Below are 144,179 nucleotides of genomic sequence, written 5' to 3'. Positions count from 1 at the left end.
TCCTCTTCTTCATAGTGTGGCAATATATGTTCAAATATGCTTTTATTACAATTGATGGATGGATTGTTAGAAGAGCTGTAAGAGCCTCCAATAAAATTATCTTAAATAAAAAATAAAGCATACAAACAAATCCAGCAGTGAAAACAGAATTAAACTCACAAGAACTTCAATCCAAAAGCTAGCAGAAAGGACTGAAAACTAGAACAAGCTGAACATAAGTCAAAAGGGAATCAAGTGGGAAGATTTTAAGTTTCAACCTAACTGTATCTATAGTAATCCACTTTCCAATCCACATTCCACTATTCATATCCTTGGTCGATGGAACTAGGGAATTCAATGGAGTCTTAGTCCATGTGGAAGCTCTGTAAATGTATTTTGGGCTTTCACTGTTGTCCATACCCTTCTCATAGAAGCCATTTGAAGTAATCCAACTATACAAAGAAGGAAAATGAATCTCAGGAAGGTGAAGAAGTTTCCTAAGAAAACACAGCTAGCTAGCCAATGATGGCACAACTATGCTACACAGGAGGTCACATACTCCATTGCAGGGTTACCTAGGTGATGAGGGTCATCTGTGAGATCTCTTCCATAGGCCTTCCTTTCGACTCAATAAAGCCCAAAGACCAACTCACTGACATTGGGTCAATTGGATATTCTCAGACGGTTGTAAAAGAAAGACATGGAGGTATTTGCTTGAGTGGTTACTCAAATTCACATTGTTTCTATCCTGTTGCGTTTGTTGTTAGCTGCTGTTGGGTTGTCTCCAACTTATGGGGCCCTTTCCTGTCCAAAAGAATGAAATGTTCTCCTGTGATAACCTCACTCTCACCAGCATTTATGGCTTTGTTGGGGAATATTGCACAAGTTCCTTTACATTTTGCTTAACCCCCACCCCTTAGGCAATTATATGTATTTGGTTAAAAAACCTCTTGAACATCCTATGCCCCAGGCTCAGAATGAAGCACAATGGAGAGCAAAGTAAGAAATCCCTGTCCCCTTTCCTGATCAGAATTTTGAGAGAAGTAGACAAAGACTGACTTTCAGCAGATTTGCTCTCTTGGAGATGGTCTCTATTTAAATGGGGAATGGTTACATACCCTAAGCCAGGAGGGTTTTTCAAGAACTTATTTTGAAAAGTCAGTAAGTTGATTGCTTGTGGACATATATTAAAACGATTCTCAGAGACAATAGGCTTGTTTTTACCTTGGTGTGCTTGCGAATGTCCCTCACAATGATTGTTGCTGGCTGGCTCGTAAGGCCCAGTGGGCTACGGGCCAGTGTTACACTATTGTCCAACACAGAAGTCATGAGGAGATTGTGGCTGTAAATGACCAAAGGGAAAGCAATAGATTCTTTAAATGAAGCACACTAAAGGTGGGAAATGCAAGTGCCTTAAAACAATGCTAAATTATAAATGCTAGCAGCTACTAGGTCTTGGAGGAGGGAAATCTTGACCCATTAATTCGCCTGGTTTGCCTGGTGTCCATGGCCTAGCCAACCTAGGTGCTCAGGGGAAATGAAACATACAGTGCAAGGCTTGAAACAAATAAACTCTTCAATCATGCTTTTCTTTTTTGCTTGTTGTAAATGCTTGTTTTGCAGATTGACTGATAAGCCATGTAGGAGCTCAATAAAAAATGAATGAAGTCTAGAATGATTTTAAATATTCATTTCCTTTATTCATATGATTTATCACCTTGAGTGAAAATCATAACAGATATTTCCTTTTCCTCAGTGGGCCTTCTTTTAGGCATTGCTATGCTTGGCCCTCTTGTCAGCACTTCCCATTCTTATGACCATTTCTCACACGTGCTTTAAACCTGTCCTGTGTCAGTTAAGAATAGGACTCAGCTGGCACCTCTTCTTACCTTTCAGTCCCTGTTAATACCTTTGGATCTAGAGCTGCCCATAAATAAACAAAAAAGCAAAATCAAAAACCAAATTAGCTGCCCACGTATGGTCATTACAGCATTATTCACAATATCAAAAAAGATGGAAGAACTTAAGTCCGTATCAATAGATGGATGGGTAAGCAAATTGTGGTACATCCGCACCATGGGATGCCGTACAGCCATACAGAAGTGATAAGCTCTCAAAATATAGCACAAATGAACCTGGGAGACATACTGAAGGAAGTAAGGCAGTCACAAAAGGACAAATGTTATATGATCTCACTATTATTAAAAAAAACAAACAAGACTAGGTATTCACATAGAAACCAATGTTCTTTGGACAGGAACGGGGAGGAGGGAGGATCACTGTAGAAACAGTAGACACTTGTTAGTCTTGGCGTTGGTACAGGCACTGCTGAATAAGGGTGGAGATAGTACATGGCCAATGCCAGTGAGGATACAAAGAAGTACATAACAATAAGGGACAGTGAATGACAGTTAAAAATATGTGTGGTTAATAAGCAAAGATATATATGCATGTTTTTGTATAGGAAGGTCCGTGTGACTATATGGAGGTGCATGTATAAGTGTATCTGAAGGCATGTGAATGTACATGTTTATGTGTGCTGGACATGTATTCATATACAGCAGAAAGCACAGTTATAGATACTTCCTAACATAACCGTACACCTTGCAAAGTGAGTTTACTGAGTTTGTGGGCTTAGCACCATCGTCTAGTGGGGCAACTTGGTCAACTGTCACAATCTAGGTCACAAAGCTAGTTTTCTACATCCTAATTTGGTGACTAACATCTGGGGGTTTAAAACCTTGTGGTGAGCAGCCACCTATGAGTCTACTATTGGTCTCTAATCACCTGGAGCAGAAAACGAGGAAGAAGGAAGCCAGAGAGTCTCAAAGAAGAAACTAGCCCACAGGTCTAATTGTCACTTACCCTGAGTCTAGAATTATATGGGCGTCCAACTACTACTACCAACTGAATAGAATGGGTGAAAAATGTAGAATAATACTCAAATGTCCTTTCAAAGGCCATACTTATTGACCTGGTGAAGACTTGAGGTACCCTTGGCACTATTGCCCTGGGACACCCTCTACACTTGGAGCTCTGACTGCTCCGAGAGATTACTTTTCAGCCAAATGATAGTTTGCCTTCTAAAATAAATACACTCAGTGATTACTGGTGTGTTAGTTACATGATTTCATGTCACCTTGAAGCGGTGCAGTCTAGTCTTTCAATCAGGTCATGGCCTGACGGTGACTCCTTGTGGGTGTGGCCTTCTCATAAGGAGGGCTGGGGGAACGTCCCCCTCTCTCTCTGCCTTCCCCTTCCTGCTGGCTGACCCTGGTTTCTGCCAGAACTATGGGATGTGTCCACAGCCACTGGATCCACAAGACTTGGTACTGGTCTGCAATCTTCTTGCATTCTGCATCATTGCAGGTGACTGTGTGAATCAGAAGACGGACTTATGATTAGTATTGAACTTATGGATACAGTTGGACTGAGCTGGGATGTTTTCTCCACATGTATATGATTACTTCTTGATATAAAGCTCTTCTTACACATTTATGAGTGTCTCTGGATTTGTTTCTCTAGTCAACCCAGCCTAACACAACTGGCTCCTTTAAATAATTACCTAAATGAGATCAGTTTACTGGAGACCTAAGAAGAGACTGTAAAGAGGAGCTGGGAAGCTAGATGAAGGGAAACAGAACAATCTGAGAATGGAAGTAATGAGAATGCTGATGCATTCTAAAACTATCCAATGCCACAAAACAATATGCATAGGAGTTATTCAATGAGAACCTAATTTGATGTGTAAACTTTTGCACACAAAAAACAACAACACCCATGAATAATAATAAAAACATGAACCACAAAACAAGAAAAACAGACCCAGCTTCCTTGAAGCCCATTCCGACTCAGGGTAGCCCCATGTGCGTCCCAGAATTCATTTCCACTGGGTTTGCAGCGGCTGAGCTGTTTCAGAAGCAGAGCACCAGGCTGTCTGGAGTTCTGTCTGTAGCTGCATTAACTTACTTTCTAGGATCAGAGCTGCATCATCTGCATATGAGTGCTGCGGGTATATATTTTTGACCTCCCCAACCCCCTTCACAGCTGGTCTAGCGCTGCCTTTCTCGATCTCTCTGGACCTTATCTTCCTGTCAGTAGTGCCTGGTTCCCAGCAGACCGTCTCTGGTGGCACTTCGGCTTGGGGTCCAATGCTAAAGCTTTCAAGTACGCCCCGTGACTAGGGAAATAGCATCGACTCCCTGCAACTCTGCAGGCCTGAATTCCTTGAGGCTGAACAATAGCATAGCTTTTGCTGGGGATGAACTGTGTGTGATGCCCCTAAACAGATCACACACCAACTGTGCTGTTGACGCCAACTCATGGTGACTGCACTTGTGTCCATCTAAAATTGTTTTCATTGGCTGTTTTATTGAAAGTGGGTCACCAGGCCATTCTTCCCAGACACCTCTCCCAGCCCAAACAGACCAACCTCACTGCCACCCCCACTGAGGCAATTCCCACTATAGGACGGGGTAGAACTTCCCCTGTGGGTTTCTGATACTGGGACTTTTTATGGAACTTGAACGCTCCGCCTTCCTCGAGTGGAGCAGCTGGTGGTCTCCAACTGCTGGTCTTGCTGGTAGTAACCCAACACTGGGGCACCTCTAGGTGGACCCCCAACCTCCACTCTTTCAGTTAGTACCTGAGCATATTAATCTGTGCGTGCACCACTCAGGCACTGCCTTAATCAGATAGGGGTCGGGAAAAGGTGTCAGTCAGCACCCACTCATCATTGTTTTCCCTAAAGATAGTTTCTCCAAGCCACTTAAGTCCTTGACATTAAAAACATTTCATTTGCAATCTGCTTCCTCCTCCATTGCAATGAGATGTTTACAGCCGGGCGAAAGGAAGCGCTGTTATGTGTTTCCCTACATGACTCAAAGATACTAGGTCATCTTTAGGGGAGTGTCAGGCCAACCCCCAAGGTGGTAGACCTGAGCCACTTGCTCCGACTTGTCCAGAGTTGTTCTGAGAAGCAGGGTTTCTGAGTGAAGCTCCTGCCCCTCCCAGCTCTGGAGTCAAAGATCTTCCCAGGCTCCAACAGCCCTTCCCCGAGCCTCACTTACCCCACCCAGCCGCCTCTCGCCCCAACATGCATTTCCCACATCTGACTCTGCTCGCCAACCTGGCAAGTCCACTAGCAAGGCTTCTTTGTTTTGTTGGTTAGCTGCTTTTTTTGTTTTGCATAATGCTCTACACCGTCTGACTCTTTCTATCACTGAGTAAGTAGGGCATCTCCATGACGATAGGGGTTAAATCTGACTCTTGGATTAAATGGCATAACGCACAGAAAGCACCCCGTCCAGAAAGGACCCATGGTTGCTGTTGTTATGTTGTTAGCAGCTGTTAGGTCAGCCCACACTCATGGCAACCCCATGAACAGCGGAAGGAAGCCAGCCCTAGGCTTGTTTGCCCATGACCCTGCACCCATGGTAGGGATGCAAACAAACAAACAAACAAAAACCATCCTTTGCGTTCTTCATTTTTTTTAATTATTCCTTTTCTGGTGGCAAGTGATATGCTGTGGGCAGCATTAAAGTGTTATGGTTAAGTTAGTGGATTTGGGTCCTTCATTCTGGGATCAAGTTTGTGTTCTGGGTGACTTTGGGCAATCTAGGCAATTGGCTTAACCTCTGTGCCACTGCTTCCTTATTGGTAGAGTCAGACCTCAGGATTGTTTCTATTCATAACTGTTCTAAGGGTTGTTGTTACCTCGTGGAGGCCTGGTGGCATAGGGGCTATGTGTTGGGCTGTGGTCTATAATGTCCAAAGTTCAAAACCACCAGCTGCTCTGTAGAAGATGGATGCAGTTTTCTTCTCCTGTAAACAATTACAGGCTCGGTAACGCATAGGGGGCAATTCTACACCGTCCTCTAGGGTCACCAAGTGTTGGCATCAACTCGAAGGCAGGGAATTTGGGGTGTTTTTTTTTTTTTTTGAGTTATCTGGTGCTGCTGTTGCCAAAATGCCACAAGTAGATGGGCTTCACCAACAAGTTTATTTTTTTTTATAATTAAGGAGGCTAGAAGTATGAATTCAAGGTGGCAGCTTTAGGGGAAGCTCCCTCCTGGGTGATGTTTGGCAAGCAATCTCCTTCCATCTCTGTTCTGCTCACTTGTTCGGTATCTTTTATATCTCAGAAGCTATGGACTCAAAATACATGCTAGACTAGTCATGCCTCATTTACAAAGATAACCCGTTTCCAAATGGGCTATATCTTCAGGCATAGCCGGAGTCATACTAAACCCACTGTCCTAGAGCCCATTCCTACTGTGGGGACTGGGCAGGACAGAGCCGGACGTCCCTGTTGGGGTTTCAGAGGCTGGGAATCTTGATTGCCTCATTGTTCTCCAGTGGAGTAACTGTTGGGTTTGAACTACCGACCTTTTCATACCAGGGCCCTAAGTCCATTGCCATAGCATTGGTTGGGATAGGCATGGCTGATTTAGCTGAGACACCTTTCTTATACCTGCCCATGAGAAGGACCACCTGGGACTCTTGCTGAACACACTTTGCCCCAGGCCTACTGAGTCAGCATCTTCAGGAAGAGACCTTGACAGCCAATGTTCCCCAAAGATTTCAGATGGAAGATTCCCAGCTGGAATCACCCTGGATGCTTAGAACACAGGACAAAACTGACTCTGGGGTCTCATGCACTAGAAAGAAATTCTGATAGAATTGCTTTGAGATATTCGAGTAGATGCCTTCAGATTTTTTAAAGCTTCTGAGAGAATTTACATGTGAGCCAGGAGTGGAAAATACACTGAGACACAATCAGATTTAAGTCAGTTTCCCAGAATCATCTGGAGTTTGGGTCAAACATGCAGAAGTATAAACCCCAGCCTCCAGCTGCCTTGAATCTGACTATGTGGTTGGGGGCTGGGGTGGGATGGTGATGGATTAGGGGCTGGACCAGGGCCAGTGAGGCTCTGGAATGTGCATTCTAAACACACTTTCCAGTTGATTCCTTCTACTGCTGGACTTTGGAAGCCACCCACTGTGTGGTGTTTTAGATTAACAGGCATATGTGAAAGAGGCAGAAGGTGTGACCTAGGCCATGATCTCCTTTTTGTCTACGCCAGTCTGTTAGAAATTGGTTTGTTCCTGTACTTTATGTAAATCAATGATGTGCTAACCTTAGGTTGGTATAGGATCTGTAAATAGTTGTTTTCATTTTCAGTGTGCTTTGATTTAACCCTGGTGGTCATAGTGAGTTACAGGTTGGGCTACGAACCACAAGGTCAGCACTTTGAAACCATCAGCCGATCTAAGGGAGGAACCCCAGACTCTCTGTTCCCATAAAAATTACAGTCTCAAAAACACACGGGGACAGTTCTTCTGCCCTCCTGGGTCGCTTTGAGTCAGAAGGAACTCAATGGCAGTGAATTTGGCTTGGTTTTGATTTGACCTGACAGGAAATTATGGGATATTTGTGTGTGTGCGTACACATTTATTTGGCATGGCTACATGAATATAGCAGGTCAGATGATATATCAGGTAAAAGTGCAAGAGAACCCAGCCAACTGGTCTAACAGGTTGTATCTTAGCATAGTGTTGGCTGAGTTCTCAGGGCTCTGGTGAAACCAAGGCTGTTAAAAGGTGAAACCGATGAAACGGAAAAAGCAGAAGTTTATCAGATGAAAACATTTCAATGCAACTGTTGTAAAGACGGGAAGATTGCTGCTTTGCCTGAGAGCTCTGCTCTTGTCCATTGCTGCATCCTCAGCACCTATGGCCTGCTTGGCTCTTAACTATTGCTGTGAGTTGTGTCAGGCTGGCTCTCCCTCTCGGGGACCCTGCATGGCTACACCCTGCGCCATCTTCACAGTGGTCCCTATGCTCAGTCTATTGTGGCCACTATGTGTCTTAAGTGTCTTCCAAACTAGGGTGCTCACAGTGGCTCGTGCTCTGCTGTGAACCATAAGGTTTGCCTTGGCTGATTTTCAGATCAATTGCCAGTTTTTCTTAGTCTTCCTTAGTCTGGAAGCTCAGCTGAGCCTGTCCACCGTATAGCTTCGAGCATGATGGCAACATGCAGGCCACCACAGCACGACAGACTGACCGACTGAGTGGTAAGGCACCTAAGAAGGGCCCATAAATAGCTTAGTCCTGAGCCTTTTCTCTCAGGAGCAAGGTCACAGTGCTTCCTTTTCCTGTTGAGACAAAGGGAAGGAAAGAGTTCCTTGGAGTGCTAACGCATGAGTGCAGGGATGGTTGGGATCCATTGGATGGAGCAACTGCTTTTTGTGAATGGGACTTTTCCTAGGTCTGAAAGCCCAGGCCATTAGCTAACAGAAGGCATTTATTTGCATCGTTGGAGTCTGCTACTCCTGCTGGGCATGGGAGGAGGTTGAATGTGGAGACTTAAGTAAGTTTTGAGCAGCACCCTGTGCATAAACTGCCAGGGTAATGTAAATGCCGAGGCTTAGTTATGCCTCTGTCTCCGATGTGGAGGTGAGTCCATGAGCAATCAAGGGCTGATGGGAGAGGTAAACATCTCCTGTGAGCTTGTCACACTCGACTCACCCACATACTTCTCAGGGAGCTTAGTCTAGACCAGGCGAAATCAAACTATGATCCGCGGGCCACATGTGGCCCGCCGAGGACATTTATCCAGCCTGCTGGTTGTTTTTGCCCACTTTGGTTTTTTACTTCAAAATAAGGTATGTGCAGTGTGCACAGGAATTTGTTCATAGTTTTTTGATTATTCTTTTTTAAACTATAGTCCGGCCCTCCAACAGGTCTGAGGGACAGTGAACTGGCCCCTGTTTAACAAGTTCGAGGACCCCTGGTCTAGACCCTTTCTCTTCAAGAGTGGACCAGGGCTCCACAGCATGGGCATCACCTGGGAACCAGAACACCAACGTGGCATTCTGTTTCTCAATATCATAGGTTCCCCAAATTATTTGGCCTACCACCCTCTTTTCAGGAAAAAAAAACTACTGAATGCTACCCTTCCCCCCCCCGCCCCCCGGGCATTAAAAATTTTGTACTATATATAACCCAGGATAAACTGTAGGTACCTACGTTTACAGGCCACCTCCCTCAGTTAATTCCAGGACCGCCCCCTGCCCTCCCAGGTGGTATTGCCCACTTTGGGAACCACGGATCTAGTTGGTGCTCACTCCTTTCTAGTTCGTATGAGGCACGATCTATTAGTTTGGCAAACTTTTAGATCCTGAAGGAGTAGTGGCTGAGCTTAAAAGAGTGGCTGCCGATCGTGGGGCAAAGTTGAAAGGACTGAAGACATGTCATGACGCGGTGACCAGTTGGCCTTCATCCGGCGACCTCCCTTGTTGTTGGGGCTGCTTTTGCATCTGAGCACTGACATCGGTGATAGGTTGCCTTAGACTGGGACATGGAATGCATCTTCCTGCTGACCCGTACCAGGAGCCGTCCTCCTTCAGCTGCTCTAGCGTGCTTTGTTCAGGGATCACGGTGGCAGCTCTTGGCAGTCTCTGTAGGCAGTGAAGACAGTAGCCTTCGCTGTTGAAATCCTAGACGGCATACTGTGTCTAGGTCAGTGTCATGATCTTACTCAAGTCCCTACTTGAGCCAGTCTTCCCCATGTTTTACTGAGTGTCTCTTTCCACCAGGGACACATTGTACTTTTGTGTCACACATCCTTAGCCTCCTCTTGGTTGCGACAGTTTCTCAGCCTTTTTTCTTTTTGAAGACCCTGAGAATTTAAAATACACACCCACACAGTAGTGAAAGATATACACCCAAACATTTGCCTTCCATCCACTTTCATGTGTCCAGGTCGGTGGCATGAATCATATTCTCCCCGTTGAGTCCTCGTTGCAATTTTTCCTCCGCCATTTCTTTCATTGACATTTGTGAAGAGTCTAAGCTAGAATGACCTTCGGTTGGGCTGAGGCTTTTTAGTTTGGAGGAAGAAGACTACAAAGGCAAAGTACCCTTATCATTACATCATTTCAAGAAATGAACTGTCCCATCATGCCTATCACTGCTGATGGTAATCTTCATCTGGCTGAGGTCATGTCTGCCAGTTTCTGTACGGCACACTCACTCTTTGTATTTCCCCTAATTCAGACAGGACGCGTTAGAAGGAAGTCAGCCCACACTGAAGGAGAAGGGAGTTTTCTTTATCTCCCTGAAGGTGGAATGTTGGTGTTGGTAGGCGCGGTAGAGTTGCTTCTGACTCTTTGTGACTTCATGCACAACAAAACAGAACGTTGTTGCCCAGGCAGTGTCCCGTAGCGTCCTCAAAATTGTTATTATTATCACTTTTAGCACAAATACATTTATTAACCAACGGGGTGATCCTAATAAAATCAACACTTTCAAAGAGTTGGCAGTAAAATGGTTGTGGTAGAAGTACTTGAACACAACAATAAAAGAACAGAGCAGCGGGGAGATTTGCTCATCAACATGAACTTGTTCTTTCTCACAGCGAGTTCTTGTCCCAAGCGATGAGGGAACGTTTATTCTAACTGGCCCTTGGCGCCAGTACGGGTGGCTTTGTTCATAACGCATCCCACCACTAACTTTTCACCTGCAAACTCTCCTGTTATTGAGCGGTCCTGCCTGTCTCCCCGGCATTGAACTCACGCACCAGCTGAGAAGCTGCAGCCACTCTGAGCTGTTCGGCCAGCAGTTGTTGCTCTTTCAAGCTTTCTCTCAGTTTACAAGAAAGCAGTGTAGTTTTCACACTGCGCGTCAGTTCCACTGTGAGAGCTTGCCGCCTAGAGAGCTGACATGGTCAAACTTGGCTACTGCGCTCATTTTTGGTTTTTTAACAGGGCCATTCCCTCTCCTAGCTCCTTCATGTATTCATCAAAGTCTTTGCTGTCAGCCAGGGCGTTCCTCCCTGCTGCCGGACGGTGACCGTGGTGGTGGATGTGGGCGAGTGGGTGTGCAGCGTGCCCAGAGGAAAGTCCAGCCAGAGAGCGTGGCCTAAAATGCTTAGGTTCGAGACCGTTGTTGCAGCCAGTGTGTCAGTCAGTCTCTCTGCTTGAGGGGCTTCTTCCTGTTCCCTGACCTTGCTCTCCTCTGAAGGTGTGCTAGCTGCCTAAATTATTTGGAATTCTTCTGTGTGTCCCCACTCTATATTTATTTAATCATTCGCTTATATCAATATGAATGTTTATTGTGTGTTTTTATTATAACCTAGTGGTAGATTGTTTGCTCACATTATATATATATATATATATATTAACCCCCTTGGACACACAGGACTTTTTCCTCTGGATGAATAGAGGCCCACCTACAAAGGAAGTAGCCATTTAATGAGTATGATTTTAGTTGGGATTCTACCAATTCCACAATATTTGGAATAGTTACTCTTGAAAGACTTTTGGATAAATGCATATTTTCTCCAGGCAATCATTTTGTGGCTTGGGTTTTTTTGTTTTGTTTTGTTTAGCTGACTAGCCACCATCATTGTAAAGTACCTCCCCTGGGATGGACAGAGACAAGCACAGTCATGGGGTTTGGAGATTAGCGTCTCCACATGGGAGACTGCCCTGATGGGGAACGCTAAGCATCCGCAGGATGAGGGCCGTGGTATGTAAATAAGTTTGAAGGAAATTTCTTAGCCAGATGCATGAGAGGCAGCGAGAGAAGAAAACAGTGAGTTTGTAGTAACCTACTTCCTGGGCGAAGGCTCTCACTGGTGCCATGGATAACATGCTCAGCTCGACCTAGAAGAAGAGCTGGAGCTTCTCAGTAATGGCCTGGCGCTCAGTCTGTGTGATCACGAGGTGTCGACGGGAATAGGTACACAAGTTCAAAAACAAGCAATCAAATGGACTCAAAGGAGAATAGACAAATGGAGACCCCAAAGCCACCTGTAAGATGATGGGGCAGTCCCCAACAGACTGGACTGGAAAACGCTCCTAAGGGCCAGCAAACGATCCCTGAACTAACTACAAGCTTTTCTCTTGTGAACTGTTTTGTTCTGTTCTTTGTCAGTGGTTTGTTTTTGTTGTTTTGTTGTCTGGTTGCATACTGTTGCTTTGTTTTCCTCTGTATTGTTTTCCTGCATGTTAGTGACTCCACAGGTCTGTCTGAATAGGACAGGCTGGATGAACTATCTGGAGGAAAAACAACGGACCGACAGCTCCGGGGGGACTTGGGGTGGGGGGGTAGGAGGGGTAAGGAAGTGGTGTTAACAAACCCAGGGACAAGGGAAAATCATGGGACCCCAAATGGTAGAGAAGGGGGAGTGGCAGGCCTGGTGGGAAATGATCAAGGGTAAGGTTGCTTAGAGAAGAGGTATACTCTAGCCCAGGTGGCGATGAAGGATGGTAGTAGGGCAGGAGGAAAGTCAAGGGAGATGGAGGAAAGAGCTAGGAGTCAAAGGGCATTCATGGAGGTCTAGACAAAGACATGTACATGCAAATATATATAGCAGGATGGGGAAATAAATCTATGTGTCTATATTTATAGGTCAAGTATTAAGGTGGCGGAAGGACCTTGGGCCTCTACTCAAACACTCCCTCAATGCATGAATACCTTCTTTTATTAAATTGGAACTCTATGATGCTCACTCTCCCGACACAACGGCTGGAGCCAAAGTGGGTGAACAAGTAAATGTGGTGAAGAAAGCTGATGGTGCCCGGCTATCAAAAGAGATAGTGATGGGGTCTTAAAGGCTTGAAGATAAACAAGCGGTCATCTAGCTCAGAAGCAACAAAGTCCACATGGAAGAACACACCAGCCTGTGTGATCGAGTGGTCCCAAAGGGATCAGTTACCAGGGATCAAAGAACAAAAAATCATATCATTGACTGCACACCTCCATGATAGGATCGCTGAAGACAAATGGGTGCATAAGCAAATGTGGTGAAGAAAGCTGATGGTGCCCGGCTATCAAAAGAGATAGTGTCTGGGGTCTTAAAGGCTTGAAGGTGAACAAGCGGCCATCTAGCTCAGAAGCAAAAAAGCCCCCAACTACCATGATCCGAATTCTACCTTGCAGGCCTGGATAGGACAGAGGCTGTACACTGGTACATAGGAGGGCTGGAGGTACAGGGAATCCAGGGTGGATGATACCTTCAGGACCAAGGGTGTGAGGGACGATGCTGGGAGAGTGGAGGGTGAGTGGGTTGGAAAGGGGGAACTGATTACAAGGATCCACATGTGACCTCTTCCCTGGGAGAGGGACAGCAGAGAAGGGGGGAAGGGAGACTCCAGATAGGGCAAGATATGACAAAATAACGAGGTATAAATTACCAAGGGCACATGAGGGAGGGGAGAAAGGGGAGGGAGGGAAAAAAAAAAGAGGACCTGATGCAATGGGCTTAAGTGGAGAGCAAATGCCTTGAGAATGATTGGGGCAGGGAATGTATGGATGTGCTTTATACAATTGATGTATGTATATGTATGGATGGTGATAAGAGTTGTATGAGTCCCTAATAAAATATAAAAAAAGAAAAGAGGAGAAAAAAATGATTAGGGCAAAGACTGTACAGATGTGCTTTATACAATTGATGTATTTATATGTATGAACTGTGATAAGAATTGTATGAGCCCCTAATAAATTGTTAAAATTAAAAAAAAAAAAGATGATGGAGCAGTCCCTCCTAGCAGAGCCATAGGGAAGGCATGCTATGTCCAGGGTGCACTGATGAAACGCAGCTAGCCTCTAATTCTTTAATATTTCCTCCCTTACTGTTATGGTCTTAGTTTTACCTCCTTAATCTGGTTAGACCTTCATATGTTCATTTGTAGAATTAAGAGCATTGGATGCATGAAAGCCAAGATACATAACCCTCCAGAAACAGTAATGAGAGTACTGATTCCCTGAGGGTACCGGTGCAGGGGGGAGAAGAGGATGAGGGGGAACCTATAGCAACAATGATTGTATGCCCTGTGTAACTTGAGGGGAATGAAGAACAGAATTGCAGGTGAATAGATACATCGGACGGTATGGGGGAGAGAGGGGACAAAGGGGAGCTGATATCAAAGAGTTCCACAAGAAAATGTTTTGAAAAGTATGGTGATAGCAATTATAAAATTATGCTTGATCTAACTGAATTATGGATTGTTATAATATCTGTACATGCTCCCAATAAAATGGTTAATAATAAAAAAAGAAAAAAGTAATGGCTTGATGATCAATGTTGTGTAAAGCAGCTATTGGAAACCCCCTGGAGCTCAGTGCTAGTGTTAAACTCATGAGGTCTCCAGGAGTCTGAGTAGACAGCTGGCAACTGATTTACCTCTAGTGAAACATGGTTATGGCCATTATTGGAAAGCATCTTAACTTAGGTGTAAGATCATTTTATTGGTGGCTCGTACAGTTCTTATCACAATCCATACATGCATCCATTGTGTCAAGCACATTTGTACGTTTGTTGCCATCATCATTCTCAAAACATTTGCCTTCTACTTCAACCCTTAATATTGGCTCCTCATGTTTCCCCCTCCCTCCCCACTTCCCCTTCCCTCATGAACCCTTCATCATTCATAAATTATTATTATTTTGTGATATGTTACACTGTCCAATGTCTCCCCTCACCCACTTCTCTATTGTCCATCCCCCAGGGAGGAGGCTATACATAAATTCTTGTAATCAGTTCCCCCTTTCCACCCCACATTTCCTCCACCCTCCAGGCATTGCCACTCTCACCACTGGTCCTGAAGGGGTCATCTGTACTGGATTCCCTGTGTTTCCAGTTGCTATCTGTACCAATGTACATCCTCTGGTGTAGCCAGATTTGTAAGGTAGAATTGGGATCATGATAGTGGGGGGGAGCATTTAAAAACTAGAGGAAAGTTATATGTTTCATCGTTGCTACCCTGCACCCTGACTGGATCATCTCCTCCCCACAACCTTCAGTAAGGTTGGTGTCCAGTTGCCTACCAATGGGCTTTGAGTCTCTACTCTGCACTCACCATCATTTACAATGATATGATCTTTTGTTCTTTGATGCCTGATACCTGATCTCTTCGACAGCTTGAGGTCACACAGTCTGGTGTGCTTCTTCCATGTGGGCTTTGTTGCTTCTGAGCTAGATGGCCGCTTGTTTATCTTCAAGCCTTTAAGACATCAGACGCTATATCTTTTGATAGCTGGGAACCATCAGCTTTCTTCACCACATTTGCTTATATACACGTTTGAGACTTATACTTCTATGCAGTCATTTTCAGAGGCTGAAAAACAAATGTGATTGCAGGCTTTTGTTTTAGGTTCCATGATGTCAAGAAGCTGCAATTATTAGGGCTTTATTAACCACTGGTCACTAGACTCTTCCTGGGGGAAATATGAGCGTGTGTGATTAAACCCAATTGGTATTTTATGTGTACCAAGAAAAGTGAAGATGAGAACATAAAGAAACCTGTGCACCAGTGTTCACCGAAGGCAATAGGTAAAAGGTAGAAGGGGGGACATGTCCATCAACAGATGAATGGATAAACCAAATGTGGTGCATGCAGTCTAAAGAGAACTGGAGTCCTGGTACACGCTATTTGTGAATGAACCTTGAAGACACCATGCTGAGCAAAATAAGTTAGTCGCAAAAGGGAAAATATTGTGTGATCTCACTTTTAGGAAATAAATAAAATATGAAGGGCCTTCAAAAATCTGTGGAACATCAAGTGGAAAGATCACAGATTTTTCCCATGAACTTTTTGGAAGCACTCATGCACGTACAGAAAGCAAAGATGCTATGATTACTAGGGATGAGGGGAGAGGGGAGGGGAGATGTTTGTGTAGAGAGCACCTGGTTCATGTTAACAGTGGTAGAATGATTTGGAAAAGGCAAGTATGAGTGGTGGTGAAATCAGTGCTACAACATTGTATCTGCATGTTGCATGTTTTGTTGTGTATATTTTACCACACTGAAACTAGATATAGGTATTTTATAGTATTAGTATCTTGCTGGCTTATAATCGTACAGCTGATAATTTATGTGTATAACAGTATGTATGATGCACAATTATTCAGACTTGTGCAATTAGGTACAATTATGTAGAATCATACTCTATGTAATTATACAGAACGAGTTCATTATTAAGGGCAAAGAGATGGAATGAGAGGCAGCCAGGGTAAGGTAGAGTAGGGGCTCACAAGGAGGCACCTACAGAGCTGGGAAGTGACCCTACTTCCTATTCCCAGTGCTATGGACAGCCAGTCTTTGCTGCAGTGTCCCTGATGTGTCTGCTATTGAAACAATCATCATTTCAAATGTTTGGTGGCTGCATGCAGAGCCGTGTGTGCATGGGTATGGAGGAAAGAAGGGAGACGGCTTATTTCATCAACCTTTTGCAATAACAGCAATTTCTAGAAAGTTTTTCAGAATCAACACCTGAGAACGATGAACTTTCGTACCTAATAGTTTCTCCTTTTTATATATTCGTGTATAAGCCGAGTTTTTCAGCACAAAAAATGTGCTGAAAAACTGGGGTTCAGCTTATTCCCAGGTCAGTGGTACCCCAGCAAGGTGCAACATCTCACTGGGGCCCCCCCAAGGTAATGGGACGAGCGCCCGTTATCTTGTGGGTGATTGCCGTTTCTCCGTTGTTCATTGAAAGTCCCGCTGACACTGCAGGGCTTTGAATGTTTGTTTACTCATATATAACCAATCAGAGCCATCCTATGACGTGTATCTTTGAATAAGCCTTTTAAAGACCATGTGCGAAGGATGTGGCATGAATGGATGTCATCTGGTCAAGCCTGACTAACAAAAGGAGGAAATCTCATGAAGCCTGACACAGAGTTAATAGCAAAGTGGGTTTGAGATACATGGGAAGACATTCCAGAAGACATGGTGCAACGTGCCTGCCAGAAATGTAGTATTAGTAATGCTATGGATGGCAGTGAAGACTGCGCTTTGTATGAAAATGACAGCAGTGGTGGTGATGACGGCGATCTCAGTGAGGGCAGCATCTATGATAACCTCACACCAGCTGAAGCTCTGCACTGGGACACGGATGATGATGAGGAATCCAGTTTTGACGGATTTTAACTGTTTACATTTTAGCTTGGTTGCTGATTGAGCTCAGGGAATAGTACTCTTAAGGTATCATTGTTGATACCTTATTGTTTTCGTTGAACCTATTTTCCACTTACTGTGCTGGTTTACTAATGTTAAATGACTTGTCGTCCTTTTATTTATGTTTTTTATTTAAAATAAATATTTAAATACATTACCCCACTGATGTCTCAATTTTTAGTAATTTTATTTTTATTTGTTTTGATTATTGAAACTCACCAATAGCTTCTGCACTTTCCACCCTAAGCTTATACTCGAATCAATCTGTTTTTCTGGTTTCCCAGGGAATAATTAGGTACCTCGGCTTATACTCGGGTCAGCTTGTATTCGAGTATATACGGTAGGTATTTCGGTAGTGAAAAAGGTTTTATGAAACATCTTGGCGGTGAAAGTGTGTTTTCCCAGCAGTTTACTTTCCCATTCTACAGTTTCCGTGCTAATTATTCCGTGACATCGATCACATTCTTCACACTGGGTGAGCGTCCTCGCTAGTCTCTTCAGTGGTCTAAGTATATGATTGTCATTGTAATGATTTGCATTTGGAAAGCATCTGTTTCGAGGCATCATTTTTAAACGGCAGGACATCAGTTTTGTTTTGCTCTATGTTCTGGCTCCCATTCAACAAAGCTGAGTCGTCTGACTTTAGGTGTAAAACTACTCCCGTAGAGATGATGACTCATTCTCATAGTAGAAGGGTTGTGCACCGACTGTGATGTGTTTCTCCAGACTCCATCCAACTAGCCAAGCAAGCACAATTTTGCAACGGTAAAGGCTAAATATACTATTGTGCCCATTGTGAGGAAAGGTGACCCAACAGAATGTGGAAATTATCAATCAATATGATTAGTATCACATACAAGCAAATTTTTATTGAAGATAGTTAAAAAAAAGTTACAGTAGCACATCAATAGGGAGTTGCCGGAGATTCAAGCTGCATTCAGACAAGGGCACGGAACCAGAGATATCGGTGCCAACATCATATGGACCTTGACTTGAAATAGATGTTTCATTGACAAAACAAAAACATGGTTCATTGAGAAAAACTGGTGTTTTATGGACTACGCAAAGGCGTTCTACTGTGTCAATTCCAACACAAACTATGGGTAGCATTGAGAAGAATGGAAATTACAGAGTACTTCACTGTGCTCATTTGGAACCCATCTATGAACTAAGAGGCAGTCAGTCAATCAGTGCTCAGAAACTCCAAACTCGATGCCACTGCATTGATTTTGACTTAGAGTGTCTTCATAGGAGAGGGTAGAATTGCCCCTGTGGGTTTCCAAAAGTGTAACTCTCTATGAGCGTGGCTTGGCTTTGAACTGCTGACCTTGTGTAATCCAATAGAGTTTCCTTTATTATTGTTATTATTTTAGGGTTCCCTTTAAAACAGAGCAAGGGAATACTCTAGTTTAAAATCATGAAAGGTGTGCATAATTGTATCTTTTCGCTATATTTATCCCCTCTGTTTGCTGAGCAGATAATCTGAGGAATATGGTTATATGAAAAAGAAAGCAACAACATGCATGGAGGAAGGTTTATCACAACCTGCAATATGCAGATGACATAGCCTTTTTTATTAAAAGCAGGGAATTCTTCAAGCTCCTTCAACCACATGAAAATGAATGCCTGCAGGTTTCAGTATGGACTGCAACTCAATGTAAAGAAAACGAATCTCCTCACAACTGGACAGATAAGCAACATTTTGATACACGGAGAAAAGAATGAAGTTGTCAAGGATTTTGTCTTGCTTGGATTCACAATGAGTGGTCTTGGAAATGGTGGACGAGTAAGCAAGTGATGTATTACATTGGGCACATTTGCTATTCTTGAAGAGCAAGGACGTCACTTTGAGGACTATGGTGTGCCTGACCTGCCTCATAGTATTATCAGTTGCCTTTTATGCATGAGGACTTTGGGCACTGACTGAGGATGACTGAAGAAGAATTGATGCATTTGAGTCATCGTGTTGGCGAAGAGTATTGAAAGGCCCCTGGACTCAGAGCGCTGGCTGATGACAATTAAAGCCTCTAGGCTTCGGTCTGGATTGCAGCTCAGTGTAAAGAAGATGAACTTCTTCATAATCGGACTGAGGAGCAATATCTTGATAAATGGAGAAAAGGTTGAAGTTGTCAAGGATTGCATCCAGCTTGAATTCACCAACAATCTGGCTTGGGAGAAGTACGGTCAGAAGTGAAGATGAGACTTCATCTCACGAATTTTGGACATATTATCAGAAGAGATCCGTCCCTAGAAAAGACATCCTGCCGATAAAGCATAAGGTCAGCAAAAACAGGAAGACTGTCAGGAAGAGGAACTGACACAGTATCTGCAGTGATGGGCTCAAACCTAACAATCATGAGGCTGGCAAGGACCAGACTGCTTCATTCTGTTGTGCACAGGGTCACTTAGTTGACACTGTTCAATAGTACCGAAGCACAATAACAGAGAGCACGATATTTTCTTCCTATTGAAGATTGAAAAGGCTTTGGAGTAGTTTTGCTTTGCATGGCCATTGATGCTTTGGCAGAGAGAAAATTGTTCTACAGATTCGTAAATTGTTCCTTGTATGCCATGACATTCCAAGTTCCTATAGAACGAGTTTCAAATAAAATAAATTAATGTTATCATTAGCGCTCGATGAAGGGCATAAAAAGAAAAAGTAGTTTACACCATAGGAAACACTGAGATTTAGTTGGTGTTAAAAATAAAAATAAATAGAACTTGATAATGATAGATTGATTAAGATTCATTGTGGAAAAATAGCGCATTGCCTAATTTGCCAATGACGTTAAGGTGGACACAGTATATGTCTTGGTCTCAATAGAAAAAAAATTGCTATTGAGTTGACGCCCATTCATGGCTGGGGACCTAATCCCATGTGTTCTGAGTAGACCTGTGCTCTGTAGGAATCTCCGTGGCTGGGGTTTTTTGGAGAAGAACTCCAGGTCTTTTTTTTAGGTGTCTCTGGGTGGACTCGAACTTTCATCCTTCTGATCAGCAACCATGCATGTGAGCCATTTGCGTCACCGGGGATTTCCATCTCAATATACAAGGCTGCATTTTGAGACAGGTCTAGTATGTCCTGTTCCCCTAGTTTGCCTGGGACCAAGGGGATTTCCAGGGGGGGCAGTAGTCATAATGCTGAAACAGGAAAAGTGCCAGGCACAAAGTGATTCCCATCTAGTTGGTCTAAGCAGGGTACCAGCTCTCAAGATCTCAGGTATTTTTCTGATATTGTACAGTATAGTTTCACGAATGCAGTGAAGTGCAGAATATGAAAATCATCATCAGCAACTCCCATACTAAGTGTAATGAAAGGACTTACTAACATCCCACGTCCTGTAATCACTCTCTTAATGGAAACACTAAGGGAATGAATGTGAACACAGATGCCCATGCCACAGCGCAGGCCCTCACCGGTGGTGATTCCTTTCCCTAAGAAAGGTGTCCTGCCCTTGCCTAAGGCAATTTCTACTCTTGGACTCATGGTCTAACCCTTTTATATTTTTTCCATGGCCTTGTATTATTATCTATCCTGTCTCTTACTACCAGCCTAATCCTCAAACCACTGCAGGCTGCTCTTCGTCTACCCCAGCTTCTGAAACTCTCCTTGTCGAGGTCAACATTGACCTCTTAGTTCCCAAATCTAGTGGATCCTTCTGGTCTTTAACCTGACTGAACTTTTGCTACCAGCAGATGCTGATGTCTTTTCTGAGCATCTGAGAGACAGATCCATTCTCTTGCTCCCTTGGCTTTCCTTCCATCTCCTGGGCCAGTTCTTTTTGTATACTTCTCTATTTCTTTTTCCTGTGTGTGCTAGGCTGGGTTGTCTAGAGAAACAAATCCAGTGGCACCCGTTTATGTATAAGAAAGAGCTTTACACCACCAGCACGGAGCAGTGAACTAACAGGGAGAACTGCGGGGCTGGCTCCAATTCCAGCTACGTTGACCCTCTCCCCAGAGGAATGCACTACAGAGGACAGCACTGGAGATGGGGCCCAGGGAGAGGGGCGGGTTTGCCCAAACTGGGGCTCCCTGTTAGGAGCAAACTATGACGGAACAAGAGAAAAAAAGAGTGGGCCCCATGCTGGCCCACCATGCCTGGAGGACGACATTCCTGCTTGGAGCAGTAAATGCACAGAGAGGACCGTAGGGCTGGCCCCACCATGAGACACAGCATCCCCTCACTGACCCATAGCACTACAGGGGACAGCACTGGAGACACAGTGTAGGAATTTTACCCCGTCTGAACCCCTCCTCCCCACACACCAGGGTGAAACAGGAAGAGAACGCAACATAACAGTAAGGGAGCAAAACAACACAGTCCCCAAGGAATCCCCCAAACAAACTTCTGGGTGGGCAGGGCTTGGCACCTCATCAGACCTGATTGGGAAGCATTCATAAGGATCAGCAGATAAACTTGGACCTATTTACAGGCTTTTTCCCCCTTTCTTCTTTATGTCTGTCTATATAAGGTAACCAGTGTAAACAATCCCAAGGAGAAAACAACAGACCCGACCATTCCAGGGGAACATGAGAGAGGAGGTAGTGGGGAAAAGGGAGAGGGGGAGCCCACAAACTCAGGGACAAGGGAGCAACAATCGATCTAAAATCAGTGGCGAGGAGGGTGTAGAATGCCTGATGGGGTTTGATCAAGTGCAATATAGCCTAGAAGGATTACTGAGAGCCGAATGAAGGTTGAACATGATAGTGGGGCAGTAGGAAAGTAAAAGGAAATTGAGGAGAGAACTAGGAAGCCAAAGACATTTATAGAGATATAAATATGGGCATGTATATATGTAAATATTAATATATAATGATAGGGACATAGGTCTGTGTACATATAGTTATAAGTATTAAGGCAGCAGACAGACTTTGGGCCTCTACTCAAGTCCTCCCTCAACACAAGAACACTTTGTAACCTGGCATTCTATGATGCTCACCTTCCCAAGAAGATCAGTGAAGACAAAATGGGTACATAAGCAAATGTGGTGAAGAAAACTGATGGTGCCTGGCTATTGAAAGATATAGCATCTGGGGTCTTAACGACTTGAAGTTAAACAAGCAGCCATCTAGCAGAGAAGCAGGAAAAACACTTGGAAGAAGCACAGCAGCCTGTGTGATCACAAGGTGTGGATGGGATAAAGTTTCAGAAGATCCAAAAACAAACAATCATATCAATGTCAATGAAAGGGATCGGAGTGGAAACCCAAAATCCATCTCTAGACAATTGGACATCCCCTGACAGCAGGGTCACAAGGAAAGGATGAGCCAACCAGGGTGCAGTATAGCACTGAGGAAACACAGCTTCCTTTAGTTCTTTAATGCTACCCCACCCTCCACTATCATGACCCCAGTTCTACTTACAAATCCGGCTAGACCAGAGCATGTACACTGGTACAGATAAAAGCTCTAGACACATGGAATCCAGGACACATAAAGCCCCCATCAACAGTAATGGGAGTACTGATACCATGAGGGTAGGAGGAAGGTGGGGGAAGGAGGAGGAGAAAGGGGAAACTGACAGAAATGATCATTGTATAAACTGCCCCCCATTCCCACCTCAAAGGGATGAACAACAGAAACATGGGTGGAGGGAGACAGTGCATGGTGTAGGGTATGAAAATAATAATAATCTATAATTTACCAAGGAGGAGAGTGTGGGGAGAGAAAGAAGAGTTGACACCAAGGGCTCAAATAGAATGAAAATGTTTTGAAAAATGATGAGGGCAGCATATGTTCAAATGTGCTGGATACAATTAATGCAAGGATGGCTAGAAGAGCCGTGAGAGCCCCCAATACAATTATTTATGAAAAAGTGCTTTATATCAAATAGTAAGTATATATCAAGAAGGCACAGCAGCCCAGTCCAACTCTTCAGACTCACAGCCACATGCCGGCGATACACCGTGGTGGACTGGGAAACTCAAAGGTCACAGGCCAGTGGGTGCTGAGTTGTGTGGATCCAAGGTTTGTGGAAACAGGGCAGGGTGCCCACGGCTCTCAGCATTGGGAGGCCCACCTGCGGCCACCTCTGGAGGCAGTTCACAGAGTTCCAGTAGAGATCTAGTAGGGAAGAAGGCTAAGTGGCAGAGAAGGAGAAAAGAGACAGTTGCCAGAGTCCCTCACTCTTCCACAAAAGGCTTATGGCTTCCAGGAGGTGTCATCAGGCTTCAACTTGATTGACAGGCTTGACTCCACTCCAAGCCCGGAGTGTTTGGTTGACATGATCCCTAGCTACCACATGGTGTACGTCGACATTCTGGAGCTGTTAGGCTCCAAGCTCTTTATTGCAAACTTGAACTATTCTCTAGGTCATCTCAAGCCCATGGCTTCAGTAGTCATCAATAAGCTGACTAACCCAAAATCATTAATTTCATCAAATATTGCTCTGCTCTTCTGATCTACAAGAGTGCTGATGGTCCAGGAGGTAAGCACTTGGTCAGTGGATCAAATTCACTCACTACTTCTAGGGAGAAAGACATGGCAGTCTGCTTTTGTAAAGATTTACTGCCTATAGGGTAAAACCCTATAGGGTAGTTCTACTCTGTCCTATAGGGTTGACCTGCAAGTCTGTGTCATAAAGAGCTTACTAAACATTCACTTGTAGATCCCACCTTGAACCCAAAGTGCTTAAACCTGAACTAGTGTTTGTCCTCCAAGATCACCCACTCAATTCTTTTACCAGAAACTGGGAGTCAACACCAAGGCCTTGAATTCCCCTAGTTCTATTAATCCCCCAACGGAGCCCTGGTGGCACTGTAAAAATTGCATTGGGCTGCTAAATGCAAAGTCAGCGGTTCGAAACCACCAGAGAAAGCTTTTGACTCCCTTGAGCAGTTAGTCTCAGAAAGCCACAGGGGCAGTTCTGCTCTGTCCCGCAGAGTCACTTTGACTAGGAATTTACTCGATGGCAGGGAGCTTTTTGGTTTATTCATCCCTGTGGTAGTTACATAATCTAGTGTTAATTTGAGGATTCAGAGTGGAGGGGTAGAGCCTAGTCTGTCAATTGGGTCATAGCCAATGAGAACTCTGTGTGGGCAGGGCCTTCTCCTGAGGATTCTGGGAACTCTGGTATTCAGCCTTTGAGGCAGGAGACTCTCTCTGGGAGACATTGCAGCTGACAAAACACATGGAACTACGCTAGTGCCCTGAGCTGGAGGAACCACATAGAGACCCCTGCCAGCGCTGGATCCACAAAACTTCCCACCCACTGGCCTGTGCGCTTCCTGCCTTTGGCATCATTGCACATGAGTTTGAAGAGGAATTTATAGATTGGTATCAGACATAATGGCTAATATTGGACTTATGGACTTGATATGGACTGGGCTGCGATGTTTTCTTAATATTGAGTCTCTCTTGTATATAAACCTCTTTCCTGTACACATATGAATATGAATTTGTTTTTCTAGTCTACCTGGACTAACACAATCTCCTTGTATTTGTGTAACATTGAGTTGATTCTGATGCCTGGTGACATCCTATTACAGAGTACAGTAAGTTATACTTTCCTTCAATCTGCTTTTTATACTGTAGGAAGGATGATAGTTAAAACAAAAAACAGACCGCATGCTACAGGTCTCGAGAAGAGACCTTGCACAGGTCCCGGCTCTCATGGGCTTTATTGTACATCATATAGAGCCCTGGTGGTGTAGAGGTTTCTTATTGGGCTGCGATTCTTATGGTTGGCCATTCAAAACTACCAGCAGCTCCTTGAGAGAAAGACTGTGCATTCTACTTCTTTAAAGGGTTACAGACACGGAAACCCCCAGGGGGTTGCAATGAGTCAGCCTTGACTCAATGGCAACGAGTTAATGAGAATAAATATAAATAAATAGACAAATGAATAATAAAAATGAATCATATCAGGAAGAGTTGTACCATCTTGACCACAATCCATATTTAGAACATTTTCTTTCTGATTATGCTCTTCGTGTTATACAACCACTATCGCTATCCCGCACCAAACTGCTCCACCATCATGAACATGAACTCAATATCCCCGTAAACAAAAGCTCTTCTTCCTTCACCCATGCTAACCATAGGTCTCACTTGTTTTCTTTCTTTTTTTTTCAAGTAGTTTCCTTGATACACTTTTCATATAATATAGACTTCCATAGTCAAATTGCTTCTAAAAAGGGATTGTATATCCATCAACCCAATCAGCTCTAGTGCTCCCTCCCTCAAAAGGAAGCACTTCTTGGGGGGTTGTGAGCAAGGCTTCCCAATCGAGAGCAATAGGCAAGCCTTCCTGCTGAAGGCTTGGATTTTATAAGATCCAGAAAGACAAGGCAACCCTGCTGCCTTCTGGGTTCGGTAGGTTTTGTTTCACTGTGATAAGATAAACTCTCAGCCTACCTCCTTCTTTATCTGACCCACCTCGCCACCTAATCCTAATATATTCTTCCCGCCTGCCGGTAGCTTTGCAGGACCTCAAATACATCACGCTTTTCTGCTCTCTGTCTCTGAAGCATGCTGCTCCCACTGCCTCTAGCTCTTGTTTTTCATGCTCTGAATCCTACTCATCCAGCTCTGAGCTGAAATGTCAGTTCTGTCGGGGGTGGGTCTTTATTTCCTGATGCTCTGAACCCATCGTTCTCAACCATGGGTTCCTCTTTCAGATCAGTTAAAACCAAAACCTAAACCCAGTGCCATCGAGTCAATGCTGACTTACAGCGACCCTACAGGACAGGGCAGAACTGCCTCCGAGAACTTCTGAGACAGTAAGAAGTCACATCATTCAAAGTCTTAATGATTCTTGTTGAATAGTTCTGAAGTGCAGTTTGGGCATTAGTTCTGTGTAACGATCCTGAGGTCATGCTTTTGTGAACCAGAATCAGCTGGAAAGTTTGTAAGCCAATCACAAGGCAAACATTGTTATGTGAAAGAATCCTGGTGGTGGGCTAAGCTTTGGGCTGCTAGTCGCACGGATGGAAGTTCAAGTACACCGGCCACTCCTTGGGAAAAAGATGAGACTGCGTGCTCCCATGAAAATGCACTGCTTCTCAAACTCTTAGGAGGCGTTCTGCTCTGTCTTCCACAGTTGCTATGAGTCAGAATTCGATCCGATGGCAATAGGCTTGGAATGAAATCCTTCTATCCTCACAATTGGTGTTATGTTTGAGCTTATCACTGCAGCCACTGTGCCACGCTATCTCCTTAGGAAAAGGGTCTTCCTCTTTTCACTCCCCCTTGACTTTCAGTATTCTTCTCCAGGGATTGGTCCTTTCCGGTAATATGACTGGAGGACATGAGACAAAGCCTCAAGCGGCATTCTGGCTTTAATTTTCCAATGGCAGCTTTGTTGATTCTTCCGGATGTCCATGTGGCTGTTATTGTTGTTAGGTACCACTGACTAGGTCCCACCATGGAGACCCTATACACAACAGAATGAAACAAGCCCGGCCCTTCTGTCTGCACACAGTATTGCAGTCGCTGTGTCAATCCGCCTCATTGAGGACTTTTTGGGGGCTGCCCTTCTACTTTAGAAAAGCATGATATGCTTCTCCAAAGATTAGTCTTCTCCTGAAAATGTATCCAAAGCATGTGGTACAAAGCCTCGCCCTCCTTAGCTCTAAGGAGCATTTTGGCTGTACATCTTTCAAGACAAGATCTGTTGGTTATTTGGTAGTCGGTGGTATTTTCCATATTCTTTGCCAGTCTCACAATGTAAGTGCACCCATTCTTCTTGTGTTTTCCCTATTCAATATCCAACTTTCACCTGCAATGAGGTGACTGAAAATACCAAGGCTTGGGTCTGGCACACCTTAGTCCTCGAAGTAACCACCCTGCTTCTCAACACTAAATAAAGAGGTCTGGTGCAGCCGATTTGCTCAATGCAATGCAGCACTAGATCTCTTGCATGCTGCTTCTATGAGCACTGATCATGAATTCAACCAAAGAAAAATCCTTGCCAATTTCAATCTTTTCTCTACTGAGCATGATATTATCTGTTGGTCCAGTTGTGAAGATTTTGGTCTTTAGATTGAGTTGTAATCCATACCAAAGGCCGCAATCCTTGATCTGCCTCAGCATGTGCTTCAGGTCCATAGTATGCTCATTATTCTTCTCTAACAAGGTGCAAAACCTAACATCCACTGCTATCAAAGCAATGCCAGCTCATAGGCACCCTGTAGGAGAGATTCGGCCGACTCTTTAGGGTTTCAGTGACTATAAGTCTTTGGGGGAGCAGACAGTCTCATCTTTTCCAACGGCCAGAAGTTGTGCACCACAAAGAACTCCCAATAGTGTGCACCACATAGAACTATGCCCCTCAGAATATGTTGGAGTTCTGATCCCTGTGTTTGTAATCCCATTTGAGAATCGCGTTTTTTATGTTTATGTTAATGAGGCCATAGTTGGCGGGCGGTGGATCCTAGACTCAGTCATTTTTGAATTCTAAGGAGCAACATGGACGCAGAGACAAGGAGGCAAGTATGAGGGAAGATAGGTGCCACGTGAAGATTGCTAAGGAACTGTGGATTTCAGGCTACAAAAGGGTGAAATAGACCAAGAAGGGCCTCTGCCTGGAACCACACTCTGAATTCCATTGCCTTGAATGGGTCCAAGGGGCGGTTGTGTAATTGAGGGGTAAATTAAAGACACATCAGACAAGTTAAAGCATGCAAGGGCTCACCTCCTCAGTCATGACTTCAGGAACCAGCTCCGAGCAGAGAGAGAGAATAATGCAATCTCACCAGTTTATATCATCTCAGGCGCGAAGGCGACAGTAAGTACTTAAGTAACAGGAAGGGGTTAGACAATAGGCATACACATGGCATGAAGGCACGAAGTATAAAGATGGGCGGGCTCTAGTATTAAGCTGGTCGTCTAGCCATGGTCAGGCTCTGAGCTGGCTTGACCTTAGATGGCTTTGAGCTCTCCTACAGGGAAACAATCTAGTATCCTTATCAGAAGGGATTGGGCCCTACTGAAGGGTGGGAAAGACAGTAGGGTCTGATTGCCTTAGACCAGGCATGTCAAACTGGCGGCCAGGTAATTTTTTGTGGCCCATGATGCTCTGAAATAAAATGAAAATAGAAAAAATTGTTATGAAAAAAAATAGCACTTAGGGGAGATCGAGGCAATACCATACACACAATTCTCTCATTAACCCTGTAACTACTGAAGACAAGTGTACACGTGGCCCAGTGCCTTTCCTGGGGGCCTGTGGACGTGGATAAACGCGCTGACTCGGTTCTGGCGACGTTTGGAAGCAATATGTCTGCCACACTCAGTGTCACGTCATGTAAACAGATTCCAATAGCGAAAAGGTTAAAAAGAGCACTCTGGGTTGTGCTGTTATGAATCACACCTAGTGGCAGTACCGCTAGTCAACGTTTTTAGAGGGAAGCCATTACGATTGTGCGTCACGTTTGTCACCTGCCCTACATTTTGTGTTTTTATTAGTTGCTTTGTTATATTTTCTGGTCACAACATAAGAGGTAAGTGAAAACTAGTAGGAGAAAAGTGCTGGTAAGTTTTGGGTAAAAAAGAATAATTTTAGTTTATAAATACATTAAATAAAACAAATGTTTAAATAAAAGCAATTATATAGTGTTTTAATGATCCCATACATATACCTGAATCCTCACTTCAAAATATAAATTTAACAACATTTGTAAATGTGACGTGCCTCGCGTGAATCTTGCCTGTTGCACCAAAGGGCCCGCCTTACATGACTGACAATCTACAGGCAGTTGACCCTCAAGAGTATAGTGAGTAAGCCCCTTATGGACATTGGCCCTATGACAATGCTTTGAAAAGACAGCTAGAACAGGCTTAGTACATTATCATGTGAACGATTTTCCCTTTTGAAGCACATCATCTTTGTCCCCTGAATATCAGTTCTTATAGCTCAATTACCTTACACACGCACACCCAGGTAAAAAAAGCGAAACCCAACTCATTGCCACGAGGGCAATTCTGAGTCATAGACAGACGCTGTATAGGGTTTTAGACCCCGTGAACCCTTACAGGGAGCAGACAGCCTCATCTTTCTCCTGAAGAGCAGCCCCCAGGACGCCATCACACGCATCAGGGTAACAGTACTTACTCAAAAGAAAGCAGCCGCCTCCGGTAGAGCTCACCTCCTGCCTTGGGCTACAGACACAAAATGTTCCACGGACTCTGTTTGCCTGTATGGAATGACTACAACTCTCCCCAGGGCATTTGTCATGACTTCATAATCAGCTGAGAATCCTTGCCCCAGTCTTTACACCTTCTCCAAAAATAAGCCCGATCCCTTTCCTGAGACTCTGTGGGAAGCAGAAATTCACTAGGACTCTCAAGAATCGACTGGAAAACTTGAGTCCATTCTGATTCCTGGCAATTCTAAAGGACAGGGTGGCACTGCCCCTGTTGGTTTCCAAGACCTGCTGGCTTCCAACTGCAGGCCTTGTGGTCACAGCCTAACTCCTAACCATTGTGTCACCAGCACTCCCAGGAGGTAGCAGAGGTCACTAACTTCTTCCGCAACTGGAGCGCTTTTAACCAAGAAGGTCAGCTCTCAGGACAGTGATAGACGTGAAGACTTCATATTGTCCTCGGCAGAGCTAATGAAGCTGGAGAAGCATTTGACTGTTACTTTTTTTGTTTTTTTGGTAGATGAACCAAACTTCTGGATCCTGAGTGTTCCGCAAGTTTGTTTACAAGTTCGTTGTTTAGAACCTAGAACTAATTTGCCATGGAAACAAGACTCTAGTTGCCAGGATTGGTTTCCAGACAAACCGCAATTGACCATTTGATCTACAGCATGACAGAAATGGTCATTGTGACCTTGAATTGGCTATTGAGATCATGTCAAAAGCCCTGCGTTCCTGGTCTTCCTGCAAATGAACCCTAACACTGGAAACTGGAGCTCGCTGGTCCCTCTCTCATGCAGGTAGGGATGGCCACAAAGACGTGTGAGGGACTGATGGGGGTGGGCTTCGGGTATTGAGCGATGGAATAAAAAGAAGGGTAGAATACAGAGTGGAAAGTTTGATGGCCTCAGGACATCCTCAGGAGAGTTGAGGGCAGGGGTAGTGAGCGGTCTAGGGAGGAAAAGTAGAGAGGAAAGGATAGCTTCACTTTTTAATAAATATGCATTATTCTCTCTAAAACTCAATTTTGCTTCATGGTGACCCTTTTGAACAGTGTAGATGAATTCTTTTACGGGCGGAGAAAGCCCCATCTTTGTCCCACGGAGTGGCTGTGTATATCATGTGAGTTGCGTAACTCACCAGCCACTTGGTTAGTTTCCTATGTGAGCTATGCATGGTGTGTGTGTTTATACTGTTTCTTGGTTTTTTTTACCCAAACAATTTTATTGGGTGCTAATACAGATATCATATCAATGCATAATTCAATCGCATCAAGCAGTATTGTACAATGGTTACCATAATCCGTTTCAAAACGTGTGTGTGTTTTATGTCATAGACAGAAGAATAGGGGGGCCCTGTAAAGGATCAGCTGTCAGGCATCAAAGAACAAAAAATCATATCATTGGGTGCACGCCTCCATGATACGATCACTGAAGACAAAGCGGATGCATAAGCAAATGTGGCAAAGAAAGGCTTGAAGGTGAACAAGCGGCCATCTAGCTCAGAAGCAACAAAGCCCACATGGAAGAAGCACAACAGCCTGTGCGAGCACGAGGTGTTGAAGGGATCAGGTATAAGGCATCATCAAAAAAAAAAAAAACAACCTTACCATAGTGAATGAAGGGGGAAGTGCAGAGTGGAGACCCAAAGCCCATTTGTCGGCCAGTGGAGATCCCCTCACAGAGGGATCTAGAGGAGGAGGTGTGACGTAGCACCGATGAAGAATACAGCTTTCCTCCAGTTCCTAAATGCTTCCTCCCCCCAACTAACTACCATCATCCGAATTCTACCTTGCAAGTCTGGATAGAGCAGAGGTTGTACACTGGTGCATATAGAAGCTGGAGGCACAGGGGATCCAGGGTGGATGATACCTTCAGGACCAGGGGTGTGAGGGGCAATACTGGGAGGGTAAAGGAAGAGTGGGTTGGAAAGAGGGAACCGAATACATGGATCTACATGTGACCTCCTCCCTGGGGGACAGACAACAGAAAAGAGGGTGAAGGGAGATGCTGGACAGGGCAAGATATCACAAAATAATAATTTATAAATTATCAAGGGCTCATGAGGGAAGGGGGAGCGGGGAGGGAGGGGAAAAAAGGAGGACTCGATGCAAAGGGCTTAAGTGGAGAGCAAATGCTTTGAAAATGATGAGGGCAAAGGATGTACAGATGTGCTTTATACAATTGATGTATGTATATGTATGGATTGTGATAAGAGTTGTATGAGTCCCTAATAAAATGTTAAAAAAAAAGAAAATACATATTAACTATTCTTTCTGGACCAATCTTTGAGTTGTTCTTCCAGATCACTGTTGTTGGCATTTGCCCCCTGTCAGGTGTGCCTTGTAGAGACCTATTTATTATGCGTCAAAGGATGTTTCCAAGGCCGTGAACTTTCAGAAGCAGAACTTTACCAGGTTGTGAAGCTCGACCACTCTAGGCAGCTCCATGGCCCATAGTCAAGCACTAACTGTGCCCCCCCGAGAGACTCCTTCCCTCTCCTTTAAACCCCAAACCAGACTTCCTGCCAGCTCATAGCAACATCGTAGGGCAGGGCAGAACTGTCCCGGGGAGGTTCTGAGGCTGTGACTCTTAATGGGAGTAGGCAGTCCTGTCGTCTCCTGAGGGCCTGCTGGTGGTTTTGAACCGCTGACTGCTACCAGGGCCAGGGTTCCTCCCTCTCCAGTAGTGTGAGTTAGGAGTGAATTTGGTGGCATTTGAACCGTAACTCCGAATGCCCTTTCCTGGAATGAAACTTCCAGGGTGCCCGGGGGTCCCGTCAGGTCACCAGTGGAGTGGGAACTGGCCTGTGACTGCACCTCTGCAGTGTGGCACTGCAGCTCGCCTGCCAGGGGCTTCTGCACAGGTGGTTTTAGCAGATGATTCCATCTCCTGTTCTGACTTGGACGTTTTCAGAAAACAGATGGTCAGCCAGGATGAAACGAGAAACCTGTACTAAAATAGTGCCTGAGTCAAGCCCTTGATGGAGCACGCCTGCAAGGAACTTGCCCCTCCTTTTTGCTGGGGCCAACTCTGAGAATTCCCTGGCCTCCATTGGGTTGTTGGACTCTTGTCCCTGATGTACTATCTATCTATCCATCTATCTATCTATCTATCTATCTATCTATCTATCTATCTATCTATCTATCTATCTATCTATCTATCTACACACACACACATATTCTATCTGACCAAGATGGGCATTTCACTAATATAGGAACAGTGTCTAATTTGTTTTGGGAGAACACCTGGCCTCTCCGCCAAATAGAGGTTTAAAAATAAAATGAAAACTTTTGCGTCAGCCTCCTATTTTTGTCCTCCAAAACACATCGTGGTAATGGGAGTAAGAGGAGCTTGGTTTCACCTGTAAACGAAGGTCCTGGGGACACAAAAGGTGCTCTAGTAGACATTCATTTGACTTGGTGCTTGGGTTCTGCTTGCTGTGGACCAGTAGCTGCCTGTCTGGAAAGTGAGACAGTCTCCCCACTGAGAGGAGGGATGAGCTCCCCAGGAAGTGGTGTGGCCGAAAGCGCTCAGGCGAGTAGTGGGTCTAAGATAGCATAGGTTGTGACTTTGTTGCCGCAGATTAGAACAAAACAACTTTATAATGAGCAAGGGCTAATTTACTTCTCCTGGAGTGCTCGGTCCTCTATGATTCCATTCTCCATTTGATTTTAACTGTGTGTTGTGAATTAGACGTGGGTTTGCATTTCAAGAACATCCTTTCTTATTCATTAACTTCAACAACATGTTTCCCACCCTGTAGCTTGCTTTGTACCCTGTTCCCGCTTCCCTTCTACCTCTTAGAGAATATTGTCTTCCCATTTTCTTAATCGAGGAAGCCAGGGTGTTGTAACGTTTATGCTTTGGGCTGCTAACCTCAAAGTCAGCACTTTGAAACCACCAGTACCTCCGGGGGAGAAAGACGGGGCTTTCTACTCCTGTAAAAAGCTGGTGTCGGAAGCCCACAGTGGCAGGTCCACCATGACCCTATAGGATTACTGCGAGGTGGCATCGACTCCACAGCGGTGAGCGTGGATTTGCTTTCTCTCGAGTGAACTGTTGCTGTGTTGTAGCCCATTGCTCTGCCAGCGATTGCTCCCCCCCCCCCACCATCCCCCACCCCGATAGCCATCAAACTGTTTCTTTGGTATGAACACTTTGATCTTTTCTTCCCTTTTATGACTGTGCTCTTAGGCAATGTGTGTCCTTTTGTGACTGATTAACTTCACTGAACACCACGGCTTCCGGGCCATGAGGTTGTGTGGGAAACAGAACCAGGAAGAGTGCATGTGGACAAGCTATCAACACTGTTCATTAAGGAGTCTGGGAGGCCTGGTGTCCGTGGAGGGGAACCTTCACATTAGTAAGTTGTGGATTAGGAATTTCCAGTCACCTTCTCCTAAGTAAAAACCATTCCCCTCAATGCCCTCCCATAATAACGCCAAATTTAAGGTGCTGTTTGCAAAACGTGGTTGCTTACTCTAAGCTTGAGGCCAATGGCTTGAAGCCTATCTGCCATCCAAAGCAATGAGACCCTATTGTCTGCCCCAATCTAAGGAGAGCCTACTCCCTGCTGATGAGGATAATAGATTGTTCCCTGGAGAAGGGCTCAAAGGCATCTGAGCTCAAGCCAACTCAGAGACAAGTTTAGGCTGCCATCTTGACTCTAGAGCCTGCCCATCTTGTTACATATGTACTTAACTGTCACACATATGCTTCTAGCTGCTAGAGTCTAGCACCCCCTTCCCATTGTGTAACAACCCCTAGCGTGGCCCCCTCCTGTTACATGTATGTCTCTAGGACAACCCCTCCTGTTACACATGAGCCTACATTGGCTTGCTTCCCTAAGATTATATAGGACTGAGAAAATTAAGTAGGTGCTCAGTCGTTTCTGGTCTTCAGGAAGAGGTGAAGCCTTGCATGTTTTTATCTTGTCGGATGTCTCTTTACTTTACCCAACTGCCCCCTTGGACCCATTTGGTTGTGGGGAGGCTGGTTCCCCACAGCGTTTCATAGTTGTGTCATTATTCCTTTGTGATGCATAGTATTCTGTTGTGTGTACACACCAAAGCATATTGATCTGTTCTTCTGGAGCAAGATGAGGCTCTCTGCTCTCGAAAGGATTTACAGCCTCGTAAATGCTATCTCGACTCACCTTGAGTCAAAATTGGCCCCATGGCAGTGGGTTTGGTTTTGAGCTTGGGTTATTCTCAGGGAGGCAGATGAGTTTCTTCCTTATCTCTTTCCTAGTTTGCTAGGTTGATGTTTCACATGACTAAACGATTTGCTTTTATTAACTAATGATTGTCAGAGGAGTCTAAGGAGGCTTGGTGGTGCCATTGTAAGCAGTCAGCGGCTAAGGGAAAGGCCAACATTGGAATCTACTAGCCATCCCCGGGGGAGAAAGGACCTGGTGATTACAGCCCGGGGAACCTTATGGGGCAGCTCTACCCTGTCACACTGGGTCACTGAGCCCGAGTGGACTCAACAGCACACAACAGTATAATGCACCATATGTTTTTTTATCTTTAGATAGAATGTGGAAGTTATATGTGGTGTTACCTATCACTCATGTGTCCCTTTGAGTTGAACAAAGCACTGAGTACTAATAAACAGTTAGTCATATCTTTAGGATGGTCTTGCTATGGTTGTCATTTGCCTTTATTATAACTTCAGAATGTTTATAAACAAGCAGTTTAAAAAATCATTTTATTGGGGGCTCATACAACTCTTATCACAATCCATCCATCCATCCATTGTGTCAAGGACATTAGCACACATGTTGCCATCATCATTTAAAAAACATTTTCACTCTACTTGAGCCCTTAGTATCAGCTTCTCATTTTTTCCATTCCACCCCCACTTCTTTCCCTCATGAACCATTGATAATTTACAAATTATTATTTTTGTCTTACACTGACTGATGGGTCCCTTCACCCACTTTTTTTTGTCCATCCCTCTGGGAGAGGGTTATATATAGATCATTGTGATCAGTTCCTCACTCCCCCCCCCCTACCTTCTTCTTACCCACCTGGTATGGCTACTCTCAATATTGGTCCTGAGTGGTTTATCTGTTCTGGATTCCCTGTGTTTCCATCTCTTATCTGTACCCGTGTACATGCTCTGGTCTAGCTGGATTTGTAAGGTAGAATTGGGGTGATGATAGTGGGGTGGGGAAGCATGAAAGAAACAGAGCTGTGGTTCTCAACCTTCCTAATGCTGTGACCCTTTAATACAATTCCTCATGTTGTGGTGACCCCCAACCATAACATTATTTTAGTTGCTACTTCATAACTATAATTTTGCTAGTTATGAATTGGATGACCCTTGTGAAAGGGTCATTTGACCCCCAAAGTGGCCACAACTCACAGGTTGAGAACCACTGAATTAGAGAATAGTTGTATGTTTTAATGGTGCTATACTGCATCCTGACTGGCTTGTCTCCTCCCTGTAACCTTTCTGTAAAGGAATGTCCAATTGCCTGCAGATGGGCATTGGGTCTCCACTCTGCACTCCCCCTCATTCACATTGATAAGATTTTTTGTTCTGGGTCTTTGATGCCAGGTACCTGATCCTATCAACACCTCATGATCACAGAGGCTGGTGTGCTTCTTCCATGTGGACTTTGTTGCTTCTCAGCTTGATGGCAGCTAGTTTATCTTCAAGCTTTTAAGACCGCAGACGCGCTATCCTTTGATAGCCGGCACCATCACCTTTCTTCATCACATGTCTTCAGTGATAGTGTTGGGAAGGTGAGCATCATGGAATGCCAGTTTAACAGAACAAAGTATTCTTGCATTGAGGGAGTACTTGAGTAGAGGCTCAATGTCCATCTGATACCTTAATACTAAACTTATAAATATATGTACATAGATCTATTTCCCTATCATTATATATAATTTATTTACATATGTACATGCCTATATTTAGACCTGTATAAATGCCCATTGCCTCCTAGTTCTTTCCTCTATTTCCTTTTACTTTTCTATTGTCCCACTATAATGTTCAGCCTTCATTTGAGTTTCAGTAGGTCCTCTTGTTTATATTGCGCTTGATGAAGCCCTACCAGACCTCCTACACCTTCCTTGCCATCGACTTTAGATCACTTGTTGCCTTGTCCCTGGGATTTTGTTGTTGTTTTGTTTTTTGTAAGGTAGAATTGAGATCATGATAGTGGGTAGGGAGGAAGCATTTAGGAACTAGAGGAAAGTTGTATGTTTTATCGTTGCTACACTGCACCCTGACTGGCTTGTCTCCTCCCCGCGACCCTTCCGTAAGGGGATGTCTAGTTGCCTGCAGATGGGCTTTGGGTCCCCACTCTGCACTCTCCTTCATTCACAACGATATGATATTTTGTTCTTTGATGCCTGATACTTCATCCCTTTGACACCTTGTGATCACACAGGCTGGTGTGCTTCTTCCATGTGGACTTTGTTGCTTCTGAGCTTGTTTACCTTCAAGCCTTTAAGATCCCAGACACTATATCTTTTGATAGCCAGGCACTATCAGCTTTCTTCACCACATTTGCTTATGCACCCGCTTTGTCTTCAGTGATCATATTGGGGAGGTGAGCATGCAGTGATATGATTTTTTTGTTCTTTGATGTCTGATAACTGATCCCTTCGGCACCTTGTGATCACACAGGCTGGTGTGCTTCTTCCATGTGGGTTCCCTGGGTTTTATGACTTGGCTAGAGAAATAGTATTTTCTCTCCCCAAGAATCTTAACTTCTTTGCTCATGGCATTCATTTTGCCCAGAAAGTCCTTCTTCCTCTTTCCCCTTCATCTTCTCTTCAAATTGACTAGGTTCTGGAAGTGCTTTGCTGGGGTCTTGTGGCAGGGCGTGACTGTGACCAGTTTGCAAGACCTGAAATGTTTTGTTTTGTTGATCTTTGTGTAGTCAACACCCAAGAGGGAACCTGGCAGGTAAGAGAGAGCATGCATGCGATGATAATAAGATCAAAAGGTAACATCAGGATATTACCTATATCAGGATAACAATGTATCAATGGAGAAAAAAATAAAGTTGTGTAGGATTTCATCTTGCTTGGATTCACAATCAATTCTCACAGAAGGGGCAGTGAAGGGATCAAAGGACACGCTGCGTTTGGTAAAGCTGCTGCCCAGGACCGTTTAAAGTGTTCAAAAAGCAAGGCTGCGACTTTGGTGATTAAGGTGTGATTTATCTAAGCCATGATAGCTTCATATCATTGAAAGTTGGACATCAAATACAGAAGACTGCAGAAGAATCGATGTATTTGAATTATGGTGCTGGCGAAGAATAGTAAAGTACCACGGATTGCCAAAAGAACAAAGAAATCTGCCCTGCAAGTACAACCAGAATGCTCCTTAGAGGCAAGGACTTCTTATCATGTGCTTTAGATATGTTTTTAGCAGCAACTAGTCCACGGAGAAGGACAGCATGCCTGGTGGAGTAGAGGGGCAGTGACAAAGGAAGACCCTTGACAAGATGGATTGAGACAGTGGCTGCAGCAATAGGATCCTACATGAGAACAGGAGAGGACGTGGGACTGAGCAGTGTTTCCTTCGTTGTACACAGGGCTTGCTGTGAGTTGGACCTGACCTGGTGACACCTAACAACAACAGTAGTAGTCAGGGAGGAAGCCACGAGGAGGACATCCAACCATATTGGGAAGGTGAAAGTGGGTGAAGGGAGGTGCCCCAGAAAAGAAACACACCGAGTGACATTTGGGGGAGTGAGGAGCCTATTGGGTACAAAAGGTGGGGGGAAGGATGGACTTGGTAAGGGGAGAATCAAAGGATTGTGTGGATGAGAAATTTGGAGTGTCTGATTTAGATCACAGTGTCAGATTATCTCATTTGAAAGGTAAGTATGGACTTACTTTATTTCTGCTTATTAACTAATTTTTGGTGAGCAATTTCACACCCCCCCCCATTATATCCAAGAATCTACTTCTTCTAACTATGGCTGGCATCTGTCTGTCAACCCAACAGCACCTTCCTACAGAGTCAAAGTCTCCTCAAATGTACAATTGCTGACTTCAGACCAAACCCATTGCCATTGAGTTAATTCTGACTCATAGTGACCCTTAGGGTTTTTAAGGTTGTAAGTCTCTATGGTGTCAGACGCCCTCATCCCTCTCCCTTGGAGCAGCTTGTGGGTTTGAACCATCAATTTGGGGGTTAGTAGGCCCCCACCTAACCCACAGCATCACCAGCACTGCTTCCTAGTAAGCAACGTAAGCATCAGACCTCACGTGAAAACATTCATTACAGATTAGTAAGTAAGCACACTGTAGTCTGTCCTTCCTGTGCATGTTGGGCAATCTGGATCTGGTTAGATACAAAATGATGAGGGGGGACAATGAATGTCAAGAGGTAGGCAGATTATGTATTACTTTGCATTCTATGCCAGTCAAGCACAGGGTGGCCTCTGTGCTGCACTGATCAATTCTAGAAACTCCAGGTGGGATTACCAATCGGGGTCTATTGATGAAAAGACCTTGAAGAGTTCACTCATTTTTACGTCCTGAAATTGTGTGTGTGTTTGAAGAAGACTTTGCTGACATTTCCAAGGGAAATCTTAAGAAGTTTTAAGGGAATCCTTCTGATTTAGCGATAAAAATATTGCCGTCTCAATTTACAGCCTAAGCAGTTGGGGTGATGGGCAACCATAAAACTGAAGCTATATTTGCAGGAATACAGCCTTGTATCTGCAGCCATTAACTACGTCCAGATCTGTGCTTTCAAGATGTGTTGCAAGGAGATAAACCGATTATTTTCTATTGTGGCCTTTGTGAAACTTAATGAGAAGATATATGCAAAATGGGTTGCACCGGACCTTGCCCAGCTAACAGCAGCTGCTCAATCATCTCTCTTAGGTGTTTCCCTCAACACTCTCCAGAGCTGGGGAAGTTGTCACGTGATGGCTACGAGCTTACAGAAGTACGTTCAGAGAACACCACCCATGCTGCAATATCCGCTAATTCTTTTGTAAGCGTTCGGCATGTCCTTGGTGGGTTTAAACAAGATTTCCTCTCCTGACTGTATTCATTGTGTGAGACTTAGATCACCATGGCTCATCCAGCCCTGGGCAGACTAAATATCCCAGCAGCTACTCGCGTTTGCCACAATGGCCCCTTTCACCCACCCCTGGGTCTGCGGGCTCTAAGACACATGCCTGTCTCTCGGATTGGTGGGTGGGCACCAGGTTTGCCTCATGCCGGGAGGTAGAGGAATGGACATGCCCGGTTAGGAAATGCAAATTTACACCAGATTGGTAGCTGGGGACATCTCGACAGTGCTGCCTATGTTTGGTTTGTTCTGGAAAAAAGATCAAATACATTCAAGGTCATACAATCACCTAGTTGTTAAAAATAATGAATTGCTTTGATTTGCTCGCTAGAGGCGTCATGGGTCCAGCTGTTCCCGTTAGGATGTATTTTAAGATGGGACAAGGCAGTCAGTGGGAGCCACTGTCTGTGATTTAGCCTTTTGGTAAGCAGTACGGGTGATGTGGTCACATTACCAAGAGATTTGTTAGATTTAAGAAAATTTTTGATTCAGTACTGTTTTCCAAACCCCAGATACCAGGAATAATAGAACTAACATACATGACCCAAATAAAGGGGTAATATAAAAAAGTATAGATTTTTAAGATGACATGCCCCCATTATAATATAAATAGATTAGAAATCAATGATATTGACCCCTTTCACCTCAGGGTTTCAGCAAGCTGTGCTAAATGCCATTCGCTTGGCTTTGGGGGTGGGGAGCAGGTTTGCCCCACATACTGAGGCTGAGGATGTGGAATTAATTAGCAAGTCTCATCTACTTTGGACGTGTTCTTAGGAGAGATCACTCCCTGGAGATGGCTATCATGCTTAGTAGAGGGGAAGCCAAAAAGTTCCTCAGCAAGCGGGCTTGACAGTAGTACTGCTGGCTGGGCTCAATTGTGAGACAATTGTGGGAGAGAGCGCAGGACTGGGCAGTTTCATTCCATTGTCTGTGGGGCTGCTGAGTTGGAACCGACTCACCAGCCCCAAACACCAAGAAAAATATGACAAAAGATAACTTTGTAAATTGAGATATCCCTCTCAGATAAGCCTTTTATCCAAGAGCAAAAGTTAGCAGTCATATTAATAATACATAGCCGAATGACAATGCTTTAACACAGGCAGCTGTGGAAGGTCTGATTACATTCATGCTATGAAGGGCGACTTTTCATTGCGATCAAAGGACTCTTCTAACCTCATCTCATTTGTTTTCATTTGGAATTTTACTTCTTCGTGTGCATCTATAAATATTGGTGTAATAGCTGCTCATATGTTGGTTCCATTAACGGAAGGGGAATTTTCCCTGTGCTGAATTATGCAAGTTTTAGATTAATATGATCATGTGTCAAATGAAATTTCAATTAAATTTATCATATGAATTAGTTTTTTCATTTATGGAATCCTTGTAGAACTTTTAGAAACATTGCTGAACTTTAAGTATTTGATATTTCAAACCAAACTCGCTGCCATGGAGTCAACACCGACTCATAGTGAACCCTATAGGACAGGGTAGAACTGCCTCTATGAGTTTTTGAGTTGAGTAGGTTTGAACTCTTGACCTTTTGGATAGTAGTCCAACGTGTAACCACTATGCCACCAGGACACCCCTTTTTAAATTTTATTATATATTAACATGGTTTTGAAACAACTTTTTAAGGTAATATTTACATGCCAGAAATATTCATCTTCTGTATGTAGTTTGATGACTTCTAGTGAATTTATACAGCTGGACCTGTCACCTGATCCTGTTTTCGATCACGTGCATTTCCTGCCCCAGTTCTCGAAGACTTCTTAGCAGTCAGTCCTCCCTTTCATGCCCATTCCCCGGCAACCACTAAGAAGAAAGTAGTTTCACTTTTCTTCAGTGAAAATGCAAATAAGAATTCTGGTGCAGCATCCAATGAGAACATAAACAATGGAATTACCAAAATAAGAAAGCTATGGAGCAGAATTTGCAGATATAATTGCCCGTATAACTCATTGTTTTCACTCAAGCAAGCTGTAATAGAACTAGAAATGGCACCAAAATTTAGAACGATTCCTCCACCTACAGTAAGCAACCGAACTACAGAATTTTTGTGATGAAGCTGATTTTGAATTAAAAAAATTCAGCCTGTAGCATATATTTTCTCTCTTTGCTAGCCCAAAATCAGATTTTGTAAACACTTTGAGACTTTGAAGAACTACTGAATAAATTAACCAAAGTGATTCTTGATAGTATTAACCAAGGAGTCCCCTCAATTTGGGTCGTAGTTTGTATGAAGTCAGGTGGGGATTTTTAATAAGAATTGTTCAGTTCACGGACCAGCTGAAATATTTAGTTTTGAAGTTTTACAAATCACACTTATGGACAACACTTGCAAACAGAAACCAACAAAACAGAACAGAAAGTTCTCATTGCCATCAAGTTGATGCTGACTCACAGTGACCTTTGGGACAGGGTAGGACTGCCCCTGTGAATTTCTGAGACTCTAACGCTTAATGGGAGTAGAAAGTCCCACCTTTCTCCCTGCAGATAGAAAGGCACTAAAATTTATCCTTACCGATGCCAGGTAGGAATTGAGCACATGAAAAAGTAATAACTTCAACCCTATTGTTCTTGTGTGATGCCACTGAGGCGACTCCGACTCACAGCGACCACATGTGTGCTCCGTGGGCTTCTCTCTACTGTCGTCTTCACAGTAGCAGATTGATGAACCTTTTCTGCATTGCAGCCAGGTGGGTTTGAACTGCCAACCTTTTGGTTATCCACCTAATGCAAACCATTTGTGTCATGCAGCGACCTCCCAGCAAAACACACACGATTCAATCTTGAAATGTTACAACCATGCTTGTGGAAAGGCCTTTCATCTACTGTTTGCCATTGACATGCTATGTTCTATCAGAATTCAAAGTTCTATCAGACTACATTTATGGAGACCTCTGTGTTTCATAGCATCTACATATGGTGACTAGGGTGTGCCTTGTATTCTCCACTACATCATATGCATGTGAAAGTTGGACACGGAGGAGGGAAGAGCGTAGAAGAACCAATGCCTTTGAATTGTGGTGCTGGAGAAGAATATGGGATATACCATGGACGGCTAAAAGGACAAATGGATCTGTGTTTGAAGAAGTAAGGCCAGAGTGCTCCTTGGAGGCAAGGATGGCAAGACTACATCTTCCATAGTTGAGACATACTGTCAGGAGAGACCAGTCCCTGGAGAAGGACATCATGTGTGATAAACTGGAAGGGTGTCAAAAGGAGGAGGCCCTGTGAAGCGATAGACTGACACGCTGGCGCCATGAACAGGCTCAGGCACGGGTGCCATTGTGAGGGTGGCACAGAACTGTGAGCAGTGTTTCGCTGTTGTGCCCAGGGTTATGATGGGTCGGAGCCAACTCGATGGCACCTACCAACAGCAGCACGTTTGGCGAGACAGTGAGTCATGAATAGGCACAATTTATTGGGTAACTTTTGAATGTAAAAATATTTCATAAAGACATTGGAGGCAATACTTTGGCTTACATATTTATATATTTTAATATAAAGACAGTAGAATGACAAATATACTCTGGTAGGATTATTTCTAATTTAGTAGGCTACTTGGATATCAAAGAGGCTATCTTCTTAATTATACAGAAAATTAATCAATTGAGGGCAACAGTAGTCCAAATTGATCAACTGTGAAATGATTATTTCAGGATGTTTTATTAAAATATTACGCATAAGGGAAGAGGGCAAGGGAGGGAAGCTAAAGCAATGGCGAGAGTGTTGATTGGTGTTAACTTGGGTGAAGTGGAGGATGATGGTCCACAGAGGGAGATGAGCAATCAGGAGCAAGTGAAGGGAGAAATCAAAGCGCTATTAGGGGGCTCTGATTAATAGATTAAAGTGTGGAATACAAAGTTGATGATCTCAAATGTAAGCCCCGACCTAACTTACAAGAAAAAAATATTGACAGAAATTGGATCCTTTTGAATACATAAGGTCCTTCATCAAAATAGCAATGATTCAGTACTGGTGACAAACCTGAATGTACACCCCAAATTTTCTTGGTGTGTTTTTAATATTAAGATAATTGTAAGGAGGTTAAAATTTTTATTTCCATAAAGATTAATGTAACTAATGTGCTACACTGTTTTTAGAGGTTTTTTTTTGCTGGGGGGGGGGAGGTTTTGAAATGAACTACCTTCTTGATACTGCAGTATAATAAAGCTCATTATTTCGTGAATTTGAATCTTCAAAATGAGATGACTTTAGTTATTTGCTGGCATTTTATTTCATTCGCCAGAGTGTCCTGGTTTGAAGATGGAGGCCTGGTTTGACCTCATAGGCAAATGAGCATGCCGGTGACTCAAGCTTTGGACCTTTTTGTGCGGGGCAGTGAGTGACTGTGAAAGTGTTCAGAGTATTGAGAGTGGGGTCACAAATCAATTTTAGCCAATAGGCAAATTTGAAAATACAGGGTTGTTGAATGATGAGGACTGACTATATATGTGGGGAAAAAGCAACCAACCCTTTTCATGACAGATTATCTAGGGAGAGAGCTAGGCAGCAGGGCCTAGCAGAGGAAGGGAAACAGACTTTCCAGGTCAGGGCATTTTTCCTGTCCTGTAGAACACAGCTGAGGGACCCTTCTCTCAAGGTACCCACCCAGCATGAGCCGTTCCTCTCCTTTCTTACGCTGGCTTCCTTGATCTGTTGCCCACAGCAGCATTTGTTTGCTCCGTCTGGCCCTTAGTTTCTTTTTCTTTTCTTTTTATAAGAGAGAGTTTTATATGAAGGTTAAGTGCTCATCAAGAAAACATATTCAAACCCAGTGCTGCCCAAGCCCACAAGTCCAACATTAACTCATCTGTCCAACATCAATTCACAAAGTCCTCCTCCATCTCACAAAACAGACACAATGATGCCGACTGCAGGTGGAAAGCCGAATCAGTGAATGTGTAAGCATCTCAGCGCTGGCAGGGGTCTCCACACGGCTGCTCCAGCACCCAGGGCTGCATCGGGGTAGGTCCATGTGGCTTCTCCTCAGGGATGTCTTCCGGGGAAATGAGCCTTGCCAGCTAAAGCAGGGAACTGGTTAAGGCAGCTGCACCCTGGTCTGACCATCAGAAAGCAAGAGACCCAAACTCAAAAGGTGAGGCTCACCGAGCCATTTATCCCTCCGCCCTTCAATTAACCCCACATGTCTGTATTGGCCAGGTTGGCACAATAAACGAACTACCTCAATCAGATAGGATGTACCTATCATCTCCTTGTCCAAATGACAGCTGGTTACTTTGCAAGAACATTGACGTTCCCATATCATCATTAGGTAGGGGATATTTCCCCTTTGCTCTTATGATTTGGTTATCACATCAAGACTTCTTTTATATGGTCTTTTTTCTTATTCTTTAAAAATTTTTTTATATCACTTTATTGGGGCTCATACAACTCTTATCACAATCCATACATACATCAATTGTGTAAAACATACTTATACATTCATTGCCCTCCTCATTCTCAAAATTCGCTTTCCGCTTGGGTTCCTGAAATCATGAACCCTTAATAATTTATAAATTATTATTTTATCTTATCTTACACTGCCTGGCGTCTCCTTTTACCCACTTTTCTGTTGCCCATCCCCCAGAGAGGAGGTTATATGTAGATCCCCGAGATCGGTTCCCCCTTTCTACCCACTTTCCCTCCTGGTATCGCCACTCTCACCGCTGGTCCTGAGGGGTTCATCTGTCCTGGATTCCCTGTGTTTCCAGTTCCCATCTCTACCACTGTGCATCCTCTGGTCTAACCAGGTTTGCAAGGTAGAATTGGGATCATGATAGTTGGGGGGAGGAAGTGTTTAAGAACTAGAGGAAGGTTGTGAGTTTCATTATTGCTACACTGAACCTTGAGTGACTCATCTCCTCCCCACTACTCCGCTGCAAGGGAAGTCCAGTTGTCTACAGATGGGCATTGGATCCCCATCACGCACTCCCCTCATTCATGATGATATGATTTTTCCCCTCCCGCCTTTGTTACTTGAAACCTGGTCCCCTTGACCCTTCATGATCACACATGTTGGTGTGCTGCTTCCATGTGAGCTTTGTTGCTTCTGGGCTAGATGGTCGCTTGTTTACTTTCAAACCTTCAAGTCCCCAGACGCTATATCTCTCAATAGCCAAGCACCATCAACCTTCTTCACCACACTTACTTATGCACACATTCATCTTCAGCATTTACTTGGGGAAGGTGATCACACAAGGATGCTTTTTGTCCTTTGGTGTCTGCTACCAGTCCCTTCAATACCTCGTGTTCACACAGGCTTGTGTGCTTCTTCTCTGTGGGATTTGTTGCTTTTGAGCTAGATGGCTGCTTGTTTGCCTTCAAGCTTTTAAGACCCCAGACACTATATCTTTTGATAGCCGGGCACCATCAGCTTTCTTCACCACATTTGTTTATGTATACGTCTGTCTTCAGCGATCATGTCGGGAAGGTAGGTATCATGGAATGACCGTTTAGCTGAGTAAGGTGCTCTTGTATTAAGGGAATTCATGTGAGGAGGCCCAATGTCCACCTACTACCCTGTTACTAAACCTATACATATATGCACATAGGTCTATTTCTGCCATAATCATAAATATATTTACATATGTACATGTCTGTATTTTAGGCAGCTATGTATGCTCTTTGCCTCCTACTCCTTTCCTCTATTTCCTTACGCTTTCCTCCTGTCCCACTACCATGTTCAGCCTTCATTCTGGTTTCAGTAATTCCTCTCAGTTACCTTGCCCTTGGTCACTCCCTACCAGTCCTCCCATCCCCTCCATCCACTGGTTTTGAAACACTTGTTGTTCCCTTGTCCCTGGGTTGGCCAGCACCTCCTCCCTTCCCCTACCTCCCACACTCTCCTGTCCCTCAGGTCCCGTTGGTCCCGTTATTTTCTTCTCACATTTTTTGTCCAGCCTATCCTATCTAGGTGGACCTGCAGCTATATTAATGTGTGCATAAAATTGGGGATGGCTTTGACAGCACCCAAGTGGCACATAAGAACATCTGGCCCCTATTTTCATTGAGGCTTTGCGATCCAGCAGGAATCCTGGTGGGGCAAAAGTTAGGAACTCCGCTGGCTGAAATGCTGGCATTTCAAACCCACGCAGTGGTACCATGGAGGGTAACTTTAGCAACCTGAGAAAGCCCCATGAAGCATTTCTAGCTAACTGATCCATGGGTCACTGTGATTGGCAACATACTTCATATGAGTAACTTGGTTCCTTTCGGGTGGAGTATTAGTCCCAAGAATAAAGCTCCCCATCCTTGAAGCCAAGAAATATTTTGACATTTGGGTCCCCACAATAGTTGGTATTTAGGTTGGATATGGAAGCAAACTGCCAAGACATTTCATCTGGTATAAACCAATTAGTACATTTGGCCAGGGATCCCTGGTGGTGTAGTGGTTATGCATTGGACTGTGATCCGTTTGGTCGGCAGTTTCAATCCACCAACAGCATCGCAGAAGGAAGATGGGCTTCCTACTCCCATACACAGCTAGACTCTGAAACCCACAGAGGGCTTGCTGTAACCATGGACTCGTTGGCAGTGGGAACATTTGGGCCAGGATGACCTTTTAGGGGAACATTGACATCTTTTTCATTGAGTGTCTTATGCAGGAGTTTGAAGCAGATAGTAATATCAGTAGAAATTTAATACAGATCTTGCAAGCATAAAAACTCTCAAGAATTTTTTTGTTTAAATTTCTAGGGGAGATTCTTTGTTCTAGGTTAGTGCAGTGCTATTTACTTATTGAGAGGGGATAAACAAGGTAGACGATCTCCACTTTCTCCTGGGCTCTTCACCCCAACTCTATATAGCACTGTACAACCCAAGAAAGTGGGGAGTCATCCCTAAGGCAGGTCCTAAGGCAGAAACTTGTCAACAAAGCAACACTCAAAATATTTTCTGTTCAACAGAGAATGGCAGAAGAGTTGTAAGTGACTGCATCCTGCTGAAGGTGGAAAAACCTTCCAGATCCACATAACCATGGCCTCCCGTCGAGTCCAGGTCCCACAGGCTTTTCGTAGGTTATTAATCTTCAACAGTGGATCCCACTGGAGCCTTGCTCTGTCTGCCCTTCAGCCCCTCATTACAGGCCCTGGTGTGGCACCGTGCCAGTGGCAGTTGCAGATTATTTTGGTCAGTTGCTTCTTGTTAGAGACCAGCTGGTTTCTGCTTGCTCTGTGAGCTCGTACTGAGGAGATGTCTTGTACTTAGGAGATGGGACCAGAATGACCTGTCATCTCCTGTGTTTTCACACTTCCCTTATCCGGGCTGAGGTCACTGGGTGATGATGGCTGGTGTAATATTTTTACTTCCCGTGCAGTCAAGGCCTCTTCTTGGACTACATGCCTGTCTCTAGCATAGTTTTTAATCATACTGCTTTGTAGTGTTCATACTGTTATTTGTGGGTGTGTGGGTGTGAATACGTCAGTGAACCAAATATATCTTTTTGGATGAAACAAAAATGAAAGTGGAATTGTAGTCACTTGGAAATGAGAAATGACCAAGCTTCCGGTGGCAGAACACTGACCGTGATCTTTGGCTTACATTTTTTCCTGCACCTATTGCAGAAGCTGGTTTCCCAACGTTTGCATTTGATTTCTCATAGTTGAACGAACGACTTTACAAAACGCCGGGTTGTGTTTTAACTGTCGTGTCAAGTCTAGGTCTGGTTTCCTATGTACTAAGGTAGAACGGAAGAATAATTTTAATAGCACAAGAATGAATCTTGTTTTATATTTATATTTATCAAAGAGAATACTTTCCTGAAAAAGTGATTCCACTGGTTGGCTCTTTTATGTGGGACTACGATGCATTTTTATATCACTGAGATATATACAAAACATAGAAACACTCTCATATCTATATGTAGATATATTATGCAGTCTGATGGAGTCTTTATTGTAGACATAATTTTACCCACAGACATATGTTGTTGTTGGGTGCCACGGAGGTGGCACTGAGTCTTTTATGCACACCAGAATAACGCACTGCCAGGTCCGCTCCATCCTAGTAAGCATTGCTGGAGTTGAGGTCATTGTCGCCGCTGCTATGTCAGTCCGTTTCGTTGTGGGGATTCCTGTTCTCTAGGGAGACTTTACTTTTTAAAACGTGATGTCTTTCTCAGGGAGTGGTTTCTCCTGATAACACGTCCAAAGTACGTGACTCAGAGTTTCTCATTCCTCCTTTCTAAGAAGCATTCTGATTGGACTTCTTCCAAGAGAGATTTGCTGGTTCTCAGGCAGCCGTTTGAAGTCTGGCTGGTATACCTTCCAGCATACAGTAATGCACAAGCTGCCGCACTATGATAAGCTGACAAACGACTGGTGGACATGGACATACAGAATCTAGCAATTGTGTTTTTAGTTTTAGATATGGACACATAGAATCTAGAAATTATATTTTTAGTTTTATTATTTTTGTCCTCTATACAGGGACACATTTAAATATACCATTGGTTTATTTTGTTTTTATCTGATGTTAAGTAGACTGCATTTTTTTCTTTAAAATTTCATTTATTTATTTTTAAATCATTTTATTGGGGCTCATACAACTCTTATCACATCCATACATACATCAATTGAGTAAAGCACCCTTATACATTCGTTGCCTTCATCATTCTCAAAATTCGCCTTCTGCTGGGTTCCTGGAATCAGCTCATTTTCCTTTTTTCCCCTCCCCCTCCTGCCCTGCTCCCCCCTCCCTCATGAACCCTTAATAATTTATAAATTATTATTTTATCTTATCTTATACTGCCCGGTGTCCCCCTTCACCCATTTCTCTGTTGCCCATCCTCCAGAGAGGAGGTTATATGTAGATCCCCGTGATCAGTTCCCCCTCTCTACCCCCCCTTCCCTCCAGATATTGCCACTCTCACCGTTGGTCCTGAGGGGTTCATCTGTCCTAGATTCCCTGTGTTTCCAGATCCCAACTGTACTGCTGTGCATTCTCTGGTCTAATCAGGTTTGCAAGGTAGAATTCGGATCATGATAGTTGGAGGGGAGGAAGCATTCAAGAACTAGAGGAAAGTTGTGAGTTTCATTATTGCTTCACTGAACCCTGAGTAACCCATCTCCTCCCCACTACCCCTCTGCAAGGGATGTCCAGTTGTCTACAGATGGGCATTGGGTCCACATCATATACTCCCCTCATTCACGATGATATGATCCCCCACCCCCGCCTTTGTTGCTTGAAACCTGGTCCCCTTGACCCTTCATGATCACACATGTTGGTGTGCTGCTTCCATGTGTGCTTTGTTGCTTCTGGACTAGATGGCCACTTGTTTACTTTCAAGTCTTTAAGTCCCCAGATGCTATATCTCTCAATAGCCGGGCACCACCAGCTTCTTCACCACACTTACTTATGCACACGTTCATCTTCAGCGTTTATGTGGGGAAGGTGATCACACAAGGATGCTTTTTGTCCTTTGGTGTTTGCTACCTGGTCCCTTCAACACCTCGTGTTCACACAGGCTTGTGTGCTTCTTCTCTGTGGGCTTGTTTTTGAGCTAGACGGCCGTTTGTTTGCCTTCAAACCTTTAAGACACCAGATGCTATATCTTTTTGATAGCCGGGCACCATCAGCTTTCTTCACCACATTTGCTTATGTACACGTCTGTCTTCAGCGATCATGTCGGGAAGGTAGGTATCATGGAATGACCGTTTAGCTGAGCAAGGTGCTATTGTATTGAGGGAGAGTGTGTGAGAAGGCCCAATGAAAGTAGACTGCATTTTAATACAATTACCACAGTTTAGGTAATGTCAAGATTTTGTTGGCCTTTTCTGTAGGAAAGACTGTCATTGAGATTAGGAAATGGTTATGCTGAAAGACAACATGATTGCGATTTCCAGTGTGTGTGTTGCAATGTCATTGCCTTTTTTGGCTCACAAGGTGAAACTATATTTTGATCATTTACATTTCTGTACCAATGGTACATTTATTTTATTTATTTTTATATAATTTACTGGGAGTTCTTATAGCTATTTTAGAAATCTATAATTCAATTAGATCAAGCTGCCACCATTAGATTCAATTAGATCAACTGCTGCCACCATTAGTTTAAAAACATTTTCTTTCTTCTTGAACTCTTTGATACCAGCCCCCCTTTATCCCTTCCTTCCCCACCCTACCTTCTAGGAACCCTTATTATTGCAATATATATTATTAGTTTTTCACCATATCTTATACCATGCAGTGTATCTGTTCACCTACAATTCGGTTATTCGTTTCCCTCCAGTGGGGTTGTAGTCATCATTGCTATCGGTACTCTTCCCCCTTTCTTCCTGCACCCTCAGGGCATCATTACTCCCTTTATTATTTCTAAAGGGGTTATCTCTCTTGGATTTCATCCATCAAACTATCTTAATTATACAAATGAACATATGCAGTTCTAATATGATTAATGAAGTAAAACTAAGGCCACAATAGTAAGGGGAGGAAGCATTAAAGAACTAGAGGAAGTTATGCGTTTCATCAGTGCTATACTGCACCCTAGATACATCATCCTTTCATGTGGCCCTTCTGTGAGGGACTGTCCAATTATCTTACAGGGGGGTTTGGGGTCTCCACTTTGTCCACGCTCCTTCAGGTCAATTTGATTGCTTCTTTTTGAACCTTTGATCCCTTTTCCCATCGACATCTCATGATCACACCGCTGGTGTGTTTATTCCATGTGGGTTTTGTTGCTTCCCTGCTAGATGGTCATTTGCATAACTTCAATCCTTTAAGATCCCAGACGCTGTCTTTTAATAGCTTGTCATCATCAGCTTTCTTCACCCCATTTGCTTCTGCACCTATTTTGTCTTCAGCGATTGTGTCAGGAAGGTGAGTATCATACATTGCCACATTACTAGAACAAACCATTCTTGTACTGAGGTAAGATTTAAGTACAGGCCCAAAGTCCATCTGCTTCCTCATTGTATTTATACTACACACACACACACACACACACACACACACACATAGACAAATACACCTACCTTTATATATTTACATATATATCTATATTTTACCTGGTATGTATAATTTTTACTTTCTTGCTCTTTCCTCCTTTTTCCACCTCCTGCCTCACTATCATGTTTATCTATTGCTCACCAATCAGTAATTTCTCTCAGATACATTTTAATTGACCAAACATGACCAGGAACAATATATAGTCTTCACTGTCAATTTTGGATCCCTTGCTATTCTTCTGTCCCTGTAGGTACTGGCTCACAGCTTCCCATCCCCCCACCTCCTCCTTTCCCAGGCCCCCCTGGAACAATCGGTGCCATTGCTGTCTCCTTGGGGTTGCTTCTCCTGTCTATCTTATATAGATAGAGACCAAGAGGGAAAAAAAGAAGATAGAAAAAGAGAGACTCTACAATAGTTCCAAGTCTAACTGTTGTCCTGACCCAGAGTAGATGAGCATCCCTCTGTTAAATAGCGAGCGGGCCCTGTTATCATCCATCAATCCCCCTTTCTTTCAGGGAATTTTATCCCAGCACCTGCTTACCTCACCACACGTACACCCTTTTAGTCCTCAGCACTTGTGACCAAGGAACGGACCACATCTCCTGAAAGACCCCATTGCTCTCCTGCAGTCAAGGATGGAGTGGTCTCTAGTGGCCCTTTCCCTACCGGGTTTTACCTTTAGACTTTCAGTGTGGCCCCACTGTGAATATACCACAACCAGTTCAGAGGAAGTGCCAAGCCCTGCCCCCCCCCGCCGCCCCCTCCACCCCAGTCTGAAGTCTACAATCGGGATTCCTTGGGGACTTTGTGGGTTTGTTCCCATTGCTGGTCTGTGACATTCCCCTCTTGGTTTGAAGTACATTTATTTTTGCAGGCAAAAAAAGTCAGTCACTATGGTAGTTCAGGCCTCTTTTAACTGAACCCATTCACTCTGAATCATGACCAGTTCTCTCTCTCTCTCACACACACACACACACACACACCAACTTGGGACAACAGACAGCTTGGTTGACCTTTGTTTTCACACAGATGGGCAGCAGTGTCTCCCCATGTTCTGTTGATAAAAGATTATTGCTCGATTGTGCAGTCGTTTAAAGAGTGGACTCTGTACGGAGCATAAGGAGCCCCAGTGGAGTAGTGGTTACAAGTTGGGCTGTAGTCCCCATGGTCGGCACTTCAAAACCGCCAGCAGGACAGGATAATTGTTTGAAGTACATTTCCTAGGCCACTGCTAACTTGCCACCTCACGGTCCACAGCATGGCTTCCCCTAACGCCTAAAAGAGCTAGGAGGGCGTTCTGAGCTCTGATAGCCATTGGTTCTGTTATTTCAGGCCCCCACTGGGTGCTCTTTTGCTGTCTTATTGCTTTTACCCGCCTCCTCTTGTCCCCGTGAGTGGGCTGGTCCTCCGGCCTGCCCTAGCACCACACACAGAGACACACTGTGTTTTTTAGCACTTGGCTTTGACCTAGAGGTTTTCTCCAACACGGAGAGCTGAGAAGCCGTTTTCATGTGTCGCTTGGAACAGTGCCTACTGCTGCTACTTCCCTGGCACGCACTGCGCCCTTTCACAAAGGGCTTGTGATTCCTTTCTTTTTAGGAAGCACGTTCCTGGCTGTGGCGGCAGAAGTAGAGTGATGTCGCGGAGCAGTGGCTGCAGATTTGGGACTGAACACGCATGACAGGTAGATGTGGAGGGAGTCAGTAGGCGTGTACCTGGGTATACACTCCAACCAGACGAAGTGGCCTAGGCTTTGGAGTGAGGAAGGCAGATAATGTTGTCATGTTTTCTTTCACAACCACCGCCATCACAAAACCCAAGCGCGCTCTCCAGTCTTTCCCAATTCATGGTGACCGCATGTGTCAGAAGGGAGCTGAGCTCCTTCCGCCTTTCTTGGCCTGCAGTCCCCGTAGAGTCCCACCGAGCACCAGGTCTTTCTTCCGCAGTGCCACTGGGTAGATTGGAACTGCCACCATTTTGCTTACTAACAAGCCCAAAAGGCACTTGTTGCGTGGGACCTGCATTTTCTTTCGCGGATGGCAAAGCAAGCTGCTTTGTGCGTCTCACCTCCTTGGTTACCAGTGCCGGAAGCAATTTTTGCTCCATAAGGATGGGCCTTTTTGTGAGGCAGAACGCCCTGATGTGATGTGCTGGAAGGACAGTTTTATCAGGAGATGCTGAAGGACAGAGTAGGTACAAGTGTTCTCGGTGAGCTCATGCATTGGAAGCGTTTGCTATAAAAGCAGTTTTCCAGCGAGGTGGCAAAGGCAGTCTGGGCTGTTGGAAAGAAATGTCAAGGGCTGGTAAGGCGGGTGCGGAAAAATGAGGAAGGGTGTCCGGTGGAGACCACGGCCAGAGAAGCAGCAAACTGTGAAGGCCAAGAGGTGGACGTTTTCTGGGTCTCTGCATGAAGGGCTACAGCCTCAACACCCAGCTAGCTCTGCCTCCAGGGGCTGCAGTCCCTGGAATTGTGTGGCCCCGATTCCTACACGCTGCGATCATTTGAACCCCTCAGGACCAGTGGTGAGAGTGGCCATATCGGAAGGGTGGAGGGAGAGTGAGGGAGAAGGGGGGAACAGATGACAAGGTCTACATACAACCTCCTCCCTTGGGGGTGGATAGCGGAGAAGTGGGTGAGGGAGATGTCAGATGGTATGACAAAATAATAACAATTTATAAATTATCAAGGGTTCAGGGGAGAGGGGGGAGCAGGGCGGGAGGGGAAAAATGAGGAGCCGATACCAAGGGCTCAAGTAGGAAGCACGTGTTTTGAGAATTATGATGGCAACATATATACAGATGTGCTTGACATAATTGATGCATGTATGGATTGTGATAAGAGTTGTAGGAGCCCCTAATAAAATGATTTGGGAAAAAAAACTAACAGACTAGAACTGCCCCATAGGGTTTCCAAGACGAAAATTTTCCCCGGGGCATATTGCCATGTCTGTCTCCTGGGGAGCAGCCGGTGGATTTGAACCAGGAGAACCAGGGAGAAATCCTGGCTAGCAGATAGGGTGTGGGAGAGCTGGTTTGCACCCATGTGCAGCCGCCACCGGGGGTTGGGACAGGGTTAAACCTTCATCACCTGCAGCTGAAGTGGGACCCAGCTGGGAAGTAGGAAGTGCCGCGCCTGAGCTTCCTGTTGAAGTCCATGCGGGCTCCGGCTCGGCTGCTTGGAGCCTTGCGCGCGCTCTGCCAGGTTCACGGACACCGCGGCTGCTCGGCCGGGAGGCGACGGGCCGCGTGCTCCTCCTGGGGGCCAATCGGTCTGGGAGCACCAGCCCTGTTGCAACCCTGCAAAGTGGCTAGCTGTCAGCCGCAGGGCGCCGTGGAAGAGGGCAGGGATGAAGCCGGTCCCCTCCGCAGAGTAGCAGCATCGGAAGAGGAGCGGGCGGGCGGCGCCTGAGACGTCCAGCCGCGGGGAGCCAGCTCGCTACACAGCCCTGCTGCCCAGGTAGGTTTAGCGAGCTTTGAAAATGCTGCAGGCGGGGAGAGCCAGGGGTGGTGACTGAGAAAAGAGAAAGGCTCCGGAGTCTAATGAACTGTGACACCGGGCTTTGAAAGCTCCCTGGACTCCCCTCTGTTTCCCCTGGCCGGGAAATCTCAAATTTAATGAATCCTCATTTCCTGAAACACCTGTTAACTTTCTAAAATAGGTGTTTTTGTAAAGGGTTAAAAATTAAAAAAAAAAATTTTAATCGGTCTCTACAGAATGCTCCATACAATTTAAGGTTAGATCAAAGCTTCCTATGTTTTAGGAGCACTCCAAAGTTGACATAATCTTGGGTGTTTACCTTCTGTTGTTTGGAATTGCATACCAATAGCTATACATAAGATGTTATATGAACCGTGGGATCCTGGCCACACATCCTGGTCTTAGTTTCTCAGATAATTGCTCACACAACAGAGGCAAACGCGGATCTTGTACTGCGAGGCTCAAGTTTAAGTTAAAATGAAACTGATTCAGAACAAGCCTGTGCATTCCAGCCAGCTGAAGGTGGCTTGTGCTCACCCCTTGCTGAGCACCATTTGCTTTTCTTATACCTTGTAGGGTTTCCCAGGGCTGTCTGCTCCCCACGCTGGGATTCCCACGTCAGCAATTCTCAGAACCCAATCCCCCTTTCTTGCTGCTTCAACCGCCGCCTGCCACATTCGCCTTTCCTTCTGCAGGCACGGAGCAAAACATTAGCAGCTCTTCCTCTTAGGGTTATCCCTCTTTTTCTCCTTTGGCAGTTCTGGCTGCTGCTGTGAACAGTGAGAGGTGGGAATTAAAACGCAACATGGCTAACATTCCTGAAACAGCCCATTGGGGTGCAGAGGTGGGGGTAGGGTGGCTGGGTTAAGAAGCAAAATAAGTGAACTTGAAAATGACTCAGTTTTGAGGGTGTGGGTTAGAGGCAGAAGAACCTCGGCCAGTCTGAGCAGCGTGGCTGGCTAATGAGAGTCTTTGGCTGCTGTGGATTTCCCTAGCACAAGCCTGTGGCTTCCTGAGCCTTTTCCACATCCAATTGTTCTTCTGGAGGCCTCCTTTTCCTTACGTGGCCCTTTCTTCTCTGCCCCGATACTACCCATGGGGAGCCAGCATTCCCTTAAGTATTTCTCAAACTTTTCAAAAAATCCAATCTGTAGTAGATCCACAAAGCCATTTGGAGCATTGTTTTAAGAAATACAATTATGAAACATCTCTGACCCCTTCCTCCAGCCCTTACACACCTCTGATCGGTGTTCGGTTCTTCCTGGTGAGTATGAATTTAGAAATATAGCCAGGTGAAAGGGAAAGAACAAATCCTTCCCAAAGTCTCTCTGACTGTCTGGGTGAGTCAACAAATGACAAGGTCATTAAGTGCAGCGAATGTCAAAAAGATGTCGAGCATCAGAAGCAGGTTGCTATTTTATCCCCCACCCCTACCCCCCACCATGAGAAACCCATGCCAGTCCCCTTAGATAACTCCTGTGCTGGAAGGGAAGGATTGAGTGTGGTCAGACCCTGTCCATTTACCCAGCGCTTTACAAATATTTACAGGCATTTATGCCAAATATCTCTGTGCTTAGCCTGGAGAACATTCTCCACATTCAAAAGCCCCATTCTCGTGAATGGCTTGATTTCACTGGCAATTAAAAGGCATCCAGACTTCCAAACTAGGTCAACTTAAGAAATAGTTGGGTTTTTTTTAAAGTCAGTTTTGGGGTTTTAAATTATGATCCGGGGTTGAGGAGCCAAAATTTGTCAGCAAAGGGAAAAGTGTGGGCTCTCTCTAGAAAGAAAGAAAGTAGTGTAGGGGGTGGGGAGGTGGAGGCCGGGAGGGGGGCTTAGTTTATCTACAGAATAAGGCGAGTTAGTTTTCTGGAAAGTATGTGCCTCACCATGGTATGAATACTTCTAAGGCAGTGGTTCTCAATCTTCCTAATGCCACGTCCCTTTAATACAGTTCCTCATGTTGTGGTGACCCTCAACCATAAAATTATTTACACTGGTATTTCATAACTGTAATTTTGCTGCTGTTATGAATCGGGTGTCCTCCGTGAAAGGGTCGTTCGACCCCCAAAGGGGTTGCGACCCACAGGTTGAGAACCGCTGGGTTAGATGCTTAGCAATATTGCTCTGTAGTGCTTCTGGGAATCCCGGCTCCCAGGATAGCTGTGGCCTTGACTTGTGACCTGCCCGTCTTGTTTGAAAGCTGCGCTTGGCAGCAGAGGTCAGAAATCATGCTGGACCCAGAGGTTGATGGATTACCAAAGTCCAGACAAGTTTTGGAACAGAACTAATTTTCATGGTGGCTTATTTTGGCTGTGGAATGGAGCCAGCCTGCCCCAGAAGCTATACTTTCTGCTCGGGCTTTGGGGTCTAGGTGTCTTGCAGCTGCTACTTCCAAGTACTGGGACATTTGTGTCGGCCTGTTGGCCATGATTTATAGAAGCTCCCTCGTCAGCTGGAGCAAATTGTGCTCTCGACTTCTGAATGAGTAGGCAGGAATGAGATGAGAGCCATGCGTTTCATCCTTTCTCCTCCATGTACATTCAGAAAACTTAATTTACTCTTGTGCTCTCAGGGGGCTACTATTTGCCAGGCATCTTGGGTGGTGAAAATGGCTACTGTTCTTGGCTGCTAACCAAAAGGTTGGTGATTCAGGTTCACCGAGACGCACCTCAAAAGAAAGGCTGACTCTTCTCTTTCCTAAAAATCAATCATGGAAAGCCCTATGGAGCCCAGTGGTACTGCAGCACACCTGTGGTCACCATGTGTCACAGCTGCATCCACAGCCACCGCTGGCTGCTTCTGCCTGATGCTGGGGAGATCACGATGGATACGATATGGTCTCTCCCCACCAGCCTTACTGGCCAGAGAGAGATTGGTAGACCCTCTGAGACTATGGTCTTCCATCTTCAGGGCTGGAACTGAGCTCACCTTTGGGATCAAGTTTTCAGCCAAACAGACAGGTCTGTGAGCAGGATAATAACACCATTGATGTGCACATAGCATCAGAATAGACCATTTGGGCTCAAGAGGCAGCATTGAACCCAAGGACAAAGGCTTAGGGACTAAGCACAGGAAGGAGATGGGAGGGGTGGTGCTGCATTGCAGGAATGTGAATGCCTGAGAGAAACGGAATGTGCATGAATTGTTGACAGCAACACTGGTGATTGGCTCTGTAAACCTTGACCCAGTTCCCAAGAAGAAGTTAAAAAAGACACACACGCATTACGGGCTGTGCTTCGAAGGAATTTGCATAAACTTGGAAAGGACTTTGAACGAGAGTGGCAAGTCTCAATCTATTTTGTTTGTCAGTATCAAGCATAGGTGGACTATTGTCTTTTTGGTCCTTGCTTTCTGAGGGGAATCCACGTTCTGGTTTGGTATGGGGCGGGGAGGATAAATCAGGGAGATGGATCGACACAATGGCTGCACCAGTGGCTCACACAAGGAGACAATCGCCAGGCTGGCGCAGGACCCGGCAGCGTTTCCTTCTGTACAGGATGGCGATGGGTCGGAAGTGACTCGATGGCACCTGACAAGTCTGTGTCTCGGAGAGCTGCTCCGCATGAAGTAGCTCAAACAACTCACGAGGTGGTCATGTTTTGGTGTCGTAGGAGGTCTTGGACTAGTTCCTTTCTTTCGATTTGTGCAACTTGTAAATACTTGGTGAGAGAGTACTTCCGAACAAACGACATCGTACAGGGTTGTTGTTGTTAGTTGCCTTTGAGTTGGTTCTGACTGTCACCCCAACCTGGCAAACCACAGAAGGAAACACTCAACTTATTGAAAGTAACCGAGGTGTAACGGCCTCTTCAACACGGGCTAGCACTTCTCATCTGTGAAAGAATGCTTTCCGTGCAACGAGGCACAACCACCGCAGTGAAACCTACCCTACCCTGAGGCACTGAGGGAGATGCTTCGGATCACGTGGCTGGTCGGAGAACAGATGTTGAAAGTCATACCAGATGGGTCTCTAATTTCTCCGCAGTCATGAGTTTGGGTCCCAGACTTTTGTCTCAGTGGGGAAGTTCAAACAAGACATGCCACTTCTCTCCTCTCATCTTGTGGCTCATGGTATGAACCCTCACCTTGTCTTGAATATGATTCTCGGAGACTGTCTATTGACAGTCTACCTCCACAACGTGTCTGCCCCTGTATGATTAGGGGCTGGATTCAGTCACTTTTACAACCCCAGCAAATAGCAAGTGTAGAATCAGTGTTTCCTGCACTGTGGAGCCCTGTTGAAAGAAATGGATTTGGCAGAAATGTGCACCCTGTGCCTAACTTGCATGGGTTTAGATTTGTTTCTAATTGAAATTTCTATATGACACATTTAACCTTTTTTCCCTAGGAAATGGTAATATTTACACAGGTTTATAATCATGTGGAGGGAAAAAAATGATTTAGGTAATTGTGTTTTAGTGGCTGTCGTTTCCGGGTAATGTCATGAACTAAGAAACCAGCCCAACTCTTGCTCTGTGGGGTTTTTAAAAATACCACTTCTTGATCTGCTAATTACATCATTGTCTGACCTGCCTTTAAGTGGCATTCCTTCCTGCGTCTTAGCTTTGTTGTGATGCCAGGCGGGGGTGGGGGGTGGGGGGGGTGGGAAGAAAATTATTCCAGGAGCTGTATGAATGATTGTGGGAGGCAGGGAACCACTGATTAAAAAAATGGGGTGGGCAGGCACCCCAGGCCTCTGTGAGATGGGAGCTGGCGTGATGAATGTAACATCACAATGCCGGAAGCAGCAGGGAGCTGTGAGTCCCATAGGCACTCCTACCTTCCTTCATGAGCTTGTATCGTGGGGAAAGCGGGGAACATGTTCACCCCCTTAGTCTTACCTTGTGCTAGTGATGAGACAGGGAAAGAAAGGAGGCAAGGGCAAACATCAAAAGAGAAAGCTCTCTTTTGAGCAAAGAAATAGCACTTAGCAAAATGCTTGACAAAAGGTTTGCTATCCGAGGTGATTGGTTTTTCCTTTTTCTAGTTACTGTGAAGTTGTATTATTATTCCCACCCCTAGCTATGTGCTTCAGAGTTCCGAGTTGGCTCATCACAATGCCACGCACATTCCCGACCTGCTTCCATTGTTCTCCCTGAAATATACTTTCTGTCCCTAGGGAGTGACAACTGCTAGTGACTTGCGCTACCAAAGGAGGCTTGGAGGTTCAAGTCCATGCGGAGGCCTCTTGAAAGAAAGGCCTCAGAACTGACCTCCATAAATTTCCCACTGGGGAAAGCTCCGTGGAGCACCGTTTACTCTGACATACCTAGAAAATTGAATTTTATTAAGGTCATCGCGATGGCTTCATTCATAACCTCATGTCGGTGAGCAATAAGACTGGGTGCACCACCAGCTCTTCCCAATGGAGTATCTTTCCTAGCTGCCCACAAAAGGGCACCTGCTACCATAAAGTCAGTTCCGACGTCTGGTGACCCCGTAGGGCAGAGTAGAGCTGCGCCATCGGGTTCCCAAGTCTGTAAGTCTTTATGGAAGCCCACTCACCGCGCTTTTCTCCCGGGGAGCGGCTGCTGGATTTGAATCGCCGACTTTTGGTCGCCCTTTGGAAGAAGAGTGTTAATAAGCATCGATGTACTTATCGGTTCCATCTTTAAGGGTCATGGTCTCCAGGTGATAGTTATCATCTCATTACCACATCAGACAGTCCGGAGATGGGGAGTAGCAATACTGAAATGAAGAGATGATATCCTGAAGCGTTTTCCTTTATTAAAAAAAATTAATTTTCTTGGTTTCTCCAGAAATGCTCTTCCGTGTCACTGGAGGAACTGCAATACCAATGTTGACAACACAGTTACTGCCCAAAGCCCCAATACATCCCATCTAAGGATTAATTATTCCTTGGTCTGTTTATGCTCGGGAACGTTTTCTAATCTATGTTTAAAAAACAACCCAAACAAACAAATGACAGTGTCTTATAGATGATGCACTAGCACTGTCTGCCCTCTTTCACTCACTGGCCTTGAGGATTTTCAAACATGGTTAAAGAGATAGGGGATATAATCGAGTAATTACATTTCTCTGATTACTCGTGGGGCTGCATTGTGTTCCCATTTGCTTGTGCCCTCTTGCATCGTGGCTTAGCAGGCGCTTTCTGGTGGCATTGGATATGCATTGATTGGGTCATTGCGTCCCGGAGGGGCCAGACAAGTGGTCGGATGCAGTCTGGGCTCTACCATGAGCCCTGCCTTCCCTAACACCAGCACTTACGGCCCCCGCCACTGTGGGCAGCCCACAGGTCTGTCACCCAGCCTAGCTGTATTTGGAATGGATCTGCAGCACATGGCTAATGGCTGAGGGTGGTCAGGACGTCAGACTGGACTTGACACCCTATGGAGCACTCATTGCTTCTGCATCGTCACAAAATACATCCTTCACGCCCAGGCCAACACTATTAAAGTGTGTGTTGAGTGGAGTTGGTTACAATTGTACATGTCTTCTTTAGCGGGTACTGGGAGATGTTCCTAACCAGGCAGAGGTGAACTGTTTCGAGGCTGGTGTCTTGCTGGGGTAGCAGGGGATTGACTTTCTGAGCATATGTCCTTGTCATACACAGGCTACTCCTCAGCCTCAGCTCCCCCAACACCCCTCCTCTGAAAACCCCCCTTTGGCCATCTCCCAGCCTTAGCCTTACATGTGCCCCTCTGAGCCCAACTACTGCTCAGCCTGTGTGGGCAGCTAACTATTTTGAAAGTATCCCATGTGTCTCCTTTTCTGTTTTGTCCCTGGTTCTTGAGTTAACTCTTACACCTCTGTCGCCCAGTCTGGAATGAAGACCCTCTGCACCAGTCAGCTGGCTTTAAAATCCACATTAATCAGTAATATCCGGCCGATTCGTTTTCGTAGCTTTCTATTTCTCTTGTTCTCTCTGCTAGCCTTTGATCCATGTATCTCAAAATTTAAGCATTGTGCCCCCCCCCACCAGAATGGTATAACAATTCCTAAAACAATCGAGTAAGTATGCTAGTGAAATACTACCTTTTCCCCGTGCATTGTCTTCTTAGGCAGGGGACGAACTATTCAGATGTTGTATTAATGAAACAAGACGGTGTTGCAATGGTGAAACATGCTTTGGATTGTTGCTTCCCCCTCCCTCTGCCTTTTTTTTGGTGGGGGGAGGGGGGCTGGGGTGGGAGGGTGGAGAGCAAAGTGCATTGAGGGGCCACCAGCAGATTATGAAAATTCCTCATCCATCCTGCATATCCACCTCAGCTTCGAAAGTAGTCTTTTTTATTTTGTGGCAATTCTAATGAAAACACATGAGGAAAAAGCCACTTTCCTATTGCATGGTATGTGCTTCTCATGTAATGGATGCTTTATGGTGCCAGAGACATGGAGGGAACAGGTAGGACCGGTGGTTTTCCTTTCGTGAGACTTGACTAGAAAGTCTGCTGTCTTGAGAAGCCCCCATTCTTTGTCTCCCCCAGCCTGTCTGTCCTGATATATAGATATTTGAGCAGGGATTCTCTGGGTGGCACAAATGATTAGTCCTCACAACCAAAAGGTTGATGGTTCAGAGTCCCCTGGAGGTACCAGGGAAGATGGGGCTGGTCATCTGCGCCCGCAAGCTCAGCCTTGGCAACCCTGTGGAGTGGTTCTCTCTGCACACGATGGAATGGGTCACTGGCACTTAATAACAAGGGCAACAATGGCATATTTAATCAAGGACCAGTCCTGTCATTTGAGTGGGCTCGGGTTGTGCATTTCCACCTTGCCATCAACCTTAAACCATTTAAACTTGAAGGCAGTAGGCAACTTTCTCTTCCACCCCTGTATTCTCGGCCAGAATTCTCTTCCTGAGAAGCATCCCGGTGGTGGAGTCAGCTAAGAATTGGCCTGCTGGGTCACTGGTTTCAGCCTCTCCGAGGGAGAAAGATGAGGCAGTCTGCTCCTATAAGAGATTCATAGCCTCGGAAACCCTTCTACAGTGGGATTTGGGATTTTAAGATGTTCTTGACAACTCTAGTAAGTGGACTAAAAAAAAAAATCACTGCCATTGAGTTGAATCAACTCATAATGACCCTGTTGGACAGAGTAGAGTTTCCCCTGCAGGTTTCCAAGACAAACTCTTGATGGGAGTAGAAAGTCCTATCTTTCTCCTGAGGAGTAGCTGGTGGTTTCGAACTGCTGACCTTGAGATTAGCAAATTAGCAACCCAAGCCCTATGGAGTTTCTTGGAAAGAAGAGGCAATGAAAAAGCCAACCCTTTACCATCAAGCCCAACTCAGGATGGCTCCCAGTGGACGGCGCAGAGCTGGTCGGTGGCGTTGCTGGGTTGTGCGCGGTCGGGGCGATCGCCAGGGTTCTCTGCAGCACCATCTCTAAGCACATCTGAGCCACCAACTCTTAGGTTACTAGTGCAAACCCTTGGCCCCACCCAGGGACCTTTTAAAATAGGGCGCCTAATTCGTCACTTTTTTATTTTAGGAAAAAGCATGATGTCTGAGGCAAAACAAGTTAAGCAACCTTTCAGGAACTCATGAGTTCCCGTAAGTCCCGCTGGAAGGAAGACTTATTTTAAAACTCGGAGGGGCATGGGTGTGAACTGCCAGGGCACGTAGGAAGGTGTGGCTCACTCAGAGGGGCCAGGGGAGCTCTGAGCTTGTCCCTTGTGTCCTCAGCCTTGCTGGGTAGAAGGGATGGGATTTTCCTGTGGGCCATTTCATGTGGTGGACACCCGATCAGTCCTATTGAGGAGGTTCATTCTATTGTGGTAAATATGTATGGGAGGGGGTGGCAAGAGGTTGATGGGACATGGAATGAAAAATGAATGGAATTTCCCCATGAATTTCCTGAAACTTCCTTGCAGAGCAAAAATGTTCCCCTTCCAGCTCTCTGGCATTGCGTTCACTGTGCTGCATGGCCACCATCACTTCCTTTTCCTAAGTGTTTTTCCCTTTTCTGGACCCGGTCATTCTGAATACGATATACATGGAGAACTAGCAGAAACACACACACACACACACACACACACACACACACACACACACACACAGCCCCAGTCTGGGAGAATTCTTGCAGAGACACAGGGATCCCCGCTTTTATTTATTTTTTACTATTAATTTTTTAACATTTTATTAGGGGCTCATACAACTCTTATCACAATCCATACATATACATACATCAATTGTTTAAAGCACATCTGTACATTCTTTGCCCTCATCATTTTCAAAGCATTTGCTCTCCACTTAAGTCCTTTTTTCCCCTCCCTCCCTGCTCCCCTCTCCCTCAAGAGCCCTTGATAATTTATAGATTATTATTTTGTCATATCTTGCCCTATCCGGCGTCTCTCTTCACCCCTTTTTCTGTTGTCCATCCCCCAGGGAGGAGGTTTCATGTAGATCCTTGTAATCGGTTCCTCCTTTCTACCCCACCTTCCCTCTACTCTCCCAGTATCGCCACTCTCAGCATTTGTCCTGAAGGGATCATCAGCCCTGGATTCCCTGTGTTTCCAGTTCCTATATGTACCAGTGTACATCCTCTGGTCTAGCCAGATTTGTAAGGTAGAATTGTGATCATGATAGTGGAGCTGGGGAGAGGAAACATTTAAGAACTAGAGGAAAGTTGTATGTTTCATTGTTGCTACACTTCACCCTGACTGGCTCATCTCCTCCCTGCAACCCTTCTGTAAGAGGATGTTCAGTCACCTATAGATGGGTCTTGGGTCCCCAATCTGCACTCCCCCCTCACTCACAATGATTTGATTTTTTTGTTCTTTGATGCCTGATAACTGATCCCTTCGACATCTCTAATCACACAGTCTGGTGCACTTCTTCCATGTGGGCTTTGTTGCTTCTGAGCTAGATGGCCGCTTGTTTACCTTCAAGCCTTTAAGACCCCAGACACTATATCTTTTGATAGTGGAGCACCATCAGCTTTCTTCACCACATTTGCTTATTCACCCACTTTGTCTTCAGCGGTGGTGTCAGGAAGGTGAGCATTATAGAATGCCAATTTAATAGAAGAAAGTATTCTTGCATTGAGGGAGTACTTGCGTGGAGGCCCAATGCCCATCTGCTACCTTAATACTAAACCTATAAATATATGCACATAGATCTATTTCCCCATCCTCATTTATAAATACATTTACATGTGTACATGCCTGTATTTATACCTCTATAAATGTCCTTTGCCTCCTAGCTCTTTCCTCGATTTCCTTTTACTTTCCTCTTGTCCCACTATCCTGCTCAGCCTTCATTAGGGTTTCAGTAATTTCTCTCGGTTACATTGTCCTTGATCAAGCCCTACCAGGCCCCCTACACCCTCCTCGCCACTGATTTTGGATCACTTGTTGTTCCCTAGTCCCTGGGTCTGTTAACAGTGCTTCCTTTCCCTCACCTCGCCCTCTCCCATGACCCCCCGGAACCGTCGGTTTTTGAAAATTTTTTATTGCTAGGTAAGAACATCAAGATACTCTTTTGACAAGCTTTTAAGTTCCGTTGGCATTTATTGCGCGATGATGGTTCTGGACTGTGGCATTTCCCATCTCTCTGACTTAGAAAGCATTTCCTGGCTGCCTTGCTTCTTGTTTACTTGAAACGTCTCTTTATTTTGGGGGGAAGAGGTCAAGTTGAGAAAATAGAAGCGATAAGGAGCCAGAATGGTGAGGGAGGCTGTGGACTTGTGTGTGGTGTGGACTCAGGCTTCTTCGATAAACTAACATGTCCGTTGTCTAAGCATCAAATGGGAGGAGGAAAGAGATAAAAACCTCTGTTCCTCCAGTAGTCAGTCCTGTGGCTTTTTAAAGCTCAATACCTCACTTGAAGTGCAGGCGGATCTGAATTTAGGTTTCTCTAGACTGGTCGCTTATCAATAGTTAAACCAGTTTGAAGAAGGTGGCTCCAATCGTATTGGACCTTTCCCCAGAAATAGCATATGCTTCCCATATTGGAAGATTGAGAAATCATTGGTCAGCCTCTGATTGAGTTGAGTCGAATCCAGTCTTCTACTGCCCTGGAGGGACAACCAAAAGCCAATGGCCACTGAGTCAATGCTGACCCTATGGCACAGGATAGAACTGTCCGCCTGGATTTCCGGGACTGTACTTATTTACGGGAGTAGAAGCCTCTTTCTCCTGAGGAGTGGCTGGTGGTTTTAAACTGCTGACCTTGTGGTTCACAGCCCAACGTGTATGAGAAACCTACACATTTTCCAGCTCCTAGTGTTTAGTCATTTTTGGCTCTTTCCAGCATAACAGTAAGAAATTGAGTGAACTGGAAACACAAGGAATCCAGGGTGCATGATCCCTTTAGGACCAGTGGTGAGAGAGGCGATACCGAGAGGGTGGAGGGATGGTGGGTTGGAAAGGGGGAACTGATTACAAGCATCTACATATAACCTCCCCCCTAGGGGATAGACAGCAGAAAAGTGTGTGAAGGGAGACGTCAGACAGGGCAAGATATGACAAAATAATAATTTATAAATTATCAAGGGTTCATGAGGGAGTGGGGAGCAGGGAGGGAGGAGAAAAAATGAGGAGTTGATGCCGGGATTAGTGGAGAGCAATTGTTTTGAGAATGATGAGGGCAATAAATGTACAAATGTACTTCACACAATTGATGTATGTATGGATTATGATAAGAGTTGTATGAGCCCCCAATAAAGTGATTAAATAAAAAGTAATTGAATGAGGGCAGTCTGACTGGTGGAGAGCTCATAGTTTTGTATCTTTCCATAGAATTCAAACTTGCCATTTTCCATGTTCTGTTGTGTTTGTATGCTGACACTTAAGCTGTTGGGAGGGGGGGGGTTATCCAATGCCATACACGTACGTCAGCTCATGTGCCCAGAAACCGAGAGGCAAAGAATCCAGTCCTTGCAATTATGTCTCTGGAAGAATAGATGCGGACTGGCCGCACTTTTGTAAAACCGGGAAAACTTTAGGATTTTACTTTTATGTAATCACAACAAGAAAGCCCCTGATGCAATGTGAACATGCCGTGTGCTAGGGACCTTTCTTTTTGAAGAGCAATTTTAGGTTTGCAGAAAAATGGTACAGAGAGTGTATGCAGGGAGAATTTCCTTGTACTCAGCCCCTGGGCACTTTCTCTCTTGATGAACCTGCAATGTTTGCTACCGCTGGTAAACCACTGTGATTCATTATTATTAATCCAGGGCTGTAGTTTACACTGTACAGTTCTATGCATTTCCTCAAATAACTACTCTCCTGCCCACCATGACAGAGCTATACAGAACAGGTGCATTGCCCTGTCAGTAACCTGAACTCCACCTCTTCCGCTCTGCTCCTTGAGCAAACATCTCTCTTCCAGCTCATGGGGCCTGCAGTTTTACCTTTCCCAGACTCATCAGTCCTGCAGTTTGTAGATTTTTTCAGACCCGCTCCTTTTCCTTGTTGTTACTGTTGAGTGGGGTTGCGTCAGTTCTGACTCATGGTGGCTCTGTACAATGGAACAAAGCTCTGCCCAGCCCCGAGCCAGCCTCAGAAGTGTTACGTTGGAGCCATTGTTGCAGCCACTGTGTTAACTCATCTCCTGGAGGGGCTTCCTTATTTTTATGTTTTTTTACGGAGTCTCCACATGACCAAGCATGATGTCCTTTTCCAGGGTATGGCTTCTCCTGATAACATGTCCAAAGGACACGGCACAGAGTCTTCCCACCCTTGAGTCTGAGGAGCATTCTGGCTGTACTTCTTCCAAACAGCCTTGCTTATCCTTCTGGCAGTCCCCGGTACTCTCAATGTACGTTGCCAACAAGATAACTTAAATACGTCAGCTCTCCAGTGGTTTTCCCTACTTCTCAACTTTCTCCTGTGTACCAGGCGTGGGTCAGGTGAACCTTAGCCTTCCAAGTGGCAGTCTCGCTCTTCAACACGCACAAAGAGGGCTTTCATAACAGATTGTCTCACGGCCATGCCGCGTCTGATTTCTTCACTGCTGCTTCCGTCAGCACTGACTGTAGACTCAAGCCAAGGAAATCCTCGGCCGCTCCAGTCATTTCTCTGTCTATCATGGTGCTGCTGGCTTTCCATGCATGGACTCCTAATCTGGACTGAAGCCTGCCTGCAGTCCCTCATCTTCATCAGCAAGTGCTTCAAGTCCTTACCCTCGCAACAAGCCAAGGTTGTGTCGCCCGATACTGCAGCTTGTTTAGGAACCTTCCTCCCATCCCGACGCTGAGCTGGGTGAAATGATCCAGCTTCGTGTATAATTTGCTCAACATACATCCTGAATAAGTATTGCAAAAGGATAGCACCCTGATGCACATCTTTCCTGATTTTAAACTGCATGGAAAAGGGCCTGTAGGTGGATACCGATTTTATTCCTGGACAGCTTCAGTGACCTGTAGGGGCTTCATAAATGCCCGTCTCTTTCCTCATCACTTTCCTCTGTCGCTCCCATTTCTTTCTCCCCGTTTCTTCTCTCTCCCCACCTTCAACCCAAAATCCAACCGTGAGGCAGCTCCAGCAGCGTAGATTGGGCACTGGGTGGGCCATGGGCAAGCTCTGTGAGCGCTGACAGAAGCTGCGGCAACCTCTATAAAGTGAAGGACACGGCCATCACAGTTGTAAAGGATGAAATCGCTTACAGGAAGGAAAATACATGCAACCTGCGCACCCAATTCTTAAGCATATTCTTTGGCAGAGTTGTGGAGAGGCGACTGGAGTGGAGTGTGTACTCATCCTGGTCTTTTGATTCCCATAGCTCACATGGTAGGAATCAGGGCAGTGAGGCCAGCTTTTATTTCAGGCTTCCAGGAACACTTTGCTAAGGCAGCGAGCTCACCAGCCGGAGGTTCTCAGAAATGCACTAACTGTATGCCTGGAGATCAGTAAGGGAGCAGTCTTGCTATGCCAGACCCTAAGTATGCTTATCAGTGGATCTAATCGTTTCCCTTTTTAACTTCCTTTAGGGGTTGAGAAGACAGAAGACGTGTCCGAAGAGGCTGATGGGCTCAGTTGGTAAGCTCCACTACCTCAACATGACTGCCGAAAATCCAACGCCGGGAGACCTGGCTCTGGCCCCCCTGGTCACTTGCAAGCTCTGCCTGTGTGAGCAGCCTCTGGACAAGATGACCACCCTTCAGGACTGCCAGTGTAGCTTTTGCACAGCTGTAAGTTTTCTCCCGATGCACGCCTCATGAGAAAATGCAAACGCGAGCCGCAATGCACGTGCAGCTGCACTTCTGAGCCTTGGCTCACAATGCAGTCCTCCTTTGGCATCTATTCCCAAATGCTGCTTGAATGGTCAGTCAGATGTTTCCTGGTGTTTAGGCCACGTGCAGTGTATATGTGTGTGTGTGTGTGTGTGTGTGTGTGTGTGTGTGTGTGTGAGTGATTTAACTACTAGGTGAATAGGCAGAGTCTTTCTGTTTTGAAGAGTTTTGCTTTAGCTGACCAACAAAATAAAGTCAAACATGCGTGAGGTAATGACTCTCTATAAGAAGCTCGCCAGGTAGTTTTAAATGATGGAGACATCAGGTAGCAGCTTACTGTATGCACTGAATTTTCAATCGTACCTGTGCCTTTCCTACGAAGGACATGGCACACAAAGTCTATCATCTCTCTCCTTTATTGTGTTTTCACAATATGTGGAGTGCTTCTCATTCCACATAATAGAGGCACAGTGGAGAGCCTCCAGGGGTGGCTTGCTTCTTGTGTTCTGGCATCTGGGATGAGCATGCAGGACCTTTATGGCCCAGTTTCCCTGAAGGTTCGTTCCACCACGACCAGCTGCTGTGGCGTCACCGCTCCACGCGGATTAAGATTAGATATGTGCTCTGCAGGATTTTCAGGAGGTGGGTTCAGAAGTGGATTGCCAGCCAGGCGATCCCCACACCTTTTTTTCTGGGACCTACTTGAATGCCTAACAAACCTCCAGACCGGTCTTATGGTAGCTGAGCATGTGAACCCAATAACCCAGGTCAACCCCACTGCAGTTGAGTGGATTCCAACTCATAGCAGCCCCGTCGGACAGAGTAGAACATCCCCATTACATTTCCGAGACTGTAATCTTGACCGAAGCCGACTGCCGCAGCTCTATGGCTGGTGGTCTCTAACGACTCACCTTTTGGTTGTCAACCTGTCGCTTTTCATTCTGCCACCAGGGCCCGCGAGACGACTCAGACTCAGAGCAACCCGATAGGAAGGCTGTCATCTTGAGTTCAGATGTGCATTTAAGGCGATTCTCTGAGTGCTTACCATTGCACCCTCAAGCACCTACCCCCACCCCCACCCCCCGGCCAGCAAGAATCCAGTGCAGCAGGTTCTGGGGGTTGAGCGTGCTAGTGCAGTTTGAAGCGGGTGGTCAGGAGTAGGTCTCCCTGAGGACTGACTTGGGTGCTGATGTGCCTTCCTCCCTCTCCTTGTGTCTGCGTGTGTTACCCTGCAGGAAGCGAGGAAATGGCCTGGTTACCGCAGGGCCACGTCAGTCCCCTTCACCTTGCTTTATTTCTGTGTGTGTGTTTTGAAGCATTGTGATGTCAACGACTTCCCACATGTTTTCGACCCTGGCTCCTGCCCTTGAAATTCCTTGACGCATATGAGTCAGAAGCAACATTTGACCCAAACCAGGTTGGGTATTTCAGACCGAGGGTTACTGATGTTTAAAATCAGAATATGAGAATATGTTTTTGCTATGAGATTTAATCACCCAGAATTCAAGAGTGAATCGAGTTCATGCCCCAGGGCTGACTGCACCAATGATTAATGCGATCCCAAAAACGTACTGCTCGAGTCGATTCTGACTCCTAGCCACCCTGCAGGACAGAATAGAACTGTGGCTTTCTGAGACTGGAAACCTTCAGGGGAGTAGAAAGTCTCTTCTGTCTCCTGCTCACGCAGTAGGCTGGCAACCTCAAGGTTAGCAGTTCGAAACCATTAGCCACCCTGAGGGAGAAAGACAAGCTTTCTACGCCTCTAAAGTGTTACTACCTTGGAAACCCTCAGGAGGAGTTCTACCATGTCCCATAGGGTCACTGTAGGTCAGAGCTGACTTGCTGGCAGTGGATTAATGTAATTGATATCACCAATTTATGCACCTTAGAAATGCTGAGTTGGCGAATGTTATGTTATTATATGTATTTTCACAAAACAAAAAACCCCAAACCATACAACCCATACTGGGTTATATTTCTTCAGGGATTAACAATGACATCTTATTGTTTCAATAGCTCTTTGTTCCTGCTTAAGAACAGTACTGACTGGTAGATACATTTATAACAATGACAACTCTTCCTTACCCCACCCCACCCGCCAAAAGGAATAGCTGACATGGCTGCTTGCGTATGACTGAAACCCTGAAGGGATTTGGTTTCTTGGTTTGGAGATGGTTTAGTCTTGTTTTCATGTAATATCCCAGTGAGTTGGGCTAATAACATGTTCGATGCTTTGTTCTACATCCTAGTGTGCTGTGTGGGGCCTGGGGATACCAGAGAGACCGATCATTGTGCCTTGGATGTTTGCTGGCCACATTTTAAGTTGTTCTGGGTCCTCAAACACAGAGGATGAAGGAGAGCCAGGGATAGAATTATGGTATGGAATGCATGCAAACTGTCTTCCTTGGCATGAGCAGGACTGGATGGTCCCTGGCTACTATTATTGAATATTTGATCAAGGATTCCATAGAAGAATCCTGAATCAAACAGGGAAAGTGCAGAGAATTCCAAATTCTCATGGTCTCCATTAAGTTTGGAGGGACCACGGGAATTATTACCTGGCGATAATCTTTAAAACTTACGCCCCAAATTCCCCTGAAGTCTCTTAAAAACCAAAAGCCAAAAGATAGTTTTACTTAACTTGCCAGAAAACGTCTGCCTTGGGCGGCATTGTGTTCTTTTAAGAATTATGTACAAATATGCTTATACAATTGTGATAAGAGTTGTAGGAGCCCCTAATAAAATGATTTTTAAAAAATGAATAAAAATGAATTATCTGTATGCAATCAAATTTATTCTAGCCACTCAAGAGATTGGGTGTTGGGTGCTGTTGAGTTGGTTCTGAGTCGCCGTGCGTGAGCCGGTGTACAACAGAGAGAAACGCCGCCTGCTTCTGCCCTCTTTGATGCTAGCCAGAAGGTTTTCAGCAGCTGATTTTTCTGAAGTGGACGACTTCTTCCTTCTTCCTGGTCTCTTCTTAGTCTGGAAGCTCTGCTGAAACCTGTCCACTTTGGGTTACCCTGCTGGTAGCTCAAATCCCAGTGACAAATTCCAGTGTCATAGCAACACACAAGCCACCACAGTATGACAAACTGACAGAAAAGTGGAGAAGATTAGATGGAGCTATAGTAGATTTGAAGTTCTAAAATAAATGCATTTTTAGAAGCATAGTATTAACCTAAACTATTTATAAGTAGAAAATTTGAACAAACCCTTAATAGAAGAGATTGAAGAGGTCATTAAAAACAAAAGAAAAACCCATAAAGTTCTTCTCACTAAAAGAGCCTTGGCTCATATAACTCTACTGGAGATGTTACCAAACATTCAGAGAAGAGTTGATCCTAATTGAACCCAAACTAGTGCATACTAGAGAAGATCATGGAATACTCCCAAATTCATTCTAAGACGCAAACCTCATCCTGATGCTGAGGCACCACTAAAAGAGGAAAAGTATAGATCAGTATCTCTCATGGATATAGATGCAAGATTTTAAACAAATTTCTAGCCAATAGATTATAACCATACATCATGATTGATTGAATTAATATACCAAGTATGGAAAGATATTTCAACATTAGAAAATCAATCAACTTAATCTACTACATAAACATAGCAAAGGTAAAGAACATGATCATATTGATTGATGCAGAAGAGGTATTTGATAAAATCCAGCACCCTATCTTGATTAAAAACATTCTGCAAAATAGGAAGGGAGGAGAAATTCCTTAACAAAATTTAGGGCACATATACAAAACCAACAGCCAACATTCTTCCCAACACAGAGACACAGAGAACATTCCTCTTGATAAGGACGCTGTTTACTACCTTTGTTATTTGGCACTGTACTAGAAGTCCTAACAAGGGAAGAAAAAGAAAAGGCATCCGAATTGGTAAGAAAAAAATAGAATGAATCCCTATTTACAGATGATATGATTCTATACATAGAAAATTCCAGAGATTCTACAAGAAAGCAGTATGGCAGGTCCAAGAGCAACATACAAAATCAGCTGGATTTCTTCTCATGTATAATAGCCACCCCACAATATGAAGTATTGAGACACAAAAGAATATATATATATGAAACCAAGAGATCTATGTGGAAGAACATGCCATGTTCATAAACAGGAAGGATTCAGCATTGTGAAAATGCAAATACTACCCAAAACAACCTGTGGATGCCATGTCACCCCAATCTAGATTCCATCCACATTGTCTAAAGATAGAGAAAAACGAATCGCCCATTGACACTAACAGGAAAGAATCCCTGCATAAGCAAGGCACTACTGAAGATGAAGCAAGCACGAGGCTTCCTAGTCTCCATGTCCGGAAGCTGCTATACAGCCATGGTAGTCAAAGCAGCCTGGTACAGGTACAGCCACAGATACAAAGCCCAATGGGACAGAATTGAGAACCCAGAAGTATGCCCATAAACTCAGGGACAACTGACCAACAGCCAAATCATATGGGACACTAACAAATGGCGCTGCCAAAACTGGGTATCCAGCTGCTGAAAATGATAAGACGTAATGGTCTCTCAGAGACTGGCAGGGCTGACTATGGCCCTTAGCAACCCTGCAAACCTGGGACGGAACCATCTACCGGAGTTCCCCCTCCCACCCAAACATTGACAGTCGTCTAATCGAGCAATAGCCCCCATGGGGAGCACGCTTTGCAGAGCAGCCAAAAGACAACATCTGCGGAAGCAGAGTGCAGAGGGTGGAAGCGGGCAGGAAAGCGGGAGGCTAGAAACAGAGGACCAAGGAGGAAGGCACAAGGCGTACTTAATTTGCTCTGTAACCTTTCTCACCCAACCCTACTCCTCCCTCTGCCCCCGCCCCCTCCCACATTCAAAGGTTAGATGGGAGCCTGAGGGACTGAGATGTTATCTTAATCTTAATGGGGGAGGAATAATTTAGGAAAGGAGCGCAATGGTGATTACATAACTCAAAGAAAGGAGCCAGTGTCGCTAAAGGGAACATGTAGAAACCCATTCCTCAGCAATTTAGGGGAAGAGTTAGTACAATGAGCTCATTCTGCCGTTTGGGCATATGCTTCCTCATTGTAGGGAGTGTGCAGAAGCAGAAGTTATATGACTGGGTACTTTTGGGGATCTCTCCAACTTTAGAAGTCTTTGTATCTGTAATCCTTAACCTGCTCTGGCTTCCTGTTAGCCCATTCCTGATGACCTGTAAGCTGAGGTGTGTGTGCCATTACAACAGGGACTGCACATTTGCGATAGAGACCCCATGCCACAGAGAGATGGCTAATCTCTTGTTCTTTTCTCTAAAAAAAACCATTTTGAGATCTAATTTCTCCCCAGCGCTTCAGTTCTAATTCACATTCACTTTAACAATGTCCACTGTGCTTCGGGTTTTCAAGGTTAAATAGAAATTTGCGACACATTCTGATGTGCTGTCCACTACCACGTCCCAGATTGCAGTGAGTAGATGGTGTCTCCTCCCAATGTTTGCTTAGGAAAGGCATTTTGTCCGTACCATATGCAAAATTATTTTGCTAAGTTTTGTGTTTTCCCCAGAGAAATGTCCAGCTATAATGGACATTTATACCCCTTGACCTGGTGCTCTACTGATAGGTTTTTAAAATCGTCTTTCTTCACTGGCCGTTTGACTGTTATTTTCAATGTCACCCATGTCGAATTCCAGCTTGACCCCAGCTCAGTTGTGTCCTTGACAAATGATTTGATCCGTGGAGGCTTCTGCTTCCTCACTTGTTTAATGTAGGTGTTTGGGCCTGTCACAGTGCTCCAAGAGGCTGGTGCAGTGCATTCTGGGAGAGGGCACTGGCCGGACAGTGACTGTCTGAGTGACACTGAGTGCTAGCCCACTCGCTCCCTGTCTTGAGGGAGACATGGCCTTTAAGTGAAGGAGACCTAGTGGCACAGTGGGGGCCATACAGCTACGAGGTGTAAGACTCGAATCGCCAGCGGAGAAAGACTTGGCAGTCTGCCTCTGTAGTGATTCACAGCCATGAACACTCTCTGGGGCAGTTCTACGCCCCAGTGAGGGTGTGTTCTGTAGTTGTTTGGAAATCATGGTGCTCTGTGTTCTCTCTCGGAAGAAAAGGATCCATATTTACCTGTTAGAGGCTCTGCGGAATCTTGTGGTTTCCAAGGGGAGCAGGCAGGCTTCCTGACGAAGCATTTCCATGTGGCTGGGCCACCTCTGCTCCTGGAGTATGTATGAACTTCCTCCCACGCAGTGCTCTGGAGAATGCCGGTTTAAGTCAGTTCATGTAGGCAAGTGCTCGATTGAAACGATCCCCAGAGAAAAAGGAACATGATGGGCAATTGCTTCGAACCATCCGTACCTCTAGTTTCTCGTCAAAGGACGCTTGAGGATGGTTACCGCTACACGTTTTGCTCATTTCTGATATACAGAAGGACACATGGTGCAATGCAAGCAAAGTTCCAGTCGCAGGACAACAACAAATATGGCGGCCACTAAACCCGACCAGCCCCTGTCCAGTCCACTCCGATTCATGGCAGCCCCAGATGCGTCCGGGTTCAACTGTGCGCCACAGAGTTGTCAAGCAGACAGCAAAGCCCTCAGAGGTGCTTCTGGATGCCTTCAAAGTGCCAGACTTGCGGTTAGCAGCAGTCAGATGTTTAGCTCTTTGTACCACCGAGCAACTCAGTGGTTCCCCCTAGCATGACCGAGCTCACTTAGCGTCTTGTGGAGCCAACGGGGTTGATAGTGGAGTTACAGAGAGCAAGTTGTGGGATTCCATGTTCTGTCCCAGGGGTTGGCACACTTTTGAGATGGAAGAGACAATCCTGTCCCTTACAACCATTGAGAAAATTGTTCGAGAGCCATACATGTACTTTTACAAACCAATGAAATCACCATGATCTGAGTGACAGCCTTTCATTTTTGTCTGTGTCCTTCAGAGACCTGTACATCTGACCTGAGAGCTGCACGTTGGCGACTGGTTTATCCTGTAGGTCAACTCTCTCAAAGATGTCTCTCTCTTTCCCCTGTGTATTAAATTAACCCAAATACAAACACTCCAACTTTCCTCTTTTTTGTGGGCAACAAACACCCTTTGGGATAACAATACACAATTGTAATTTGCAGGGGCAAATTATAAATTACCGTATCAGAAAAGTGGCCTTGTGTGGGTCTGCCCCGTGGCGCACAGTATTTGCCTCTCTGATTTACGCTGGAAGCTCTTTCGGTCAGCTGTGAATGCAGGAATCGTGAAGACACAGTTGTTGCTTGTTTTCATAACCCAGATAATTTCACCTGAAAAGAGTCGGTCTGTTGGGCACAGCCTATTTACCTTTCAGATTAAAGGCAGGATGTGCTGAGCAAAAAGAAAACAAAGTCTGACCAGATTCTTGCCTTTTTCCATTACGTTGTGTTGGCTCCCAGGAGTTCAGACTCCTTTTACTATTCATTTCTCCGAGCCAAATGGGGTTTCCAACGTTTTAAAAGTGGGAGGAAATATAAAACTTTCTCGACCAAGCCCTCTTTCCCCCGGGGCCTGTTGGGTGACCTTTGGGAAAAGCCCACATCAGGCCCGGGAGCCACTGGCCATTTGGTAAGATTTGCAGAGGGTGTGTCTAAGCTGAGCATGTGCACATGGGGCTGGTCATTTTTACACCGAGCAGATGACCTTCCGTGGGGCGCCCCTGTATTCAAACTGATGCTTGCTTTCGGAGAGGCCAAACGGAACCGAATCCACGGCTGTCAAGTGGTCTGGGGCCCTAGAGGACTGAGTGGAATGGCCCCATGGGGCTTCCAAGGCAGTCGTCTTCATGGGAGCAGACTGTCCTCTCATTCTCCCCTGGAGTGGCTGGCGCTTTAACCCCCGTGCCACCAGAGCGGCCGTATTTTCCTTCTCCCGCCTCCAGTGCTCCCTCGAAATGCAGCAGCGCAGTTCACACAGATAAGGGGACAGGCTGTGGCCATTTGATGGGGGATGACTGTGGGAAGTTCCATAGCCTTGCCTAGCCTTTGATTTCTTACCCGGAAGGTGACACAAGGAAGGAGCTAATACCCATCCAAGGGCTGTGCTGTTGTCAGCCGCCATCTCGGCTCATGGCAATCTAACTACAATGGCACGGGTGCTGCCCAGCCCTGGGTCATCGTCCGGACTGGTTGCTCCATTGGGGATTCCCTTGTTGAGCTTTGGAAGCAGGTTGCCAGGCCTTCCTTCCTAGTCTCGAGGCTCCGCTTGAATTGGTGCGGCACCGCAGCGACCCACGGTCCTCCACAGCCACATGGGTGGTGGCCGGCCATGGTGTACATTGGCTGAGACGTGAACCCCGGTTTTCCAGCTGGAAAGCGAGGAGTCAGCCATGGCACCGTCCCTGCTGTTGCAATGCTGTTAGCTGCTGTCGAGCTGGCCCCTGTCTCAGGGCCCCCGGTGTTCCAGAAGAGAACTGTTTTGTAGGACTTTTGCGAAGGAAGCTCTTATGGAAGCAGACCGCCAGGCTTTGATCTTTATGTGGAGGTTCTGGGTGAATTTGTGCCACCAGCTTCTCAGTTAGCAATTGATTGAATACCATTTGCCTTCCCCAGACTCCTTCTGGAGGACAGCCAATGAGAATCCTAGTAAGGCCTTTAGCAATGTGCCAAGCCCCTGGTAGGTTGGCGTCATGATCATTCGTGCCATTCTTACATTCCGTGGCATCTACTAAGCTGAAAACGCTTTAGAGAAAGGAAATTCAGTGAAGACTTGAGTGTTTGTCTCATTTGCCTTTCACAAAAGATTGGTTATACGGGTGCATTTTTCCTTACTGGCATTCTGGGACGCCACAAGCTAATACTTGGGGAAACCATTTCTCTGGGGGGTTTGTCCAGCATGCAGTACAGTTGGATGCTTCAGCTGAAGATTTAGAAAAGTAGGGGGAAAAAACCCAATCCAACTTTAAAGTTGAACCCTAATAGCAGTTGAGGCTGGTCTGCCTCCCGGAGACCACATGTGTGTCCGCGTTGGACTGGGTTTCATAGGGTTTCCCAGGCCTTTCTTCTGAGGTGCCAGCCTTATGGCTGGTGGTTGAGCATGTTAACCATTTGCTCCACTCAAAGATGTCTTGAAGGTGAATGAACGAATACCTTTCTGATGGATGTAAACAATGGGGATGGAAAAGACTCAAGCCAGAGGCTCCAGTACTTCCCCTGAGAAGAATAGAGCTATGCAGTTCCTTGCTGGCTCTGCTTGTTTGGGTGCACTGGTTTGCATACCTTTCAATTGAGATCTTTCTAGAATGGTAAGAGATAAGGAGGCCTCTTTCTCCAGACCAGTGTCACAGAACAAGTTCCTAGCCTGCCCTACTGGTCTCGCAGCTTGTCAACCTTTCCTTGCTTGAAGTTCTTGAATTCTTCCGCTCTCTGGTTACCCTTTCAAAGATACTGTCTTCTATTACTGTTAAAAGGACTGAAATATACCTCACCAGTCCAAATTCTGCATATCCCCTGGGTCCCTGACACTGAAGCACACTGGCTTTCTGTGGTTGGTGTCATGCTCTTTGACTTTGCCGTGGGTGGGCAACTGGAGGCCCATGAGTTGAGCTTTGTCTTTCCCTGTGAACAACTACAGTAGACTTACTGACTACACCTCAGGAGGGTTTTGATGACAGTGCTATTATGACTTTTGGGTTGATCAGTCAGCTCCTTAGTTTAAAGTGTCATTTTTTAAAAGCATACAGTTCAGTCGTGTTTAGTGTATATACAGAGTTGTGTAACCGTGTCACAACCAAAATTGGGAACATGTTCATTGCCACCAGAGGACTCTCCCTGTACCCGGCAGTAGTTTCAGTTTTCCCCCATCCTCTCAGCTTTGGAAAACTTCTCATCGACTTTCTGCCTCTGTAAATTTGCCTGTTTAAAGGTTTAATGTAAATGAGATCAGATGATCTTGTTCTTCTGTCCCTGGTCTCTCTCACTTCCTGCTGTGTCTTCCAGACCATCTGGGCGTCGGTACTTCCTCCTTTTCTTTTACATTTGCTCATGCTGATAAGGAGCCCCCGGGACAGAGTAGGTTATGTGTTGACCTACTCACTGTAAGGTCAGCAGTTCAAATCCACCAGCTGCTCCTAGGTAGAAAGACGAGGCTTTCTGCTCCCCAGAAGTTGGATCTCTTCGGAAATCCACAGGGGCAGTTCTACTCTGCCCTATGCAGTCCCCGTGTGTCGGAATTGGCTTGATGGCAGGGAGGCTTTGAATTCCTTGAGTTGTGATGAATAGATCGGTAACAGAACATTTTCCATGTCAGCAGTCATCACACACACAATGCAGAGTGACGATGTGCGAGCTCTGTGTCCCGCTGACAACCGGGTTGCACCTGTAGATGAAAAACGGGTGACAGCAGCGTAAGAACTGGATCAGAGGTGACTCAAGAGGAGCTGGCTTCCCAGACCTATGATCTCATCCATGCCTGGTACTCATCACTTACACATCCTTGTTCAAGGTCGGCAATGAAATATGCCACGAGGAAAGAGCAGCACAAGAAAACCCTACTGTCAGGGCCCTGAAGACCTTGGAGAGGGCAGCAGGGCCTCGGTGGTACAGTTCTCCCCTGCCAGGCAGGAGACACGGGCTTGCCTGCTGATCTGTGCCCCGCATGCGTAGCCCCGGCCCTGGAGGTGCCGGACCAGCTCTGGTGCCGGACCAGCTTTCAGCAGAGCTTCCAGACTGAGGCAGACTGGGGGGCAAGACTTGGTGATCTGCTTCCCCAAAATCAGCCAGTGGAAACCTGGCGATCACAACTGTCTGATCTGAAACCGATCCGGGGGCAGCATTCCCTTCTGTTGTGCACGTGGTCTCCAGGCGTCGGCAGCTGTCTTCATGGCAACAGTACAGGAAAAGGGAGGCATCAGGCAGATGAAGACGCCCACTGGGAGAGTCAACAGGAAAGGGCCCAGGCGTGACTTAGCTGCCAACCGAGCACGGTTTCAGTCCTAGGCAGAGGCTTCAGCTAAACACACTGCTGGTGTCAGATCTCGTCAATCAGGAACACAGTGAAACCTTAGCGAACAGGTAGTTCCTGTGGCCTTGGAATGATTTTTAGCTATAAACTCAACGCGTACCTATTTTGCAGCAAAATAAGAAGTCCGTCAAAAGTACTGCATATGCCATATGCGGACAACTCACCTGTGCCCACTGCCAGACCCTCTTCTTGTGTCTGAGCAAGCACAAAATATGCGACGATATCATCATACACCAGAAAGCCAAACCCACTGCCATCGAATCTTTTCCAACTCGTGGCAACTCTATAGGACAGAACTACTGTCCCTGTGCATTTCTGAGGCTGTGAGTCTTTATGGGGCAGAACGCCTCATCTTCCCCCTTCACAGAGGAACAAACCCAACATAGAACCACATGGAGAGGTGAGATGCGCATACTCCTTTGACTGATTTTACCTATTGGACAATGTACCAAGGAGATGCTTCTGCGTGAGAATCTAAGTCTCACATGGTGTTCCTAAAGAGCCCTGGCGATACAGTGGTTAAGTGCTTGTCTGCCAGCCAGAAGGGGGGTGGGGGAAGGCTGGTGACTCTAACCCAGCTGTTGCTCCTAGGGAGAAAAGATGGGGCTGGGGAGGTGATATGGTGGTGTGGTAAGCCTGAACTCAAGCCTGATGCTGTGGAATGGAGTCCCATTCATAGCCACCCTGCTGCGGAGAATAGGACTGCCCATCGTTGCCAACGCTGCGATCTTTGGGGAAGCAGGCTGGCATTCTGTCTCCTTCAGATCGGGCTGGTGAATGCAAACCAAGGAGCACCCAGTTAGCAGCAGAGTGCTTAACCGCTGCGCCACCAGGACTTCTTCCATAGACATGATAGCCGTGACCACCTAATGGGACAGTCCTATCCTGTCCTGGAAGAATTGACTCCACAATGAGTTCTTTTTTTTAAAACTAGTATTCCAGGGTTGGCTGTGTCAAAATTCATAATTGGATCCATAGGAATGGACTTTGAGGTTGTTGCTAGGTTCTGCCTTTATAAACAGCTGGCAGATGATACATTACGTGTGAAAGCCTCTCTCTCCAGGACCCATCTCTCGATAGGTAATTGCTCTAGCAAAATGCACATGCCCGTTAATTGCTGTGTGCTGCTGGTGACCCTCCCATCCGTGCATCCATTTAATCGTGTGAGTTTTCAAACTTCCCTCCTCTAATCGAGTATGCGAAAATAGCAGGCAGACCCCTGGTTTCATCCATGCCTCGTCTCTCAAAAAGGAAGCAAATATTCCCCAAACAGCCTCATCTTTTGCGTCGCTCTTCAAAAACCAAGTATGGTCTATCTGACGCAAATACGATTCCGGCTGCCTTTCTCCCTTGCTATGATTGACAGTATTGTCAAATCGGGAAAACATGTCACATCAAGAACAGTATTTCACACATTGTCAGGCGCCGGCGGACCTATTCTGACTGCAGAACAAAATAGAGCTGCCCCGTAGGGTTTCCCTAGGAGGCTGCCAATCTTCACCAGAGCAGAGGGATGGGTTTCTCTCCCATGGACTTGTGGGTGGGTTGGAGCTACAGAGCTTTCTAGCTATCAGCTGAGCGTTTAACCCTTGGGCTACCAGGCGCTGTTTACACTTAGCAGATATGAATGGATGATCAAAATAAATGTACAAAGTCAGCAGTTTGATTCTACCCGCTTCTCCAAGGGACAAAGACGAGGCTGTCTGCTCCGGGAGATGTTTACAGAAACCTCAGAAAACCTAGGAGCAGTCTATTCTGTTTGTAGGGTAGGGTTGCAATGAGTAGGTATAGGTTTCACGCAAGTGGGTTTGATTGGGGTTTTGTTTTGGGAGGCAATAAGAGATGTACCCCCACTTTTGTACACGTGCACGCACACACACACAGCCTTTAAGTTTACTGAGAATATAGTCTAACTAAATGGGAAAGGAAACATTTTTAAAATTTAGTCCAGTTGAAGCCGAAAGGGCTTTGAATTAACCAGAAAATTCAGTTGCTCCTCAAACCCCACTTTTCTAAACAGGTAAGTTCCTCGAGGTTTGGGGACCTGTGGTTTATGTTCTGATTCCAGTAGGTGAGGTGCTTCCTGAATCAAGTTAGACGCAGGTAGTGTGGGATTCTTTCCATGGAAATAGCTCTGTGTATTGACTGGGAATCCAAGGTGGATTTCCCATCTACGTACTCGTCACAGGGACATAGGGCTAGTCACCAAGCTGCAATCGCTAAAATTGGGATAGAGTTGCCAGGAAAACTAAAGTCACCAGCGTGAGTCATGCTCTCATTTCCATCATGTCCCTCACTTCCCTAACCAATCATTTAATCCAGATGTTCGTGGTTCTCAAAGTATGGTTCTCTGACCAACAGCCTCAGTGTCACCTGTGATATAACACAACTATACATGCTAAGGCCCCGCTTTTGACCACCCGAACCAGAAGCTGTGGTGGTGGTGCCCAGCAATGTGTGTGCAAAGTATGCCCTCAGGGGAACCTGAAGCACGAGCTCAGGGCATTTCTAGTACTTTATTGGTGAAGGCCATATGAATTGCCCGCTTCCACGCACTTCGTAGCACACAGGTTGTTGTTCTGTACTGCTGGTGGTATTGGTGAAACAGCTGGTTGGTTATATGGCTTTGACTCGAGAGTCTCGCCGAGTCTTGCACATTAGAATTGTGGTTAAATCAGAAACAGTTTGAAAGTGATAGCTCAAAGCTAGTAACGAAGTTAGGTTTTATTGGGAGTCGGGCGTAGTCTTGAATAGCTAAGCTTTTGGATTTACAAATAACGGAGAGGATGCCTCCATTCTTGATCATTCAAAGAGGAAAACACACAGAAATCCCCCTGATTTCGAGGAAGTTGCTTCATCACCTTTTAACCACTTCATTCCTGTGTTACTCTTTCCAATCCTCCTTTCCCCTAACCCTTCTGAACTTTGTCTCTGGGTAAATGCTGCCCTTTTCATCTCCAATGATTGATGCTTCGAAGGCGTGTATGCCTCACTAGTGGTACTGTTCCCTGTGTGGACCTATTGTATGAATGAACATGGAGCAAGGGGGTGAGCTCATGTTCACACCTGAATGTAGCTAAGGACCTCCCGTCTCTCTTCAACCAGTAAATCTGGCCTGTACCGTGATTTTGAGTTTTGTTTCACATGTGTCGCCTGTTTTATTGAGGACCTCTTCTGTGATCCCGTTCAGAGCCATCTAGTCCTTTTGGTCTCAGAGTTAATGGAGACTGATGGGCTCAGTGGACTAATTGTTTCCCTGAGTCTTTTATTTTCATCACTCTTCTTTCTTCCAAACAGTGAGAGACTAAAAGTTGCATCTCCGATGGCTGCTCAGGAACTTTTCAGGCCCCAGGAGTTACTCACCAAAGTCGCATAGTGAGGTAGTTAGTCTATTGTGCCAACCTGGCCAATAAACACATGTGGGGTTAATTGAAGGGCGGAGGGAATACATGGCTCAATGAACCTCACCGTTCTAGTTTTTGGGTCTCTTGCTTTCTGATGGTCGGACCAGGGTGCAGCTGCGTTAGCTAGTTCCCTGCTTTAGCTGGCAAGGCTCACTTCCTGCAAGACATCCCATAGGAGAAGCTGCATGGACCTACCCTGATGCAGCCCTGGGTGCTGGAGCACCTGTGTGGAGACCCCTGCCAGCGCTGAGATGCTTACACGTTCACTGACTTGGCTTTCCTCCTGCAGTTGGTGTCATTGCGTGTGTTTTATGAGATGGAGGAGGACCTTGTGGACTGGTGTTGGACATATGGGTTAATGGGTTAATGATGGACTTCTGGGCTTAGGCAGCACTGGGTTGGGATGTTTTCTTGACGTGCACTTAACCTTTATATAAACCCCTCTCTTATACATATGCGTTTCTGTGGATTTGTTTCTCTAGAGTACCCAGACTACCACGCATGTAGAACGTTGCCTCTGTGGCCCATATGCCAGTCGCCCTTGGTGTCTCCTGAGACAGTGATCTTGAGCTCTTAAGCCCAGCAGCTCATTCCCTTAAGATGTTTAGTTGTGCCTAGGAAGGAAATGTTCATAAATTTGCACCCTGAAGGTGCCACCACGTTTGTGGATTTATATGTAGCGAAAGGAAATACTCCTGTGAACACATCCTGCGTCAAACCTGTGCAGATCTGTGAGTGTACACCGACTGTACCTCTCACCCCTTCTTAGCCTGTGTGTCTCTCCTTGCATGTGCTCACAGACTTCTCTTATTTCAGGATTGTGTACCTAAGAATATTTACCACGGTTGCCTTGACATCTTCCACTTAAAACCGGCATTTTAGGAAATGTCAGTAATTTTCTTGGGGGGAAATTATGAGGTAGGGACTAAGTACCCCCTACACCCCATCCACATACTGGTTGTTGGGCTTTTGGTTTTTCAATTTAGACCACAAATAGACACTGTGATTATGCTGTGGAGTGACTGAATAATACAATTTCAAATTCACTTTGAGGAAAATCCCCCAAGCCCAAATGTCTTGTGTCAGAGTCCATTGTGATTCATAGCAACCCTTTAGGACAGAGTAGAACTGCCCTGTAGCATTTCCAAGCTCTATGAAAGCACATGGCCTCAGACTGCCCGAGAGGCGCTGGTAGCTGAGGGCTTTCTGTTCCACTTCGTTATCATCCAGCCTCATTTGGAGCCCAGGTTCCTTAATTCCAGTAGAACTTCTTTGGTCCATGGAGCAAAGGAGGCAGGAAGGTGTTTAGCATTTAGGTCGATTCCAAACTGTTAGTGGCTCCTTCCTAGTCACCATGCACTCTAGAGAAACCATATTCTCTGGAGGAAACTGGAACACATTACCATTGTCCAATTCTGGGACCATTGATGCAAGCCATTTTGCATGCTGGCTTTATAGGTTATCTATAGCCTGTAGAATAAATTGGCTCCTTTAGTTCATTTATAGTGTACAAATATATTTTTAATTAAGAAATGGATTTTCACCAATATGGCTACCATTAGTTTGAAATTAGAATTTTAATACCAAAAACAAACAAACGCACTGCCATTGAGTCGATGCCAACTCATAGTGACCTCACAGGATAGGGTAGAACTGCCCCTGTGGGTTTCTGAAACTCTAGCTCTTTATGGGAGTGGGAAGCCTCATCTTTCATTGAAAAGCGCTCACTGTGAAGTATCTAGTCGAACCTAGGCACCCACCATGTCTTCACAGGTTGGGTTGAATGGTGGCTGTTTTATACAGATAGCTTGCAGAGCCCTAAGTCTGATCCCATCTGTAGTGGTTTCTGGGGGGATTTTGCTCTCTTTATGGCTGAGACAGTGTGTGCATCCTCAGAGATTCAGAGGGGATGCTTCTCAGAGGAGGAAGAATGTGATGCATGAATTCAGGGGGATTTGCCTGTGCCTAATGAAAGCTGTGGCAATTCCCTGCTTACAACGGGCCTCTCTTCAGTGGCCTTGGTGCCAGATCAGAGCCGACAGTTCTGGGATCTAATGTTCCTTAGGAGGAAATGGAAGGATGTAAACCTGGCAAAGCTTGTTTTCTTTCGCTTGGATCCATTGGATCCATTGGTTCGCTTGGAACCATTGGATTCTGGTTGTGTTGTTGTTAGGTGTCATCAGTTCTGGGTAAACTGTGTTGTCAAATAGCACCTGGCCCAAAGGAGCCTCTCTGGGATTTGTATACAAATGGAGACCAACCTCTTTAACAAGGGTGGGAAAGGCTGAAAGCATTTGAAAGGTTTTGAAGAGCCCTTGAGTTATTTAGTTGGGGAGCTGAGCTTTCCGGTACCAGTGCTTGCTTGCTGCTCCGATGGAAAGGTCCTTCCAGTTTAGAGGGTTTTATTGCCTGTATCGTGAGGCTGGGCCAGGCTACAGCATTTCCAATAGATTTCTCTTCAGAGCTATTTCTGTCATTGCGTTTCTTAATTTAGATGCTTCATGATCACCCGGGATAAAGATAGAAGTGTGGGATGCTTCTTGCTTGGTGGAAACTTGAGCTTCTTTTGATGGGGGCTCAGATTTAATTTCCCCTATTGAATGACTATTTCCAAACTTATGAGTTGGACCTGGATAGCCTTTTGCAGAAGAAATAACAGCACTATTTTGGGTTCTGTATTTCAGATCTCTCAACCAGAGCTTTAGAAGTTGCATGTATAGCCTATTTCTTTTTAAAGTTTATTATTTTTATTTTAATCACTTTATTGGGGGATTTTACAGCTCTTATAACAATCCAATTGTATCAAGCACATTTGCACATATGTTGCCATCAGCATTTCCAAAACATTTTCTTTCTACTTGAACCCTTGGTATCAGCTTCTTTCCCCCCCTCCCTCTCCCACCCTCACGGATTCCTGGTAATTTATCAATTTTATTTTCATATTTTACACTGTCCACTGTTTCCCTTTACCCACGTTTCAGAAGTTTATCCCCTTGGGGGTGGGGTGGACTATATATTCTTGGGAACCTGACTGTGTGTATTTATGCTCAGTAGAGGTGTTGGTTAGAAAATAGTCCCTCCCCAATCTGATGCTTATTCTTGCTTGTCATTAATATATATGGCTTAAAGGTCTGATGATGGACACACAAGTATCTTTCCTGATTAGAACTGAGGGCATGGATGGCACTGAACTCCAGGGGTTCTCAGACTTCTCATTGGCAATCATCTGGAGAGCTTAAATGCACTGATGCCAATTCAGCACGGATTGGTATTACACGATCAATGTAAAGCAGCTTCAAGTGCACAGAAAAATTCTATTATCTTTCCATTCCATAATTTTTTAAAAACAATATTTTAAAAGTCTATTTGTCTATTTTTTCCACAAACTTTTTCTCTTAAATATTTAGTAAACATGATAGTGGGGTGTGAGTAGGGGGGAGGGAAGAAGGAAAAAATATATATGTATATATATGCAAATGCAACAAGGAAGCAGATAGACTTTGGGCCTCCATTTAAATCTGACCTCAGTACAAGGACAGTTTGTTCTAATAATGTGGCATTATATGATACTCCCCTGGTATTTCTATTTGCATCTGTTTAAGAAAGCACCATCATATTTCCCATAGGGGCTATACAGTTCTGCCATCCCAGCATCAATGCCCACGCATTCCAATCTCTCCACGTCCTTCCCAGCACTGGTTATTTTCTGGTTTTGTTTTAAATTTTGTTATGAATGCCAGTGTGAAATGGTATCTCGTCATTTGCATTTGTATTTCTCTGAGAGCTTAGGCTCGTGAGCATTTCTTCATATGATGGTTGGCCAAGGGGATTGGACTGCTTGCTAATAATGCAAATAAGGTGCTAATGATGTAAGCCACCCTTGTGGAGGTGGGACCATGCAAATATTGTGTATGGAACCCGATCAAGGGGGTGAGTCAGTTTTGCCCTCCCATGAGGCTTAAAGTGAGCCAACAGGGACAGAAATGGGGGAACCTCGCTACCATGTAAAAAGAAGAGCCCAAAGTGGAGTCTGGCCCCTGGGATCTGGGGACCCTACACTGAGAGCAACCTAGACTCAGGAGACAGGGGGCTATAACACCAGAGATTGTGCAAGGTGGCAAGAAGTGGGGGCAAGCATGACAGAGAATCAGCAGGGGAACCAGAAGACCAGCAGGAGGTCTGAGTGCCTTTGAAGCTTGCTGGTGGAGTGGACTACCCCTGGGTACTTATTGGAAGAGCTAAGAAGTGTTGTAACCCTTGCCTGAGTAGGGCAAAGGGCAGAGAGAGAGGCCAAAGGCTAGCGGGGCCCGGCTGAAAAGAGGCTGTCCTGACTGAAGAACTATATATCCTGAGTCATTTCTGATCCTGAATTGTAACCTGTACTTCTCTATAAATCCCACAATAGTGGGTGCAGTGTGTGAGTTCTGCATGTCTATTCTAATGGATTACTGAACCCAGCAGAGAAATCAAGAGTGCTACGGCGGAGATGGCTGGTGTCAGAATTGGTAAAAAGGTGGTGGGAAGGGGAGAGGTCTGTTTGACACTTGCTCATGGAGCGTCAGCCGTGGCTGATGTTGATAGTGGTTCTTTCTCTCCCATGCAGTTAAAGGAAGGTTCCCGATCCCCTGCCATGTCATTGTTACACTGTCTGGTTTCCTCTTTCCCCGTGCCTCTTTTCTCCTTAAATTTCCTCCGTTGGGCTTCAGCCAAACAAGACCCATATTTTTTAATGTATCCGATTTCCTGATGCCCTTTGCTGTGCACAAAGTCTCCAAGAAGCCACTTGGTTTTCCAAATTGACACCTGCGGGTGCCTTTGCTGTGAAAGAGCGTGGCGAGATGAAAGGCAGCTCGTCTCTTGCCTTGACTGTGCTGGGTGTTCGCCTGGCTGGCTCTGGGGAACAGTCAGGCAAGCCGCGAGGAAGGGATGACCGAGGAGTTGACATGGAATTGAGCAGTCAGCCGCGATGGAAACCCTTCGGTAAAGATGAGGCAGTGGTGCGACAGGGCGCCGTTTCCCTTTCTTTTCCCAATCTGTCGGAGAAAGTGTGCTCGCATACAGCATTCTGCCTTGCTGCCTGGAATAAGCGCCATGCTCTTAGGATGAAGTCATACATAATTCATCGCCTGTCTCTGCATTCTTTCCAAAGCGATGCCTCTTAGTATTCACACTTGTGATAATTTCTTTTTCTCCGTCCAAGAGGCCCAGGACTGCCAATTAAGGAAGAAGAGGCCGGGGTGAGTGTGTTGTATAAGCCTTGTGCTCCTGTGATGTGGTGGGTAATGGTCTGTCTGCTTTCTCGTTCTAGTGCCTGAAACAGTACACGCAGCTGGCAATCCGAGAAGGATGTGGATCTCCCATTACGTGCCCTGACATGGTGTGCCTGAAGCATGGGGCTCTGCAGGAAGCCGAGGTATGGACAGGTGCCCGACTCTCCTTTTCTTGTTGACACTGTTTGCTGAGATCTTGAAGCTGTACATACCCACCTGTCAGGGAGTCTAGAAACCAAACCCGGAGGTTAATCCCCCTGCCCCCACCCCAAGGAGCACTTTATATAGCGACCGTTAACACTGTTATTTAACTCAGCTCTATTTAGAGGCGCTGTCCGAAGGTTGGCTCAGTGGTTTACGTGCTGGGCTGCTGAGCTGAAAACTGCACAGTTCAAACCCATTAGCTGCTCAGTGACGAGGCCGGTTGGATTTAGAAAGACATGCAGGCTCAGAAATCCTATGGGGACAATTCTACTTTGTCCTGGGGTCTTATGGGTTGGCGGCAGTGGGTTTGGCATCAGAATGCCAGAGAGGCTCTTGAGTAGGTGAAGCCCTTAGAAACCAAAGGTCCCCCACTAAGTGGCCAGCGGCCCCGTGATCTTCGGTATTCGATAAACAGACAGGTGAGAGGCCACAGTTACAGACACCGTGGGCACGGTGGTTGGACAAACATCCCATCACCAGGGTTGAAGCAGAGAGCAGAGAAGAATCTTCACAGAAGGCCTGCCTTCAAGTGGCTTCTTCTCCCCTTCCCTTTTCTTCCTTCATACCTGCCTTCTCACCTCACACCCTGCTCGCTGTAACTCAGAGCATCACGAACTCTTAGCCACCTTGATGGAGTTTGGAAGCCTCCCCGAATGGTGGCCTAAGCCTCCCTCAGCGGCGCGCATACAAGCCCCTGCGGTGCTGCAGGCCCGGTCCAGTTCCCTTCGTCACCGTGTGCTACTCTCCCTGCCCAACAAGCTCACGATGCAACCTTTCCTTCAAAGCAAAATCTCTTCCAGAAAAAAATAATTTCAGATGGGGAAACTGAGGTTCAGGGCTCGGAAGTAGAGGTCGGATTCTAATCTACTTATGAGCAGCATAATACCATAAAGCCATGGTATTCTTAAAGCCATGCTATTATGGTGCTCATAAGTAGATAACTAGGTAGATAGGATTCCCTCAAAAGGACAGGAAGCCACAGAAAACTACAAAGCCCAGTTCTACTCTGAAGCTCATGAGGCTGGCATGAGTCGGACTTGACTCACAGGCAGCTGGTTTGGCTTTATATACATGTACGTGCATGCGTGTATGTGAGAGCCTTGGGCACACAGCATTGCGCTGCTCCCCACAGGTGAGAGCAAGTCTGTAGGACAGAGCAGCACTGCGTCGTAAGGTTTCCATGGCTGTAAATCTGCAGGGGAGCAGACCGTCAGACCCTTCTCCCCAGGAGAGCCTGCTGTATGCCAACTGCCGACCGTGCTGTTAGCAGCCCAGAGCTTACCCCGCGGCACCGCCCTTGCTAGGTTAGCCGAACAAGACACACCCAAGGGTCTGTTCTCTGATGCTTCTGCTCCAGCAGAGAGATATTAAGCAGATAATGAGTCAGATCACTGTGATAGAAGCATTGTGGGGTACCCGCCTCCACAATCAAACTGGTCCAAGCAGTGGTTGTGTAATTGAGAGGTAAAATTAAAGAAACCTCTTTAGACAAGATAAGGCATGAGATTGCTCACCTCTGGGATGGCCATGATCTCAGCAGCCAGATCTGCGCAGAGAGAGAGAATATATTTCCAATCAAGGCTTATATACACTTAGGGGACATGGAAGCCCCCTAATTACATTGTAGCAGGAAGGGTTTGCACAATAGGCAGAACGTGCACCAGGAGGGGGACGAGCTAGGAGGTGTACACGCAATAGGAAGAGGAGGACCTAAGGGGATACATGTGACAAGATGGGGGGTTTCTAGATTGAAGATGGTAGCCGAACCTTGCCTGAATTGGGTTGACTGTCAAGGGGAACAATCAGTTACCCTTACCAGAAGGGGGTGGGCCCTACATAGGGTCAGACAAACTCTAGGGTCTGAGTGCTCTAGATGGCTGCAACCCCCCGGGAGATAACCTTTAAGCAGTTGCCCTCCATATCTGTAGTCATTGACCATGTGTTAGCAAGCAGTGCCTTCGGTTTGTAGATAATATGTGGGGGACAACCTCGGGCATACCCTTTCTGTTTCCCACAAAGCATGAAGTTGGGCAGGCAGAGGACATGTGTAGGCATCCACGTGAAATCTCCTTTAGTTCAGGCATGCCAAACCTAGGAAATGCAAGTGGAATGAGTAGTTTGCTGAGGTTTCCAAACAGTCCTACATTCTAGACCCGTGCTGCCCATTCCGGGAGCTACACGTGGCTAGACATTTCTAGAATGGAGAGGAGAGGAGAGGAGAGGAGAGGAGAGGAGAGGAGAGGAGAGGAGAGGAGAGGAGAGAGAGAGAGAGAGAGAGAGAGAGAGAGAGAGAGAGAGAGAGAGAGAGAGAACTTCTGCTATCACAGAATGTTCAATTGCACACTGAGCTCTAGACTCTGAGACATACAGTAGCCATGAGCTAACGGCTGTAGAGAGTGCCTGCTAGGATCGGCGTGTTCAGCAAAATGGGCCAAGTTAGACCTCGGGTTGTGTCACAACTCTATGACAGAGTTTGCAACGTCACCCCCACCCCTCCCCCCTCAGATTCCTCTCCTCTTTTCCTTCTTACTCCGTGTTTTCACCAAGCACATTCTCATCTACCCTTGATTTTGGGGGTTCTGATTCTGTTTTCGAAGTCATACTCTGGGAACAGTTTTCTGTATTTTAAAGCCACATTAAGAAGTGGCATAGTGGTCTAATGGTGTATTTGTGTGTTGGGCTCCTCATAGCAAGGCCGGCAGTTCCAAACTACCAGCTGCTCTGCGGGACAAAGATGAGGCTTTCTACTGCTGTAAAGAGTTTCAGTCTTGTAAACCCGCAGCTCTACCCTGTCCTATGGGGTCATTAGGGGTCAGAACCAACTTGATGGCAGCATTTGCTTGATGTGTTTGTTATTTGGTGGTCTACTCATTGGGCTGCGAACTGCAAGGCCAGTAGTTCAAACCCACCAGCTGCCCTGCAGAAGAAAGACGAGATCGGCTGCTCCCATAAGGCTTTACAGCAGTTCTACTATGTCCTCTAGGGTCACTCTGAGGGAGACTCAACTCAAGTGAGTGTTTGGTGATCACAAAACAAATCGACCCCCTCTGGCTCTTTAAGAGAACCACAAAAGTGCAGAACAAAAATAGCCCGTGTAAACAGTGGTATCACTTAAATTACCCAATGCCTGTTTTCCATTAGATGAGTAAGAAGAAGCTGAGCCTTGATGGGCGTTCTGCACTCACTGAGCTTCAGCCGGTTGAAGCAGGCATCAGTGTGCAGTAATCAATTGTTGTTAACCAATCTGCTACGGTCCCCCTCCCCTCTGAGTTTAAAGAAAAGTGCAGTGGTAGGTGATGATGACTGACTGCATCTCGTTTTGGATGGAGAAATCCATAGAAGATTATCCTGGAGAAATGGTAGCTTCATCACACGCACGTGGTACGGTGCTCCCCCCCTTCCTTGTTGGCCCGTGTTTTGTCAAGCTTTGCTCTTTGAGAGTTGGTATAGCATCTAGCTCTTCCTCTAGCTGTGAAGGAGTATATTGTTGGTGTGGATGGGTGCTGATAGGTGTTGATAGGTGCTGTCCAATTGGCCCCCAACTTACAGAACGCCCCCAGCACCATGAAACAAAGTGATAACCAGTCCTCTGTCAGCCCCTGACTCTCTGTGACCCGAATGATTTTCATTAGCTAATTTGTGGGCAGTAGACATTTAGGACGCTCCTTCTAGCCCATCTTAACTTGGCAGCTTGGCTGAGTCATCCTGATAGCAAAATGCAAGCCTCCACTGACAGGAGGGTGGTAGCTGTGCCCAATGTGTGTTGTTTGGCAATGGAATCCAGGTCTTCTACACGGAAGACCCCAGGTGTACCACTGAGCTGCTTGGGCCCCTGGTATGAGTATCTGACAGTGAGGGTTATGCACATTGCTCTTCACCAAATTCTATGTGCATGACTTCTTCCTGCAACTGAACTCACACACGCACACACACACACCATTTAATTACATAGGCAATCCATAAATATACTCTCCCTGTTAGAAACCATTCAGGATAAGACAAAACAATTTCTTTTGTCTTCTGCCATTGATAATCTCATACCTGGCTTGTCACCATTTGTTGCCTTAGAAAATGCATCTAAGTACAGTGTGTCTTCATCTTCCTGTTTACACTCTTTCTTGTGTGTGTCAAGTGTATACAATGGCCTGTGTCCCTTTGTCTGCCTCCTGCTGACTTTGTGGGCATCCCTGCTTTCTTGATACTTCCACATTGGCTCAGCTATGGCTCCGCCCCTTTGGCTTTTCTGATTAGGCATAGTCGTGTCAAGGAAGCATGTACGTACTTCCCTACCCACTGTTTTCTCTGGTGGGCAACAGTAGGAAAAGCAGGCTCCCCTTCTGTGTCGTGCAAGCTTTGGGGAGACAAGTGACTCCGGAGGACTTGTGACACGAGATGACCCCACTGGAAGCCAGAGAGAAAAGCCAAACTTCCCTTCACTGTGCCATGTAGGACATCCAGGGCTTTCCCAGTGTACTCGATCCAGGAATCTTGTCCAACATTGAATTATGAAATTCAGGATGCAGATGGTTTGGTCTGATAGCCTTTCTTCAGACAAGGCCTTGGCTTGAAGTTTGTTACTCTGCTAAAAAATTTTTTTTAAATCATTTTATTGGGGGCTCATACAACTCTTATCACAATTCATACATCCATCCATTGTGTGTAAAGCACTTTTGTATATTTATTGCAATCATCATTCTCAAAACATTTGCTTTCTATTTGAGCCCTTGATATCAGCTCCTCATTTCCCCCTCCCTTCTCGCTCCCCCTCCCTCATGAACCCTTGATAATTTATAAATTATTATTATTTTGTCATATCTTACACTGTCTGATGTCTCCCTTCATCTACTTTTCTGCTGTCCATCCCCCAGGGAGGAGTTTATATGTAGATCTTTGTAATCAGTTCCCCCTCTCTACCCCACCTTCCCTCCACCCTCCCAGTATCGCCACTCTCACCACTGGTCCTGAAGGGTTCATCTGTCCTGGATTCCTGATGTTTCCAGTTCCCATCTGTACCAGTGTACATCCTCTGGTCTAGCCAAATTTGTATGGTAGAATTGAGATCATGATAGTTGGGGGGAGGAGGCATTTAAGAACTAGAGGAAAGTTGTATATGTCATCATTGCTACACTGCACCCTGACTGGTTCATCTCCCACCTGCGACCCTTCTGTAAGGGGTGTTCAGTTGCCTACAGATGGGCATTGGGTCCCCAATCTGTACTCTCCCTCATTCCCAATGTTTTGATTTTTTGTTCTTGATGCCTGACACCTCATACCTTCGATACCTCGTGATTGCACATGTTTGTGTTCTTCTTCCATGTGGGTTTTGTTTCTTCTGAGCCAGATGGCCGCTTGTTTACCTTCAAGCCTTTAAGACCACAGTCGCTATATCTTTTGATAGCCGGGCATCATCAGCTTTCTTTACCACATTTGCTTATGCACCCGCTTTGTCTTCAGCGATCGTATCAGTGAGGTGAGCACACAATGATACGATTTTTTTGATCTTTGATGCCTGATAACTGATCCTTTCAGCACCTCATGATCACACATGTTGGTGTGCTTCTTCCATGTGGGCTTTGTTGCTTCTGAGATAGATGGCTGCTTTTTTATCTTCAAGTCTTTAAGACTCCAGACGCTATATCTTTTGATAGCTGGGTACCATCAGCTTTCTTCACCACATTTGCTAATGCACCGCTTTGTCTTCAGCAATTGTATGGGGAAGGTGAACATCATGGAATGCCAGTTTAATAGAACAAAGTATTCTTTCATTGAGGGAGTACTTGAGTGGAGGCCCAATGTCCATCTGCTACCTTAATACAAAACCAATAAATATTTGCACATAGATCTATTTCCCCATCCTCATAATGTAGACCTCTATAAATGCCTTTTGCTTCCCAGCTCTTTCCTCGATTTCCTTTTACTTTCCTCTTGTCCCACTCTCATGCTCAGCCCTCATTTGGGTTTCAGTAATTCCTCTCAATTACATTACCCTTAATCATGCCCTACCAGGCCTCCTATACCCTCCGCACGACCAATTTGGATCACTTGTTGTTCCCTTGTTCCTGGGTTTGTTAACACCACTTCCTTTCCCCCCACTTCCCCCTCTCCTATGACCCCCCAGAACTGTCAGCCCCGTTGTTTTTTCCTCCAGATTTTTCATCCTGCCTATCTTATTTAGACAGACCTGCGGAGATAATAACATGCACAAAAACAAGACAGAGCAAAACCAAGCAACAAAAGAAAACAAAACAACTACAAAAAGCCAATGACAACCCCCCACCCCCCAAAACACAACAACAACAACAAAAAAGAAAAGCTTGTAGTTAGTTCAAGGACTGTTTGTTGGTCTTTAGGAATGTTTTTCAGTTAAGTCTGATGGGGTGCCAAACCCTGGCCCCAAAGTCTAATTTTGGTATTCCCTGGGGACTCTGTTGCTCTGATCCCCTTGTTCTTTTTTTGCACCCCCTTAGTGTTTTGCCTTGGTGTGGTGGGATCAGATCGGGCGGAATTTCCACACTGTGTCTCCAGTGTTGTCCCCTGTAGCGCTATGGGTCAGTGAGGGATATAGTGTCTCAGAGTGGGGCTGGCCGTATGGTCCTCTCTCTACATTGACTCCTCTGAGAGGGAACTTTTTCCTCAAGGCTTGGTGGGCCAGGATGTGCTCCACTCTCTCTTCCTCCCCCTTCATTTGCTCTCGTGTGCTTAGATCAGACATGTCCCTCTTCCTGAGCTTCAGATTCAGTGCTGTCCTCTGACACAAATTCTTCTGTGGGGAGGGGCAGGTGTCCATGTAATTGGAATTGGGGCCAGCCCCTCAGACCACCCTTCTACACCTTCTACACCTCGTGGTCACACAGGCTGGTGTGCATCTTCCATGTGGGCTTTGTTGCTTCTGAGCTAGATGGCAAACATTAACAAGTGGTGACAGTCTGTGCAGTTCCTGAGCAATGGCTGTGGAAGCAGCATACCATCCCTTGCAGGGGAGAAGCAGACCCCTGCTCCCAGGATGTGCACAATTTGAGTCATAGGCATTAGCCTGTTTGAATAGGACTTGCCTTTACATATCTCAAGGAGCCCAGTGATGTAGAGGCTCCCCACTGTGCTGCAATGCAAGTGGTTGGCAGTTCGAAACCCCCAAGCAGCTCCTCTGGAGAATGACAGGGCTTTCTAGTCCTACCAAGAGTTGGAGTCTCAGAAACCCCCAGGGGGTCACTGTGAGTCAGCATAGATTTGATGGCAGTGATGTTGTTTGTTTGGCTTGGTGTTACCCAGCCAAGGAAGTTTTGAAGAAACTTTTGCTGGCATGGAGGGTAGGAGGAAAAGATTATTCTCCACCGGCCTCCTTCCAGGTTGGGCACTGAAGGGAACAAGAAGATGTTTCCTCTTGGTACTCCAGGGCACACTGGGAAGAGTTGGAGGTGGCTGCTCTGGCTGGGAATGACAGCTCCCAAGTCTCTGAAGCTCCTTTAAAGCAGCTCGGTGGTTTCTTACTGTCAACAAATTGGCCAGCCCCAGAGACGTTGGGGATCAGGCAGTGTGTGACTAGGAACCAATTGGAGTCCCTCACCTGGAAGATAAAAACTCCACCAAGTCCTGAGTATGTAGTGGAGAGGCCGGTGTGAATTGAGGGAACTCGGGGAGAGAATAGTGTGTACCCAGGCCACCTTAACTTTGGTTTTATGATCACAAAGTTCAATACCACCATGTGTTGAGTTTTGGGGGTTTGTTTGATTTTTTTGTATTGTTAAAACTTACTTCCATATAGACCTTTGTCCTGTAAATGAATTGGTAGAAGAAAGAAATAAGAGATGAAGACATACCAGCGGCCCATGCTTTTCTTACCGGCAGAAACACGAACTCTGAATGAAATGCATCTTTTGAACTTAAAATTGAACATCTGTCACTGCTGTTCTGACTTTTGGCTGCATTAATTTCTGTCATCTTCTCATTAGCATCTCATCAGTGTCAAGCACATTTTTTACCTCAGCATGCTTTGTCTTCTCTAAGCAGAATTTGACTTAGGTGTTAGATAAATCTCGAGGCATTGATCCCAAACCCATGATGTTAGGGGCTAACTCAGCGCGTTTGAAGATCCTCTTCAGTCCACAAATGCTTTTAGATGGGGGCAAAATGAGCATAGCATGTTCTTCTAGAGAACAGTAGATCTCAAACAGCTTTGGGGATTTTTACAAATAGTTAAAGACGTCTCAGGGTTTACCTCATGAGCTCCTCAAGCACCTTTAAGTGGCCTTAAGTTGTTTGTTCCACCATAGTCAGTGACCGGCAGGAACTGAACTCTTTAGACCTTGGTGCCCCCCATCCTTCCCCTGCCTCCAAATTCTGTCTCCAACTCTGCAGAACCGATGTCCAGGTGGGATACCAGCAAGGTGTCCAGCGCTGACTTCCAGGATAATGACTTTTACAACGATTTCAGTAAATCGTCGATGCAGTGGCGGTGACCCTGTAGGACAGCAGAGGACTGCCTTTAGAGTCCCAGGTCTTTACGTCTTTACTGGATGAGGTAGCCTTACCTTTCCCATAAGGAGCGGCTGGTGGATTCGAACCGTAGACCGTGCAGTTAGCGGCTCAATCAATGTGTAGCCTGCTGCACCACTAGGTTCCATTTAAGTTAACTGATGAAAATGCAACATTTTTTCTTCTCGCTGGAGAAAGAAACTGTGGTGGAAAATAATAATACTTGAGAGTTGAAATTGTTAAGGCTAAGATTAGATCCTGTATCAACTTGCTGAAGGTCCAAAAGGGGGGAAAAAAAAGAAAAGAATCAGACCTACTGCCATCAAATCGACTCTGGATCATAGTAACCATATAGGACAGGGTTGAACTGCCCCTGTGGGTTCTGAGACAATAAGTACTTACAGAAGTAGAGAGACTCCTCTTTGTCCTGTGGAGAAGCTGGTGGTTTTGAACTGGTGACCTTGAGGTTAGTGGCCCTACATGTAACCACCACATTGCCACCAGGGCGCCTCTCCGCATGTCAGGAAGCATAATATCAAATCCGTTCATTTTTCCCACATATAAATCTTTGATTTATTTATTTATTTATTGTTGTTAATAAATCATTTTCTTGGCGGCTTTTACAGCTCTTACAACAATCCAAAAAATCAATTGCATCAAGCACTTTTGTACATATGTTGCCATCATCATTTTCAAAACATTTTCTTTCTACTTGAGCCCTTGGTATCAGCTCTTATTTTTTCCCCTCCCTCCCCCTTCCTCCTACCCTTGTGAACCTTTGATAAATTATAGAATATTATTATTTTCATATCTTACACCATCCGCTCTCTCCCTTCACCCACGTTTCTGTTGTTCGTCCCCCTGGGGAAAATGGGGAGGGAGGCGGTTTATATGTCGATCATTGTGATTGGTTCCCCCTTTCTCCCCTCTTCTCCCCACTTTTCCTCTACCCTCATGGTATCATTACTCTCCTTATTGGTCCTGAGGGGTTTACCTGTCCTGGATTCCATGTGTCCAGAGCTCTTACCTGTGCCAGTCTAAATGTTCTGGTCTAGCCGGATTTGTAAGTAGAACTGGGGTCATGGTAGTGGGGGTGGGGGAGCATTAAAGAACTAGAGGAAAGCTGTATGTTTCATCATTGTTATACTGCACCCTGACTGGCTCGTCTCCCCCGAGACCCCTCTGTAAGGGAACGTCCAGTTGTCTACAGATAGACTTTGGGTCTCCATTACGACCTCCTTGTTCACATCGGAAACATGTAAATCTTTTCATCAACATTAATGTAGTTTCATGTTGACTTCAGCGGAATTACTTTGATATTTGTAGAATGGCAGTTTATGAGCAATTAACATTTACTGATTTTAATTGCTATTTCAGTTAGATCCACATCACTAATCTTTGTAGGTCAATGTTCAGCTTATACCTCCATCTGTAGTGGAAATAGCATTCTGGCCACCTGACATGTTTTTGGCATATGTTTTTCTAATAGGACATAAATGAACGATGTAAGATAGTCAAGATTCAGCAGCCTGCTGAAGTGGCTTTTACCAGGGGTGGGGAAAGAAAAAGACTTTTACTTGCCTTAGAAGATACCATCTCCTAGGTGACAAAGCAAATGGAGCTTTCACCATTCCAAAGGAACGGTCTGCTTGATCTTAGTGTTACATGGCTGTAAAGCTCGAACCATAGCCTTTAAAAGAGTGTTCTTAATGGAATATAGAAAGAAAGTAGCATCTTTCATATGTGCACCGAATAATTCAGGAAATCAAATAATAACACTGTGTTGTCTCATCTTGGACAACCAGACCCAAAGCTAGCCAGTTGCTGTTGAGTTTGATGATAACGTGTGTTGGAGTAGAGCTGTGTTCAGAAGGTGTTCAGTGACTTCTTTCAGAGGAGGAGGAGTGGTTATGGGATGGGCTGCTATCTATAAGGTCAGCAGTTCGAAGCCACCAGCTGCTCGTTGGGAGAAAGATGGGGCTTTCTACTTCTGTAAACCGCTACAGTCTCAGAAACTCACAGGGGTAGTTCTACCCTGTCCTATAGGATCACTATGAGTCATCAACTCAATGGCAGTAAGTTTGGTTTGGAGAGTTTGTTCTGGGATGGATCGCTGACCTTTCCCCCCTGCACTGGGAGGGTGGGAGGTGCTGCTGACAAGAGGATGGGAGGTGATCAGTTAGTTCTGTGACTGTCTTCAGCATGAATCCTGCCATGGCAGAGGAATGGGGGCTTGCGACTCATTGCTGCAGGAGCAGAACATACTGGAGAAAAAGAAATGTGTGCAAAAACACTGATAGGAAGGGGTCAGAGTTAACCAAGCAAGAGAAAGAAATCATGCCAGCCCAACTCAAAGCCACGTGACAACTGAAGTCCCTTCTTTCTGATGTCTCTGCTTGCAGATTGCCTGTTTGGTGCCCGTGGATCAGTTCCAGCTTTATCAGCGGTTAAAGTTTGAACGAGGTAAGTAAGCACTCTCCCTTTCACCCGGATGCTTCAGGTGCCTGCACCTCGGTCATCCTTACACTGGCCTGCATGGAAGACGGAAGCCACTGTGGGCTGTCAACACAGTCACAGGGGCACCCTGAGAAGGGGAAAGCAGGGATTGCAACATAGAGCGGAATGCCAACTCCACAGGCCGCAGCCAGAAAAATGCAGACCAGCAGGAACTAGAACTGTCCTTAGGTTGTTCTTTGGTCTTTTTCATTTGGCTCAAGTGGAAGACTTCTGCAAAACACGGGCGGTGTAGCAATCACGCTGAGACAAAAGGCGTTTCGGAACTCTGGTGGTGCCACCGTGTATGCTCTCAGCTGCTTCTGGAAAGGCTGGAAGCTCAACCTACCCAGTTGCCCCCCGGGAGAAAATGCTGGTGATCTTGCTTCTCACGAAGGTTACAAATCAAACAAACAAAAAAGTCACTATGTGGAGTCCATTTTGACTCCTGGCAGCCCTTTAGGGTAGGGGAGAACTGCCCTGGTGGGTTCCCGTGACTGTGACTCTTTACGGGAGTAGGAAGCCTCATTTTGCTCCTGCAGAGTGGCTAGTGGTGTCAAACTGCTGACCTAGCTGTTATCAGCCAGACACATAACTATTATGCCACCAGAGCTCCTACTCCGCGAATATTAAGAAAATCCTAGGTGACAGGTTTACCCTGAGTCGGAATCAGTTTGACACCACCCGACATCAGCGGCCCAGGTGCCTATCCCTTCCTTCTCCCGATCCAGGGAGCCCTAGTGGCCCAGTGGAGTCAGCACTGGGCTGCTCACCTCCAGCCACACGTTGGGTGAATGGTGACACTGCTCCTGGGAAGAGCCACAGTCTCAGAAAGCACGTGGCACAGGTTTGCCCCATGAGGGCACCATGAATTCGAATTGAATTGTTTCTGTTGTTTGATTTAGTATTCCCATGGTCCACCTTCTAATAAATTTTGAAAAACCCTTTTAAAAACATAACAGAGCAATGACTCTCTAAATAGAGCTTACCATTATTTCCCCCACCTCGTGAAGTCACTAGGTGTTTGTATTGCTCTTTATAACGTAGTACACTTGTCCTTCCAACGTTGTTGCTGCTGTGTGCACGGAATCATTTTAGCCTAGTAGCAACCCTGCAGGGCAGAGTAGAGTGCTCCATTCGGTTCCCTTGGCTGCAGTGTTTATTGGAGCAGTTCGCTGGGTCTTTTGTCCCATGGAGTCACAGGTAGTTTCTAACCACTGACCTTCTGAATTCTAGCCGAGTGTTTCTCCCTTGTAATGCCTGGGTGCCGAGGATCACAGTGAGGGCCAAGAGAGTGTGTTTGCTGTAAATTCATTACATTCATTTTCCTCCAGCTTTTGGATTTGGTCATTTGTATAGTAGCCATCTATCGTGCCCATTTATTTGTAGGATTTTTGCTCCCTTTTGACCTCTGATAGATCTTTTTGAAGAGCTGTTTTCCTTGTCATATCCTAATATATTCTTGAATTACATCGTATGTTTTTCTGAGAAGTAGGGAAAAGCAATTTTCCTCCAAACTTTTTTTGGGGGCTTTTTATTGTGATTTGGGGAAAGCTTATAGAGCAGTTTTCTATTCAACAATAATATACATTCCTATCCAAGATCCTCTGTAAATCTCTGACCTATAGCTTATCCTTCTTGAAGCTTATACTACCCAACTTATTTAAAGAAAAGGACAAAAATTCTCGAAAAGCCATAACTGATATCTCTGTAGTCACGTTTAGGAAATGCTTCCCAATCCGTCATGTACAAGTGTTTGGAATTCTTCTTGTAACTCGATCTTCTATGTGAAAGCCGTTGTCTTCTCTCATTTTCTGCCCACAATTCTCTTCTCTGGATGTGAGTGTCTCTTTGGCTTCATTCTAAGGATAGAATGCCACGTATCATCCTAGATGCCCCCCATATTTTACTTCTTCCTAGAACTCAAGTCATGGCTAAGGCTCAGTTTTCACTCTAGTTTGGATTACTTCAAACATCTTTAGGCCAGACTTCTGTAATTAGAAGATCGTAAATCAGGCAGACACCTATTCCTTCAACAGCTGGATGGTTTCAGTTTTTAAGACACCTTGGGCATATAATGATTAAAAAAAGAGCTGTGGCTTCCTAGACTCATCATAGGACCAAAGGGAAAGCGCTGTTTAAAACAAACACAAAAGTGAAAAACTCCAATGAGCAATGTAACAAGTGACAGCTGTCCCACAAGATAATAGAAATGAAAGTATCGATAATATTTAAGACTAGCTCTTAACAGTAGAATTAAAGAATACATAGGATGGTTATAAAGAGAAAAAAAATTTCCCCCCAGTTTTTAAGCTTAACTTTCCACAATTTTCCCCCCAGTTTATAAGCTTAACATTTCCCTTTTTAATCAAACATGACTTAATTCAGGAAGTAAAAACTTGCCATTTCCTACTTTGCTTGACCCAGGAGTGTGCTTGGGTCAGGGAGAGAGAAGAGTCGATCTTGTCCCTCACACATTTAACAAATTTTTCGAGCCATGAATAAAATTTTTACAAGCAATTGAAATCGCTGTAATCTGAGTCATAGCCGTCACAACTTGTCGATTTCCCTTCCGAGCCACATGTACATCCCCGAGGAGCTGCCCATGGCTCCTGAGCCAGTTCGCCGACTCCCGTGCTAGATGAGGTACAGTGGGATCAAACGAGAAAGAACTGAAGGACCATGGGAACAGACGACTAAAGGGGGGGGGGGACAGCCCTAATGACAGCCCGTATCCGGCGTCTAGCATTGGAAAGAGGGAGCGTGGGAGGTCCTGGCAGCGGTGGCTCAGTGGTCCGATTCTCAGCTTCCATGCTGGACCTCTGGTTTGATTCCCAGTCCATGCACCCCAGGCACCGCCACCACCTGGTTGCCTGGGGAGGCCTGCATGTTGCCATGGTGCTGAACAGACTCCAGTGGAGGGCCCGATGACCAGAGAGGCATTTGAGGGAAAGTAGAGCTCCCACAGGCTCTATTAATTTTATTTCTATTACTGTGCATTTCCTTCTGCCTCCTGGCTTTTGATTAGGAAACACAATTATGCAGAGATAAACAAAAGGCACAATTCTCTACAAACTCTCAGGTTGAATTTCCCACCCCACCCCCACCCAAATACTGCTCATAAGAAGAAAGAATGTGAGCCCAGGCACATCCAGCTGATTCCACCTGCATGGCTGGTGCTGAAGGCACGATGAAGCTTTAAGAAGGGAGGGAAAACTTGGAGACATCTAGACCAAGAGAAACCAGGAGCTTGCATCCATCAGCCCCCACAACAAACTGTGTCCTCCACACTTTAATATGCACATGACTGTGAGGTGATTTATTGTGACATTAATACACTAGACCAAAGCCACAGACTGAAACTGGATTCCACTCATGGGAAATAGAATGGATTTTGGAAGTCCTCTGACTCTTTGGTCCAAAGGCTTGGCTTGGCCCCATGCAAATTATGGAAGGGAAGAAATGCCCTTTTCTCACTTCTGCATTCTGACAACTATTGGGAAACAGAAACTTTCAGAGAAAAGAAAACAACCGTGGAATGTAATGAACATTTCTGTTTCCAGGTTGACGTTGAAAAAAAATGAATTTAAGACCCTGGGCCCTACTCCCTGATGCAGTCAGTATAATACATCGATTGAAGTTTGCTTTTTATCCGGTTGTATAGTCCCCTAAGTATCGTTTTCCTGCCATCCTCCACGCCTGCGAAGCTGTGCCAAAAGAGGACACAATGTGAATTTTTATTATGATGGAAAACACATGCACACAGGCTAATTTAATTGCCAACACAAATAAAATAGTGCTTTAACTTTTATGGCCGAATGCTGCTCTAATTCTGCCAGTGTTCATTTGCTTAACGCTGTCTCAAGGAGCAAAGGTCTTCTGCACTTAGTTCAGATGCACTGCAACCAAGTGGATCAGGATTAGTATCTGCTCCAGGAAATATGTCCAGCCAGAGGTGGCCATCAAAGGGACGCCTCTCAGACTAGCTGAAGAATATTCCAGAACCAGAATGGCTCTCCAGATAGCTGAATGAAAATGTGGAGCGAACTTCAAATTCTCAAAGAAGCTAGCTCACTGGACCTATTGGGACAAGGGGAAGCCCAGTGCTCTCTGAACCTTGAGGTTGTGACTCATGGAATCCAGAGTTTGTGGACCCACGGATGAACTGCAGAAATGACGAAGCCAAAACTATTCTCTAAGGCCTTCATAAAACCAAATGGTAGTCTGCGGAGCTATTTAACAGTGTCGGCTTTGAGCACTGTGTTCTTTTAAAATGGACCCGTAGTCAGATGGACAGCAGATCCTTAGGGCATCGGTGAGTTTATATTAATGAGGGAGGGACAACTCGGAAGAGGAGGGTGTGAAGATCACACAAGGCAAAGCTTGTAGTCATTATCCAATGACACGTGTGGAAACTGCAGCCGCGGTGTCTATTTTGCGGTATATTTTCCCACCACCACCACCACAAATAAAATAAATGATATATGTAAATACTTGGGGACACCGAATCCAAGTTTTAACTAAACAGCAGATTAGTGCAAAAAGAAAGGAATGCCCCTCCCCCATCCCCACCCACCCCACCCCTGCCTTGAGCATTTCACTCTTCCAAGCGACTTCTCCTGAGAGCAAATGGAGAGCGGTTAGTTTGAAGGCTAGATGAGAAGGGTAGGGAGCAGGGAGATGGAATTTATGGGAGTCAAAGAAGCAGACCAGGAACACTGAGAATGGAGGCAGGATGTCTAGAAGGTACCGCCGTCACTCAGCCGTTTACGGAGAAACTGTCGAATTGGAGCTCCTTTTGCTGTGTCTATCTTCACCAAAATTACAATAAAATGGGGAAAAGAAAAGCAGCTGACAACTATTCACATTGGAAGTGTTTCCAGCCTTCCCAAAGGTTGCAGACCAGTTTGGGGCTTACCTAGTCCAACCCTGTTTCCCGAAGACCTGGCAATAGTCGTCGTAATGATCCGGAGCTTGTGATTCAACGATGGGGATGGGATTGATCAGGCCTTTTTTTCTGACTGAAATAGCTATCGCTACACTACATTATGAGGGTGCTGTTAAATGGATTGTAATTCCTACTATCGCCGCAGGGATCGCCTTTCCTTAAAGCAGCAGCTGCAATTTCCTAGGGAGGTGGTCAGAGAAGGCAGGCTAGAGGTGCACTCTATTAGAGAGAACGGACAGGCTAGCCTGTTTAAGGGATTAGCGTTGTATCCGAAGGACCTAGAATCCCCGGTGCCACAATGGCTAAAGCACTCAGCGGTTCTAGAAACAACCTAGTGGTTCACTCCCATCGAGAGAACAGCCTGGAACCCCTCGCGGGCGGTTATGCGGTGTGCGGCATTGTCACTAGCACCAGAATGAACTCTGGGACCCCCAATAACAAGTAGATATAATACTTTCTTGAAGAATCTGAGCCAATAAGGTCAAATGATGCTGGAAAACGGACGTTCAGTCCTTTCTTGCAGACCCTTCACCTTTCCAGGGGGAGGGTAAGCCATCCAGGGGGCGCTGTTGTAAAACTGGTCAACAGATGGTGATTCTAGAAGAGGCAAGTGTTCTGTTCACATATCAATCTACTGCAATTACCACCCAACACAACCAAATAACCCCCCAACACAGGTCAATGAGGAAGAACTGCTGCAAAGTTAGAGGCAGCATGAAACGGAGGCGAAAGCTCAGCCGCATCAGGAAACATGGAAGCGCTTAGGAAGCCAACCACTTGGCCACACACTGACTGCCGAACATAAGAAAGGCAAGCACAACACCAGAAGGAAAGAAACCCCCCACCACAGCTAGGAGCAGGCTTGTGACCAGGAAGTCCGAAGAGGAATGACTAATGAGAGCAGAGAGGCGTAAAAAAAGACAAGAAAGAAGGTAAAAGTCTGGTGAGAAGGTCATTATGCATTCCACGGCCTTCAAAAGAGCAGCCACTTGGAGAAGAAGCCAAGTCATTATACAGGGATGTTTGGCGGGAGGTAAAATGAATGCTTTGGGACTTTAAATAAATAGCGGAGTAGGAGCATTTAATGAAGGGCAAACAAGAAAGAATGAGATGAAGCTCTAAGAGCCAGATCCAGAAGGTGAAGACTAAATAAAAGAAGCCTTGCTATAAACTCCCAATTCTGACTCCTAGTGCAGCATAGCTAAACCAGTACATGATTAGGCACATGTTGGATGCAAGAATGAATGCTGTAGAGTTAGCCTAACAGTTCATAGACCGAGTCCTATTGTAGAAGAACAGCGTGGCTTTGAAACCATTTATGAGCATTCCTACCCACTACCAGGCCCTCAGGTAGGACAGACGATTTGTTCTTGCCTACTGACCAAAAGATCGGTGGTTTGAAATCTCCCAGCCAGGCCACGAAAGAATGGCCTAGTGATCGGCTCTTGAAAAGGTTACATGAAAACCCTATGAAGCTCAGTTGACATTATAACATATGAGGCTGCCATGAATTGCAGTGAGCTTACAGCCAGGAGTTTGGTTTATTCTATTTACTTATTGTCACCACTCCACAGTACTATGTATACAGGGGGGTCTTCCAAAAAGATTCATGGAAAATTTTTAGGATATTTTCATCTTTTCCCACTAGCTTTTGGAAGCCCCTCATCTTGAAGAAGAGACCAATTAACCTACCAAGAAACCGAAGCAACCCTTAGTTATAATAAAGACAACCAGGTCATGTACATAGGAAAAATATTTAAGAATTACAAATGGATAGGTTTAACCTGGTATTTGGGCTGCTTGGCCTCAAGGTCAGCAGTTCAATACCACCAGCCACTCCTTTATGGGCATTCTACTCCCATAAAGAGTTACAGTCTTGAAGGTGAACAAGTGACCATCTAGCTGAGAAGCAACAAAGCCCACATGGAAGAAGCACACCAGCTTGTGTGATCACAAGGTGTCAAAGGGATCAGGTGTCAGGCATCAAAGATCAAAAAATCATATCATTGTGACTGAGAGGGAGTGCAGAGTGGGGACCCAAAGTCCATCTGTGGGCAACTGGACATCCACTTATAGAAGGGTCTCAGGGAGGAGACAAGCCAGTTAGGGTGCAGTGTAGCAACGATGAAACATACAACTTTCCTCTAGTTCTTAAATGCTTCTTTCCCCCACCCCGCAACCCCCCCCCCACTATCATGATCCCAATTCTACCTTATAAATCTGGCTAGACCAGAGGATGTACACTGGTACAGATAGGAACTGGAAACACAGGGAAGCCAGGACAGATGATCCCTTTAGGACCAGTGGTGAGAGTGGTGATACCAGGAGGGTGGAGGGAAGGTGGGGTAGAAAGGGGGAACTGATTACAGGGATCTACATATAACCTCCTCCCTGGGGGATGGGTAACAGAAACGTGGGTGAAGGCAGACGTCAGACAGTGTAAGATATGACAAAATAATAATAATTTATAAATGATCAAGGGTTTATGAGGAAGCGGGGCGCAGGGAAGGAGAGGGGGGGAATGAGCTGATACCAAGGGCTCAAGAAGAAAGCAAATGTTTTGCGAATGATGAGGGCAAGAAACGTACAAAAGTGCTTGACACACGATGGATGGATGTGTGGATTGTGATAAGAGTTGTACAAGCCCCAAAAAAAGGATTTTTAAAAAGTTCCAGTTGCAGCAACTCACAGGCACGGTTCTCCTCTGTCCTACAGGATTACTATGAGTCAGCATCAGCTCGCGGGCAGGAAGGTTGGTTTGGGTTTTAACCTGATTTAAAAAGAAAAACTAACTCTTTAGGGGCAGAAAAAAATTCCAAAATTAGGAAACAAGCAAAATCCTCGTGTTACTCATCAGGCAAGTGCTTTGAAAACCATTAGAAAGTGCAGCGGTGATCACTAACACATGTTAGACTTCGCACTGCCTCTTGTTTGTTAATATTGGAAGCTTGACACAGAAAGGCAAGCCACGGACCAAGTAGCAGCCAGTGGAAACTCACAGCGAGTGGAACGTGGATTCAGAGCTTCACCAACCAATGCCAAATGGTGTTTCCTTGTGTTGTGTAAGTGGAGCCATTCCTATTGAGAATACTTCTCCTGCCCACAAAAACTCAGATGAAGACAAAGACATAGCAGGCAAGCTTATAAAATATGTAAATAAAAGAGAGCAACGGACAATTGCCAAGCGAGACAACAGACCAAAGACCGAGAGACGAACTCGATAGGTAGGAAGCATTGGACAAAACTGGAGGGAGAACAATTTCTCCAACTGAGGTATAGAGCTGTCTCTAATCTCATTCCATGTTTTTCCAGAGCAACATCAATCTCTACAATTTGGTAGTGAGACATGCTTCTGCCAGTTAGGCATTTATCCCACGCACAATATTAAAAACACATTGTCCAGTGAGTGGTGGCCCTGAGGTCATAAAGCTGTGAGAGGTTGAACCCGCAAGTTCACACCAGGCTCTCAGGTCCTATGATTTTAAATCCATGGGAATGTTCTCTTTCTCACTGTGAGCCAACCCACAGAAAGTGCTTTATCTCTAGGACTGTTGAAACTTGTCACTGCCTGTAAAAAGCCACTTCAATTAATGGGTGCTATTGTGAGACACTTTTTATGTGGTTCCAACTCATGGTTGACCCCGTAGACCTGGCCCGGTGGGTGTTCTGGGTCGTGATCTGTATGAAAGCAGACCACCTAGTCATCCTCCTGCAAAGCTGCCATGGGTGTGTTCCAACCTCCACCCTCCTCAGGCCAGTGCTTAAGTGTTTTGCTGTCAGGGCTCCTTCCCAGAGGAAGTCGTTGTTGTTATTGTTGTTGTTGTTGTTAGGTGTCCACTTACAGTGACACGAAACACTGCCCGGTCCTGCCAGGTCCTCCCCTCGTTAGGCGTGATCCCATTGTTGCAGCCATTGTGTGACTCCATCTCCTTCCGCAGCTTCCCCCTTCCTCCCTGACCATCCCCTTGATCAAGCATGATGTCCTTTTCCAGGGACTGGTCACTTCTGATAACATGTCCAAAGCACATGAGACCAAGTATCACTCCTCTCACTTCTCAGGAATATTCTGGATGTACCGTATATACTCATTTATAAGCTGAGTTTTTCAGCACATTTTTGAATGCAGTTTTTGTGGTAAAATTAAGTGCCTCGGCTCATATTCGGGTCGACTTACACTCAAGTATATGCGGTATTTTTTATTTTTTTCTTCAGTCATTTCTCAATACTTTAGTCTTTACCAACATTCAAATGCAGCGATTCTTGTGTGGTCTTCCTTTTCATTGTCCAACTCTCACTTGCACATGAGGGAATTGAAAAAAGAAACCCAAACATGGCATGGGTCAGGTGTACCTTAATCCTTAAAGTGACCTCCTCTCTCTTCAACACATTAAAGAGGTCTTGTGCAGATTCACCCAATGCAATATTTCATTTGATTACTGCTTCCATCAACATTGACATTGATTATGAGTCCAAGCAAGATGAAATCCTTAATCACCTCAATCTTTCCTCCCTTTATCATGATACCTATCATTTATCGGTCCAATCAACGGGATTTTAGATCTAAGCAAAAGGATGCCCTTGACAGCTTTGCTCTTTTCTCCCTTTATCATGATGTTATCTACTGGCAGGGCTTGGAGACTTGAGTCCCTGGGCCTGGGGGCTCAGGGCCGTAGACTTGGGGGACGCCAAGCTCAGTTGGCATAGCATAGTTCCCAAAGACAGTGTTCTGTATCCTGCTTTGGTGAGGAGCAAATGGAGTCTTAAAAGCTGATGGGTGACTACCTAAGGGGCAGCTATCGCTCTCTCTCCATCTGGAGCCAAGAATAACGAAGAACATCAAAGATGCTTGGAAATAGTTGGGCTCACGGGCTAACCAACCACACAGGTGTCAACCTCAATAGCCCCAAGAGCAGAAGAATGAATTACTGACCCTATGGAAAGGGGTCGTCATAAAAGGTCCTGGTTAGAGTGGGAGAAAACTGTGTAATAATCTCAAAATCACAAAGAAAACCTTAGGCTTACTGGTCTTATAGAGACTAGTACAGCCCATGAGACCATGGCCCCACGACTGACTTACCCTTCGAGCCTACTCCCCCCGTTCAACCTTCAGCCTCAGGATGTTGCTGCTGCTGTTTGTGTGCCACTGAGTCAGTTCTAACACACAGTGAACAAAGCTTTGCTGGGTCCCGCACAATCCTCACAGCTGTTGTATTCGAGCCCCTTGTTGCAGACAGTGTCCGTTCGTCCTCTTTTTCACGGCCCCTTACTGTGCCAGGTGACATATGCTCTTTCCAGATAGCAGTTCAAAGTACACGGGAGGCTGTCATCACTGGGGAACAGAGCAACAGATCCCTCCCCTGGAGCCCTGGATTCAAACCATCTGCCTTCGGTTAGCGCCTGAGCGCTTAATTACTGAACCGTCAAGGCTCCTTTGAATGAGACAAATCGCTCTTTTCTGAAGCCCTTGACGGGGTATCATGGCTATACTGCACCCCGAGTTTCGTTTGTCAAGATCTAGAATCAGATCGCCTTTTATTGTTCTGCTATGATGCCACCCTAAATACCCAGTCAGCTGGCAGGAACAAGTGGGTCCAACCTTCTACCAAGCAACTTTTATTGGTAAGAGTAATAAGAAGAACAAGCTTCCTCCCGTCTTTTTAAGGTCATGGCTCTTGGGCTGCCGTTGGCAGTCCCCCTGTCATTGCAAACCCACCCGTGCATTTCCATTCTTACACACTGCATGGACTTCTAGTCCCAAGAACCAGGAGCCGCCCCCACCCCCACCCAGAGGTTTAAACCTCAAATCTTGCCAAGGCCCCCTCTGCTCCTTAAGCAGCATCCTTTTCCTGAGTGCTGTGTACCTGGATGAGGAGCTCAGGTGGCCAGTTGGTTACGCGTTGGGCTGGTAACCCCACGGCTAGCAGGTGGAAACCCCCAGCCATTCTGCAGGAGACAGATGGGTGCTTTCCGTGCCTGGAAACCAGTGGTTCTCGACCTGTGGGCCGTGACCCCTTTGGGAGTGAAACGACCCTTTCACAGGGGCCGCCTAAGACCATCGGAAAACATAAATATTTCAAAAAATATAATTGCATATTGTTTTGTGATTAATCTCTGCTTTAATTATGTTTAATTATGTTCAACTTGTGACAATGAAAATACATCCTGCATGTCAGATATTTACTTGATGATTCATAACAGTAGCAAAATGACAGTGATGAAGTAGCAAGGAAAATAATTTGATGGTTGGGGGTCACCACCACACGAGGAGCTAGATGAAAGGGTTGCTGCCTGAAGAAGGTTGGAACCACTGCTGTAAACAGTTACCCTTTGGGAAACGCACAGGGCAGTTCTGCCCTGGCCTCTAGGGTCTCTGTAAGAGTTGAGCATTGACTCACTGGCAGAGACTTTGGGTTGGTTTTTAGTTGCCCTTCAAGGGCCCATTGTGTGGAGAGACCAGGTAAAGAAAAACTAAGCAAGACTGTTAGGACACTCGACCAGAAAGATAGTTGCCCACCCCAAGTTCATTTCCTTTATGAGCCGATAATGCGCATGTTTGGCGGATTATCGGCTGTAGGCTGTGGCTATGAGAGCTTACAGTGGTGAGATTTTGGTTTCCAGAGACTGTGGATGACACTGATGCATGCTGCAACCTGCATGAGCCTCAGAAGTATCTGTGTGACGTGCCAAAGCTCCAGGCCACTGCCACTGAGTGGACGGCGACTCACAGTGACCCTTTAGGCCAGGGTAGAACATCTCCTTGAGGGTCTGAGGCTGGAGTTCTTTACCAGAGCAGACAGCCCCATCTTTCTCCTGCTGGGTGAAATCAATTCATCACAAAAGGTCAAAGTCTACATGGTCTTACTTTGATGAAATAAGCAAATGTATAAAACAAAACCCCCACTGTCACGAAGCTGATTTTGACCCATAGTGACCCTGCACGGGGCTCCTGCGAGGGCAGACCTTTACGAGGGCAACCAGCCTCGTCTCCCTCCTCAGCGCCACCAGGAACCGGTGAAGCCAATGGATAAAACCAGAAAACCAAACCCACTTCCATCGAGTTGATTCTGACTCAAAGGGTTTCCGAGCCTGCAGGTCTTTACACAAGCAGTTAACTTTAGTTTTTTTCCTCGGGAGCAGCCAGTGGATTTGAACTACTGCCCCTTGGGGTTAGCAATCCAATGTCAAACCACAACATCACCAGGGCTCCTTAAGCAAATCTATAGAAATCAACATGTATTTCTAGAGCAGAGAGAAGGGGCAAAGGGTTGTTTCTGCCCGAGGGGACTGAGTTGAGGTTAATGGTGGTGGAACACTTTGGAAAACCACAGAGTGGTCTGACAACCTTAAGAATTTAATTAGCCTCAGTGAATTACACGTGTGGAAAGTGGTGTGGATTAGTCCATCATGTTCTCTTTCTGTGCTGCAGAGGTTCACCTGGACCCCTCCCGGACCTGGTGCCCCATCGCTGACTGCCAGACGGTGTGCCATGTGGCATCGAGTGAGCCGGGGCAGCCTGTGCTGGTGGAGTGTCCTTCTTGCCACCTGAAGTTCTGCTCGTGTTGCAAGGATGCTTGGCATGAAGATGTCTCCTGCAGGGACAGCCAGCCCGTCGTCCTGCCCACGGAGCACGGGTAAGGAAGGAGACTTTGCTCGGGAGATTGTCACCGTGCTTCTTAGAGAAGGAGATTGCTTGTGCTGGTGCCTTGTTGCTGTAGCCAGCTCACGACGAGCCCACAGACAACGGCGTGAAATGCTGCCTGCTCTTGCTCAAGCCCCCGGCTTGGATCGCAGAGAAGACAGCGGTGATCCGGTGGGTTTTCACCATGTGGTCTTTCAGAAGTAGATCATAGGCCTGTCTTCCTGCTCAGCCTGATTCTCCACAGACAGATAGGCAGCATGAAGTGCATTGGCCAAGAATCAATCCAGGGTCTCCTGCATGGTTCTCAAAAATTCTGTCTCTGGACCGTCACGCCCCATGTGATGGCCTCTACAGATTATTTCCCCGAACAGTGTCCCTGAGAAACATCTCAGAATTGTTGAACAGCTAGTAAAGATTAACCAAAGACACTTTTTTTCTTATACCATGTAAGTGGAAAGATTTATTAGAGAAATTCCTTGGGAGGGGAGACATGATGGAGACCCTAACACAACTCAGGCCACAGTATCCCAAAGAAGCAATTGTAGGAGTTTAGATATTTCCAGAGAGAATGTTCCAGATCTTGCTGAAGTTAGTGTTTGAATCCAATTTTGTTCAGGTAGAGAGGCCCCATGCACGACACACCGGTTTTTAGGAGGACACCTCAGCTCTGAGCAGCGATGTGCTTCCTCAGCCTCATGTCCTTCTCTGTGGGGATGCCTTGGTTTTCGTCCTTGCAGACAGCACGTGGCAGAAATAATTTTCTGGTCTGACGAAATTGCCAAGCATACGAGTACTAACAGAGCCACCGCAACAGAACCAGCAGCCCTCCCATATAGAACAGCCTGGAATCTTTAGGTGACAAATGAAAAGAATGTATCTCAGACTACAGACTGCTCTGGAAAGGGTAGCAAGGTTGAGATTCGTTGTGGAGAGACCCAGTTGGATCCGTACCTCTTTGTAGGCAGGTGTTTTGCGGAAGCAGGAGGACCCAGAGCAAGAGACCGTGGTGCTGGGCCCTGGCTTTGTCTGAAGCGTTGGCTAGTCTGCCTTAGCAAGAATAGATACCCGTGTTGCCTCCTCGCTGGTTTAAACCCCCAACAGGCTGAATGTGTGTAGAGCTTTCCTGGAGGAATATGAGTGTTCCCTGGCTATGATGCCCCGCTGAACCTCATACCAACCAAGCCAAGAGGGAAGATCTTGAGCACATTGAAGCCATGTGACCTCAAGGTCAGATTGAAACCAGTGTCCTCACATGTGACTGTCACCTCAGTCAGGTCTCTGGATAGAAGAGACAAGACCACCAGCCCCAAGGAGAGGGGCTTGAGCTGTGACCCTATGCAAATCACTTAGCCCCTTAGAGTCTGTTCTCCCATCTGCTTAACAAGGAGAGGGGGAGGGGATGAAAGGAGTAACTTCCCTAGCACTGTCTCAGGAGACCTGGTGGTGGAGTGGTTATGCACTGGGCTGCTAACCGCAAAGTCAGCAGTCAGAAACCACCAGCTGCCCCCAAGAGAAAGACAAGGCTTTCTACTCCTGTAAATGAGTCCCAGTCCCAGAAACGCTCAGGAGCAGCTCTGCCCTGTCCTATGGGGGTCGCTGTGAGTCAGCATGAACTCGATGGCCGTGAGTTCAGGATCATTATTGTTGTTTCACCACTGTGTAAGGTCTTTGGCAGTGTCGGTGACTGTGTGTGACCTTGATGTCTCTGTGCCCTGGGTGGTGGGATTCATCAACAGTAGCTCAAGGATAGCCCAGTGCTGGGGCTCACCTCTTGTCTCACCGCTCCTTCCCCTAACCCATCGTTGCCCTTTGCTGTCGAGTCGATGCCGACTCACAGTGACCCAATAGGACAGGCTAGGACTGCCCCTGTGAGTTTCCGAGACTGGAGCTCTCTCCAGCAGTAGAGCGTCCTTCCGTCTCTCTCAGTAGAGCAACTGGCAGTTCCACACTGCCGACCTTCCGTTAGCAGCCCGATGGGTAACCGCTGCACCCCCAGGGCTCCTTGGAACCTACCGAATCCCACCTCCAACATGTTTCCCTTCTTATGTTCTGTGCCCCTTGAAAGTGTGAGCAGTCTACACAGTTCATGGTGAAGGCATAACAGTTAGTGTGCTCAATTGCCAACTGAAACTTTGGAGGTCCAACTCTACCCAGATGGGTCTCAGGAGAAAGGCCTGGCCATCTACTTCCCCAAAGTCAGCCACGGAACATCCGAGGGAGGCAGCTCTGCTCTGACACACATGAGGTTGCCCTGAGTCAAAAAAGGATGCTGAAGGGAACTGGCTTGTCTCCTTTGGCCCGGCTGGGAGTCTGTGCTGGCCTAGACATCGGTATGAAGCAATGTGTATATGTGTTTGTTCAATGATATTGGACATGTCTCAAAAGCCAGTTTTTCTGTCCACTTCCCAGTAGTGTGACGAACAGACAATTTGCGGAATTATCCTGAGCCTGCTTAGGACTGTATAAGCTCTGTATGTGATTGTTAATTTGCCCAAATCATGAGTTCAATCAGCTGCATACAAAGTCAAACTTACCCAATTCCCTCAGAAACCAAAGGTAAATGGAGAGTCTTGTTTTGAGTGACCTGAACCTTTAATGACCTATGTCTCCCCTATGGTGACCCTACCCTTTTGCCTTGGAAGCAAGTTAAGCTGGGATCACTAGGAGTGTATGACCGGCCTGCCCCTTAGCTTCCCGGGACAGTCACAGCATGGACTCTGGACTCTCTCTTTCTCAACTCCAAAGTCATGGCCATCCAGTCGGCTTCCATTCTCTTCCCATGGTCTGTTGAGCAGAGTAGAGCTGCCCTCTTGGGTTTCCGGGAGCTTAACGTGTTATGGGAATCGACAGCTTCACGTCTCTCTCAAACCACTGACCTTGTGGTTAGCAGCTCAGAGTGTTGCTGACGACACCACCCGACGGGCTCCTCTGAGACCTTCTGGAGGACCTTGATGAATCATGTCCCGACCACTCTGCTCAGAGCTTTGTGTTGTGTGTGCCCTTGCAGATCTTGCTTTCTCTTAGCGAGCATTCCCAGTCTCCCACCCTAACGATTTCTCCCGCTTCTGGTTTCTAGGGCCCTCTTCGGGACGGGCACAGAAGCCCCTATCAAGCAGTGCCCAGTTTGCCGGGTTTATATCGAACGCAACGAAGGTTGTGCCCAGATGATGTGCAAGAACTGCAAACACACCTTCTGCTGGTACTGCCTGCAGAGCCTGGATGTAAGTTCCCAGGGGGAGGCTTCTGTTTGGGGCTTGGGGTGGGGGTGTCTTCCCCTGCATTGTCTACACAGCAGCTGGTACCCTACGGGCTTTGGTTTAAAAGGAGCAGGCTGACATTTGCCTGGCCAAAGGCAACTCCTTTTCTTAGTGAGACTTCCCACACCGGCTTCTTTAGAAACCTACAAACCTTCTGGATGATTGTAGGTGTGTCATCTTAGCGTTAAAGGCGAGCCTCTGGGTCAGGGACACTTCCTGCACCGTGGGTGTTGACTTACTGGATTACGGAAAGGATTCTGAGTGTATTGATTTCTATTGCAGCTTACACAAATGACCACCAATACACACACACACACACACACACACACACACACGAGTCATTATGTAATCCTTGTGCAGCTGAGAAGGCTACTATCAAGGTGTTACCAGGGCTGTGTTCTCTTCTCGAGGTTCTCAGGGGAGAATTGGATTCTTTGGCTTTCCCAGCTTCTAAAGCAGTGGTTCTCAATCTGTGGGCCGCGACCCCTTTGGGGGGGTCAACCGACCCTTTCACAGGGTCACCTAAGAACATTGGAAAACACCTATTTCCCATGGTCTTAGGAACCGAGACACCGCTCCTCTATCTTCTCCAGGTGGGTCCGCCCACATGCAGACACGCCCACATGCGAGTACCCTGAGTAGACTGTTACCCATGCTACACCATGTTTCAGGACAAACTTTCATTTATTTGTCATTAGAAAGAAATATTTCACAATATATAAATACATATTGTTTTTGTGTTCTCTCACCAAGCTTTAATTATGTTCAATTTGTAACAATGAAAATACATCCCGCATATCAGGTCTTTACATGACGATTCACAGCAGTAGCAAAATTATAGTTATGAAGTAGCAACAGAAATAATGTTATGTTTGGGGGGTCACCACAGCATAGGGAACTCTATTAGAGGGTCGCGGCATTAGGAAGGGGGAGAACCACTGCTCAAAGGTTGCCTACCTTCCTTGGCTTATTGTCCTTCCTCCCTCTTAAGGCAGCAAGGTCATAGCTCTCTGATCTGATCTTCTAGCCTCACATTGCTCTCTGACCACTGCTGGGAGAGGCCCTCCGCTTCGAATGGCCCATGTAACTAGGCTGGGCCCACGTGAACAGTCCAGTTGAAGGTCTCCATCTCCATTTCATTCAACTACATCTACTAAGCCTCCTTCCTTGGGTGACCAAAGCCCACTGCCCTCTAGTCAATGCTGACTCACAGTGACCCCGTATGACAGGGTAGGACTATTCTGTAAGGTTTCGGAAAGTATAACTCTGTACAGAGGCAGACAACCTTACCTTTCTCCTGCAGAGTGATGAATGGGCCCCACACATAGCCCACTGCTCCTTTCGTCATGCGACTGAAAAAACCAAGTTCACGGCCGAATTTAACCAACTCCTCATGGCCCTACGAGACTGTAATTGTTTATGGCACTAGAAAGCCTCATCTTTCTCCTGCAGAGCGGCTGGTGCTTTTGAACTGCTGACCTTGTGGTTCACAGCCTAACCACTGCTCCACCAGAGCTCCTCTCATCACGGGACAGGACACCGTAGGCACAGGTTCCGGGGCTCAGAGGCATTCTTCTGCTTCCCACCATTCATTTCGTGTCCTCTTTTTGAGTTAAAAAGATATTATAACAAATAAGTAGTGTTTCTCAGATGACGTTCTAATTTTCCTTCAGTGGCATTGCCACAAGTCAATGTCCCCTTCCTAGAGAAGGGGGTCTGGCTTAATCCGTGTGTTCCTTCCTAACTCATGGGGCGCGCCTCTTCACATTCAGGCGCAGTGTCGCGCAGCCCTCTGCGGAGGGGACTGGCAGCCTCGGCATCCACAGGTAGTGTGCACAGTTGATAGGCAGCTCTGGCGTCATTCAACGCTAGTTGTTTACAGTCCAGGTGAGGCTAAGCTGCTTATAGAGGTTCCCCTCTTTTTGGTCGGGGGGTGCACGCTGGCGCCACACACAATCTGCCCATGTCTGCGTGAGTCCCGGGGTGTGGCTGATTGACCCTTCTTTCGCAGCCTCTCCTCTTCCTGGCCTGGCTTGCTCCCATTCTGTCAGCCATCTGTGGAGTCTTTCGGTCTCAGACCTGCTTCACGCAGACACACTTCACATGGGGGTAACTGGCCTCCTCAGCGCGCCTGGCTTGTAACTCCTGAGAGTCACAGTCAGCTGCTGTCAGGGATGGAGACGAGGCGTACATGAGATGCCATGGATGACATGGGGTGACAGGAAGATACATTGTGCAGATGCCACAACAGCTTAGCAGTTCAGGTGGAAATAGCGTTTGTTTGTTCCTTTCTAAAAACAAAATGACTGCATCATAATCCCTTGAATTATAGTTGTGTGGTATTCTGGACCTACTTTAATTCCAAATAAAGAGGTTATGAGTTTGGCTGCTAACCACAAGGTCAATAGTTCGAGACCATGAGCCATTCCTCTGGAAGATGAGGCTGTCTACTCCTGTAAAGAGTTACAGTCTCGGAAAGACGCAGGGCGGTTCTCCTCTGTCCTGTCGGGTTGCTGTGACTTGGAATCGACTCGGAGGCAGTGTGTTTGTGTCATTCCAAATCCGTGATACTGGGGTGAGCACCACTGCAGTCACTGTGCTGCTGTGCAGCTGCAAACAGTCGTTTGGGTTCTTGTCTCAAACACCTGGTTTCGCCCCAATGGTCCTTGGGTGGATAGACAGCAGCCTGGCCCGGAGGTTCCCTTCAGGAGGCAGCAGGGTCGGGAAGGAGACAATGTGCAGCAGATCTCCTCCTCCGGCTGGAATGTGTTTGGAGCGTGGCCTTGCTGAACACATGCTGTGCTGGGGCTGGAGAGGACACCGTACAGATGGGAACTGGCTGGATACGCAGACTTCTATGCGGAGGCATCCTGTTCTGGCCATTTTTGTTCCCACCCCCTTCACAACCCAGTTTTCCCTGTGTTCGCCCAGGGCAGTTGGCATGTTTTTCTCTCTAAACAAGTGTTCCCTATCAGATGGTGATTGGCTATCTATGTTTAGAGGACTGGTTCCCAGCTTGGGGCCAGAGGCAGGGAGGTGACTGTCCAAAGCCTCGGCTGTCACAGACTTTAAACAGAGCCATTTGGGGCTTGTAGGCATGGCCTCCTGGCTGGATGCTCTCTCTTACAGCTTCCAAGGCTGGGTCTTCTCATCTGCTGTGGGATCCTCGGATATCTCTCTCACTACTTATCTCTCCTCTCTCTGTTCACCATATGCATGCACTAAGATTTGCCTCCTTGAAAAAGGAGAGGGCTGTTCTCTCAACCTACATCTTTTCCTTGTGGCTGTCGAGCTGATTCCAAACTCTTGCTACCCATGTGTTAGAGAGGGAAACTACCCCATAGGGCTCTCAGTGACCCCCCAGGAGCAGATTATCAGTACCAGATGTCAGGCATCTCTCAGAGGCTTTGAACTGTCAACCTTTTGGTTAGTCGAGCAACACCTAACCATTTGATCCCTTCGCACCCTTCTATGACTCTCCTTTGGGAGCCAAGCGTCAAAATAGCACAGCCCCCTCATGCTGTCTCCACCATCTCTCAAATCCCACATGTCCAAACCATAGTTGCCATCTTCCCAACCAAATCTGTTTCTCTGGGGACATTTCTCTGTTTCTGTCGTCCCATTAGTTATCCTCCAACCTATCCCATGACTATGTTTTCCTTTATTGATAAAACACTGCTATTTTCCCTCCCCTGATTTATTCACATTACCCCCCCCATGACCCTCCCCATTCCACACTGCATCTCCACTAGAGCTCCCTTTCTAAAAGAAATAGACCATTATACTGAGTCACGTGAATCAGTCACAGGAGGGCACATATTGTGAGGGACCCCCGTTAGCAAGTCAAGCAAAGGCTTCTGAAGGTTATCGAGGGCGGGAGGCAAGGGAGAAGGAAGAAATCACTGCCTAGGGGTAGACAGCTGTTAACTTGCACGAAGGAGAAGGTGATGCCCAGCAAGAAGGATGGAGGCAGGAGAAGGCACAGGGACGTTTGCAAGAGTGAAAGGCAACAGAGGGAAGGACTGTTTTATATAGAATCCCGTAATGGCGGTGTTCCCTAACTACATGCATGGATAGGCACACAGGCTGCATGGGTCGGAGAGTGTGGGAGTCTACTCATGAATATTTCTAGGCTTATTGGGTCATTTGCATGTGCGCATTGACTTTGGCTGCAAAGATTTGCATGTGTGCATTTACTTTTGCTGAATGTAGTTGCAGACAGGGCAGTTATGAAGACATCTTAAACATAACCAAACTCCTTGAAAAACGAGTGGCTGGGCTTGGAGGCTCAGGACTGTGGTCTCAGGGGACACTCCAAGGTCACTCAGCTTTGCTGATTGAAACGGGGTTCTACAGCCTACACAGGCGAGTATTGACTGAGGTCTTCCAGCTCCCGAGCGGCCGGCTGAGGCACAGCCATTGCTCTCTCACCATGCGGAGGACAGACAGTGCTGAAAGTTGAAAGGCACAGGGCAACCATCAGCCCACTGATCCATGGGGCCACACAAACATCGGTTTCCACAATCCTGTGACCAGAAGAACTACGTGGTGCCCGGCCAACACTACCAACTGCCTAAAAAAAGTCACCTTCGAAGGCCCTGGACAGAGCAGGAGAAAAATGTGTGTGTGGGGGGGCAACACTCAAAATCATAAAAGAGCATGCCGCCGCCCCCCCAAGATTATATGTGGCCCTTAGTCACCCTTCACGGCTAGAGCTGAACTCACCCCTGTGGGAGAGTAGCCAACTGTCTAGGTCCAAAGGGTATCTTTTATTTACCAAAAGTTAAAGTACAGAGGGTTAGGGCAGAAAGAGGCAAGGAAACAGGAACCTCAGGAGGAAGTGGGCTGAGTGAGGGAACCTTGACAGGATTGCTTAGGGGATGAGTTGAAACAAAATGTGTAGATAGTGTTGCACGTAAAACTGGAGATCTGCTTGGTAAAACCATCACCAGATTCACAATCAAAAGCTTAAGAAAAGGGCTAGCCCAGGTCGCTGGTGCTCTTTTTCAGGATCATTCCAGCATCTCATTTACTGCTTCCATATCTGTTTCCCTTGGTGATTCCCAAAATGACCGAGCTACATGTGGACCGCTGCAGGCTCGGGCTTCCCGGAAGAAGTCGACAATCAGCCCAGGGTCTCCGGTTCCCCTGCTGACTCCCCAACTGCACGTTTCCTGAAACCTCATTTTTGTTTTTTGCAGAATGACATTTTCCTCAGACATTACGACAGAGGGCCGTGCAGGAACAAACTGGGCCATTCCCGAGCATCAGTCATGTGGAACCGAACACAGGTACCCGCGACCCCAAGGGGAGATTGGGTAAACCGGGCTTCCGGAGGCCTCATGCACCCGGGAAAAAGGGACACCAGGATTTATTTTCCGTTTTTTTTAAATGCAGAGCAAAATGCAAAACTCTAATACGCCAACTTTGTGATTAGTTTGGATAACTGATTGATGATTGTTCCGATGTCCGCTGAATAGTGTGCGCATTGTCTGCAGTAATTTTATACCTGAACCTGCCCATTCAGCAGAACTCAGCATCATATGTGGGGTGCTTATCTTTTCATCTCGGAGGTTGGGGAAGAGCCCACCCCTCCACCCCAGTCTCTAAGGCTCTGGGGAGTTAGGGAACAGGATGAGGGAGAAGTGATGGAGCCGCTTCCTGAGGTTAGCTGTCCCCTGATGGACAAGTGAGGCGCAGGGCTCCAGGATAGCTGAAACCCTAAGCAGTGACCAGTAGAACGAAGGCAGTCGTTCTCTCCTTCAGTGACAAAACCATGGACACCCGTCACAAAAACCCTTTAAGGAGTACCGCGATGAGAGGTGGTGTTCTCGAAGCCTCTGAACCCCTTCTGGCTTGGAGTCCTCTGCCCAGGCCCTGGTGTGGCGGGTTCACTGAGAGCCGTGGTTTATTTTCAGCAGTTTCATATTTATTAACGGCTGTGCAGTCACCCTCCTATTGAGAGGGCTGGTCTGAGTCCCCTAGGAATCATCGTTCGCGTGCCAGAGGTCATTGCAAAAATCCCCAGTCACGAGAGAGGCCACCGCAGCAGGTGATGATTGTAAGTGGCCTTGGGCTTCCCAGAAGAAGTCGACGATCGAACTTGGCTCGCTCTTCTGGCCCTTCTGAGAATGGGCTGACAGGTTGCAGCACAGCACCTTTTCCATGCCCAGGTAGAGCCCGGTGAAGTGGCACCCTTGGCACACTGTCCAAGCACTCAGCTGCTATCCAAAAGGTTGGCCATTTGAATTCATCCAGAGGCCCTAAGAGAGAAAACACGGAGGGATCTTCTCCTTTAAAGAGGAAACCAAAACCCAAGCAAACTCACGGCCACGAGTCAATGCTGACTCCTCGCAACCCCTTGTGGGTTTCCCTGCTCTGTCCCATAGGGCTGGCATGAGGCCAGCGGGCCTTGGTGGCACCCCAGCCCACTCTGGTACAATGAGTGTGAGGATGCACCTGCAAAGAGCCACTGCTGACATCTGTTTTCCTTCTGCGTTTTCAGGTGGTGGGCATTCTTGTGGGATTGGGCATCATTGCCTTGGTGACGTCCCCCTTGCTGCTCCTGGCCTCTCCGTGCATCGTCTGCTGTGTCTGCAGATCATGCCGGGGCAAGAAGAGAAAGCATGACCCGTCCACAACCTAAAGCCTGGCTCCTGCTCGCGTGCCACGGATATCTGGGTTCCAGGAGACCGCGCGGTGACGAAGACCCACCTAGTGAACTTGCCTCCTCCTCCTTGCCAACCTTTGGAAGTGCCTCTTGTGTCCAGACTCGAAACTTGCTTGCCAACCTTCAGCATCGGACAGGGCCAAGCCCGGGAGTGCGTGTTGCAGTGGAAAGAACCCGGTTCTCCAACCCAGGCTGTGTCCAGGGAGCTTGGCTGGAAACTCTGGGTTTACTTGGCCGGGGGTGGGTAGCTAGCACATCGTTATTTCTATCATCTAAAGGATCCCCCTGGACTCTCGGACCTCCAGCCAAATTCAAGGAGCGTAAATGGACACTCGATATTATAATAAATACGTTGTCACCGTTGGCAATGCACGTGGTAACAGAGAAGCGGTGTCTTCTCTGTGCTGATTGGAAGCAGGGTTCTGGGGGGGCGCTCCATGTGGGAGGAGAAGGCTAAGACTGGTGAAGGGACGATTCTCATAGGCCCATCAAGCAGCCTGCTTATCTCAGGAGTGGATGAGGGGTTCTTCCTTCAGAGGCTAGTTTGGTGGGCTTTCCCCAGCATTCCCACCGAGACCTGGCAGAAACACAGTAGACTTCTCCTGGGGTGATCTCAGCTTCCACGAAGAAGGAAAGGCGTGCTAAGAAAGTTGTCCCTTCCCGGGAGAAGGGGTGCTGTATAGAGAATAGCAATAAGGTCTGATTCATCATCCCTACCTACGAGCATAACCTTCCTAAGATGATAAGCTGTTCTGACAGCCAGTAGCTAGACAGTTGCCTTATATTACTTGTTGTTTAGGGTAGGAGAGGTTCAAAGGCTTCACAAGCGATAACAGAGACCTCTCCAACAGATTATCCAACAGATCTGCCCAACAGGTTTAGAACTGGATCCAAAAATATGCACCAAGAACAAATACTCAAGTCCATATACACATCTAGGAGCCATATCATTTGCAGCGTACCCAGATTTCCGTCCACTGGGAATGCATGGGTATAGCCAACTGCACACACACAAAATCTATGTTTTTGGAAAAGCCATTCTCTCCTCCTGTGGCTGAGATGGTTTATTATACGTCAGCCTAGACATCTGTTGCATATTATATATGTGAACTTTGATTCTGAGTTCATAACTTATCCAAGGCTATCTAGCAACTCATAAGCTTAACTTTTCACCCAGAAGCGTCACAACACACCGGCTTTCTTGTTTTGTAAACGCAAATGCACAGACATCATCTGGTGATGACAGAGTCTCAACCCATTCACCGTGGTGGGATTCTGGGCATCATTTCATATTGCACGTTTTCCCATTGCTAGGGAAATCAGAGTAATTTCAGTTCATCCAAGGCACTGATGAAGCAGCTAGAAAAAGTGGGTAAGAGATACAACGCTAAGAGCTTTCTAGATCCTAAAGAGCACGGATTTCTACATTGCCTCATTCTGGTTTGTTTTGCCTCTGCCATGAGTCCACTTCTTAATAAACGGGTTTCATAGAAGGGTCACAAAGCACTCTCCCCAGCAGTAGGATTCAGCAGTGTAGGATGGTGTTCGTGCCACTGTCCCACTCGGTGCTGGCAGAGAGTCGTGCTGCAGCGGGAACTATCAAGGCCTATGATGCTTCTTGAGGTACCTGGGTAACTAGGGTGTTAAATTGCTGCTATTGCACACCTGCTATGAAAGAATGATGCTCTGCTTATGTAATGGAATGTATACTGAGTGTGGGGGTTGGGGTGGGGTGCATATTTAAAGATCTTTAATCCTCATGTATATATTTGCTAAATGTATCATACATTTATCGGTCATGTACATTTTATTTCCATCCAGCTTGTACAGAATATGGAGGAGAACATTTGGGCAAACTTCGAATGGCAACCAACCAGAAACACTTGTAATCATTTGTTAGAAATTCCTCCATAATGAGTCTTTGTTTCTGAGCACTGTTTCAGGAAAGAAATAGGGGGAAAAGTAACCCACTTCCATCAGTGTCTTTCATGTTAAGCATAAATGTTGTAAATGCACATATTCTTGAGTATAGCCAAGTTACTCTTTCTTACACATAGCCTACTGCCTCATAGGGGTGAAAGGGCATGGATCACTGCTCAGGGGCTCACAGAAACTCAGCTAAATTGAACTTGTGTCACAAGGAAGCCAGTGCTGGCAATGTTCTCCATTCTTAGACTCTGTCAGCATGATTCTAACAGAGATCAAATGACGCCTCAGGTGAATCTGCTACACAGACCTCTGTAAAGGGTTGGAAAAGCAAGGATGTTACTTTGAGGACTACGGTGCACCCGACCTAAACCACAGCATTTTTCATCGCTTCCGGTGCATTGAAAGTTGAACTTTGAGAAAGGAAGAGAGATGTATTGGAATTTTGGTGCTGGGTTCTGTCAAAAGAACAAACATCTATCTTGGAAGAAGAGTGTCCAGAAGGCTCCTCAGCAGATGGCGAGATTTTGTCTTGCGTACTTCGGACATGTTATTGGGAGAGGCCAGTCCCTGGAGAAGGGCATCATGCTTGGTAGAGTAGAGGGGCAGCAAAAAAGAGGAAGGCCCTGGGCAAGATGGATTGGCACAGTGGCTGCAGCAATGGGCTTGGGCATAGGAACAATGGTCAAGATGGTGCAGGACCGGGCAGGGTTTCGTTCTGTTGCCCTTAGATCGTTCGGAGTTGGAACCGACTGGACAGTCCCTAATAAGAGGAAGCTCAGTTCCACAGAGGGTCTTTAAAGGGACTGGTGTCAAGGCACCTGGCATTGCAGTGTTGTCAGGAGAACTTCTGAATTGGAGTCAGGGTGGAGGAACAGACCAATTTCCTCAGCGAGACAGAAGGAATTGACCTCCTCATTGATTTACTATAACAGAACCAGCTCCTTTCTGGGGGGGAGAGGGAGGGTTATTTGCCAAATGGGTTTTAAATCACTGAATTTTAACTCTTAAACATGTTGAAACGAGCCTAGAGGCGAGGGTGGGAGTGAGTGGGAGAAATGCCATCGTTTAACAATAGGTCAACGCATTGGTCCCTAGGAGGCTGTGAGGATCAATAGCCACCAGTTGGAAGGTTGAACCGGACCCTCTCTGGTGTGTCAAACCGCAAGCCCCAAGCTGGTGTCGTGGCTGTTTGCAAGGAGAGAGCTGACACCGTCGGTAACAGCGGTTGATCCTTTCACTCTGGATAACTGGCTGGGGACGAATATAACTCTGTCTCCTATCTCTGTCGGCGTTGTCCTTCCCTTACTGCTTTGCTTTGTGCACCAGGAAGAAATCGCCATCTAGACAGCCATGTGTCAAGGTTGTGGCCAAAGTATGTTTTGTGTGTGAAGTCGTCTAAAGCGCCAAACAAGAAAGCAAACCAGCTGCAAGGGGCACATTGTAACTCATGGCCACTGGCTTGTGCTCTGTAAGGTTGGAGAGTGGGCTAGTCTATCTGAAATAGAAATGAAAAAAACCCTTCAACACATCATAAGCGGGATGGAGTACCCCACCATCCAGAAACCCTGTGGAAAGTAACGGCATCAGGCCCAGTTGTTAATCCCTGTCCCCAGATCTTCCTTTTAGTAGGTAGGGAGGTGTGAAGGAATGCTTCTCTGGAGGCAACTTTTAGCCTCAGGCATCCTGCTGCATGCCATGAATGTTTGTTCTGGACTTTAAAAATCTGTATTTTGAAAGAGGCCATTGAAAACCAAATATGTCACAGTGCGAATTTTCTTGTAGCCAGCCTTGCGAGGATTTTACCTCTCCTGTTTGTAAAATCCACATGTTTATTTGAATGTGAATCACCGTTTCCTTTGGAGCCTGGCTTTTCTCTTAAAGACTATTCAGAGTCTAAACATGTAACTCTGTTAGCCTTTCCTCCACTACGCTTCTGAAAGACTGCTCTGTCTGTGGACGAGTGGATGCCTTCCTGGATATAGGCTCCTGTAGAAGTGTGTAAGTTGAAGGACAATTTCAGCAATGCCTTAGAGGAGTGACATTTTACAAAGTGCTCACAACTGATAACTTTGGACTATTACATCTCATACTGATGTATGATTTGGAAAGTTTGGGCATGTATTTAAGAAATTGTGTTGCTTTCTTCTTCGTCTTCTGGTTCTTTGGGAGGAAACAAGCTGTTTTTAACCTCTCTAGCCCCAATAAAAGTGGAGCAGGAATCAAGTGTGTGGATCTTTGTTGTGCTGCACATGTTTCTAGATGCACTCTATTAGAATTCAGTTTTGTCTTTTACCCAGAGAAAGAATATGTCTCTGTTCAGAGACAACCCTGGAGAATGTACTTGAAGCTCCTAAGAGGGAGAGCCATGACTAGTGAAATGAGGATTTTTGTTTCTCCCGAGTCAATGTGTTCCCGAGGGTGTGAGGCATTCTGGGAATTCCCATCCAAGCCTATTTTGTTCCCAGTAGATGACATCAGGTGCAAGGGATTCTGGGGGAATTCAGTCCACAAGATGGCACCAGGTTTTGGTCTCTGAGACAGTGTCTGTGAAAAATAGCTTTAAACTGCCATTACAAGAGGGCAGGCTTGTGTCTAGGAGTTCCTCTGAGCCTTTGCCCCATTCAGTTTTGATACAAGAGGGCCGCACTTGACTTGGCCTTTAGTGTAGCTCTTTCTACTTTTACTCTCTTGCCCCATTTCAGAACCCACCAGAACACTATTAAGCTCTTGGTTCAGAATGTACAAAAATTACCTGAATCTGCAATACCACTGAAAGAAATAACTCTTGCCACCAAAATGGGGCAATTACTGTCCCTTCATCTGGAGACCTTATCCTTGTATGTATGCTATTCGATACTGACGCACACAGTCATTGATTACCACTGCAGAGGAATACCTGTACTGGACATCTTTAATACATGCTGCCAGGCGTCCGCTCATCTCTCTGAAAATTAAACCCAGGACCATCTGCCATGTAAGGTCACTTCTCACCTTCCACAAGTCTATATTTCCTTGTTGCGACTTTTAAAGCAAGATTGTATACGAGAGTGTTAATTTAAGTCCATTTCTGTTTCATTAGTATTCAAGGCAGAACTCTGGCTAAACTTGAGTGCCAGAGGTTGATTAGGAACTTAAGCCTGGTCGCTACATAAAAACAGCCCTTTCCTGTCGTGGGCTTACTGATGCTTTTCTATTGCATGTCCATGGGAAAACGTAATGAAGAGATAATGGAATATTTTCACATACTTTTTGAAGCCCCCTCATATACTATTAATATGTTGCCTGAATACTCAGATTTATAATGGGCTTGTAATTCTCTTTTCTTTTCCTGCTCATCAGTGTTGAGGAAGATTATTTTAAAAACATTCCTGATAGGTTATGATTTCCTTACGTTCTTAACGCTCTCTTTGTCAACATTTGTTCCTGTTTAAAAGATGCTTGCTCATTGTGTGAGACCTTGAATTTGCATTCCCAAGGAAGTATTGAATGAGCCATTTTATACATCACTGATTTTAATCAATGCCTTAAATGGGCCAACTTATTTTAATCTAAGTTCTGAACCTAGTAGGTTTGGAAGAAAATTATAATTAGGCTTTTTTGGAATTCAATTATTTTCATTTGTTAGAAACCATGTGTGTGTGTGTGTGTGTGTGTGTGTGTGTGTGTGTAAACCCTAAAGATAGTGTCCAGTTCCATACTTCTAAGGAGAAGATATATTTGTTTCTTCAAAATAATTTATTAAAAGCAGTGACAGTATCTTTCATTAGTCTTTTTTGGCATTTGCTTTTTAAAGCAAATGGGTTTAATTTTCAAGAATCATCCTGTGGGGCAAGTGGAGCAGATAGAGAATGCAAAGGTTTCTGGGTCAGTGTCTTCCCGAGGGTCACACAGTTAATGATTGACAGGCAGAAAAGGCATGCAAAACTGACAACACTGCCATGCTCCTCCCTCAGTGACTTTCTTCACCCCCAAATCGATAGGCCCCAAGAGAATACGTCCCTCTTATCTACATCAGCTGAGGTAGATCTAAAAGAACTATCTACTATTGCAAAATAATCCACTGGGCGCCTGGGCTTTGTACCTGATTGTCCACTGCGGCTGGTGGCACACGCTGAGCTGAACCCCAGCCGCTTCCCATAGCTCAGCTGGAGGAGGAGGGCAGGAGACCAGGGTGATTCACTAGAGCAATAATTAAGTGCTGTGTATCCCACTTGCTAATATTGGAACCAGAATTACAGCTGAGTCCTCGTACTTCCTCTACCTGCCAAAGTGCTTGCCTCTTCCCCATAAATTCAAAGGACATCAGCTTCACAGTTTCCTTCAAAAAGCAAGATGCAGAGATGGCTAACCCGGATCCAGATCCTGTCCTGTGAACATTTCCCATATGGCCTCTCATTTCTGGAATAGCTATGTAAACATGTTCACTGCCATCGAGTCACTGCTGATTCATAGCAAGCCCCTGTGGGTTTCTATGGGACTACCTGTTTATGGGAGTAGAAAGCCCAGTCTTTCTCCTGAGCAACTGCTGGTGATTTTGAACTGGCCACCATGCGGCTCACAGCCCAACGTGTAACCGCTAGACCATGAGAGCTCATCATGAAATCAACTGAACGCCAGAGCAAACCCATTGCTTCCAAACGGATTCCAACTCAGGGCAACCCTGTGCGTTAGTTGGTCAAACTGTCTCATCGCCTGTAATCATTCCAGAAGCAGATTGCCCGGCAGTTGTCTCGTGCCACGGCTGTGTAGGTTGGAACTGCCAACCCTTCAGTTAAGAGTTGAGGGCTACTTAATTTTTCTCTTAGTCAGGGACTCTAAGTCATTAATCACCTGTTTGAAAGGAGGGCGTGCAGGGGGAGTCAAACTCCCTGCCACTGAGCACATTCTGCTCCATAGCAACCTTATGAGCCAGAGGAGAACTGGGTTTCCGAGGCTGTAAACCTTTACAGCAGCAGAACGCCTCATCTTTCTCCTGTGATGCACCTGGTGGATTTGAACAGCTAGCCTTGTGGGTAGCAGCCCAATACATACCACACGACACCAAAGGGTCTCTTAATGTATAGAACTACTCCATCGTACCAGTGCAGCACTCCGCCTCCGTTCAACTTTTGGATGTGTGGAAGCTGGATGCGAGTCTTTGGCGAGAAACAGATTGAGTTGGACATTTTGTTTTATAGCCCTTCCGCGACCTGGCCGGATTCCAGAGGGCTGGTTGGCTTTGGGTGGGGAGGGGGAGGCAGGTGGGTGAATGATTAACATGGATATTATTGACCACCTTCACATCAAATGAACATTCCATTTTTGTCTAGGGGACTTGTGAGACTTCTGCTTATCAGAACAATCTGTGACCCGTTTGTTTAAGTAAAAGCAAACAAGTCCAGGAATCCCCACGGTGCTGGGCGAGCTGCGTCTCGGCTTCCAGCCCAACCCTGGGACTTTGGCACCAGGAGGACACATGCGCGGGGTGTTGGGAGAGGGTTGGCCAAGCTGATTCCTCACTCCCACCTTCGAGCCCCTGGCACACAACAGATGTGCAGCCTTTTGGCCCTGTCCTCTGCTAAACCAGGGCAGCTGGGCGATGCGGGGATGTAGGTGAGCCCCACCTTCCCGTGAGCGATCCCCCACTCTAGGCCACAGCCCATTTGGCCGGCAGTGTCATTAGAGAGTCATTTCCGTCCCGTCTTGCTTCTGGTTCAGGGGAATTGGGTGAGGGTAGGAGTGTGAAAGGGCTTATGGGTGGTGTTGGTTAGGAGGGGGAGAGAGAGGAAACAGTTGAGCTGTGTGTGCGTGTCGATGTGGATGTGGGTGTCGGGCTCAGCTAGACACTGCTCCAAAGGCGGAAAAGGAAGGGTTAGGGAGCAGGGGGCACTGAAATACGCATCCAGAGACTGGGTACGGCGCCTGGGTAAAGGGATTGTCTTTTAGGCTTCTGGATCATCGAGGTTCCTCAACGTTGCTCTTCCACAGACGTGGCGGAATGAAACGCTGTGGGGTCCTACGTCAGCGCATCTTCCCACGCACAATACTCCAGTGTCTCCCACGGGCTTTGCATTTGGCTGAGTTTTGAGGTAAAAACCAGGTTTCTCCTCCTGGTCTGTCCTCTCCAGGTCTCCCGAAACCTGGTCAGCATCATAGTAACATGCAGGTCTCCCCTGACACATGGGCGCTGTCTGCACCTGCAGTGCCCTGGCGGAGACTCGAACCCAGGCCTCCCTCACAAGAGGTGATCTAATTCTACTACTCAACCACCCCTGCTGCCCCAGTTCACAAGATAGGAGCGGGCTACCAACAGCTCATGGGAACACACCATTATCTTTTTATTCCAGCCCCCCCCAACCTTTTGAAGTTCCCGCATAGATTTCCCTCTAATTATAAACTCAATTAAAATGGCCTGGGGAGTGGGGAGTAGGGAGCGATAAATGTAAAAAAAATTGTGTAAATACAATGAGTCTTCAAGGAAAGCTTCGATTTACATAATATCTGGTGGTATGCAATAAGTTTTCAAATATTTTCTTTTTTCCATGTGACACTCAAACTCACTGCCATCGAGTTGACACCAACTCAGAGTGACCCTACAGGACAGGGTAGAACTGCCCCCTTGGGTTTCTGAGACTGTAACTTTCAATGGGCCTTCTAGTCCTGTCTTTTCCCCACAGAGTGGCTGATGGTCTTGAACTGGTAACCACGCAGTTTGCAGACCAACACGTAACCATTAAGCCATCAGGGCTCCTAGAAAGTAAGTATTCACACATTCCTCCTTCCTCCCTCAGGAGTTAGGTCACCTGGCATACAGTCATAGAAGATGAACCCACTTCTTTTGTAAACCTGGATCTCTTCAGGGGAGCCCTGGTGGGGTAGTGGCTACAGGTTTGGCTGCTAACTGCAAGGTCAGCATATAGAAACCACCAGCTATTCCAAGTGCAAAAGATGAGGCTTTCTACTCTCGTCAAGAGTTACAGTCTCTATCATGCTCAGCCTTCATTTGGGTTTCAGTAATTTCTCTCGGTTGCCTTGCCCTTGCTGAATCCCTACCAGGCCACTCACACCCTCCTTGCTACTGATTTTGGATCACTTATTGCTTCCCTGTCCCTTGGTTGGTCAGCACCACCTCCCTGCCCCCTCCTCCCCCTCTCCCATGTCCTCCCCGGAACCATTGGTCCCATTGTTTTCTCCTCCAGACTATTCATCCAGTCCATTTTATCTAGATATATCTGTAGAGATAATTATAGGCCCCAAAAATCAGGTCATTGCAAGATAGGCAATGAGTGAGAACACAGCTATGACAATAAAAAGGGAAACCAATTACCCATAGAAGAATAATTAATTAAGAGAAAAAAATTTAAAAAGAAAATCCTGTAAATATGAAGGCTGAGCATGATAGTAGGACAAGAGGAAAGTAAAAGAAAATAGAGGAAATAACTAGGTGATAAAGGGTATTTATAGAGGTCCAAAGACTGGAATGTACATATGTAAATATATTTATATGAGTGTGGGGAAACAGATCTATGCGCGTGTATTTAGAGGTTTAGTATTAAGGCAGCAGATGGACATTGGACCTCCACTCAAGCACTTACTCAATGAAAGAACACTTTGTTCTAATAAATTGGCATTCCACGATGCACACCTTCCCGACATGATTGCTGAAGAAAAATGGGTGCATAAGCAAATGTGGTGAAGAAAGCTGCCTGGCTACCAAAAGATATAGTGTTTGGGGTCTTAAAGGCTTGAAGATAAACAAGTGGCCATCTAGCTGAGAAGCGTCAAAGCCCTCATGAAAGAAACACACCAGCTTGGCTGACCACGAGGTGTAGAAGAGACCAGTTATCAGACATCAAAAAACAAAAAAATCTTATCATTGTGTTCTCACCTCCATGATACGATTGCTGAAGACAATCGTGTGCATAAGCAAATGTGGTGAAGAAAGCTAATGGTGCCTGACTATCAAAAGATACGACATCTGGGGTCTTTGAAGCTTAAAGATAAACAAGCGGCCATCTAGCTGAGAAGCATCAAAGCCCACAGGGAAGAAGCAAATGAGCCTGTCTGACCACAAGGTGCAAAAGGGACCAGTGATCAGACATCAAAGAGTTAAAAACCATATCAGTGGGTGCTCACCTCCCTGTTTCGATCAATGAAGACAAAAGTGTGCATAAGCAAATGTGATGAAGAAAGCTGATGGTGCCCAGCTATCAAAAGATATAGCGTCTGGGGTCTTAAAGACTTGAAGATAAGCAAGTGACCATCTAGCTCAGAAGCAACAAAGCCTACATGGAAGAAGCACACCAGCCTGTGTGACCACGAGCTGTCGAAGGGATCAGGTATCAAGCATCAAAGAACAAAAAATCATATCATTGAAAATGTGGGTGAGTGCAGTGTGGAGACCCAAAGCCCAATGGTAGCCAACTGAACACCCCTTGCTGAGGGGTTGTGGGGAGGAGATGAACCAGTCAGGGTGCAGGGTAGCAACGCTGAAACATATAACTTTCCTCTACTTCTTAAATACTCCCCCCCCCACTATCATGATCCAAATTCTACCTTGCAAATCTGGCAAGACCAGAGGATGTACACTGGTACAGATAGCAACTGGAAACACAGGGAATCCAGGACAGATGACTCCTCCAGAACCAGTGATGAGAGTGGCGATACCTGGAGGGTGGAGAGAATGTGGGGTAGAAAGGAGGAACTGATTACAGCAATCTACGTATAGCCTCCTCCCTGAGGGAGGGACAGTGGAGAAGAAGGCCGGAGGAGACGTCAGACAGTATAATATATGACAAAATAATAGCAATTTATGAACGATGAAGGGTTCATGACGTAGGGGGAGTGGGAAGGAAGGGGGGAAATGAGCAGCCGATATTAAGGGCTCAAGTAGAAGGCAAATGTTTTGAGAATGATGATGGCAACAAATGTACATATTTTCTTAACAAAATGGATGTATGTATGGATTGTGATAAGAATTGTACGCGCCCCCAGTAAAATGATTTTAAAAAAAAGAGTCACGGTCTCAGAAACACACAGGGGCAGTTCTACCTTGTGCTGGAGGGTTGCTCAGAGTCTCAATCGACGTGGTGGCCGTGAGGGTGGGTTTGGGGAGTTTGGAGATTAGCGCTCTGGCATGGTGAAGTGACTTCTCTGCTCGAGGTCTCACGGGATTGGAAATCCAGGAATCATTAGGCTGAAGTTCTCCTCTGGGCTCAAACCTCTTCTACATGGTAGCATCTGTTGGATGTATTCGTTTCCTTCTCAAATCTGCCATGTGGCCCCATCTGGGTTTGAGCCATCAGGTCCCCGCCTAATCCTTGTCGGATTCTGACCTCCTTGATTTTGTCTGTCAAACCATGTATTGCGTTGGGACAAGCTGCAAAAATCTCTTTAAAGTGCTCAAAAACAAATAGGTTGCCTGAAAGACTGAGGCTCACCTGGCTCAAGCCTTGGGACCTCCATTGGCCTCCTGGGCCCATGAAAGGGGGGCCAGTAAATAAGGGAAACCGAAGAACAACTGATACCTTTGAATCACGTGTTGGCGAAGAATATTGGCTAGGCCTCGGGCTGTCGGCCGAAGCACGACATCAGACTGGGAAGCAGTGCAACCAGAAAGCACCTTAGAAGCGAGGATGGTGAGACTGTCTCATGCCTTTAGGACGTGTTCTCCAGAGTGCCCGGTCCCGGAGAAGGACATGATGCTTGGCAATGCAGACGGGCAGAGAACAAGAGGAAGACCTCATGGAGACAGATGGACCCAGTGCTGCACCTATGGGTCAAACTTTGCACAGGTAGGCAGATGGCAGAGCACGGGCAAGGGCTTCGTTTGACCGCACAGGGGTCGCTGAGTGGGGACAGACTCAGTGGCACCTCACAATTCTGACCTCCGTTATTTAAGAAAAAGGCTTAAGTGGCTGTGGGAATATGTTTATGTTTATAGCTTTCCCAAGGAAATGTAACTTTTGGCTCTTCTGGCTGCCGTGAAGACAAATCGTTTGCATATGTGAGAGACTCCACGGAAAGGAATGACATGCTCCAACAAGAGTTTATAGCAATATCTAGTTTCCCACAAGGGAACTGGTGATTACATTTACAATGGAGCTTGATAATGGCCCAGACCTTAGCCGCTGGGGTCCTTGGGGGAGGGGGGGGGCTGTCTTCATTTTGAGACTTGTTCCTGATGCTCTGGGAGAATCCTCTTTGTCTTTACTTGGTAAGCATTGCTGCTGGGTTATATGTTGGGTTTGTAACCACAAGGTCAAGGTCGGCAGTTAAAACCCAGCAGCCACTCTGTAAGAGAAAGGAAGGGTTTCTCTTTCCGATCGACAACCTGGGAAACCCACAGGGCCAGTTCCACTCTGCCCTATAGGGTCTCTAAGAATTGGAATGAATTCAATGGCAGCGAGTGGCTTTGTGGTTTTTGAGATAAAATTCCCCCAATGGACACAGACACAAACCCGAGCTCACCTTTGCAACCGCCGGAAGAACGGCGTGTTGGATTCAGGGGGACGACTCCTGGGAAGAGTTGGTTAAAGGGCAGATGGATGTTTGCACTGAAGCCCGAGCAATAAGGCAGGTGGGCCTGGAGGAAGCAGTTGCTCCACTGACACGGAGACCGGCCTCCCTTCCCTGCCTTGTTCCCTTGCAGAGACCCGTGAGTGTTTTAGCTCTTTAACACCAGAATGACCCTCCTTCCGACCACACCTGGGAGACTGAAGGGAATTGTGGCAAGGAGCCGAAGGGGCGGAAGGAAGCCGTGGGAACCCTGCGAGGGGCTTGTGACTTTGCTCACGCCACAACTTCTCTGTTTCTTTCGTTTTCTCATCTGGAAAATTAGGAAGTGGTTGTTTTATAGGTTCAGTCCAAATCTAATGTTTTGGTGAATGAGGTGAAAAAGACCCGCAGTCCTCATCAGCTGTATGAGCTCCAAACATAAATAGTGATTCCCACAAGGGAACCACCACCGTGTTGAGGCCGTTCCGACTCATAATCGCCCCAAGTGTGATAGAACAGAACTGCTGCGCTCACTGGGGTTTCAGTGCTGGTTTCTTAGGAAGTAGATTGCCAGGTCTTTCCATTTTATTTAAGCTCATTTGTTGATCAGACGCATTTACCAATTTTACAGAACAGCACCTGGACTCCACGGTTTGTCTGCAGCTCTCGGTGGTGGCAAGGATCTATAAGTAAATCTGCCTGAGGGGCTTTAGGGACACATTCACTCTGATATATGCATTAAGGAAAATATTTGGGACTTCAGGATCCTTTTTTGGGAGCACATTATGGGCTACTCTACATCCCGATGGTGCTGTGGGTTAAGTATCGGGCTGCTAACCACAAGGTCAGTGGTTCAAACTCACCAGCCACTCTGAAGGAGAAAGATGAGGCTGTCTGCTTGGGTAAAGATTTACAGTCTTGGAAACCATGAAAAGCAGCAGTTCTCAACCTTCCTAATGCCAGGACCCTTTAATACAGTTCCTCATGTTGTGGTGACCCCCATTTATGGGCGTATCTTCATATGGGCGGACCTGCTTGGAGATGGATGGAGGAGTGGTACCTCCATTCCTGAGACCATCAGAAATACGGTCTTAGGCGGCCACTGTGAAAGGATCATTGGTTGAGAACCTCTGTGATATAGGGTTGCTATAAGTCAGAACTGATCCTTTGGCAGTGGGTGTGGTTGGATTTTTGAATTCTGCATCTATTCTGGGCTCATTTTCGCTTACCTACTCGCATGAGGAAAAAAAGAACCATGTGGAGTACATTTCAACATGCAGGGAAGCACTAGTCCACAAGCCACATTGTGTCTCTCAGTCGTTCCCACATACATATCCTCTCATGCATGGATGGGAATTCACTTCTGGAAGGAAGAGAAGAGACCAGGAAAGTGCCCAGACTGAACCTGCTGTGAGCAAGACCCTCACTTGAAGTCTCTTGTTTTTATGTTTCCACTTGATTATCTTTAAGATGTATGTAAAAGCATGTAATGTGAGATCTTTTCATTGTACCCCATACTAGTTTGATTTCATTTTAAAGGATAGATTTTTAAATCACTTAGGCGGAAAGGAACCTCTTCAAGGTGCTGCACCTTTGTTTGACACAGATGCACCCCCGGATTATCCCGGAGGTGCATGTACACCTCTTTGAGCACTGTGTTAGACAGGGTTCTCTAGAGACAAAACCAGAATGCTAACAAGTTTATATAAATTTATACAGATAGATAACATAAGAAGTAAACAATTAATTAAATTATAAAGCAGTACAAATGGCTCAGTGCAACTCACTCCCGTGAGACAGTTGTGAGACACTGGCAGTCCTTCAAGTCTTGAGGGCCACCAGGTAGTCCTCGGTAGAGCAATTCAGGCTATCTGGGCACAGGCAGCAAGCAGCAAACAGCAAGGCAGGTCACCAACAGTCAGCCAGATGACAGGGTCCGACAGTCCCAGCTCAAGAGATGTAAATTCCAGTGGTGTGGTGAAGCAGGTCTTGAAGGAACCTCAAATGACAGTGACACAGTCCACGGGTTAGGTGTCCCACAGATAGGTAGTTTGCAAATTGAGGCACAGAACAAGCAAGGCAGCCGCACACTGGTCCGATAATCAAAGAGCAAGAGACAAGAAAGGCGAGGCTCACGGAGCCCTTTATCTCTCTGCCCTTCAATTAATCCCACATGTGTTTATCGGCCACATTGGCACAATAAACTAACTACCTCAAGCACCGTGTGGCGAGGAGGAACCCAGCGAAGCAGGCTGGTACGCGGGTTGCCAGTCTAGTTACTGTTCATGTATTGAATGCCTTCTTTGTACAAATGTGTGGCAACAATTTGCCCCAAGTGGCCCAGACTGGGTTGTGAGAAAGGGGACATTGTTCTATAAAGAGAGTATTATATTGGGTCACGGCTGATGAACGCCAGGTAAGCGGCAGAGAGCTGCGCTTGCGCCCAGCTTTTAGAGGCGGGTGGCGTTGCGATAATGGGCTCAGACACAGGAACAGTTAAGAGGACGGGGCTCCGCAGACAGTGTTTTGTTCTGTTGTACATGAGGTCACCACGAGTCACAACCGACTAGATGCCCCCCAACCATCCCAGCCAATGCTCACCACCGACCATCTGTCAGCTGTGGGGCAGCGGTAGCTTACATATGGTTGTGATGCTGGGAGCTGGGCCACCAGTATTTCAGGTCCCAGGAGGGTCCTTCATGGTGGGTAAGTTTCAACAGAGCTGTCAGACTAAGACAAACGAGAAAGAAATGCCTGGTGACCTCTTTCCGAAAGTTAGCCAAGAAAACCCCTATGGATCATGACCGAATATTATTCTATGTAGTGCTGGAAGATTGCACACACCTGGGCAACAATTGGTTCTCTGTTTTATAGTAATGATTAAGGTCACCATAAGTCAGCTGACTCAACAGCACCTCACGTGATTGAGTTGGTTCCGAGTCATAGCGACCGACCATACAAACAACACCATGAAACACTGCCCCATCCTCACAATTGTTGTGTTTGAGGCTCTCGCTGCCGCCATCCATTCCACTGAGGGTCTTCCTCCTTGTCTCTGACCTTCCCTTTCCCAGGGACGGGTCTCTCCTGATAACATGTCCAAAGTATGGATGATGAAGTCTCATCTTCCTGGCTTCCAAGGAGCCAGCGCTTTGCTGGCTGAGAACGAAAAGGACTTGAAGCATATACCGATAAAGATCCCGGGCCGAAGTCTTCGTTACGGGTTACAACTCAAAGTAAAGAAATCTCCACAACCATGACAGCTCTTGATTAGAGACTTAGAGAGATGGCATTGAACCAGGGCCTTGAAAAGAACCGAGAAGACGCTGAGAGAGTATGGAGCTAGCCCATGGTGAGAGAAAGGTGGCATGAAAAGTAGCCTAATTACACCCTCACTGCCATTGAGTTGGTGCCAACTCATAGTGAGTCTGTCGCACAGGATAGACCTGCCTCTGTGAGTTTCTGAGAATGTAACTCTTTGTGGGGGTAGAAAGCCCAGTCTTTCTCCCTCGGGGAGGGGTGGGGGGGGCCTGGTGATTTTGAACTGCCAACCTTGAGGGTTGCAGCCCAAAGCATAACCACTATGCCACCAGGACTTCTGGGTCTAATTAGGGCAGAAAAGGATGAAGGAAGGTAGGAAGAACCGTGGCTTTCGGGCTTGGGCATTGGGGATTTGGCTTTGTGCAGTGAGAAGCCAGTTAACAGTTCTGAGCTTCAGAGGTGACGTGTGCAAAGGGACCTCTGACAGCAGTGAGGTGGCTGGCTGGTGAGGAAGAAAGCCGGGAGTCAGACGCCCAGTTAGAGGAATGACTGTAGGGATCCAGGCAGGATTCATTGCAGGCCTGGCCACACTGGGGTCTGCAGGGAGTGGAAATAAGAGCGAGGGGAAAGATGTTATTCTGAAACACTCAGAAGTATGGTTTATGATCATTTCCTCTACAGAACAATGCTTTTAAAATGTTTTCCTTTACAATTTTTTTTACTTTTATTACAACATTGAATTGAATGGTAAAACCTCCATAATTTACTATCTGATTTTACCAAGAGCCAGCTGAGAAAGTGTTTGTTTCCATGAGGCCTCCTCGTAGGGCTCAGCCTCAGTCCCTTTGAGAACCGGGGGGGGGGGGGGGGGGGAGGGATAAAGGACCGTTACTAATTGGGCATTATGAAGGAGCAGCCAGATCAAATGCAGACAACCGAGTAGGAGGTGCCTTTGTACTTGACTTTATAACTTTAGTTCCTTCTGAAAGTTTGGGCTCAGAGGAGAGGTTTTTTTTGTTTTTGTTTTTAATATTAACCAAATCCTTGGTCTTTAAGATATGTTTTCCACCCAGCTACTTTCTCCTTTCCTGGGGAAAGCTGGGTGCCTTGAAGCAGAGGAAGTCCCCAGTTTCATAAACATCCGAGACAACTTGTGCTTGCCCTTGAATCCTACATCAATTTGCTTTCACTTTGGACTGATTGACTCCACCCTTGTGTGCAACAGACTCCTCATCACTATCACCTTCGATTGCTGCGCTGGCAGCTGTTCCAGCCTTGAAAAGGCTTTGTTCTTTTCTCTTTTTTTGCCCTGAACCCCTACTACCAGTGAATCACTAAGAACCATGGCATCTGGGCTGACCGACCTGCATAGTGGTCTTACAGACATACCTAGGCACAGATCTCGTTTGTAACCCAGGGACATCCTGTCCAGAGCCCGCTTCACAAAGGCAGGAAGTGAGGCCAAGTTCTGAAACCGCTTTGAGGAAGTTAATGGAGCGTATTGTTTTCATGTGCTTGGGAAGGAATTCCCTTGGAAAGTGCAGTGAGGTGTGTCTTTCCCCTCTTAGCTGCCACACTGTCTGCTAACAAGAGAAACGGATGCAATCTTAAGTTTTAGACACCCCTCTGTATGCCCAGAACCAGAGCTTACAGTCATAGCACATAACAGTTCTAGGTCATAACTCATCGTTAGTCCACTCTTTGGCTCTGTGCCCATGGAGACGATTTCCTCTCACTCAGGCTAGCTGTCGGAGCCCTGCTTCGTACAGTTGGCCGCAGAGACGAGCGATGAGAGAGGAGGAACACTGGAATCTGGGCAAATGGGCCTTCTGGTGCCCATGACTTTGCCCACTGCTATCGAGTCGATTCTGACTCGTGGAATTCCTATCGTGTGAATAGAACAGGGTTTGGGAGGGAGGCTATGTATTTTATGGGAACATATTGCCGTGTCTTTCTCGCCCAGAGTGACTGGTGAGCCCCACACGTTAGCAGGGTAAAAGGAAGCCCTTTCTTAAAGTGGTCCAAGGTCAGCATGTCCTTGAGACCAACAGATGATGTCACACGAGCTCAAACCTCCCTTCCCCCCCCCCCCCCCACCAAGCGGTACTTGTGCATCAGCGAGCTCATGGTTAGGGAGGAAAAGAGAAACATGTGGGAGAAAAGGTTGTACGGTACTTAGCTCTTCTCTGGGTATGGGTACAGTCCAGGGTTTCTCAGTCAAGTCTGTGAACATGTGGCAGATATGGTGCACGTGAAAAAGCTGAGGAAGATGTAGAGTCCCGCAACATCTCAACGAGAAAAAAAAATCCTCCAATGGAAAGGTGAGCAAAAGACACGAACAGAATAGGTACCAAAGAAGACACTTGGATGGCCAACAAACGTGTGAGGAAAGGCTCACAATCACTAGCTGCCTGGGAGACGCAAATCAAAACAGTACTGAGATACCACCTTACACCCACAGTGATGGCAAAACTTGAAAAACCAAGAGCAACAAACGCTGGTGAGGATATGGGGAGATTGGCACGCTCATACACTGCTGGTGGAATTTCAAACATGTACAGCCAATGCGGGGAGTGACGGGCACCATTTGAAATAACGGGATAAAAATACCGGATAACCCAGCCATACCTCGGTTGGGCTCATCCCACAAGGAAGCAAGAGAAAGAACACGGACAGATACATGCACCTCTAAATTTATCGCAACACAGTCCACAATAGACAGAAGCTGGAAACATCCCAAATGTCCATCAGTTGATGCATGGGTAAAGAAATCCCGGTACAGACACACAATGGACTACTATGCATCCCTGAAAATGATGCAGGGACCACAAAATCCCTCATGACATGTAGGAGCATGGAGACCACTATGCTGAGGGAAATTAGTCACAGACGGACAAATCTTGTATGACTCTATCACTAGAAGGATAAAAACCAAGAGAAAGACAGGTCCTAACTCCCAAGACACAGAGACTCCTAATCAGCTTCCCCCAACCAATGAAGCAGTGTACATATGGAACTCTCATAAGATGTATAGCCCCCCCCTCCTTACTACAGCAGTCCAAAAGCCATAGTGAGAGAGGTAGTCCCATTACAGATGGGGGAAGTCTTCCAAGTCAAGGGAAGTAGAAGAAAATCCACAAATTCCCATCATAAAGCCGTGTTTTAAGATCACCAGAAATTACAAGGCATTCATGTAAGGATAACCAGTGAGAGATAAGATCAAGAGGAGAGGGGCTCATTTATATATTTGGGGGAGCAAATATGCTTCAATAGTTGATGAGCTGAGTGGGACACCCAGACCCTGAGAAAAATGCTTCTCGCCCACATCTTGGAGATATAGAAGCTAATGTATCTACAGGTATTAGAGTATGAAAAATCCTACGCATATGTGAGGTTTTCTGCTCAATAGTACCAACTGTGGTCTAAAATAATACTCCTAGCAAGAGAATGGTCTTAAATCCTAGGATAATGGTTTAGGGTGTACTACAATAAAATGACAATAAAACCAAACTCTGAACTCACTGCCATTGAGTTGATGCTGATTCATAGCAACCTCCTGTGGGTTTCTGAGACTTTAACGTTTACGGGAATAAAAAGCCTAGTTTTTCTCCTGAGGAGCTACTGGTGGTTTTGAACTACTGACCCTTCAGCTCGCAGGCCAACATGTAACCTCTACACCACCAAGGTTCTTTAAATGACAGTGATGTTCTAAAAATCAAACTGGGGACTTGTAGAAGCAACAGTCATAAGAATGGAGTTTGAGCTATCACTTGATCATAGCCTTAATACAAGAACGATTAGCTCTTAACATGGTACTCGCCCCACTGAAGTACATGGGCGCCATAGCAAAGTGTGGTGAAGAAGCTAGATGGTGCCTTGCAACCATGGACAATAGCATCGGGGGTCTGGAAGGCCTATCTCCAAACAAGCAGCCATGTCAATGAGGGTCAGCTACCTTCCCACGGAAGAACACCAGCCTGTGTGACCCAGTGATACATAATAAGGTCCCAAACTGGAAAACGAAATGGTACCAGGGCCCCAATCCTAAATGCCTCAATAGTGGAAAACTATAGATGACAGTGGTCATTCAAAATCCATTTACATGTTCATTACATGAATTAGCCTCCAGTAAATCCCCCATGTCCATTGACTAGAAATGGCAACTGCCCCCAAATCAGATGGTGAGCCTTGTAAAGTGGATTTTAGTGACTCTGTGTTCAGGCAGGAATCTACTGTCTTATGATTTGATCTTCCTTCAGAAACAATTAGAATTTATTCTAAGCTTTCAACACCCTATTATATTGCGGTCAGCATTGGTTTTGTATGGCCATTGTTGATGGATCCTTGCTTGATGTCTGCCCCCGTCTTATATGGTTATCTGGATAGGGAAACTTGGATTGAGACAAATATGAAGATAGTAACAGGATTGATAGCTCAACAATTAGCAGTGGTTCTCAACTCTCCTAAGGCCTGACCCTTTCATATAGTTCCTCATGTTGTGGTGACCCCCCCAACCATAAAATTATTTTCCTTGCTACTTCATCACTATAATTTTGGTACTGTTATGAATCAGGCAACCCCTGTGAAAGGGTCATTTGACCCCCAAAGGGATCGCGACCCACAGGTTGAGAACTGGTGCTGTAAAGTCTGGCTAACAGCAATCCTATAGGACAAAGGACAATGGCCCCTGTGGGTTTCCAAGGGTGTACATCTTTATGGGACCAGGTAGCCTTGCTTTTCTCCCTCAGTGAGGCTGGTGAGTTAGACCCCCTGACCCTGTGGTTGCCACACCATGTAACCCACTGCACCCCCAAGGCTCCTAGGTTTCTATGAGTCATGCTAGGGTGATGGCAGTGAACTTGGTTTTCATGGTTTCCCTAAGATGCTAACCACTGAGAATTGTTCTAGTGATGCTAACCACTGAGAATTGTTCTGGTTCTCCGCCAGCATTATATGACCTTTCTTTAGGGACAGATCTTTGGTTGCTTTTTTTTTTTTTTTTTTTTTTTGAGTGGAGGGAGACTTGTTGCAGTTTCTGCTGGGGGAAGAAGGGGAGACGAGGAATTGTGGTTAACTATTACTTCTATCAATCTTCAACCAATTATCTTCAGACCTAATGCATATGCCATGCCCCTCTGCATAAGCTGCTGCCAAGCATACACACCTCTTCCTTAGGATGTTGTCAAATAAATGGTTTTATTCCCTCTTGTTGGCTCGCTAAGTGACGGCTTCTTAAGCTTGGCTTCAGCCATCAATTTAAGGAGTTCCCCTTGGTGTGCTATCTTTGAACAACTTACTGGTATTTGTTGAACTCTCTCACCCACCAAGGGCCCATCTTTTTTATTGGAAGGCTGACACATTTACCAATTATCACTGTCCTCAGAGAAGGAGAAGAGATACGTACATTTCTTCAGGCCTAGTATTCCGAAATGGAATTCTGGTTTAAACAATGCAATGCATACACATCCAGTACATCGTTTGGTCTGAAAGAGGTGGGGTCGTGCCATGACTGCTGATGTGGTACAGAGAATTCCTTGATATGGCTCTTATGGTCATAACCAAACGAAAACCCAAACTCACTGCCATCAAGCCCATTCTGACCCGTAGTGACCCTATCTATAGGTCAAAGCAGGACTGCCCTGTGAGTTTCCTAGGCTGTACATCTTTACTTCTGGCCATTTGTAATTCTGATCAAATGATTGGATCGAAACTCCAAATACTAACTGCCACAGAGTCTGTTCTGATTCACAGAAACCCTACAGGACAGAGTAGAACTGCTCAGGGGGTTTCTGAGACTATAAATCTTTTTAGGAGTAGAAAGCCTCATCTTTCTCCCCACTGAGTGGCTGGTGCTTTCAAACTGCTGACCTTGCACTTAGCAGCCCAACTCATCAACCACTATGCCACCAGGACTCCTTTAGTGGCTAGAAAGGTCTATGAAAATGTCAAGTGTTTGTGGCCCGCCGATATGTAAAGTGCCCATATGACCCCCATAGGGCTGGGAACATGCACATAAGGTATATGGAACTTGAATAAGGTCATTGGTTAGTGTTGGCATCTCTCTGGGTTTTGCTCTCTCAGAAGCAGAAGGGGGATTTCACTACCACCAAGAAAAAAGAACCAGGAGTGGGGTGCATTCTTTGAACCCTAAGATATCTGCACTGAACCTCCTTGTTCCAGAAGGCAGATGGTATCAGAGGAAGTAGGACATAGCAGAGAAGGTAGAACCAAGAACACAGACAGAGTGAGTGGCTGGATTCCCAGCCCATGGAGCAAGGAAGCTGAGGGGTTCTGGGCATGTGGCCTGCTGGTGGAGTGAGTTGATTCTAGGCACTTAATGGGAAGGGAGTGGGAGTGGGAGTGGGAGGGTGGAGCTAGAGCTGCACACTGTTGGGCAGAGTGAGCACCTGAGCAACCAAGCTCCACTTGCCCAAGCAGGGCAGAGGCCAAGGGAGCCACAGGGCTGAGAGGCAGCAGGCTAGAAGAACTTTGTACCACTTCTCTGAGCAGGACAGAGGCCAGGGACCAGAGAGGCATGGCCATAGGCATGACCA

General features: G+C 46.1%; 1 protein-coding gene across 1 annotated transcript; it reads left to right on the top strand.

Annotated features, from left to right (window-relative positions):
* The first annotated feature begins 54,013 nt into the window (after window positions 1-54,013).
* On the top strand, window positions 54,014-126,111 carry RNF144B (ring finger protein 144B). Its single transcript, XM_075533420.1, has 8 exons — window positions 54,014-54,495; window positions 68,407-68,607; window positions 88,315-88,419; window positions 99,355-99,415; window positions 111,820-112,024; window positions 115,109-115,253; window positions 120,491-120,580; window positions 121,795-126,111. Exons 2-8 carry the CDS (start codon window positions 68,443-68,445, stop codon window positions 121,933-121,935), a joined length of 912 nt encoding a protein of 303 aa, XP_075389535.1. The 5' UTR covers window positions 54,014-54,495; window positions 68,407-68,442; the 3' UTR covers window positions 121,936-126,111.
* Window positions 126,112-144,179: the final 18,068 nt, after the last annotated feature.

This window comes from Tenrec ecaudatus, chromosome 1, assembly GCF_050624435.1.
Source record: "Tenrec ecaudatus isolate mTenEca1 chromosome 1, mTenEca1.hap1, whole genome shotgun sequence".
NCBI classification, from domain to species: Eukaryota; Metazoa; Chordata; class Mammalia; order Afrosoricida; family Tenrecidae; genus Tenrec; species Tenrec ecaudatus.
The sequence above is the reverse complement of the archived record's forward strand: the minus strand, read 5'-3'. Positions and strand labels throughout refer to the sequence as shown.

What these genes read in the sequence shown, in the direction of transcription:
- RNF144B (XM_075533420.1), top strand. Translation starts at nt 68,443, where the DNA reads ATGGGCTCAGTTGGTAAGCTCCACTACCTCAACATGACTGCCGAAAAT. An exon ending in GCGGTTAAAGTTTGAACGAG is followed by an intron (nt 99,416 to 111,819) that starts GTAAGTAAGCAC and finishes TCTGTGCTGCAG; the next exon opens with AGGTTCACCTGGACCCCTCC. An exon ending in GTCCTGCCCACGGAGCACGG is followed by an intron (nt 112,025 to 115,108) that starts GTAAGGAAGGAG and finishes TCTGGTTTCTAG; the next exon opens with GGCCCTCTTCGGGACGGGCA.